The sequence below is a fragment of the Triturus cristatus genome, chromosome 4_1, assembly GCF_964204655.1.
Source record: "Triturus cristatus chromosome 4_1, aTriCri1.1, whole genome shotgun sequence".
NCBI lineage: Eukaryota > Metazoa > Chordata > Amphibia > Caudata > Salamandridae > Triturus > Triturus cristatus.
The window spans coordinates 83,790,777-83,934,955 of record NC_140585.1 but is presented as its reverse complement, the minus strand read 5'-3'; the positions used below and the strand labels follow the sequence as shown (position 1 = coordinate 83,934,955).

The 144,179-nt window shown below is 45.9% G+C and overlaps 1 protein-coding gene across 1 annotated transcript; it reads right to left on the bottom strand.

Moving 5' to 3' along the window:
* Nucleotides 1-24,515: 24,515 nt before the first annotated feature.
* Nucleotides 24,516-141,048, bottom strand: LOC146839605 (L-asparaginase-like). Its single transcript, XM_085650359.1, has 6 exons — nt 140,926-141,048; nt 135,441-135,536; nt 100,231-100,391; nt 83,392-83,475; nt 62,501-62,663; nt 24,516-24,962 (listed from the first exon to the last, which is right to left on the bottom strand). The coding sequence occupies exons 1-6, from the start codon at nt 141,046-141,048 to the stop codon at nt 24,780-24,782; spliced, it is 810 nt and encodes a 269-aa protein (XP_085506485.1). The 3' UTR covers nt 24,516-24,779.
* Nucleotides 141,049-144,179: the final 3,131 nt, after the last annotated feature.

Sequence of the window (144,179 nt, the reverse complement as noted above, 5' to 3'; positions counted from 1 at the left end):
AGTTTATTTATTCTGGGTGGTGTAAAGGTACTGCTAGCACCTCCCGTGGCCCCATCTGGGGCGTCGGGTGTGAATGGATTCGTTGAACGTGACACAGCAACTATGGGTGTCGATACCCCTATAGGATCGACTGCGGAGACAGATGCGGAAACAGATGTGCTTGCCGAAGCTTGTATCGGGACTTGCTGTTGCACGGGGACAGATACCTGATCCTGACGTTGAACCCCTCCGCCAGACGGTCTATGTGGTGTGGCGTTAGCATACTCGGGAGCTGCATCGTCTAGATATGAGGAAAGAAAAACATCTTCTGCGGTTCTGGGATGCCCCTTTGGATGTACCTTAATTGGAAATAATGGGGGTGGCAAGTCTTTTGGCATCTCTGTAACAGCCTTAGGTAGTCCTTCGGCTAGAAGAGGATACATACCATTCATAAGAGCATTTCTTTGTCTATTCACTTGTTCTGATTTCACTCGGATACCTTCCTCAATTAATAGATTTTCTTGAACTTTATTTGAACTTTCTTTACTCCTCTCTTCTTGTCTACGTGCTTTTTCTGTTCGTCTATGAGATTCTTTACGCCATAACTCAACAGCGTCTTTCTGTGACTGTCTGACCTTTCTTTTCCATAACTCTTCCTCCACTTTCATGATGCACTCTGCATCCCAGGTTCCCGCTATGGGCCACCTTTGACTTTCCGGTAATCCTTTGGTATAATCTACCCATAGATCAAGAAACAATATGGCATCTAAGCCATGTTTATGGTACATAAAATGCCCTGGGGTGTCCCTAGGAGGAATAGGAACTGCTTCTTCAAGCACCCCTTTTCTGGTAGTAATCTGTCTTAACTTCGAGAAGAGCGGCATATTGACAACTGATCTGATACTTACTCTTGAATTTTCTTAATACGAAAAACACCATAAATGAACAGTGAACAATGAACAGTCATTCATACCACAATATGCAAGACATTTCTGAATACTTTAAACATTAAACATTAAACATTATAACAATGATCGACAATGATGACAGTCTGCCTAACTAATCACCACGCTGAATTCTTGACAATAACTGAATACTTCGGAATACTTGATATACTGCTAAACAGTACATATACACTGCTAAACAGTGCAGACCGGATTTGTGTACCCAAATCCGTCTTGACCGGCACAACCTATGTGCGCGTCAACACGCCTCCCCGGCGATGGTACTCACCGAGTAGCTCCTTGAAACGGAAGGCCTCAGAGAATGGACAGGACTCGATAACTGCGGACATCGGACCCTCTGGACGTCGGGATTTCGGAAAACCTGGTGGGCCTCTGTATACCTCGGATCTTGCTCTCTCAGCTAGGCTCTGGTCGGGATACTTCGCACTTCTCACCGCCTCGTCTGGGTTGATCGCAGCCTCAGTCGCCCCCGCTTGACCGGAGGGAGCTTACAGGAAATCCTGCTGGTACGCGTTTATGGTCCGTCCAGCTGTGGCAGGAGACCGGGCCTGCAACGCACCGCCGGCGCGTGAGATGAGAAAGTGTCCCTATTCGGGCGCCATTATGTGGTAAATAAAAATACCGGACTGAATTTCATACGGAATTTTAAAATAAAGTAAATAGCTCAAAATAACAAGAGGCAGAATCCGTGGTATAAGAGGTTTTCTAATGGGCTTTATTCCATTCAAAATGGCCGACTCGAGTCGCGGCCTTCAGGTTCCGTCACCACGAGGGTTCAGGAAGTGAAGTACAATAATTTATTAACAGACATGTATTTTTATAATAAGTACATTACAATGAAACGAATGTAGAAGGCGTAACATTTGATAAGAAAAGTGACAAAACAGTGACATAATCGAAACTAGGCGTAATAAGGAATAAAAGAAACATGATTGGTTAGAATTATCAGACATAGGTGGATCTATAAGATAATACTTGGCATAGATGCGCGCGCGGCAGCATGACGTGTAATTGACGTGCAACTAGGGGGTGAAGGGGACTTGACATTTAGCTCTACATGTGGAGACGAGAAGTCTGGGGGTCAAGTCAACCTAATCCCAAATCATATCTAACATCCTATGTTTAAAGAACTATGTTATCCACAAGGAAGAGACTCTCGGACAGAATCTATTCTATACTGACTGTGTACGTGTACAAGCGTCTAAGTGTCTATATGAGATGCGAGGGATAGAAAACTTTCCATGGCAACAGGGCTATGAATCACTTGCAGGAGGACGGAAAGGCTGAGTCCTTTGCTTGTGAGCTAAAGGAAATGTTTACCTAAATCACTGGACAGGAATGCATCGGCTGGAGAGCAAAATAGATAATTCGAAGGTGAAATACAACTTCTTGGCAGACAGGCGAAAACTGGCCGAGGCAGGCACCGTTAGCTGCACAGGGAGTAGGACAAAGTTCATGGATACAGATGCGAGCTCAAGCTGAAGCTGTCAGAGACAGAGAGCAGGGAAAGGCTTTGAGGACAGAATCGGGCCTACTTGCCTGAACTGTAAAAATGAAGTAACTTAGCCATATAAAGTCGGTGGCCTTTCATACTTAGGAATCGAATATCCAGCCCTGTGATGGCGGATCTGACAGAGAACATGTCGACGGTAGACACACATATGTTTGCGTCTTAGAAACTGGAACTGGAGGGAACATACATGTACTTGTAACATGTATATAGAACCGTTGGGGTCCAAGATAGGGGACATAACTGATCAGGAAAATCCACATTTCCACAACAGTATGAAGTAATGCCAAAGTAAGCACGCACTTCTCTCTGTGTCCTTGGCACGCTTAATTGCCTGGATTCTTTCTGGGGTCAGCTTCCTTCCCTCCTTCGATAAGAGATGACATAAATAGGTCACTTCTTGTCGACAATATTGCAGTTTAGAGAGAGACACTTTGTGATGAAAGGCAGACAAATGACGCAACAATGACGATGTAGCTCATTTACAAATCTCTTCAGTATCTGCGGTGATTAATAAGTCGTCAACATACTGAATAAGGGTAGCACCACTAGGTAAAACAAGTGCATCAAGCTGCGCTTTTAAAGCCTGACTGTATATTGATGGACTTTCACAGTAGCCCTGTGGAGCGCGTTTAAAACGGAAGCTTCGACCTCCTAAACAAAAGCCAAAAATATCCCTGCTCTCCTCTGCAATCGGGATACTAAAGAAAGCATTCTTTAAATCGATCACTGAGAACCAAGCAGCGGAAGCTGGAATCATAGTTAACAAGGCAGTTATATCAGGGATGACTGGAAACTGTGGCACAACTATCTTATTGACCTCTCTAAGATCGATCACAAACCTGTAAACAGGTGGCTGAGAAGGGTCAGTACGTTTTAAAACAGGCAGAACCGGACTATTGCAAACGTTGCCTCTTGTCTCTTCAATTACATCCTTCTCAATTAAATCATAGATAATTGCTAACAACGCTTTTTCACCTTCATTAGAGATCTTGTACTGGGGAATGCGTGGCAATTTAACATTGGCTTTCAAAGTGACAACATACGGCGGTATTGCCAAAAGGCCCACATCATTAGGGCCAGTGGCCCAAAGGGCATCAGGAAGAGACGACAATTCAGCTGGCAGTTTATTCTTTGACAAATACATGGGAGAAATCACTTCCCTACCCAGTGTAAGTTGTACTCCCGAAGGGGAACAATATAATGTCGCATGTAATCTCTTTAACAGATCCAATCCTAACAGGTTTTCACCACATCCTGTCGTTAGGATAAGGGGTGCTTTCAGCTCACAAGGTCCAACAGAAAGGGTCATAGGACTTGAGATCGGGTTCCTAACCGGGGCGCCAGAAAAACCTACTGAAACATTCATTTCGCCAGACAAAGGCGCGCCTGGGAGTTTTGAGCGCATAATAGAACTCTTTGCAGCACCAGTATCCAGCAGAAAGGGCTCTGTTACACCCGCTGTAGTCACCTTAACATACGGTCCGCTCTGATCCACTGGCACTGAAACAACTCCCTCTCTCTGTCTATGGCTGTCCTAGTAATCATTACCTTCCGTATTATCATCTTCTACATAATAGTCATTATTATAGTACTGCGCTGTCTTGCCAGTTGCATTGGCTTGCTGATCAAAACTATTTATCGTATTTTGAGGTGGAAGAGGACGCACGTTCTGGGGAATATTTCCACGCCCTCTACCTTTTGGAGCTTGCTGGCCACCTCTACCTTTTGCGCCATAAGCATTATTCGTGCGCTGCAACAATCTAAGACAATTATTTTTAAAATGACCTTCCTCCTTGCAATATGAACACTGATTGGGACCTATAGGGACACATGGTTGATAATACCCATACATTTGCTGATTATTCTGAAAGTGTTGGGGTTGCTGATAGATACCCTGGGTTTGCCTATAATTATTCAGACCTCCACGTGGCGGATAAGCCTGCTGTAAAAGAACCTTCATTTTTAATTCTTTCGTTTTCTTGTCTGTTCTATCCTTCTCATCTTGATCCCTATTTTCGTAATACTGTGCAGTAGCCAGTATTTGCGATGAGGAGGAAACGGCCCAAGAACTCTCCGAATCTTTTAATTTTTTACACAACTCTGGAAGCAAATTATGCACAAATTTATCAACAAATAACCGTTGACCACCTTCTGTACTCATGTCTTGACCACTGTGGTCGATAAATGTTTCTTCAAACCTGGTGAAGAAATCGGACACTGTTTCATCTTTCTTCTGTTTGCATGTGGATAATTTATCCCAATTTACACGTATTGCGGGCATTAAAGTTTTCATATCGTTAATTATTCTACCAGGGAGTTCTGCTACCGCGGGCTCAGGCTTGGCACCACCAACCTGTCTATTGTCTGCATTAATGATATTAGCCCATGTGTCACCTAGTTCTGCAGCATGATCTGTATTACGAATCAATCTCCACAAAGGCTGTGGAACAACATTTCCGAACAACATATCTATGTCAGCTAGATTCATTACACATGATTCTGCAGTCTGTGATAACTCCTTATAATATCCTGCGGGGTTCTTACGGGGGTCAGGCAATGTCTGCTTAAGCGCTAAAACTTCAGATCGCTTCCAGGGAACATGTACCCAAACACGCTGAAAATGAGCTGGCATAGCAGCAATACCATGAGCGGCATCAGCCGCAACAGCTTCCTTCCATACCGGAGGGACTTCTCTCATAGGGTACTGTCGCACCTTTTTACCAGAGGAGTCAAGCCCAAACAGTGACTGAGAAGGATCCTCAATCCTAAAAGATAGCAATGTCGCAACTGCTTTCCTAACCTCGGGACCCACAATCGTACCTTTTCCAAATTCAAATCGCACTTGACACAACTCCTGCGGGCTTGAGTCTAAATCATTATCTTCCAATTCCTCACATAGGATTTCACACATTTTCTCAAAGACGTATCTCTGTTGTGGTGCTTCCCACTGATGAAAAACATTTGCAACGGACTCTTCATCATATCTAGAAGGATAAACAATCCATCTACGTGCCATGCGGTCCAGTTCTTCTTTCTCTCTAGAACCAGGCATGTGACTACGTAACTGCTTACGTTGTGAACCAGGGGTCGCACTAGATGACCCAAAGAGGGGTGATATAAGACTAGTGACTGCACTAGCTATTCGTTGTCGTGCAGAAGGAGAAGTTGAGGCAAGAACCGGGGGAAAAACAGAGGGAAGAAAAACGGGTGTAGATACAGATACAGGAGTAGTAGCAGGTAGGGCACCAAGGGAGGCAGCTGATGTGCTAGGTAAAGTCGCAGGGAGCGCAGAAGAGGTAGGTAGCAAAATCGGCGTCCCTTGGGAAGGCTGCGCTGCAGGGATAGGAGCCGGCTGAGGAGGAGCTGGCGGCTGCGGGAAAGCTTGCGGTGCATTAGCTGGAGGCTGCACATTTAAGGGTTGTGGAGGTGCTGTAGCATTTTGCGCATACGGGGGTGGCGAACTTAGCAAATGCGACATTAGGGGGTCTGTCTCCTTTTCTTTTAACGCATCTTGCTGAAGGGGCGGCAAAACTGGGTAACATTTATCAATGACTAGTTTGCGTTGCCTGTGCAACTGCTCATTCATTTGGTCCTCTTCATTATCTTTAAACTGCAAAGCTGCTTGCATTATCGACATACCTCTCTCTCTTTTATTTTTCTTTGCTAATTTAATTTCTTTTTGTTTGGCTTCCTTTTCCCCATAGGCGGAAAGAATCAAACATCGCCGGCCGGGCTTTCTTCTTGAATAATTTAACTTCTAGGTTATCTAGGATTTCTGTGTCGAAACTACCATTTTGGGGCCATTTTAAAACACCATACTTTCTGGTGTATCGGGTCCATACTTCATTATACGTAATGGGGCCCACGCCATGTTTCACATAAAGCTCATAAGTTGGAGTTCCAATTGGAGGGACCGGACACGAATCCTCTAATCGGGAATCCCTTTTACAACCAAAACAAAACAAATTTCCAAATATACTAGAACCAGGCATCTTCGCTCACTAGTCTAGTTTCAAACTTCAAAGGATTATCGAATACGATAGTCTCGTGAATACACGAGTCCTCTTGCTTTGGCACTTGCAAGTCCCAAATCAAAGCGATCCCGAAGGATGCCAAAATCCCGAAGGATACCAAACAAACTGGGAGACGCTCCACTTATACTTAACTGAGGTATCGATGACTTCACCAGAAGACTCTCTCAATTGTTTCGCTCTACCAAATCGTCAAGGGTCCAAAACAGGGCGATAGTCAGGGCAGCAGTCCTTCGTAGCCGTCGGGACGCGGAGAACCTCGCAGAAAAGACTTTCGGACCACGTCGACATGCAGGGGTCGATGAAGTGGCGGCCTTCCTCCAGAATTTCCACACGAAGCTCCCCACGAACCTCTGGCTTGGACCAGTACCGCTGAAATCACCCCACGTTGGGTGCCAACTGAAGTACTGGGTTTTTAGAACCCAGCGGTGCAGGGGAACACACCCTAAGACTTCGGGTTCTTCCTGTTTCAGACCCACAGAAACACAGAGTCTTCTAGATGAAATCAAAGATCATATTTATTGGCTGCAGACCAATCACAGGTATCCGAGAAGTACAACACGATGTATGTTCTCAGGAGACTGCTCCCGAACCAAAAACCAGTCTTTACTTATATACACAAAATTACGCTTGGGGGCAACACCGCCCCTATTTTACAAGTGGTCATTCACATATTTTAGTTTCAAAGAAACAGCAGAGCCATAATGACAATCCCACATTTCAGTTCATTAAGCATACAGTCATTTTACCCAGCAAGGCTCAGAACCCTCATCAGATAACAGCGGACCCCAATAAAACGGGCACCTCCTGCTCGTAAAACAAGTCATAAAGTAGGAAACAGAGTCAGGTGTGAAATAGCTTAGTCAGAGATCATGTGCGAACAAGGACTTTATGATGGGTCGAGCCCTGATGCTAATCACATTAGGCCGCAAGAAAGGGAACTGGCCGGACAGGATTGACCTCGGGCAGCGGAGTCAGTTTGCACAGGTCAGAGAGAAGTCACAGAAGGTGTACGTGTCCTTTAGGCCTAGGCATGGCCTTAGTGCGCAGCCTATGTGAGGGCAACCACAAAATTGCTACTGTTCTAAAATGGAACCCAAGGATTCAATATGTGGTATCGTATGGACGGTGAATTCATCAGTGAAACATGACGAAAACACTCATGCATACCGCGTTACTCATTTGCGGTTCGCTGATACCAAAATTGGCATGGTGGGACCATGCCACCTACATGGTTCCGAATTTTACAGTACCACAACACCCTTTCAACAACTCAAGAGAGTTTAGTAGGCCACACTAGTGTAGGTAGTGCAATACACCACACCACACTAGTAATGCCTAATCAGCCAGGAACCAGTGGGTCCCTGCAAGAAGCCACTGGGCTTCTCCCCTATAGATATGAGGATCTCACCTTTGCTCAGCTTAGGACCTTATGTTCAATTAGGAAGCTGAAGACAGGCAAAAGCCCAACCACCCAGCATCTCTTGGAGATACTCAAGCTGGATGATCTCTCAGCCTCTAGTGGGTCTGATGGGGTAGGCAGAGTGGGTGGGACAGCAGTTGAGGGTGGGCCTAGGGGTAGAAACTCCCCTGACCCCACCTCTACTGCTGACCAGACTGATGACAATGATCAGGATCTGGTGAACACAGCTCCCCTGGATGAGGAGGAGGAGGATGACAACAATGCTCCCCTCTTTGTCCCTCCAGGAAGAGTTGAAAACAGGGTTAGAAGGAATAGATCTCACTCAAGGGAGTCTGTTCAGTCTACCTCATCTGTAGGGACCTCTGTTTCTTCTCACTAGAGTCCCTTGGTGGCAGCAATTTCCCTAGAGATAGGGAGAGGTCTTATGACCATAGAAACCTGAGTAAGATTGTCCCTCCCTACCAGAGTGGGGATGACATCCACAAATGGATTCCTGCCTTGGAGAGGGCCTGTAAAGTACAGAGGGTCCCTCAAAGTCAGAGGGCAGCAATCTTATGGCTCTCCTTTGCAGACAAAGGTAGAGATAAGCTCCTCACTGTAAGAGAAGAGGATGCTGATGATTACCATGTCTTCAAAGTGCACTGATAGATGGGTTTGGCCTAACCACTGAACAATACAGGTTGAAGTTCAGGGATACCCAAAAAGCACAAAATCAAGACTGGGTGGACTTTGTTGACTGTTCTGCTAGCGCTCTGGAAGGTGTGGTTATTGGGCAGTAAGGTGTGTGACTTCACAGGATTGTACAATCTGATAATGAGGGAGCAGATTCTTAATAACTGTCAAAATCAGCTGTTGCACCAGTACGCGGTAGACTCTGATCTGACCTCTCCCCAAGAATTGGGAAAGAAGACAGACAAATGGGTCAGAACCAGGGTAAAGTAACATTTGTCAACTGCTCAGAGGAACTTTTCTCTCGTAGAATAAACATTATTCCTAATACAATTATGAAAGCAGTCAGACATATTATTACAAAAATGATCCTGGATCCAGAGGACCAGGAGGACCACACAGGACCATGGGAATTAGGACGAAGAGCTGCAAAGGGATGCTCCTCCTCAAAAATGGGACGACCAATGGGGTACATTTTAAACAAAAAAGAAAAAGAAGTCCTTGGGAAATTAAAGCCGCTGTACAACCAACCAGAGGGGAGTCTTCTCCCTGTGTCCATTTGAGCCTCACAGGCAGGCTCTTGTTGTTCCCACGGTGGAGCTGCACAACTCGCAACTCAGGAATCACGGCCCAGTTTCAAGGGAAAAGTTTCTTCTTTCAGGATAGGGCAATCACCCACCAGGGCAAATGCTCTCAGCGATCCTGTCCAGTGTCTCAGGCAGTGCACCAGTTTTCTTCATTTCAATCTAACAGGCACCAGAGACACAGCACCTGTACCCTGAACTCAAGTCCTTCCCTAACTCCTCTATTGCTCTGCTGGCACACTGCTCTTTTGTTGGGGCCATAGATTGCATTCAGTGTGCCCAGGTATCTCTTGACCAACAAAGGTGAAGACTTTACAGCTAGGATCTCTGAAGCAACCCTTGTTTCAAAGGGGGTTACCTCAAGCAAAAACTTTCTCGCCTTACTGGTCGGTCTGTGACTCTCGGCTGGGCATCAAAAACTTGATCCACGATTTCTCCTTTCTGATTTGTGACCCCGTCTTTCGCCCAAGACAGTGGCAGGGGTACAGATTTCACATCCCAGTGCTTCCGGCCTTCTACCTTCGCTGAGGTCCTGGTTGCCAGCAATGCCTGTGCTGGTTACGTTCACTTTGACTTCAAGCTGGACTGGTGCTGACTCCTCAAGCTAGATCTGATGTCCGCGCCCCTCTGGCAATGGTTGTAAGGCAGCAAATATCTATTGGTGGACAGAACAAAAGGTCTTTAGACAAGGCACAGAAATAATCTATCAACAGAGAGGATAGTCTCAGAATACTTCCTAGTCTTGGGACGCCCCATATATTAGCAAGGCACCCAAGAACCACTTTCATCTATGTGAGAGTAAAAAAAACAACAGCCTTGACCTATTGGCAAGTATAAAAGGAACTCTTTGGTGAACTGACAAGAGTAATACGTCACCCAATCCCAAGCAGCCAAGGAAGTGTGTGTTCATTTACTAAATTCTGAGGGAAAGAGAAAAAACAATACAGACATACTCCAAATCCTCACATCTGTATATTCATATCTTAATCATCTAAAGACCCTCAAGAAAAAAGGAAATGTTCTACACTTTTACTCATAGACTTTGCATTACTTGTACAGGACTGCAGACACTTCTAAAACGATTTCTCTTAATAAAAGCACCCACATTGTATGCTTAGGACCATGCTCTCATGTTATAGGAGCAACAGGAAAATCTAAAACTGTTAATTTAACAAGGATTCCTATTACATAAAGAACTAAAATCTTCAACATAATGGGTACATTTTCTCCAGCAGAACATCTTGTGACAAACAGACTCCTATAAAACAATATTTTCCTCAAAAATGTTTGCTAAGGATCACATGGGCATCTTCCCTGCATTCTATTTTTCACAATCCAAACTATGCAACATCAGCTCTAGTAAGGACTGTCAGTTTATTTACACAGACTAGATAATAAAAACTAGCAATGCCCTTGCAAAACTGTATGTAGCATGAGAATAACAAACAATAGTGGTGTTATCACCTGTGAATTTTAGAACAAAAACTACCCACAGCTAGTTCCCCTTAAAGATCAAATAAGGAAACAGCAATCTAGACTACTCATCCTTTCATAATTTCATCAGACAGGATGGGCAGTAACATAGAAAATTTATTTATTCATTTTATTAATGCTAATAATGTTTAAAACAGTATTACTGAATAGCCAATTAAATGTCTCATGGCTATTTCGCAGACAGTTTAGACAGGCTCAAAAGAAATTGAGAAAAAGAGAGAGAAAACAAACATTTGCCTACCCTTAATTTGTAGAGGAGCTAGCCTCCCTCCCCCATTTTTGACAGTAGGAAACCTGTAACAGGTTTCATTCTGTCAACACTATCAACCCCAATTTGTAGCAACTGGGCATAAACAAACTCTGAGGAGCTAAATAGCACATTGAGCTAGCTAAAGAACATATTCCTTTAGCAAATGTACAAATGCAACATGAGGGCACATGAATTCAAACTAAATCCCATTGCTGCCTTAATTCAGCCCTAAAAGCATTAGTGCTATATATATGACAGAGCCATTGTCTTAATAAGAGCTCACATATACCATTATTATTCAATCTGTTCATATGAGTGAACAAAAACTTGCTTTTGCCAAAAAAGTAAGCAAAACCTCTTTCTGTCCCTGCCCTGCCATTTCGTCTTTCAAATGTCGAAATGTCAAAGCAAATGTTGCGCTGAGCCCTGCTTCTAAATGTAGATCTTCGACCTTTAACCTATTCGCAGCTGTCCCATCTTGTGTGCAAGGTTTTCATGCAGTTTTACTTTTACCAATTCAAAGTGACCCTGGAGACTGAGAGCTCAACAACCCACTCCATTCCTGTCTACCAGCAATTCAGAGGTAAGCTTAATAACTTCTGCCAGTTTTTTGTACATATTTATATTTGTAAGCAGTGTACTGAGTGCTTGTCTAGCAGTATAGATGTCAGCTATTCATTCTAAACTTACATATGTGCATTTACTGGAGCCTAAGGCAGTATAAAATCTGCTCTGATTGGAATAACCTCATTTAAATAGTGAATTTTACTCAATTTCGACTTTGATGTTTGGGGCACTTAAAAATGAATATCCTACATATCCCAGAGATGTGGCATCAGAAATGTATAATGTATACCCTTATAAAAATGAGTTTTGTACGCCTGGGTAAAGTGACATTTCACATGTAAGTGACCCCCTATTGCTGTATAGCACGGCTTAAATTCAATTTGGATGCTAGGAGGTCACAGCATCATTAATAGGCATTATAAATATTAAAAAACGAATTTAAGGCACCTATTTTAAATAAAAAAAATTATATAATCAAAATATATATATATTTTTTTTATGAATCTAATCATTTTGATGAGTCCACATATGAAAAGCAAGCTGCATCCCTTTGCCTATCATATTTAAACGCATTCATTCACAGCCCTAAGAACAGAAACCGAACTTGAAAGTCTGCGCCACTTTTAAATAAAAGACAGTCATTATTATTTAACATCAAAAACCACTCTTATCCATATTTAAAAAGGCATTAAGAAAATAAATCCATACTGTCAATCTGTCCTCTGTTTATCAAAAATAACGAAACTATATTTCTAACTTTTAAAACAGCAGTCTGAAATGCAGGATTTTACACCGTCCTTGCACTGACTTAAGGGGTAGTGACTTTAGCTGTTTTCTGTGGCCGGAGTCAGAAATACCCACGTGCTGACACAGTTGCTTGACACGTAAAGGCGTCAAATTCACACGCCTTTCAAGTCAGCCTTTCGAGCCAGCACAAATCTGTCGTTCTGTAATGTGTATTTTGGTTCAGCAACAACCAATTCACTCAGATAATGTGAATGCCTTTTAATACCTAATACAGAAGGATAAATGCTGTGACATTTTGTATCTTAATTTTATCTATTGCAAAACACACAATTTCGTTTTTTGAAGCTTTTTTATTCCTATTCAATGTGGATTCTAATTTTATCTTTAACATTGTGGCAATTTGCACACATGTATAGTGTCTTACTCTGTCAATTTAATGATAGCGTGCAGCTATTTAGCATATATTATATAATTCATTGCTGGATTCTTTTAAAATATATTTTATTTTAATTATGTTTTGCATAACAGAATGATGACAAAAAAAAACATTGAGCTCATTCCAGACATTTTCAAAACGGTGTCAGATACTCAGAACACATAATACAGGGAGCTTAAGGCGAGCCATTCTTGCACCAAGAGCGCAATTGCTACTTACTCACACAAGTACCACTAATTACAAACCACAGACATTTAAACACACATTTAACCCACAGATCAACACTTAGGACAGAAACAAAAGGCAGCCCACAGACTGTTCTTAAACCAAACCATTTGTAAATACTAGTTGTAAGTCATATTCATTAGATTTGGCTGGCAGAACACCAGGAAAAAACGCTCTGCATATCACCACTTATGAATGTTACTAAGTGCACAGACCGGGATCCTTTCTACGTACATATTTAGTTCCCAAGGAAGAAATACATTTCTATACCTAAACCTAGTCAAGTATCCCCTCTAGGGGAGCCAGCTAATTCAATACAAGTTCCAAGGGTACCTACAAACAAGGCAACACATTCTACGATGTGTGCTAAGAACAGGCATGCCAAAAATATTGCAGCATATACAATATTATACACAAAGTAGCACTTAACTCAAAGTGTGCCGTTCAAGTTTACAAAAGTTTCTCATTACCTGCCTACATAAACTGCAGTTTACATATTTCCAAATTCCAAATATTGGCCAATTTCCATACAAATCCAAGAAGCGTCGTAACAAACGACCTTACCAAGCACAAGTTTCCAGATTCTAACTGCCAAGTTCTGAGTGACCAAACGGTCATTTTAGAATACTCACGCCAAAAATGTTCTCAGTCAGGAGTGGTAAGCAGTTGGAGGAGTCCAATCAGGAAGACCAGAAATATACTGGGCTGCAGAGACAGAATCTCAGTTTTAGGGTACCTTTTTACTAGAGTCCTGTTCTGTCCTCCTCAGTAGATTCCTGTCTCCCATCAGGATCGCTCCCTTGGATAGCCACTTCTCTGATGAGCCTCACAGAGGGCACCAATTGTAGAAATTAAAACCTTCTCTGGGGCTTCACTGATACACCTGGTCCTTTTAAATCAACAAAGAAGAGATTGGCACAGAAGCTGTAATATAAAAGACATCTTTTTATTTAACCTCTAAAGAGGGAGAAAATGTGTCACACAGCATTCTCAAATCACTGTATGAGACATTTTCTAAGGAGTACAGAGAACAGGGGCATTATATACCCACACAGGGGCTGAAAAAAGGCGGTACAAGTACACATGAGAAGAGTTATGCACATAGATGGTCATACAGAAACTGCATAGTCAACAAGTAGGAGGAGTAATAAGTTGCTGACATCAGCTAAAAAGTTCTATATTAGGAACAGGTGCACTCTACTAGCTAAGCACATCTGAGCATGTGCAAGACTCTGGGAGAGCGAAACAGCAAATGGCCAGCACATAGCTAACTAAAATGGCTGCCAAGTACAAAATGGCTTTCAGCTCATGCCAAGAGATTAATGCAATTTTCAACAGCATGACCAAAAGGCTGTACTGAATGTTTATCAGCCAGGACAGAAAGTGTGGGTGTTGGAGCCTGTGGCCCCAGCAGCTCTCCAAGACAAGTGGAGTGGACCCCACACTATTGTTGAACAGAAGGGAGAGGTTACTTACTTAGTGGACCTAGGAACTCCCAGGAGTCCCCAAAGGGTTCTCCATGTCAACAGACTAAAGCCAAATGTAGACAGGGCTGACATGAGCTTGCTCATGGCTACTGATGAGGGACAGTAGGAAGAGAGTGACCCACTCCCTGACCTCCTCTCACAGAACCCTGATGATGGGTCAGTAGATGGTGTGGCCTTGGTAGGCAGCCTCACTGCCCAGCAGCAAACTGATTGCAGACAGGTGCTTAATCAGTTCAGAAACATGTTTTCTCTGACCCCAAGTCAGAATACCTGGTGCACTCATGAAGTGGGCACTGGGGACAGTCTGCCTATTAAAAATAAGATGTATAGGCAACCTGACCATGTCAGGGACTGTATCAGGACAGAAGTCCAGAAAATGTTGGAATTGGGAGTTATTGAGCCCTCAGATAGCCCTTGGGCTAGTCCAGTGGTCCTTGTGCCAAAACCTCACAACAGTGGTGGGAAAAGAGAGATGAGGTTTTGTGTGGACTACAGGGGTCTCAATGCAGTCACTAGGACTGATGCCCATCCAATTCCAAGGGCAGATGAGCTTATAGATACTTTGGCCTCATCCAAGTACCTTAGCACATTTGACTTGACAGCTGGCTACTGGCAGATCAGACTAGCTGATGATGCAAAGCCAAAAACAGCATTTTCGACCCCCAGTGGACAGTACCAGTTTGTGGTGATGCACTTTGGTTTGAAGAATGCACCTGTCACTTTCCAAAGGTTGGTGAAAACAGTTCTCACAGGTCTGGAAGCATACAGTGAAGCTTATCTAGATGATATTGCTGTCTTTAGCTCCACCTGGGAGGATCACCTGGTCCACCTAAGCAAAAAGCAGGCCTCACTATCAAGGCCACCAAGTGCCAGATAGGGCAGAGTCAGGTTGTGTACCTGGGCCACCTTGTAGGTGGAGGCCAAGTTCAACCACTGCAGAGCAAAATCCAGCCCATCATGGACTGGTTTGCTCCAACCACCCAGGCTAAGGTGAGAGCCTTCTTAGGCCTGACTGGGTACTATAGGAGATTTGTCAAGGGGTATGGATCAATAGTGACACCCCTGAATGACTTAACTTCTAAAACAAATGCCCAAAAAGGTTCAGTGGACAGCTAGCTGTCAAAAGGCATTTGATGACCTGAAGCAGGCCATGTGCACTGCTCCCATTCTGCAGAGTCCTGATTACTGCAAGAAGTTCATTGTCCAAACAGATGCATCTGAATTGGGGGTAGGGGCTGTACTATCACAATTGAATGATGAAGGTCAGGATCAGCCAGTAGCTTTCATGAACAGAAGGCTGACCCCTAGAGAGAAACGTTGGTCAGTCATTCAGAGGGAGGCCTTTGCTGGGGTTTGGGCTCTGAAGAAGTTGAGGCCATACTTGTTTGGTATTCACTTCCTAGTTCAGACAGACCATAAGCCCCTCTTATGGCTAAAACAAATGAAGGGTGAAAACCCCAAACTGCTTAGGTGGTCCAGTTCCCTATAGTGGATGGACTTTACAGTGGAACATAGACTTGGGAGTAACCATGCCAATGCAGATGGACTCTCTAGGTATTTCCACTTAGAACATGAAGACTCAACTGGTCAAGGTTAGTTTAATGTCCCTGCGTTTGGGAGGGGGGGTTATATAGGAGAGTAGGATCTTCTTCACATGGGTACCCCCACTTTTTGCTGGTGTTTTACTGTTTTTTGACCTTAGTCTGGCTGTGGCCCTGCTAATCAGGACCACAGCCTAACTACTTCCTCTCTAAAATGGTTTCCATGTACATTAGGTACATATCTAATTGGATTCTGGAGTGTCTTATCAGTCCCTAGTATATGGTATACTATGTACCTAGGGCATAGGTACCTCAGAGGCCTACCAGGGGCTGAAGCATGTATTATGCCACCCTGGGAAGCACTCCAAAATGGCACCACAGGTCTGCTACTGCAGCCTGGGTAAGGGTGTGCTTGCACCCCTTACAGTGGTATAGGCTACCTATATCCACATATATCTACAGACACATATACACCTATAAGTCACGCCTATGGCAGGCCTTGACAATCCTGAAGGCAGAGTGCCTAGTTTTGTGTGAGAGGGTGCCCAAGCATGAGCTTAGCACTCCAAAATGGCACCACAGGTCTGCTACTGCAGCCTGGGTAAGGTGGTGCTAACACCCCTTTCTGTGGTATAGGCTACCTATATCACTACCATTGCACACACATATAAAACCTATAAGTCACTCCTATGGCAGGCCCTGACAATCCTGAAGGCAGAGTGCTTGGTTTTTATGTGAGAGGGTGCCCATGCATGAGCAGAGCCCTTCTGCAGCGTTCGGAGTACCTCCTCTGATGCTGTTTGTGGTGTAGCCTGACCATATACTCTTAAGAGCATTATAACCTCGCGGTAAATGCTAACATTGGACTGGTTGCACAGAAACATGTCATGTTTGGTGTCAAATGCTTTGGAATACTACCCCCCACCAGTCCTGGTGGCGGGGGTAGCATTCCACCCTTCTAGATGGAGAGACATGTTCACACTGGTCTGCCCGATTAAGACTTTCTAAAGCCCTGGCATCACAAAATGGATGCCACTGCCACAGACATGGGTCTGGCCTCCTGCTGCTGACCGAATCTCTGGCAGGGGAAGCCTGGACAATAGGTTTCCTGTCCCAGGGAGGTGTAACCACCTCCCCAGACAGGCAGATGTGTATTGGGGCTGGGCGGGAGCACTCTCTGGTGCTTTGAAGTCCTGCACTGGGGGCACACTTGGTGTCCCTGTGCATAGTCCAGTTCAAACCGGTTTAAGGGGCTACCTGCCCCTGCTCTGGCGTGAAACTGGACAAAGGAGATAGGTGTAACCACCCCTCTTTCCAAACCCTCCCATAGGTGGGTCCCTAGAGTATGTCCAACCCCCAGACTTAGTATAAGTATGGGAACCCAGTCCTTGAGCCTTTAGATTACCCTGGACGAAACTCTGCAACATATATCCTGGATCTTCAATTTTCCATTTCAACTAGAAGACGGAAGAAATCTCCCTTGGGGTCAAGGAGTGACTCCCCTGCTTGGCAGGCACCAAAGAAGCAACTGACCAGTCTGCATCGCTGAAGTTCCCGCCGGACGCCGAAGTCTTTGCATCACCAGAGGTAGATTTCCAGACTTCCCCGAGGCTACCCTGAGTCCACAGCAAAGCTGAGGCCCGTGGCTATCGTGGGTGACGTGAAACCATGACCCCTGGACACCGTAAACTTTTGCCAATCCATCATCTTCCTGGTCTTCCTCGAAGTTGCGCTTTGGTTTCTGAGTAGCCCCAGCCTTGTGCATCTACAGCTCTGAAGATCTCTGGCCTCCACTCTATGAGTGACCCATGGACCAGTTTCCAGTGCGACTGCTCGAGGCTCCTTCGTGATCGCTAGCCCGTTGGCTAGTGGGTCCCCATGAAGGCAACTCCTCTTCTGATTGGGCTTTCCTGGTTGCTCCAGATGTGCCCTGACTTACCCTCGCTGGGTGAGTCCACCAGACCTTGCTGGTCTGCACCGAAGTCCTTTCTCTGTTTCCAAGTGACTTGCCGTTGCCAAGGCTTGATGGGTCCAATCAAGTTGCCGACACCGCAGCACTCAACAGACTTCGTAGGATAGCTCGAATCCAGTTCTTGGTCATCGTTGACGCCTCCCGGACTTCGTGGCTGAAGAGTCAAGACACCCATCAACTCACCTGAAGCACCCGACATCTGTGGGCATTCAACTATTGTGTCCCTGGTCACTGGCTAGTGACCCAGAATCTGTCCCCTCTGCTTTCAGGTTCCTTCCATCCTCGATCCAGGCTTGGATCGCTTCGGACACTTCTCCTCTTCACGGCAGCAGCACATACTGAGCAGCTTCCATTGAAAACGACGCTGCGACCCGACACCATTTGACACCTATGCACCCGGCTTCCCTGGGTGAGGTAACTCGAGTACTCCGGTGCTCCCGTGGGTGTTGGCCCTAGACACCTCTAAGCCCAAAAGGGTTTGCTTGTAGCCATCCTCTAAGTGTCCTTAAACTCTTAATTTCCAACCGCGACTTTCCCCATAGAAGTTAACGGCGATTTGCGGCTGTGTTCTCACACTGCACGCGTCCCCCGTGGGTCCCCTGTGTCACTACCTTGGGTGGTTCCTTGTGGTCCAAGCACTTCTACAGGCTCTAGGCCTTGTGTCTAGTTCAGTCGTGGTTCTTATACCATTTTTTTGGTATATGGTTTGGTACGCCCCTAGGGCCCAAACGTGTATTTGTGCTTTTACTGTTGAATACTGACTTGTAACTTAAGTACTTCGAACTCTAGCCTCATAAAGAGACTAGAGGGGTGTGTTTTATCTTAAATACATATATTTTAAAACTATACCTGGTGTGGTTGTCCTTTCATTTGATCATTCAAGAGATTATAGACTGGTAAAACAAGCTGCTTTACATTCCTTCAAGACATAGCCTGAAGGCTGCTCTCCAAAGCTACCACTAGGATAGCTTTCAATAAAGGTTGTCTTTAACCTATCACCATAAGGGGTTGTTTGGACTGATACAGGGTGCCCGCTATAAGTAGTGGACTGCATATATCAGGCCAACTTCTCACAGCAGCAACTGGGGAGGAGCTCTCGGAAGCTAGATGAATAATATTAAGAAAGGTTCTGGAGTTGTCCGCTAAAGTCCTACCCTTAACGAATCTCGTTTGTTCGGAGCCAATCAGATCAGGAAGTACATGATTAATGCGGAGAGCCAGTATTTTAGCGAACATTTTACTGTCTAAGTTAATCAAAGAGATGGGGCGATAATTAGCCCAAAGGGAGGGATCCTTATCCTTCTTAGGAATTAAACAAATCATGGCTTCAAGAAAGGAGCCGTGAGCCTCATTGCAAGAGACAAAATATTGAAAAAGAGACAATAGGTGGAGTAAAAGTATTTGGGAGAAACAAGAATACAATTCTGCAGTAAGGCCGTCCGGTCCTCGAGCTTTGTCTTTGGGTAACTGAGAGAGAGCCGACTTAATCTCGGAAATAGATATATTGGTATTTAACATGGAGCAGTCAGGAGGGGGGGGAGAACGAGGGGGTAATGAGTCAAAAAAAGAATCTAGGGTGGTATCAGATGGAGAAGATTCAGGGGTGTAAAGTAATTTATAGAAGTCTGTAAAGCAGTTCAATATCTCGTCATCTTTAAAGCGAGAAACACCATTCACATCAGTAATTTTAATTATTCGAGAGCGTTGGGACTTAATCTTGAGATGATTCGCCAACAATTTGCCTGCTCTATTGCGCTCGCCGTAAATTTGGAATTAATTTTAAGTAACGTCCTGGAAGCTTCCTCTGTGGATTTTCTATTAAAATTCATTTTAGCCTGAAACAGATTTTTAAGTATAGTTGCGTCTGTGGGGGTAAAATAGGCTTGCTCCAGCTTTTTGAGGGAAGATAGTATGGAGGCAGATTCTTTACGACATTGTTTCTTTATAGTAGCCACATAATTAATAATAAAGCCTCTTGCGGTCACTTTAAATGTGTCCCAAACAGTGGAAAAGAGGGTTTCAGGGTTAGTGTTGAGAAAAAGAAATTCTGACAAAAATCCTTAAAGCGTGCAATAAAGACAGGATCTTTAAGAAGATAATTATTAAAATGCCAATGGCGGGATTTAGAAGATAAGGAGGGAAGATCTAAATTTATAAAGACGGGCCATGATCGGAAATGAGAATAGAACCAATCTCAGCATGTTGCAAATTGGGGAGAAGGTGTGGGCTTAAAAAGATATCATCAATTCTGGAAGTAGAGTTGTAGTTGGGAGAATAAAAGGAGAATTCCAAACAGTCAGCGTGGGATATCCTCCAAGCATCAACTAGGCCTCTTGAGAGTATGGTGTTAGCGAAGGTTTTTTGCATTTTGTTAGCAATATATCTAGAGGAAGATTTCCTGTCTAGAAAGGGATCTAGGACCTGATTACAATCTGCGCCCACTATAAGATTAGCGTCAGAACAGGAGTGAAGGATATGTGACATTGATTGCCAAAACTGGTAATCAATGCCTGTGGGACCATAAATGTTGAGAAAGGAAATACAGGATCCATTAATGATGGTGTGAAGAAGAATCCATCTGCCGTCTGAGTCCTTTTCCGTGCTTTCAACATGCTAACAGGGGCAACTTATGAAGAGAGAATAATGGAAAAGGGAAAGGAAAACTTACCAAACCATGGAGACAACTGAAAACATGAGGGCGATATGAAATAGTAAGGGGGGAGGAAACAATGAGGGAACTAATCTGTACTGAAGGGAGAACATCTGTGAGGAAAAAAAAAACAACGAAAGAAGTGGTGAGAAATGACCACCTATAGAGAATGAACATAATACAACAATCAGCAGTGAAACAACAAACTATGATCAACGACAACTAGAAGAAGACAAGGCCTTCAGAATATACAAATGAAAAAGGAGAACGCAACAGAGTCAAAACAATACAGGAAAGGACAATGTTCAGGGTCCTCCAAAGTCCATCTCTTTTGCCTTATGACAAGAGATACATTGATGTAGATCTTCAGGGCGATCAAAGGAGTAGGAGCGGTCCTTGTAGGTGAATCTAAAAAAGCAGGGATTGACCAGGCCGTAACTGGCATTCATTGCTTGAAGAGCCGGATGAAGAGAGAGGAATTCCTTACGACGAGCAGCAGTTGCACGGGCCACATCCTGGGAAAAAAAGATTTTTTGACTGGACCATAACATCTGCTTCCTGAGTTTAGCAGCAGAGAGGACCATTAATATTTCAATATACTCCAAAAATAGAACAATTATCCCACGAGGACGAGTAGATGATGAAGAGGATGAGGAGCCTCCGGATGGTGGACTAATGCGATGAGCACGTTGCAAATTGAGAAGAGTGCCATCCTTAAGACCAACAATCTTGGGAATGTAAGTTTTCAAAAATGCAAGCATATCCGATCCCTCCTCTCCCTCAGGAATACCATAAATACGAAGATTGTTGCATCTGTTGTGATTTTCCAAGTCCTCTGTCTGTGCTTTAAAGAGTGCAATCTCTTTAGACATGGCTGCCACTTGAGGGATCACGTCTTTGGTATCACTGATCCTTTGTTCCACTTCAGAGATCCTCGATTCTAGATTTGACCATTTCTCTTCGAGCCGTTGAATAGTGGCGCTAGTGTCTATAACAAAAGGCTTCATGAGTTTAAGCTCTTCCATAGTTATAGGAAGTGGTGATTTAGTAGGAGAATTATGCTCCTTCTTATGTCGTTTGGAGGAGGCGGCTGTAGAGAGGACATTGCTGTAGAGATATTTTTCGGAAGAGGGGAAGGAGAAGGATCCATGAAGATATAGATAAATCAAGGATACAGTTGCAGGAAGTCTGGTAACAAGAAATACAGAAGACGTCTCCTCAGATATAGGTAGAAGGACAGGCAGACCAGTCCAAAAGTGTCCCCTAGGAGGAGAGACCAGCGGGATAAGCGGTAACTCAAGCAGAGTGCGGTGGTCCTGAGGAGTACAGTTTGGGCACACAGAAGCTATAGTAATAAGTGTAGTGAAGAAATCCGCTGTTGTAGAAACGTATGTTAGGAAAACTCCTCACAGGAATATGGGAGGAAAGAGAACAGGGAAAAATGGGTCCTCAGCCTGATGAAAGGGAGAAAAGCAGAGTCTACACAGTGTAGAGTGAATTATTTCCAGCACTGGAAGAAAAAGAACACTTCAGAAAAGCTTCATAAATGCTTTATAAATGCTTCCTGAGAATTTCATAAAGGCATCATAATGCCTCATATACGTTATAAAAATGCTTCATACAGTCTGCATAGATGATTCATAGCAGCAGCAGAAAGGGCTTCACAAATGCATCACAATGCCTCATAAAGGCTGTGAAAATGCTTCATAAAGGCCGCAAAAATACTACATAGAGGCTGAAAAAGGGGGTCTGCAAATGCATGACAGAGCCTCACACAGCACCAAAAATGGTTCAAAATGTCTGCAAAAAATGCTTGAAGGAGGCAGCAGAAAGGGCTTCATAGATGTGGCATAAAGAAACCGTAAATGTTCCAGAGAACCCGCACCGCACCTCCAGCGACGCGGGAAATTCGAAGATACGGCAGAAAAAAGGCAGCAAACCACTGCGTACAAAATGGCGGGCGCTGCCGGTGAGGGTGAGGGGAGCGTGACGAGGAGGAAACAGGGCAATAGGCGGCACAAAATAAAAAAAGAAAGGCTGCTACCTGTACCCCCGCGTCCCCTACCATACTTCAGCAAGTCCATGACCGGTCAGAAATCCTGTACGGCTCCAGGCAACGAAACTGTTCCGTTCGCGTCTTGGAGCCTCAGCCGGGTGCGGCCATCTCGCTGGTGGCTCTAGCCACGCCCCCCGGCCCTGTGGTATTGATTACGGTTTTACAGTATTTTCATTGAGTGATCTATGAATGCTTTACAATAATTAAGTTACAGTTGAAATACACATAATGGTTACATGAAAAATAGACCATGTCTTTCAAATGATGTACAGACCAATTTCCCGGTGGGACATTGGGTAGGTCTTTGTTATAAACATGGGTGTTTACAAATAGTATTGGCTAAAACTGATATAGATGAGCTTAAAACATAACAAGGGCACATTTCCTTTTTATTGTCCACTTTCTAGAAATTTGGAGTTAATATGTTGATCCCCCTTGTGAAAAACTGAAACTTAATTCTTGTCCTAGTCAAGTTCATACACCCATATGTAATGTAGTGTTAATAACTGCACATGTATCCAGGAATCTATCAGGTATTTTAATCAAATATGGATGCCGTCCTATATTAGCTTGAAGCTTCCTGTTCCACTGAATGTGCTTGATAAAGTACTTGGCTCTAGTGGGCCCAGAAGCCCTAGGGTTCTCGGTTGTACCTTGTACATTTCCTAGCAGCGTAGCCTCCCTTTCAAACCTGACATGGTGGAGAATCATGAATCTAGTATGGTACATATGAATGATGTCTTCACTCAAGGCCAGCCAACACTTCCTCTGGGAGAAGATCTGCCTCCTGCACACTAGATAAGCTTTTGCTGAGAGTAATACGTTTGTGTCACATGATTAAGCTCCATTGACTTGAATTAGGAGAAAGCATACATGTACAGGACTCATTTTCTATGAATTTTAGCTCTATGCTCCAACTGCTGTTTTCCAGTGAGAGCCCCGCTCAGTTCAAATGACGATTGTCTTTGATCTTTTGCTGTACTATTTGATATTTTGCAATAAACACTATTTGGGCTTTGAGACAACATACTGTATTTTATTTTCAAGACGCTATTATAAGATATAAAGGCCAGAGAAGATAGAACCAGCAAGATACAACCAGTATTACCATCATGATCTACAACACAGGCTCTATCTATCTTTTTTTTATATATTAAGATCTTTGTAATCCGCAATAACATTTCTCTACATTAAAAAAACCAAAAAGTAAATAAGAGAAAATAATTTTAAGAACAAAATAATATAATTAATGTTACTATGCCTTAAAGAGGTTGCTTACCAATTCTATGTATTTGAAAGGCTGTGACTTGGGCATGGTAAATGGACACATAAGGCCACGGAGACACTGAGCAGTTACTTTACTCCTGTAAGGTTCATTTAGAGAATAGGTTTTGGGGTCCAGGAGCTCCCCACAGCCACCGCTGGTAAGGTTGTTTGGTGTGTATCCATATTTAAGAGAAATCCTTTTTTCAAACTTAAAGTATAAAAAACAAAATTAAATAATAATATGATAAGGGTGGATGCAGGGAAACGCATATCAATATGTTTTGGACAACAGCTTCAGCAGCCAGACCCTTCAGAACGCCGCAGAGAGACTCGTCTTTAGCATCCCACGACAAGACTGCATCACACTTACGAGACCTCCACTGGCTCCCTGGCAGAAAGAGAGTGACTTTCAAGCTGCTAACACACGCCTCCACAACACCGGACCCCCATACCTCAATGAAAGAATCTCTTTCCATGCCCCCAAGAGAAACCTCCGCTCTGCAGACCTCGCCCAGGCCAAAATCCCACGCATCTGCAGTGCCATAACGGGGGGAAGTTTCCTCTCCTGCATCAAGGCCAAGACTTGGAATGAACTCCTCAGCATCAGAAAAACCCCCACCCTTCAACCATTCAGGAAGAGCCTCAAGACCTGGCTTTTCGGATGAGTCGTAGCTGCCCAAATCCCCCCACCCCCAGCGCCTTGAGACTCTCACGGGTGAGTAGAGCGCTTTACAAATCCCTGATTGATTACAAATCCCTGACTCACCCCTGCAGTGACATGGCGAGGGTCACATAGAACACAAGTTTCTCTGCTTTGGTTTGAAGCAACAGACAAATCTCAATATAAATATAGTAAATATTTAATGTATCTAAATATTGCTCAATAATAGGAAATATTCTCAATGAGAAAATCCTAAATCCTGCTTAATAGTAGGAAATATTCTCCGCGTACTGGTCCTCTCCTGGCATCTCCTCGGCCCTGCGCCTCAGGTACTCCTCCTTGGTGGTGACTTCCTCAGTGAAGTGAGGATGGAACATCATGTAGATGGTGGTTGTGCTCAAGTTCCGCGCCTCGTCCACGGCTGTAGCCCCCCAGTCATCTTTTATCTGCAGAGGAGACATTGAGGGAGACATTCAGAATCACAACTAGAAACAAGGACAGAGGAGAGGAAAGGAGAAGGGAGAAGAACAGGTGAGAAAGGAAAGGTAGGGAGAAGGGAGGGATTAACACATGGAAGCAGGAAAATGGCTGCAGCACCAGGGGAATAAAGGGGTAAGGTAGACAGAGTAGGAGGTAAAGAGTAGAGAGGAAAGAAGGAATGAAAATAGGTCAGAGGACGAAGACAAGGAGGAAAGGAGCAAAACGAATGAAAAGGAGGAAAGAAAGATGGAAGGGTGGGAAGAATAATTAGGAGAGGGCGGAAGGAAGAAGGGCTGGAAGGAGACAAGTAATGACGGGATATAGTTCGGGAGGGATGGAAGCAAAAATGGAAGAGAGGAAATGAGATAGGGAGGTAGGGAAGGAAGGAAAGATTAAAGGATGGAAGGAAACGATGAATGAAGAAAGGAAGTAAGGAAGGAACGAATGAAGGAAGAAAGAGGGAGAGGCGAAGAAAGAAAGGAGTGAAAGGAGGTAGTTAATGAGAAAACAAAGAATGGTAAAGATTATGAGTAAAAGGTCACAGTGCAAGTCTGGAAAGTTTGATCAACAGTAAGAGGTGATCATTTGACACTAACTGGAGATATTTATGAGTGTAAAGTTTTCATGGGAGGCTGGATGGGGAGGCTCAGGAGTGTGAGGTCAAGATCTGAGACCATGTCGCGAGGCATAGCTATAATATAATTTAAGATTTTTTAGCATTTTGTCATGGAGTGGCTGTGCAGTGCACTGCTACTTACCTGAAGGTTTGGAGTAAATACAGTACATTAGCTGAACAAACACCTGAGACAGACGTGGGACATTAGTGCAGAGTAGGTCAGTGCATAGCTGGATCCCAGGCTTTCAGTCTCTCTCTCCCCTCATGCATCCAGTCCGTCCATGTCTTCCTCACACATGCCCAGGCTCTCCCTGCCTACCACTCAGACAACCACTCCCTTCCTGCAACCATCCTGCACAAAAGCAATCCTCTGAGGCTTTTTCCCTCTATCAGAACACATAGAAAGAGGAAAAAATGAGGAGGAATAAAGATAAGGCTCCTCGTTACTGCTCACTAGGGGAGGCGTAGCATTTTGAGGCATTCCCAGGTTTACCAGTAATGGTAAATTTAGGAATGTAACAAGAAACAACAAAAGAGTGGAGCCACAAAGAAATAACAATGGCAAAGAGAATCACTTTAAAGTGTAAAAAGAACCCTCATTCACCAACCGAGTTGGTGACATGCTTCATCATTGGGTTCCCACCAGAAGTCACACAGTTTTGCCACAGGTTAGGGTGTACCTTAGAGTGTACATACCGCCGTGGCTTTTTGGTCCTGAAGAAAGCCTCGCCAAATTGCATCTATGGGGCTGAAACCTGTAGACCACTTGTTTGTTACACCAGTGATGTGACTGGCCAATTTATCCAGTACATCGTCAATTTCACGTTTTTAGCTTTGAATTACCTTGTCACCAATAAATGTTTCTTGTGGTTTGGTAAATTCAATTTTAACTACCCACTTTTGGTTCACTTTTTTGCACTGTCACTATCACTTCAACCTGCTCCGCTGTAATCAGGCATTGTAGCACACCAGAGAGGCATTCGGCCTCTCTGGTGGGAAGCCAATGATGAAGCAAGTCATCAACTAGGTTGGTGAGTGTGGGTTCTTTTTACACTTTAGAGTGATTCTCTTTGCCATTGTTCTTTCTTTGTGGCTCCACTCTTTTGTTGCTTCTTGTTACATTTTCTGGGGGTTTAAGAGTGGCTCCGTTATTCTACCCTCCCTCCCTCTTTTGGTTACGAAATTTAGGAATGTGCCAAAATCCGTGAGTTGATGCCTGGGAACATACATGTTCCACCCATGTGAAGCCTTCCTGAGGCAGAGTAATGCAAATACGTGATTTGCGCTTCGTTGCGTTAATCTGGATTTATCAAGCCACACAGGACCACACAAGGAGGCCATGCATGCACTGTTCCCTCCAACATGCGTGCATGCGCGGACGTGCACCTATATCTCCTGAAGCGCGCATTGTAAATTACAGAGCTCGCACAGGTAACTGAGGACCGTCGCGTCGCCGCTTTTAAAATGCGTGCGGCGCGAAAACCGTTAGATTGTGTCTCTTTTTGTAGGTAATCGTGTTAATCGCAGCGCCCGTCAAGCGCTGCAATTAACATGATTACTTTAACAAAGGCACACCATCTGCCCTGTTGTTGTGCCCTATTGGCAAATGAAAGGCAGCGAGTCTACAAGCAAGTCGTGCTTGTAGACTTGCTGCATTTAATTTATGAAAGGCAGATGAGCAAGCAGGGGACGGAGCAGAGGGTTGTTAGGGTGAAAGCGTGGTTGTGGGCGGCAGGTCTGCAGACTCGTACGGGCCACTGTCTGAGGTTAGTTTGTACAAATAAAGAGTAATGTGATTAACATTAGTAATTTATTTTTCCATCCGGGGACTAAAAAGTGCTCATGTGCTCGGGCCCCCACGGTCTGGTTAAGGTAGCTTCGGGCATTATTCTGAATGCTTCCGGAGTTGGAGAATCAAAAGTTGCTCATACATGCCGAACCTATAAATTTTGTTTTTGACACTCCAGTGTGTGTCAATGTGCGCTACCTTCAATTTAACTGATCTGGGGACGTGACCTGTGGCTTGCTGCAATTCAAATGTAGTATTTTAAATCCATGCTCGTGTTTATAATCAGCAGATTCCCGCTCAGTGAGGGCTTCTGCTGTTCTTGGCTTCCCATTCTACTGGTGGAAGTGTCCGTTTCAGGATACAGAAGACCCTCTACTCTCTCATTGTGCTTTAGTGCACAGGCCAGATAAGGCTGCCTTCACTTTTATTGTCCCACAGGCAAGCTTCTGATTGCATGCACTGCAGCCCTTTGGAATCACTTCTCTTTTTCACATCAAGCATCTGAAATAGACGTGTTTACCATCTCCTCTTTTGCTAACTCAAGTTTTCATGTTTTAAAAGGCAAAATTCTGTTCATGCCCTAATGAACTTTTCTGAATTCATTCAATGCTCAATGAAACCAAGAGGAATATTTGATTTTGATCCATATAATCTATGTATAGAATTTTAAGTGACATGTTTTTGTTATGGAGAAAAACGTGACCTTTACTTGCAAGTCCCTATTATGAAAGCTATAGTTAAAAGGCCACACCAATTCCATTCTTCTATTTCTTGAGACCACCTTTATTGCAAAATACGATCACTAGAGCCAATATGAATGTACTGTGGTAATATGATAGATTCAGAGTAAAAAAATACCTCTCTGCGGGGTTTATTGCAGTGTAATAGAAATTTTACATTATATCCAGGGCCACTGGAATTATGCGATTGTGCAGCTGCAGCGATTTTAGCATAATCATTGATTTGCCACATTTGTCACATTGAGGTTCTGAAATTTGTCGTTTCTCGATCGTACCCAGACTCCATCTTGTGTTTTCCGCCATCTTAGGTTGCCCTCACTCAGGCAGCTGGTAAACGAGATGCTTTTGTCGTTTCTGCCCTTGCGTGTCAGGTGGCTTTTCGTCCCGTGTTGATTAACTAGTGTCAGGATCAGGCCGAATACACTAATTCATGTCTGAGCTGGATAATCCCCGCCCAAACTATCTGTTAGCTCACACCATTCTTCCTTCCCGCTTATCTTATCTACTGCCTTTCGCTACACATCTCGTGCATTCTCTGGTCTCACGACTGCCCTTCTAGAACATACAACCATGTTTTCTCTCGTTGTAAACTGTATCATGTGGATTCTCTTTGCAATTTGCTTAAAGGGGCCAGCAACAAACATTCCCTGGAACCCGAGTCAGTTTTAGCTTAAACCATTGTTGGTAACGTTTGTCGATGACTCAAATTCTGTATATGTTTGGATTATCCATTGTATCCATTGTATTTCACTGTATAAAAGCTTGTGCGCCACAAAGGTCAGTGGCAGTCTCTTGTGAACCCATCCCTGTGTGACTTCACGGACCACTGTACTAGCTGCAGCTAATAAAGCTCGATCTTTTACGCCAGACGGAGTGTCCAGTGTCTCTGTATTGCAAGGCAGGAGAACTAGAGGATTTCAGGCGTACTCTGCGCCGCTTGGCCCCTAAAGGTCAGGTTCCTCAAATGGCGACCACGAAGGGATGGCTTCAGTGGTAGCGGTGTAGCCAGAGGATCGTGATGGGCCCCGAAAAAAAATCCGGAGGAGGTGCCCCACGTGATTGACCCCTGTATGTCGGAAGTGGACCGAAGGATTTTGTGTCGTGGCTTCTCCTTTAAGACGGCTGCTACGACTGCTGCCCTGACTGCCGTCCTGCCTTGGCCCCGGTTTTTGTGACGATTTGGTAGAGCGAGACGATAGACGGACCTCCGGTTGGCGTAAGAAGATACTTAGTTAAGTATTTGATTGGTGGGTCGCTCCCACAGATTTTGTTTTTGGGTCTTTGAGTTTCCTTTTTGTATTTCAATTGTTGCAATAATTGAAGCCAAGGGGTGAGTACGTTTGTGCTGTTTTGTTAAGAATTGACACACCCCCTTTGTTTGAAGTTTGGAGAATAGTCCAGAGAAATAACGATGCCTGGTCTAAGTAAGTTTCATCAATTGTGTTGCTTAGGTTGTACTAGGGACTCCCAGCTCTAGGACTCTTGTCCGATTCCCCCGGTTGGAACTCCCACTTATGAGCTCTATTCAAAACACGGTATTGGTCCCATTACTTTTAACAAAACATGGGTCCGATATACCCGAAGAGATGGTATTTTGCAGTGGCCACAAAACGGCAGCTTTGAGCCCAATATATTAGACAATTTAGAAACCACTTTGTTCAGAAGAAAAGCCCGGCCGGCAATGTTTGACTCGTTCCGTCTTTGGCGAAAGGAAGCCAAACAGAAAGAAATGAAGCAAGCAAGAAGAGATCTAAAAGATAAAAATATGTCGATTTTACAGGCTGCCCAACAGTTAAGAGACAACGAAGTAGACTCTGCTAGGGAGGTATCAGAAAGACAACATTGCATGGCAGTAGATAGATGCTATCCGGTGTTGCCTATTTCCCCTTCAGAGAAGAGAAAAGATATAGAGGAAGACCCTTTAATGTCTTGTTTGTTGAATTCTCCTCCACCCTATGTGCAAACTCCTAATGCACCTCCTATGGCTCAGCCAGTGGTTGCTCAGCGACCGTTTCAGCCAAATACTACTTCCCTTCCTCCTCAGCCTTTGTTTTCTCCTCCTCCTGTTATCCCGTCTCCTTTAAATTCCTCTCTATCCCCTGTTCTGGTGAGAAACTCTCCAGGTACACCGAGGAGACTCACAAATGCTGTCACAAGTTTCTTTTCTCCCTTAATTGGAGCCCTGAATCTGTCTCCGTCTCTTTCTAGACGACAATCTCGCTGTCAGCTTCCTCTTACGGAAGAAAAGACAGTATTAGGTTCCCTCGCCCGTAAATGGATTGAGAAAGGTCCAATATATAGTGCACGGGATATTTTGAGCACCTTTTGTCAATGGGCAGAGCCCATTCAAAGATATGTTTTTGACGTAATGTGCGATACTCTCATTAAGGGTTGAGACGATATGGAATTAGACACGGCTCCTACGGAACTGGTGAAGCTCCAAGCCGATTTTGATAAAGGTTTCATAGTAGGAGCAGACGTTGAGAAAGCGGTAATTATGCTGATTGAGTTTAGGACTTCATTTCTCTCTCTGAAACTCCCCGAAACTGATCGTATTGACAAAACTAAGCACTATCCAATGCGTGAAGTTCCCCCAGTGTGGAGAGAGGCGGTAGGTGGTGCTCAGCCGGTGGCCGCTCATTTCCAGCGTATATGGGTGCATGAACCTTGGAAAAGAGCCGAAGTTTTAGCCCTTAAACAAACACTTCCAGACCTACGTAAAAATCCTACTGGCTATTATAAGGAGCTATCCCAGACAGTTGAGACTTGCGTTATGAATTTAGCTGACATTGATATGTTATTTGGGAATGTTGTCCCCCAAGCAATATGGGCGAAAATTCGTAGGGAAGACCATGCTGCCGAACTAGGTGGTATTTGGGCAGCTATTAGAGCCGCTGACACAGCACAAGTTGGCGGCGCAAAGCCTGACGACCTGATTACAGCACTTCCTGGTAGAATCATTGATTTAATGAAGACTCTTATGCCTGCAGTACGAGTAAATTGGGATAAGCTAACAGCATGTAAGCAAAAGAAAGACGAGAACGTCTCCGATTTCTACACTCGTTTTGAGGAGACCTTTCTGGATCATAGTGGTCAGGATATGAGCACAGAAGGTGGACAACGCTTATTTGTGGACAAGCTCGTATCTAACTTGCTTCCCGAATTATCGAATAAATTAAAAAATTCCGAGAGTGCATGGGCTGTTTCCTCTACTGCTAAAATATTGGCTATAGCACAATATTATGAAAACAGGTACAAGGAAGAGAAAGATAAGCAGGAGAAGAAAAATAAAGATTTAAAAACGAAGGTTCTTTTACAGCAGGCTTATCCTCCACGTCCTGCCCAGCATCAGTCTTCTCAGCCCCCACAGTTTCAGAAAGTGTTTCAGAAACCCGAACATTATGTACCCCGATCTACGCTAGGTCCAAACCAATGTGCTTACTTTAAGGAAGAGGGACACTTTAAGAGTAATTGTCCAGTTTTGCTCCAACGTAATGATGGAGTGTTTGTCCCGCGAGGCCATGGTAATTTCCAATCAGTCTCCAGGGGTAGAGGTAGAGGTACGTCCCTCCAAGAAAAGCGTTCCTTTCCCTCCCCCAACGCTGTGAATTATTTTGACCAACAGAGAGTCCAGTCTACACAATATTATAGTGACGATTATGTTGAAGGTTGCGACGAAAGTTTCCAAAATGAATAGGCCAGCCATGGACAAAGTAAGGGAGTAGTATCAATTCCAGTAGATCAGAAAGGTCCTTATGTCACTGTCAATGCAATGGGTATTTCAGAGCCATTCCTTTTAGATACTGGTGCAATGAGAAGTTCTATTGTACATTCTAAACTCCCTGGGGCACCTTTGTCTGGCTTAATAAACAAGTCTGTAGGATTCTCCGGCGCCCCAGTTCATAACTCAATCTCTTGCCCTTTACCTGTTTCGATTGATCCATATGACCTGGAAACATCACTTATCCTTACAACTGGTTGTGGTGAGAATCTATTGGGTTTGGATCTGCTGAAAAAGTTACATGCCACGCTACACTGCTCTCCTTCTGGTGTGTATCTTACACTAGGTAAGAGACTAACATCATCAATGCACTTGTCTAGGGATAAGTTTCCACCTGAATTATTATCCCTCCCTGAAAGTCTTTGGGCTACGGGTCCGAATGATGTGGGTCGTCTTGCGATTACACCATATGTTGTCACTCTTAAGCCTAATGTCAAACTACCACGTATAGCTCAGTATAAGATTTCCAATGAAGGTGAAAAAGCATTGTTGGCTATTGTTCAAGATTTGGTCCAGAAAGGTGTGGTGGAAGAAACGAGAGGAAATGTGTGTAACAGCCCTGTTCTTCCGATTCTTAAGCGAACTGATCCTTCTCAACCACCAGTCTATAGATTTGTGATTGATCTTCGAGAGGTGAACAAAATTGTTTCACCACAGTTCCCTGTTGTCCCAGACATTACAGCCTTACTGACGATGATACCAGCTTCAGCAGCTTGGTTCACTGTAATTGACTTAAAGAACGCTTTCTTCAGCATTCCTATTGCTAGAGAGAGCAGAGATATTTTTGGATTCTGTTTAGGAGGCCGAAGCTTTCGATTCAAGAGAGCACCACAAGGCTATTGTGAAAGCCCATCCATTTATAGTCAAGCTCTTAAATCACAGCTTGATACATTCCCTTTACCTCCAGGAGCCACTCTTATTCAGTATGTGGATGATTTGTTGATCGCGACTGATTCAAAGGATGTGTGTAAGGATGTGACTGTGGCATTGTTGCGGCATTTGTCTGATCTCAATCATAAGGTATCACCTTCTAAATTACAGTACGTGTGCCAAGAAGTTACATACTTAGGTCATCTCTTATCAAAGGAGGGAAGGCGACTAACCCCCGAACGCAATTACGCACATGTCGGTACCATCGATGCAGAGAGAAGTACGTGCTTTCTTGGGCATTACTTCCTACTGCAGACAATGGATACCTAATTTCTCTTTATTGGCCAAATCTTTATTAGCACTTACACAGAAAGACACGCCCCATCCACTCCCATGGACTGATGAATGTCAGAAGAGTTTTTCAGACTTACGATCAGCCCTGTGTTCTGCTCCTGTGTTAGGTACCCCTGATTACAGTAAGTGTTTCACGCTCTATGTCCATGAGAGAGAAGGTTGTGCATTGTCGGTTTTGACACAACAATTTGGAGACAAACAGAGGCCATGTGCCTACTTCTCTACTACGTTATACCCGGTAGCTAAAGCGTTACCTAGTTGTCTCAGAGCTACAGCGTCGACAGCAATCTCTATTCGTTAATCAGCCGGAATAGTATTGGATCACACTCTCACTGCCATGGTACCACATGCCGTGGACACTTTATTGAATAGAACTAAAACACAACATCTCACGAGTGCTCGGTTGTCTGGTTACGAGTTGACACTCTGGGCAAGCCACATACGTATAAAGCGATGTAACACCTTGAATTCAGCTACCTTGTTACCACTCCCAGATGAAAGAGATCCTCAGGATCATCATGATTGTTTTCTTCACACAGAAGAAGAAACAAAAGGAAGAATAGATTTAAAGGATACTGCGCTCGAGGATCCGGATGGAACCTTGTGGGTTGACGGGTCCTGTTTCAAATTACCCAATGGCGAGACTACCTCAGCTTATGCAGTCACCACATTACATACAGTAGTGGAGACAGCATGTATCAGACACAATTCAGCCCAGCCTGCAGAATTGATAGCCTTGACTAGAGCATGTGTGCTGTCGAAAGGGAAAAGAGTGAATGTTTACACAGACAGCCAATATGCCTTTGGCGTGGCACATAGTTTTGGTCATCTATGGAAGGAAAGAGGATTCTTTACCTCCCATGGAACGAAGATCCAGCATGGCCAGTTGGTTACTGATCTTCTTGACTCTCTCACATTACCTACCCAAATTGCCATCATCAAGTGTAGTGCACATAAAAGAGTTACAGATGACATTGGTCGCGGGAATGCTTTCGCAGACGAGGTAGCGAAAAACACGGCTAGGGACATCACAAGTCGCATGTATGTTGCAGGCCCTGCAAATCAGATCCCAGAAAGAGGAATGTGTGAGGACACAATTGAGAGCGTAAGAACGATTCAGGAAGAAGCTACAGAGAAAGAATTGAGAAAGTGGAAAGAAAGTACGGGGATGTTGGATTCGAATGGATGTTGGACAGAATTGTCAGAGCATCAACGATGGATGTTGCCAGATACGTATGTATTACCTGTAGTGACTATGGCTCATGGACCAGCTCACATTAGTGCTAAAGGCATATGCAAACTCCTGGCTCCAGTTTGGCAAAATGAAGGAATTCCGAAATGTGCAGACAATGTGGTAAAACATTGCATTATATGCTTGATGCATAACCCAGGGAAGGGTACTCCAACTCCTGCAGGCCATTTCTCTCCCCCTACGTACCCCTTTGAAGCATTACAGATTGATTATATACACATGGACCGATGCAACAATCTCAAGTATGTTCTGGTGGTAGTATGTGCATTCTCTAGGTGGATAGAGGCTTACCCCTTAAAAGATAACACAGCTGTATCGTCTGCTAAAGTATTACTGAAGGAGTTTTTTCCTAGATTCGGTTTGCCGCGAATTGTCTGGAGTGACAATGGAAGTGAATTTGTAGGCAAAATCATGCAGAAAGTATGTACAGGGCTTGGTATCAGACAAAAATTCCATGCGGCAAACCATCCACAGTCAGCAGGTTTGGTAGAGTGCTACAATGGCACTCTCAAACTGAAATTGTCAAAGATTCAGGCCAGCACAGGTCTTGCCTGGCCTGACGCTTTGCCATTAGCCTTGCTATCCACCAGAACTATTGTACACTCTCGTATGGGACTTAGTCCATATGAGGTGATATTCGGACGCCCCGCCAATATTTGGGGAGTTCCTCGTCCTAGGAAGTACTCAGACATACCGTACCCTATGCTTATTGATTACCTTCATGACTTGACTGCTAAATTAAGTTTTCTTCGCCAACAGGTTCAAAGTGCTCTACCAGAGGCCTCAACAGACCCAGGTCACTCTATCAAACCGGGAGACTGGGTCTGCACCAAGAACTTTCAACGTAAGAAAAACCTTGATCCTCGCTGGTCACCTCCTCGCCAGGTTCTACTGACTACACGGACAGCAGTAAGGATAGAAGGCAAGAAAAACTGGGTCCACGCCGTGCATTGCAAAAAGGTACCCTTGCCCTTGCCTTTTGACCAGTGGGTCCGCAGGGGCGTAGGTGAGTCCGAAGGAAACAAGACTCCCCGGTTTGTACCATTTAGTAACGCAAGACTGGAAGACACCCAGACCGAGGAAGAAAGTGATGACCCTCTTCAAAGAACCATTCCACTACATCTGCAAGTGAACACTACTAATCCGGAGACAATCTTTCAGGATCAAACGATTCCAACAAAGAAACGATACAACCTGAGGACCAGGCCTGAAGCAAAGACTTGAACATTTGCTACTTTTGCCACCAATGGACTATTTTTATTTTTTCCTTTTTAGATAGTATTTGTGCCATCTGTTCCCGTCGCAGGGTCGCGGTAGGAGTCTTGGACTGAACCTGGTTTATGGTCAAGATCCGCTAGGTTCAGGATTATCAAATAGCCAAGTGATTGAGGAAGCTTGCCGCGAGCGACAAATTTTTCTAGCCAGAATGGATGGTACATCACGTCAGGTAGATAGGAGACAGAATATGCAAACCAAATATTGTAAATCATTACATAGTCGTTTTGGCGTAACCTTGTGTGTGTTGCTGATTTTATGTGTTTTACTAGCATGTATAGGTTGGATTGTACATGTGTTACAACTAAAAACCGTACCTTTATCTACTTCTGTACCTTCTCATCCCGCTAAGATTCAACACCAGATAAATATCCTCTCCTCACATGAACAAATAAGAAGAATGGAGTATCAAAATAATTCGTTTATCCAGCTGTTACACCAACACCAGTTAGTTGTCAACATATCTGACTGTTGGGTATGTGGACTCATGCCTCACACTGCTCATAAAGGGATGCCCTATCTAGTATTGCCTTTCTCACATGAGGGTTCGGCATGGGCTTACCTGGCCATGTTTTCGGCAGCCTACCACAACAGACTTCAATATCCAATAGGTACATTTGAGAAAGGAACGGATTTTAGCCACGTTACTTTGATAAAGGCTATAGTGGCCATGGCTAAAATCCTAGGGAAGAGTAAGATTCCCCTTGACGAAAAGAAAGCATACGAAGGTTGGAATGTAACTCATTTCATTTCCAGTCTTAACAACAAAACCAAACAAGAGAAGTCTTCCCCAGCATGGACTGTACCCCACCAAGGCAACTTTTGCCTCCGAATCAATAGCAAAGAGAATGACACTCTACAAAACTGTTCCCAGGTATATGTATTCACGTCTCAAAATAACCCTCCATTGATCCCATCACAAGGAACCTATTTTGTCTGCTATGACACGGCATATACATGGCTCCCCTCTGACTTTTCGGGAACATGTTACATAGCATTCTTGATCCCCCCAATGTATACTGCACCATCAGACCATCACAGACATAGATATGTTAGAGGCGTGTTTGATGCCAAAGACACAGCTGGCCAGGAGGGAGGAGATTTCTTCCAAGGATTTATTCCCTTCTGGGGACCAATGATTAACAGCGGAAACATTAGGCGATTAGTTCGCGTGGTTGAGACAACCATTGATGTTACTGCAGGTGCCTTAAGTAACATCACTGCAGAGCTCCGAGCGAACCGTCTCATGACGTTACAAAACAGAATTGCGCTAGATGTGATCCTAGCAGACCGAGGAGGAGTCTGTAAATTAATTGGATCAAGCTGTTGTATATACATTCCTGATGACGCCCCGGCTGTATATCAGGCCATCTCAAAATTGCATACCATCTCCACATCGATCCATCAGGACGAGGGAGATTGGTCCCTCATGGGATGATTATGGGGATTGTTATCTACTTGGGGATGGAAAATACTAACATTCCTTGGAGCAATTCTGGCTATCATATTTTCTTGTTGCCTGTGCATTCACTGTGGTCCTACCGTCTGTGGTCTGTTCGCTACCTTATGTGTATCAAAGCTGGTAACTCAACAAACAGAGAATACTAAGATGATGGTCCAGCAACAGTTAAACGACCTTATGGCAATTGATATCGACTCCGACTCAGACTAACATGAGCCCAGTCATTGTGTTATTACCTGAGTAATGGCAAAAGGAGGGTCCGAGGTTCTGAAATTTGTCGTTTCTCGATCGTACCCAGACCCCATCTTGTGTTTTCCGCCATCTTAGGTTGCCCTCACTCAGGCAGCTGGTAAACGAGATGCTTTTGTCGTTTCTGCCCTTGCGTGTCAGGTGGCTTTTCGTCCCGTGTTGATTAACTAGTGTCAGGATCAGGCCGAATACACTAATTCATGTCTGAGCTGGATAATCCCCGCCCAAACTATCTGTTAGCTCACACCATTCTTCCTTCCCGCTTATCTTATCTACTGCGTTTCGCTACACATCTCGTGCATTCTCTGGTCTCACGACTGCCCTTCTAGAACATACAACCATGTTTTCTCTCGTTGTAAGCTGTATCATGTGGATTCTCTTTGCAATTTGCTTAAAGGGGCCAGCAACAAACATTCCCTGGAACCCGAGTCAGTTTTAGCTGAAACCATTGTTGGTAACGTTTGTCGATGACTCAAATTCTGTATAAGTTTGGATTATCCATTGTATCCATTGTATTTCACTGTATAAAAGCTTGTGCGCCACAAAGGTCAGTGGCAGTCTCTTGTGAACCCATCCCTGTGTGACTTCACGGACCACTGTACTAGCTGCAGCTAATAAAGCTCGATCTTTTACGCCAGACGGAGTGTCCAGTGTCTCTGTATTGCAAGGCAGGAGAACTAGAGGATTTCAGGCGTACTCTGCGCCGCTTGGCCCCTAAAGGTCAGGTTCCTCAACATAATCTATCATCTGCCCACATAATCTGCAGGTTTTACCAAAAACATTTTTTATTTCTAGCTCAAACGGTTAAAAAATTGCTAAAATGCAGCGTCATGCGTTGCTGCGCAGTGGAAGGCCCTTTGCAAAACTGAACTGATCACTTTTCTGCTGCTTATTGCTATATTTGGGCATTAAACTGGTACTAATGAGGTACAATCAAAGACCATACAGTGTTACCAAGTTTAAAAATGATGAAATAATGAAGTAATACTTTTACAAAAAGGGCCACATTATGCCACATAATTTGCCTTTTCTTGCTGCAAAATGTACTCAGCTGTGCCAATTAATTTTGTCTTCTACCGTCGCATAATTCCAGTGGCCCCGATTATATCCCTTGTCACTTTTTCATAGCTGCTCATAATAAGCGGATTAGGCCTATTGCTTACAGTAGAACTGATTTGAATTATTTTAGAGTGCTAGCAGGTGAGATAAAGTCTTTTGAAAAAATTACAGCCTATGTGCCTCAGCCTCTCACTTTCCTGAGACTTGCCTGGTGCTGCGGCAGGCTGGACAGCGCTCAGAGTCCGCAAGTCAACTGATTGTAGTGACTCTAAGTAATTATGGTAATTTATTATCAGGCAACTGAGATCATCAGCGCTGGGGCCTCTCACATCCTGTTTGGTACAGTTGGGTTGCATAGTGCCCTTCTATTTGTGGTGCTCTGCAGCAGTTTTAAGATCCTTTTAGTTTCCCACGTCTTCTTTGCTTGATTTTGCTCACGAGAAAGTGTCACTCATAGCCGTCGAATGTCACACACTGAAATTATGAAAATGTCACTCATAAGCAATCTGAAACCTTGGCAGCTATGCCGGCCCATAGGACGCCTGTAGGTGGTGGCCTCAGTAAAGATGGTTTTGGTAGCTGCAAAGACTTAAGTGGCGGGGTTTAGAAGACGCAGGAGGGACATGTAGAATGACAAGACCTTAGGAGATGACTAGACTGGGATGTCGGGAAACCGAGGGGAGAGGCCCTGGCGGGGGTCGGGGGCATGCTGAACGAGACCAGGCTTGTCTGCCTAGCCTAGCGAAGCAGGGGACATAAATAGATAAAAATTGAATGTCCGAAGAAGACGTAGGAATTGTATTATAGTATGTTGGGAAGAGGACTACTGTGAGAATGAGGACAATGCATTAGGTGGCTTGTGACAGGAGGGTTGGTTCAGGGGTTTGATCGAGTAAGATTTCCATAAAGGCTTGGAAGGGCAGAACGATAACGGGCAAGTGGGTGTAATAGCGAAAAATTGACATTTGGTGGGGGCTGATGCATGGAGACAGTGGAGTAGGGTAAAGGGGATATTATGAGGTTAGACTTGGGCTGAGGTGTCTTGTGACATATTAACGTCGCTTACATGACAAAGCTTTGTATCGCATTATCACTCACAGATGTGCGTCCGATTAACTATTTCCAAAACTACCACGAACACAATTTAGGTCTGTGGACACCCCAGGATCCCAGACAGTGCGCACCATCTATAGAGCTTGACTGTAGAACCCTTTATAAAACACCTACACCCTAAATTAAAAGATTTTCTTCCCATACTAGGTCCTTTTTGACGACTCAGCTTCATAACAAATCAGACACGCTGAAGACGTTATTCATGTCCCCTATATAACCCCTTTGAGATCATCCTGGTTACAGTTTCCTGAATAAAGTGAAGGCATGCATTACATTCCTGCACGTCATTACAATCCTAACTCGCCATACCAATCAGAGACCAGCGTCCCACCCTCAGCTTCACGCTGACGTGTTGGGTTCCTCTGAGTTGTGTCCTCCGTTCCGTTGGAACCTTTTTTTGTGTGTGTTAGGCATGCCAGATGACAACAAAGGAAGGCAGGACTGGTGGGATTTCATGCACATTTGCACCCAGAGTGCCCCTTCAAGACGGCCAGTGATTTCATCTTCACGTGTAATAGTGTGTCTATGCACATGGGTCCTTCTTTACGATTACCTACTCCACACCAAAGACAGCACCTACCAATTAACTGGTTACTACTCTATCCTAACTCACACTCTTAGTTCTTGCAAGAAGAGAGAGTAGTAGTCTCTTTGCTCCACCTCACCTCATTCATTGGCGCAGTACTTCGTGCTACCGGGTTTCTATATCCGATTCACAGGTCTGTGCCTCCCTGTCTTGGCTCTTTGGGTATCTGAGGATCACTGTAGTTCACTAGAGCGAAGAACACCCCATTAAGAGGCACCGATGGTGATCACTTTGGAACTAAGAAGAAACCTCTGCCAAGGAGAAAGCTGAAAAGAACTGAAGAGGAGAAGACTGCCTGCTTGCTGTTTTTCTTTGCTGCCAAGGAGAGGGGAAGGACTTTGCTGTGTCCCCTTCTTTTGATTCTGATCTCCAAGGGCCTGAGAAGAGCTGGCTCCCTGTTAAGAAGTCCCAGGAACAAAAGGACTTCACCACCAGCTCCCCTGGAACTCTGCTGAGGGAGTTCTGACCTGCCTTGGAGTGCTTGCCCAGTCTTGCGGCCTCAGGAGGTCGTTTTGCTGTGTTTTGGAGCTGGGAAGCAGAAGCGTGAACAAGAGTGACTGGTACCCAACGCATCATCCGATTGCGTGTCGCAAGACGAGAGTGCGAGGAAAATTTCATCGCGGCACCATCGCAACACGCAGGGTCCCCGCATCGCCGAGTGCGTCGAGCATCGTCCCGAAGCGTGAAGATTCCTGACATTGCGAGGGTCGTCGCAGAACCAGTTTGCGGGCCGCACCACTGCCGGTGCGTGAAAAGTCTCCAGTCATCGTGTGCGTCGACTCAGAGTCCCGTTCCGTGGCGCATCGAGAGTTGCGGCGCCGGAAGTCAACGCTGCGCCGCGCATCGTGCCACATCGAAGCGTGTCGCATTGAACCTGTGCGTGAAGCTTCCCCCTAAGAAACCTACGCAACGAAGGCCAAAGTCATCGCATCCTCCCCTTACAGATCGGAGCCGGCGCATCCACCTCTGCTGCGTGAAGCAGGGCTGCTGCAAAGCCTCCCCAGGATCTCAGGAGTACCGCATCGCCTTTGCAAGCTTCCTTGTTATAGCTTTTGGGAACCTTATGGCAACTACAGGTACTGTTGGGCACGAAAGTGTCGCATTTTGTGCATTGAGAGTCGCATTGTGCAAGACACTTGAGGCCACGCCCCTTCCTTCTCCTTTATTATGTGCCAGGGCAGGAAGCGCAGCGGACGAGCGCAGCGGGTGCGCCGTTTGCGCGCCGAAGGCGCACCTAAGGCAAGCCCGTCTGCGCCCGTCCGCGCCTGGACCGTGCCCAGGGCCAGACCCCCTGCCAGTTCTGCTGATTCTACCCGCACGTGCTGGACCAACACCCAACTACATCTATTAAATTCCTCCCCCTGCTCGGCCACTATCCTCTGCAACCCTGACCATTTGGAAAATGTCCCTTTCCGTTGCCCTCAATGTAACTTCACTCTCCCGTCCTACCTACCTCGTTTGCCTTCTTATCCCACATCGCAGCTCTCTTCGTCTCACCACCGGACGCTGAAAGCAGGCCTGGTCAACTGCCGGTCACTCCCCCGTCATGCCAACGATATCTGGATGTCAATTTCCTCTGACGAGTGGGATATTTTATTTCTCACTGAGTCCTGGATCACTGATTCCTCCTCTCCGGATATCTATCTGGCCATCCCCCCAGGCTACGACATAAAATGCATCAACCGGGCTGGAGGAAAATCTGGAGGCGGACTAGCCGTCATCCTCAAATCCCATCTTCAGCTGACCATTACCAAACTTACCAACATCGGTATAATTGAAGCCATGTACTTCTCTGTATCTGACTCCGCGGCAGTTATACTGGCTGGCACCTTAGTCTACAACCCCCCAACTGCCGCCTCCACTTCTCTTACTGCACTTACCCACCAGCTGGCTGACCTATCTCTTAAACACCAATATTTTCTAGTCCTAGGTGACTTTAACCTTCACGTAGACAACCCTCTCTGCGTGAAGGCGAACAATCTGTTGGAAACCATGGATAGTCTGAACCTCACACAATTAGTCACCGGTCCCACTCATGTGGCTGGTCACACTTTGGACCTTATTTTCGCCAACTTTTCGACTATCACAGTCCTCCCCCCCCTCCCCCTTACTTGGTCCGACCACTATCTTATCCCCTTCTCTCTTGCCCTAGGCCGGAAATCTACCCCCCTGGCCCCCAGGAAGGAGTTGGGAAGAAAGTGGCATAAGGTCACATGTGCCACCTTGGACCCGGTATTCCACTTCCAGACGGAATACCTCTCCACTGATATTGACGGAAATGTCTCTAGGCTAAATACTGCCCTTATCAAAGCTATTGACACCATTGCTCCCCAGAAAATCATTGCCTCCACTAGATCTCGCCCCTCCGCCCCCTGGTTCTCCACCTCCCTCCGTGAGGAAAAAAGCAGATGCAAAGCACTCGAACGTAAGTGGAGACTAAACTATGACCCTGAAGCTAAACTTACTTACAAATCTACTTTGAAAAAATTCCTCAAACAAAAAAAAATCACTATGAAAGACCATTTCTCTCTTCAAATTGCTAATGCCAAAAACTCGTCAAAAACCCTCTTCACCATTGTCAAAGACTTCATTAATCCTCCGGCTAGGGCAACTCAGAACTCTGCGAGTCAGGCCCTATGCGAGGGACTCTCTGACTACTTCCTTGAAAAAATAAACAAACTCTGTATCTCCTTCCCTAAAGGGCTAGCCTCCCTGCCTCCTTCCACAAGTCCCCCAGCCTCTCCGTCCTTCCTCTCCTTCAATAAACTCACCCTGGACGATGCTATTAGGTTACTCACCCACTGCAAATCTGGCGCCCCCTCGGACCCTGTCCCTGCTAAACTTATGGGAGAGCTGGCTCCCTCGTTAGCCTGCTCCTTCCTCTCCATCTGGAACGCCTCCCTCCTCCATGGCTTCTTCCCTACCACTTGGAAGGAGGCTTTGGTGATTCCCATCCTAAAAAAGGCTGATGCTGATCCCACTATCTTCGCCAACTACCGCCCCATTTCCCTTCTCCCCAAACCCGCAAAGGTCCTGGAAAAAGCCGTACAGCTGCAACTTACGGAGTATTTGGAAAGCAACTCTCTACTGCACGACTCGCAATCCGGATTTCGGGCGGGATTCAGCACAGAGACGGCATTGCTGGAAGTATCGGAAACGATCCGGGAATGCGTGGACAGGGGCGAGGAGGCTATGCTGGTCCTCCTCGACCTGTCCGCTGCATTTGATACTGTCTCCCACCTCATCCTCCTTGACCGACTCAATCAGATAGGCATTGGCGGCACTGCCTTTAGCTGGATCAAGTCCTTCCTTTCAGGAAGAAGTCAGAGGGTGTTGTTGCGGCCTTTCAAATCGGAGGATAAACCCTTGTCATGCGGTGTGCCACAGGGCTCTGCCCTCAGCCCTCTATTTTTTAACATCTATCTTGCCCCACTGGCCGACGTTGTGGAGTCCTACGGAGTCAGGGTGGTCTCTTATGCTGACGATACTCAGCTGATGTTTTCCTTCAGAGACCACTCGGACTCCGCGTTCACCAACTTCCGCCAGTGCCTCAACAACATCAGTGTCTGGATGACTGATAACCACCTTAGACTCAATGCAGACAAGACAGAGGTGCTGTTTTTTAACCAGAAAAATCCAATCCCTTCCTCTTGGTGGTGGCCCACGGCACTTGATCCTGCTCCCTCTCCCGTTCACTCTGCTCGTAACCTGGGATTTCAGTTTGACGACTCCCTCTCATGCAAAACTCAGGTCAATAAAGTGACCTCTGCCTGCTTCCTGAAGTTGCGCATGATTAAAAAGGTACTTCCCTATCTCCCTCTGGACTCCCGCCGTACAGTTACCCATGCCCTCATCACGTCTCACCTGGACTATGCCAACAGCCTTTATGCTGGTGCCCCCCAATATCTGATAGACCGGCTTCAGATTGTCCAGAATGCGGCGGCCAGATTGATTGGTAATATCCCCTACCGTCAATCAGTCTCCGCTTATCGTAAGGAACTTCACTGGCTACCGGTGGCTTGCCGTATCCAGTTCAAGATCCTTACCCTCGCCTACCGAGCCATCAACGGCCTCGGACCCAACTACTTGAAAAAACGTGTCTCAATATCCCGTTCCATCAGATCCCTGAGATCCAATGACCTCCGCCTTCTGATCTCTCCCCGTTTTAGACTCACTAGAATGGGTGGCAGAGGGTTCAGTGTTATCGCGGCAAAATTGTGGAACGCTCTGCCAATCGATCTTAGATTCTGTCCTTCTGAATCCATCTTCCGGGCCAGACTCAAAACCTGGCTCTTTTCTGGACTCTGATTCTTATCCTGCTGTTTCCCTCCCTGCCCTTTTCTCCTCACCTGGAGGTTCAGGTTCTAGCGCCGGGACACCCCCTCGGGGGTAGCTGTGCGCTCTACAAACTACATAAATAAAATAAATAAATAAATAAATCAAGGTGAGCCCTTCAGTAGAGCTCTGTGCATCTTCTTTTTCTTGGCTGTGATTTTGGCCACACCACCCGTGACGTTCAAATTGAGGTTTGTTTGATTAATCTGTGAGCAAGGCATGACGACCCCTGCCTTGTTCAGTTGCAGTCACCTAAGATTCATTCAACCATCTATATTTGTAAGAAAGAAACACATATTGCTTTGTTGGTTCTGTGAACCGTATACATATGCAGCTATTTGTGTTGTTGGTGTGCGACTTGAAATTCATACTCTATCTGCCAATGATGTCACTGGAGAATACAATACCCCTTAGAAGTGGATCACTTAAGCAGAAATTCTCTGTGCTTTATATCTATGCTTCAGTGATATATATTAGAACCGCATGTTTATTTGGACTAAATAGTCACCCATTACTTTATTTCAGTTAAAAGTCGCGCACTTTGATCAAACAAACGATTTATAGCTTACACATTATAAAATAGCTTCTTTGTACTCTAAAGGAAAAGAGGAACATTAAACACACCGAGGCCTCCTAAATAAACAATGACATTTTAAACCAACTGAAACACAGGCCTATTTATTATTACATTCCTGCTGACTGAGGAGTCCACATATTTTTACTAACATTGTGCCGGTGCAGCCAGAAAAGTGCGGCACCCCACTATCATTTCTGCCCCTAATGATTGACAAGCCCAGAGACTTTACCAGCATGTATTCCTGATAAGTCTGAATCGATTGTGAAGCTTAGTATCAGCAGTAATTCAGCATAGAAACCACAGATGTTTATCACAAAATCTTACCATTGAGCTACATCAGAATTTGGACTGCAAGTTTGACCTTCCCCTCATCCCACCTAGAGAGAGTTCATTGTTAGAGACAAGTGGCCACCCTTTTTTTCAATTTTTCACCCAAACTGAACTGTCAATACTTCCAAACTCTAAGAAAGGATATTTTGAATAGACTGTTTCTACACAAACTGGGGACCATTGCTAACCTGAACACGGCAACAGCCCATAAACAGGCTTGACCTCTGGCAAGCAGGCTTTCTTTCGGCCCACTCTACAGAAGCTGTCATCCTCTCGTTCGTGGATGACATGCAGGAGGAGGTGGACAGAGGCATTACTTGAGCCCTCGTCTTCCTTGACCCAGCAGCGGCCGGCATGATGCACGGGTAGGGGGCTTGTGATTGCGGTAGAGAGGGAAAACATTAGATTAAAAAATAATCTCTATAGAGATGCTCTAAAGGGGCATCTCACCTCAAAATCCCAATATACAAGAAAAAACCATGGGTGGCACATCCTTCTCTGTTCAGGAAGCTACACTATGGAACTCTTTACCCCCCAACATAAGATCCACCGACAACCACCTTATCTTCAGAATCAATCAATTAGGTGTTTATTAAGCGCAACTACTCACCTGTAAGGGTCTCAAGGCGCTGGGGGGGGGTTCGCAGGTTCCAGTCCATCAAGGAGGGGGTCTACTACTCAAGAATTGGCTCTTCCCCACATAAGCACCATACGCAAACAGAAATTTACAGCATATCCCTCTTTATATAAGCATTTATTTTCACTATAGATATGTACCTATCTTTGTGTATTGCTCTGTATAAACATGTAGCATAATTATGTTGAGTTAAAAAAAAAAATCTTTGGTCTACATGTACTTGCTTCCATTGTGCATCTATGTACCTCCATGAACTTGGATCTGTGTGTCTGTTACTTTTCTCCTGAAAAAGCATATCCAATGCACTACCCTATTTCTCATCCTGTACCTCTATCAATTTCTGTAATCTACATATACTTACCTCCTTTATGCATCTATATACTTTCAATGTACTTATGGATCTATATATTTATCACTTTCTTCTAATTTGGCATTTCCAATGCACTACCCTATTTCTCAGCCTATACTTCTCTCAATATATCTGCTAGCCCAACTTTCTGACTCATAACTACTTTCAACTACTCTTTCCAATGCACTACCCTATCTCTCAACCTATACATCTATCAATATATCCTCTACATCCACTCTCTCATTTATCCCTATCACCATACCACTACTATGACCCCCAAAATACCCCTTTCTAGATTCTCTCGTACTCTACCCCTCCTTGCATCATCTGACACCTCTTTTATTTTATTATACCGATCCCCAAAACAAACCTCTCTAAACTCTTCCATCTGACTCTTCCCCTCCAAAAACCCTTTTTACTCATCTAAAAGCCTCCTCCTACTGCTATGACCTAAACCTAAAAAAAAATTCTTCACTCTTCTATCCCTCCACCATCCTTTTCAATCAAAACAACAGACTAACATGTTCACTTCTCAAATTCCATATTCCACTATACTAACTCACCACTAATCCTTTATGGGTTCCAGAGTATCGTGCTACTCGCCAATAAAGCGTTTCAAAACTCCATCAGGATTACAAGCACTATCTAAGTGCAAAACCTTTTTCCCTTTTCCACCCCTCCCCAAACCTTCTCAATCCAAATAACTGACTACCATATCCACCACTCAAATTAATTTCATGTTTCACCATACTAATTCAACACTAATCCTTATGGGTTCCAGAGTAGCGTGCTACTCGCCAAAAAAGCGCTTCGAAACCCCATCAGGGGTAGCAAGCGCTATATAAATACAAACCACTTTCCCTCTTCTATCCCGCCACCTACCCTTCTCCATCCAAATAACTGACTAACATATCCACCACTCAAATTACTTCATATTTAAGTATACCCGACATTTCCCCAACCTATGAACAGAGTTCTAGTTAAGAATCTTTAGTGAAATCTTATATTGGTACCACTGATGGAGTCCTGTGCTTTTCTAAAGCCGAAGTGTACTTGCCTGTGTAACCAATTCATGTCACGGTGTGTGTTAGATCTGGCACCATTGGCGAGGGTCTCCCTTCCATTTTTCGCTGTTGCCTCCTCTGTCTTTGCAGGTGTTAGATGCTCTGGGCGCTGTGCCACTGCCATTCAGTGCCACAGTGCGAATGCTCCCTGTGTAAATTTGACGAGTGAATTGGTATATCCATGATTGGCTTATTTGGTTTGCCTGTTAGTCCCTAGTAGCGTGGCCTGTGCGTGCCCAGGGCTGGTAAACCAAATGCTGCTGGTGGGCCTGCAGCGCTGGTTTGCGCCACCCACAGAAGCAGCTTGTAAAGTGTGTCTCAGACCTGCCACTGCAGAGTCTGTGTGCAGTCCAGAACTGCCATCTTGGCTGTGAAAAGCACCCACTTCCCAGCCCTTGAACCTTCCCTTGGCATCATGTAAGTCACCCCTATGGTAGGGTGCATTGTATGTGTAAGGTAGGACATGCCTTGGTGTGTGTAGCGTGTCCTGGTAGTGAATTACACCCAATTTCGTTTTTCACTACTGTAAGGCTACCTGTTCTCCATAGGCCAGAATGGGCAGTTTGACTATTACATTCTATAGTCCTAACTGACCCAAGGGACATGGTAGAAAAACAAATTTAGTATGTCTGAGCTCAGAATATTAAAATACATCTTTTAGTAAAGTTTATTTTATATTCTGTGTTTGAAAATACCACTTTTAGAAAGTAGGTATTTTCTTGCCTAAGCCTTCCAGTGTGCTCTGCTGTTATGTGTATTGGCTGTCTGGTTTTGGAGGGACAGGGCAGGCTGAGTCAGACCTGGGTTGAATAGAGAGATCTGCATTTGGAGTATGGGGAGGGGTAGCTCCTTGACCTGAATAGGGCAGTGCCTGGCAAGGTGAATGCTGGCTCCACCTCCTACTGTGCGTCTGATGGCAGACCCCCTCTTTCTGAAAGGAAGGATGCAGCCTGGTAAGCAAAGTGCTCCAGGACTGAGCAGAGCTGGTTCTGGCTGGGTTCAGTGACTTGTAGCTTTTGAGAACAAAGACTTTTAGGGTATAAATATCTGTGCTGAAACCCCTACAATTTGTATTGCTCCTGGACAACAAGAAGAACCTCTGTCCGTGTAACTGAAGGAATCTGCAGGAGGTGACTATCCTTGTGCTTGTGTGCTGTTTCTTGGATTGGCCTGCAGTGGTTAGAAGAAGAGGAAAAGGACTTTGAGAGAACTTTTATTAATCTTGCTTAAGCAATCACCCAAGGGCTAGGAGATAGCTAGCCTCCTGCTGAAGTCTCAGGCACATCAGACTTCACCACCAGCCTCCTGTTTCCTCCCAGCGAGGATTTCTATCTGCAGTTGAGGCACCTGTGAGTTCCAGGGCCTCTAGTTCTACTACAGAGAAGAGAGTGCTAAAATCGTCGCTAATGCCCGTTTGCGAGCCGCCGCAGCTGAAAGTGATCGGAAAATCATCACGCTGCTGCCGCTGAGTGCTCGCAACCAAAAATCATCGCATCGCACGTTTGCGGGCTGCCAAGTGCTATCTAAACCCAAAGATTATCGCATCGCACGTTTGCGGGCCTCCAAGTGCTCGCTAACCAAGATCATCGCATCGAGTTCATCGCTTCATGACATCAAAGCGTGGACGCCGGACGTCTGACATTTTCATCGGATTGCTTCAGGATCATCGCTCCCTCGGGGAGCGCCATTTTCTTGCATCGCAACCTGATCGCACACGCAACAGGATCGTCGCATCGTCTCCACCCTCGCGGCACGGAGTCATCGCATCAACGGCCTAGTGTGCAGAAGTTTGTCGCTTTGATCCCGCACGCTTCCGCAGATCGGTGCAGCATCCTCCCTTGCGGCAAGGATTCAACGCATCGCCGGCCTCGCGTGTGGAAAATCATCGCTACAGTTCCTTTGCAACATTTTGGTTGTTTTGCTACGAAATCCAGGTACTTTGTAAGTAAAAGGGTCGCAGAGACCACTGCTTTGAACTGAACACCTCTTTGCACACTTTGAACTATTTTTGCAGCATTTCAAGAATAACCCTATTTTACAGTATTGTGGCTTTTTACCGTTATTGGTCTTGTGTTAAGTCTATATATAAAGATACTTATTTTTCTATAATTACTTGTGTGGTGTCCCTTTCTAGTGTTCTTCACTGTGTTACTGTGTATGGTCATAAATGCTTCACACACTGCCTCTGACATAAGCCTAGCTGCTCGTGCTACGTTATCACAGGGTTGAGCAGGGGTTATCAAAGGGTGTAGCCCCCTTACTCTGACTTAGGAAGAAGGGTCCCTACTTGGACAGTGGCCAGCCATTGCCAACTAGAGACCCCCATTTCTAACAGTGTGCGTATGTAAATTGCAAACCTGCCTTAAGAGCCATCATGTGGCGCTGTATGTGTGGAATGCACCGTATTTTCATTTTTTAAGCAAAAGTTTGGAGTGATGTTTGCACGGATAGTTGTCACTGCACCCATATGCGCGGTCCGGTTCTTGGCGCACATAGCATTGGCTGCAGCGCACAGAGACCCAACACTGCCGCACACAGAGGAAAAAATGAGCCCCTGCGTCACTTTTGCGCCACCGGTGCGTCACTTTTTGTGACGCACCAGTGGCGTAAAACATGCGCCATGATGCGCCATATTTACAAAGTGACGCATCGACCTAGATGCGTCACTTTGTAAACCCCTGCGCTACATTATACCTGTGACAAGTATAATGTATGCAGGGTGGGCGTTCCCACGTAAGTAAGCCTCGTAGAAGTGACGCAGTGAAATCTACGAGATTTCACTGCGCCACTTCTAGGGTGCAAATGCGTCAATATCTTACGCCTGCCTCACAGCAGGCTTAAGACTGACACAGGCCCTTTAACATGGGGCTTACCCCATGTGAAAGGACGCATTGCTGGAGTTGCGTCACTTTTGTGACACACTCCAGCAATGCGTCACTTTTGCGCCTACAGATACATCAGAAATACTGACGTATCTGTGACTCCTTGCGACATGATGCGTCATACTGTAAATATGACGCATCATTGGAGTCGCAGGGAGGGCGCAGTGAAAAGTGACGCATCACTGTTTTCACGCAGTGATGCGTCACTTTTCATAAATGAGGCCCTTAGAGGGAACATTGCTTGCATGGCTTGATAAATATGAGGGAGGTTTTACGCCACCCTTATGCCCCCTTACGTGGTGCAAGGGCGACTCAAAACCTACATAAATATGCTCCTTAATGCATTAAGAACCATTAGTTTGTAATAGTTAGACACTCTAAGCAGTACAAATAAATTGCAAAAGTTCGTTATTAAGTGCTACGTTAAAAACAAGATATTACCCTATGAAAGATTTTGCTTTCTTAAAATCAAGATATTATCATATAAAGTGCCTCATTGGAGGTTCATAAACAAAACCTGGTATGGGGAGGGATGCCTGCCTCAGCATAGGATGACTTCTGTGGTCCAATGCGTACCTGCGGGCAATGAATGCACAGTGTGGCTGAGCTGTATAAGCAGGGCTTAATTTGTGCCGGTGCTTTCCGGTGCTTAGCACCGGCACTTCTATGACAGGGCCGGGTCTACACTCTGCATCTGCTGCGCTGCGAGCACATCACATTTGTCAATAATTTAACTTACACTACCGAGTAGTGTGTCTCTCTGTCAGACTCTCGTGCCGCAGCGTGTTTCTCACATCTCTGAGGAGTGAGTCACAGTCACACTCACACTGTAGTCTGTATCAGATTCTATATTATTCATATATTTAAATTGTGTTGATGGCGGCGCCGCAGTGCACTGCGCGCCGCGGAGCCGCCTTAGCCTCTTACTTGTTGCTGCTGGGCGGGCCCCGGGCCGGAGGAGGACACTGGTTTGGGCGTTTTTTGGGCTGCATTTTGGTTATGATGGGGTAGAGGCTGTGCGGCAACGTGCGCAGATTTTTTATACATTTCCACGCCCCAGCATAACCACCGCAGCGTGCAACAGGCAGCTCGGTCACCACGACGAGTCAGTGAGTCATCGCGTTCAAGTTGCCCCCCCCCATCCCGCCGCCCGAGGCCAGGACTGACAGTCATGGCGCTGTTGAGCTGGGCATCGATCAGTCAGTACTAGTAGTACTGTGGAGTGTCTGGTTGGTACAATTAAGCAGCAGAAGTAGCACCCGTCCAGGCCCTGAGTAAGTTACTCGACCTTAGTTAAACCAATGCCAATCTTCAATCATGTGATATTTCAATAGGGGGCGGGAGCTAGCCGCAGTACGGACCTGCCGGGGTTAAGAAGACTCACTTAATAGTACTCAGTGGTCGAAGTGTGCGGGATCGGCAGGGCACGGCGTGCCCCTACTTCTTTAATTCCAAGGATTCCGTTCCCCTACTTATTTATTTTGAAAATGCGTCCCAGGACGCAAGCCTATAAGTAAAGCTCGGTGTTCCTTGCGTTCGTGACGGGCGGGGCGGCAGAGAACAGTAACAGGACTCTTCCCTCTCTTTCAGTCTAGCAGTTCTGGTCTTACTGAAAACCGTGACTCCAAAACGGGGTTCTCACTCTCTTTCCTCTCCTTTCTTTTATTTGCTCCACTGTCAAATGGATCCAAAAAAGAAAAACACTTTTGCAGGAAATGTCGTATTTTTCTGACATTTTTATTTCAAAGTGCAGCATCGGTAATAAAAGGTTAAAAATATGAAAAATAAGTAAATAAAGTAAGACAGAGTGGTAGCAAACTGGCCAGATTGATTTTATTCACATCCAAACACATTAGCGCCACTTTTACAGAGTTTGCCAGTGAAGCGCTATTTTTTTTTCTTGTCTTTGTTTTCCCTGTGCTTGCAACTAGTGCACCAATCCCAGAGGTACTAAAATGTGTGGATTGGAAAACAATCTGTGTACTACGGCTCTGCTTCCAGGAATGTGGTCTTTTGACCATACTGCTTACGTTTTGTAAGGATATAAGCAATGGATATTAAAATGGGTCCATTCAGGCAAAAGCACTCACTGATTTCTGAAAAGTGAGTGTAAAAGCGTTAAGGTAACCATGTTGTTCTTGCTTACATTTCACATGGTTTGCTAAATTTTGCATTTCTTATGAGTGAGGATGTTGTTACTTTTTCTTTGTAGCCGCTTATTGCTCTTGTCTAGTGCGTAATTTAAATTGAGCCGCTTCCAGGTATTTATAGCCAACAACTATTGGGTTGTAGTTAAAGGCAGTGTGAGTTTTTCTCAGTGGGGCAGTATGGTGTTCAGTAGGGGAGAGGATGTGGCACTATGGACAGAGCTGCTTAATTTGGAACTGGGAAACCAGGTTCAGCCTTAATGACCAGACCACCAGACCACTCTCCTGAGGGAGCACAATCCCATGCTAGACCTTAGAAGGCCTCGCAAGACCTTAGAAGCTCTCGCAAGACCTTAGAAGCTCTGGTGTCTTAGCACCAGCAGGTGGAACCTAGCGTGGCAAATGTAAGGTACCCTTCAAGGCTTGTCCACCACAAACCATACTGAAGTTCACCTCCAGTCTTGCGGGCAGGCCTATGAAGCAGCACACCCTAGAACAACAGTGACTCTGTCACTAAGGTCACAGGACCCTTGAGAAGGGCTAGCTCTAGAGCGGTGCAACTGGTGTGACCGCACCAGGTGCTGACTTTGGGTGGAGGCATTATGTTTGCAACTATGTTATGGTTTTAAAAGCGCTCGCTGCCTCCTTCCTGGCCTCTAGCTATTTTCGGCAACAATAAAAATGTCATGATGGCTCTGGTGATTAATGTTCTTCCTAGAGAGAGATCGGAATGTTGTCTAGTGGAAGTTTTGACTCATGGAACGGTAGCTCAGAGGGTTAATGTGCCTGCTGCAAAGAACATGTACCATGCAGATCACACAGTGCACATAATGTAAATAGGTCAGTGGGCTACTGCTTTTGTCAGAGAGATCATTTTGTTACTTCCAATTTATAAGTTAAAATCCTAACATAGAACAGTTAGCTATTAACTGTCATCTAAGAGCTGCATGTATAAATTAGTGCATTATGTTTCCCCCCCCAGTCTTTGATTACCCTAATGTTGCAAAAAGTGTTCTTTTGGACAGATATCAATTCTGATTATTAAAGAGAACCCCCAACCATGGTATTACTTTTTTAATTCTTAGCTTGTGTTTCTCCAGACCAATCACTATTAAACTATATGGCCTACTAGTATGGTTGTCATTTGACTCCTACACCTTGTAGTCCTTAGTCTTATGTAACATTTCCTATGCACTGATTTACACACGTATTGATTGTCTATGTGTAATGTTTGTGATGTAAAGTGCTCTGGCACTCTAAAATGGTATGAGTGGCGCTGTAAATCATCAAATTAAATGCATCTGAGATAGAGTGTGGTTATGGAGACTTGAGGGGCACTGTTAAAGGGTGTTAGTGAGTGGATCCATGGCAGAGGTGGTCATTGGGAGGCACTAACAAACATTGTTGCACAGAGCGCCACGAGCGCTAAAGCCGGCCCTGCCTTGTTTCAGCAGTAGTAGCTGCAATTTACCAGGGATTGGCAATGCTGGATTTGCAAGCACACCAAACTAAGTTTGCAAACTTCACAGTCTGTCTGCTTCATTCACTAGCACTTTTAACATGTGCTGCCTGCTGTGGGGCCACTGGAATTAATTATGCACTAAAGAAGGACAAAATTATGCTGCAGTGTTGACTAACTTATGCATAAAAAAAAAGGTTGCAGCGTAATGCAGTATATTTCCTGATATTTTATTATTTTGACATTTGTACACATGCTAACAGTCTCTGGAAAGATTTTGCCTCATTAGTACCAGTGTAACATACAAATGCAGCAGTGAGAAAGGTGATCAGTCAACCTTTGCAATAGGCCATCCACTCTGCAGCAACACAAGTCACATTTTTTATTAACTTTTGATATGTTTGAGCTATAAACAATTTATTAGTTTAAATGGTCAGATCATGCAGCAGATCTTGTATTAGGATGCAAATATGGCAGAGCCATGATTATATAGAAAACATTTGCAAACTAGGATATTTTGCCATTCATGTTTGAACTGCTGTTGTGGAAAAAGGGAGAAGTGCTGATGACAAACTCCATGACTCGGAGACAAATGGCTTGTGCTTCCACATTTTATTGTATTTGGGACATTCTGTGTTTGGAAACGTATCCCACTTTGTGAATGTATTTTAATGTCAATAACTCATTATAACCTTAAATAATCATGTGTATCCATTGGTTGATTAAACTGGGCAGTGAAATGCCAAACAAGTACAAAAAATTGAGATGGTTGCGCATTCTAGCCACACCTCTGGCTCCGCCCACTGATTCAGTCCTTGGGTTATTCCCGCCCTCTAATTTTCTGCCCACAGTTCCCCTACTTTTTTCCCCCCCACTTCGACCACTGATAGTACTACTGTATATGTTGTTGTTGTAGATGTAGAGAGAGGAGTAGAGAGAAAGCCAAGGCCCTGCCCGGCGTGTACCACAGCCGCTTTATTGTCCAAACTTGCTGCGGCCATACAGGAATTAGTTACACAATCACAGCACTTTGTCTCGACTCTTCACTTCTTCTCGGGCCGTTCCCCACGAAATGCAGTTTGGTTTGGTTTCACTTTCTGGTGGTCTCTCACTTGACTTAAGTCAACAACAAATGGCTGGGTCACCCACTAATACATTCTACAGCAACATTTTCTACATACAATTTCTGTGAAAGCCATTGGTTTCATTGACATGCAAAATAATCTACGTATAACATTTAAGATGTCTCTTCTCATTTTTAGAAAGTACAAAACATATACCGTTGTCTTTATTTCTGTTTTCATTTCCTTTGATTTTCCTTATGCACATTCCATGTAAAGTCGGCGTTTATATCAAATGCTTTTAGAACTATTTAGCCAGGCAAAGATGTGAAAGCGAGAAGTTATGCTAGAGACATAGGTGGCCGAGCTGTCTCTCAGTATGAACTGATTTTACAGGTTCAGCTGGGCAAGATGGCGGTGACTGACAGTAAAAAACAGCCATCCGACTGCCCACTTTATACAGGGCGGGCGAATGGCTTGCCTCGATGGTACTGAGAGCATAAGATTTACTCCGTCAGCTTTCACCTGATGGTCCGCCCACTTCTAAATCAGGTGGGCGGACTGAGAGTCTGGAGAAGAGGGTACTCCGTGGTCATTGCATGTGCACCATACTCTAAGTCAGCCCATATGTTTTTGGTGTTAGTTGTTGTGCAAATATTACAGCACGATTTTACAGTGTTGTGGAAATCTGCACCTGGGCAGTATAGATTTTTTCTGGAGTTGCATACTCTGGGCTCCATACATGCAGGGATATTTTTTTTTTCTTGAAGTTGTTTTTGTTTTCACAATATATGAACGATCAGATTGTTTAACACTATTCGTGTTCTCAGACGTGCCTGCCAGCAGGTGCTCTGTAATGCAGAACAAACTAGAGAAGTCCTGAAACAGGATGTGTGCAAGGTAAAACATTACCAAGTATCTAAGTTCTAGAGTCCCAGGGTCAGCAGGTCAGGCCTACCTAAAGAGTTCTCATGCAAAAAGGTAACGTGGCAAAGTACTGTTTCATGAAAAAGGAAAGGAACTGGGTGGGTACTGTGGGTTACTGGGTACCGGTGCTGGGCATGCTGCTCTGAACTGACATCAGTAACCCTTACCCTGCCTTGCCTGCCCTCCTACCACCTCTCCTCCTTCCAAGCTATGTATGCGAGATTGCAAGTTACTCGCTCAGCCTCAGGCTCACAGTCAGAAAATCCAGTACTATGCTGGACGGGTCGGGGACGGACCGGGTCCGGGGTCCTGTTAAAATAACACTCTGAGGAGTCTGACTGAGTCCTTCCGAATTTCTGAGGACAGCGGCGGCGTCACAAATCTTGAAAAAATATTTTTATTCTGATTCTGCGTCAGCGTCGCGCTCACTTGCCCAAATGCTTGGCGGCATCCTGCTATGGGTGCCAGTGTGGATTTTAGTTTTTAGCCAACACATCTGCATGCTGGGGCTTGTAGGACAACAACGTCTTTTTAACGATGGGGCAAGTGCAACCTTCTGAAAATGCAGACCAATGGTGACGTGACAACAAGGGCTTGGCCATCATGATGCTACAGCGCATTTCTCTTGTTATATTCAAATGTGGTAGATGCATCACATTACTCAGACTCGCGTGGTAGCCATTAATTAACTAGTCTGCACACCAGCCAGAACTTGAAGCAAGCGTCATCGCATCGCACATTCCAACTGTGGTGGCAGAAACTACTTACGGCATAAGTGAGTCTGACTGCTGACCGATTCAGGCTCTGAGTCTGGCTTTAAAGTGGAAACCGTTGTGCGCATCTGCACCCCATCATTCTAAACAAAATGCTGCTCACTGATGCTGCTGCTGACTGAGCATGACTGGATGAATGGAATGTATATGCAGCAACACTGGGGCAACAGTAAGTCACTGTTGTTCCTTTGGGTTTCTCTATGTATGAGGATCCATGAGTACAGGAGAATGCACCCCATCATTCTAAATGGTGCTCACTGATGCTGCTGATGCTGCTCACTGATGCTGCTGATGCTGCTCACTGATGCTGCTGATGCTGCTCACTGATGCTGCTGCTGACTGAGCATGACTGGATGAATGGAATGTATATGCAGCAACACTGGGGCAACAGTAACTCACTGTTGTTCCTTTGGGTTTCTCTATGTATGATGATCCATGAGTACAGGAGAATGCACTCCATAGCTACGTTTCTTTGCATTGGAGCTCATAGCCTCTATTGACAAGCTGCAGGCAGGCCATATTCCTGTCCATGCTCACTCACTACACACCCACACACTGCAGTTCTGGTGTCACGACTCACAAGAGAGACCTAAGTAGGGCAGGCAGATGCCATTAATGCAATCTAGCCTGTGCCTGAATGATTGAATAACTGAATGGAAAGCCTTGGGTTGGGAAGGAAATTCATCTATTATTATCTGCATCAGTCTACTGATCAGGTTTACTTTCCAGAATGGTGTTTTCCCCCAAATCATAAGTTCACAGACGCCCGGCATCCTGCGGACCTCTCTGCCATCATCCTGTCTCGCTGCTGTGGCAGTCCTGGAATGCCCGCTATCGGGGGATGGCACAGACAGGAAATTAGAACCACTAACTGTGGGTGACACGTGACGGCCTTGGCTCCATTGCCTGACATTTGAGCATTTGCAAGGTTTTTTTTAGTATAAATCCACCTATTTCGGGTCTTGTATGAAAAGATCCATGAGAGGCCTGTAGAGCAACAGATTGAGGTTCCTGCTTGCACTGCCTTGGAAGACCTTTAGCACAGTTTCCTTGATATGTATGTAGTATGTGCCCACAGGGGCTTAACACCACGGAAGACCTCTATACGTGGCTGTAAGAAATCTATATCTAACTGAGTAAACTTATATCCCCTAACAAGAAACTTAAAATATAGATTTCTTTCCCAAGGCTCTCCACTAAAATACAATTTTATCTGTAAACAATATATATTTATATATATGTTTTCAATTTTCCTTCCGCCACCTCTCTCTCTCTTCTTCCCCCGTTTTTATCTTTTCCCTTGACCTACATTCCATTCCTATAAATCACGATATATAGACGAAATTTGGAAAACAATTTGAGCCTGCATAGGTGATACTATAGCACTATTTTGCACAACTTTGCACTTTACTTGCCGTTTTTGCACAGCCAGAAAAATACCATGCCTCTAGCAATTGCTTAAAAAGAATTTTTTAACAACTTTGTTTTAACATGTTTTTATCACTTGTATTGCTCTGATTTTATATGTGCGGTTTATTTATGTCTAGGAACAAGTCTAGTAATGTATTTTACAATTACAATAAGCAACTATGATAAGAATAAGCATGTTGAAAACATTTACATCATGGTAAAATCTTTTGTCTATGTCTATGGCAAACAATTATGCACTGTCACTTTAAATGGGACAAACACGAGGGGCACGTCATGTGATCAAGGGCTGCCGAGCCCGAAACGCGTCATGGCGGCAGAGCGCACAAAGAAAAAATAAATTGAATTGGGTACAACTTACTGGAGTCCGTCCCCTTCTTGATCCAGGACAAAGAGGATCGTTCGAGGAAAGGTTGACTGCTATATATATATATATATATATATATATATATATATATATATCTAATGAAAAGCGGGATGTTAAATAAACTGGTTGCCTTTTTTCCTACCAGTGAGTAGTTGCACACCCAATGAATGAGCCCATAGTCTTAAAAGCTATTTAAGCAAGCGGCGTGTCATGTTTTGTGCTTGTAAATTTGTAATGTAATTGTGCCGTGCCTTAATATGTATTAAATTTTATGTGCAAAAACAACTGACAGGAGTAGGTCAGAGTCAGCCTCACAGTGTCCTCCATTAATTTAATTCGAACTTCAAAGCAATCTATATTGCGCATCACCTGAGCTGCAGCATTTGAATAAAACAGGCGGCCCCGTGGACTCTTCATGCCACTGGCTTTTTTAGTGGCTCGTGCAGATTTATTTTTCCTAAGAATTGTTTACTTTAATTTATGGCGGAGGCCGGCAGAGCTGCTGCAGTATGTGTTTACTTAAGGAAATACCTGGGGCTCAATGAAGTTTATTTATGCCTCTACTTTCTTCACTTCATTATAACTACCAGCCGCGGAAGCATGGTAGCAAGAGGGAGGTGAGGTGAAGAATAACTTTGACGAGGGAAGGGTCGGCAGCAGAAACAGAGGTAAAGAGGGGTGAACTCTGAGCCGCAAGGTCAGATACCACGAGAGATGACAGAGCAATAGTTAAAAATCTGTTAAAAATGGTATTCTCCTTTCCAGAAATCGGCTCATAAAGCACTGGAATTGTCCCTTTTCAATGCATTTGAGATTTTAGCTAATTTATTTCAAAATTGTGCTTTAAATGCACTTTTGGTTTATTCTTTTTCAAAATGTTCACAGGGCAGGGGAACCTCCTCTCAAAACCTTACTATGAGGAATGCTCCCTTGCTGAAATTCAGATCGATTGGGTATAACATCTAACTTTTAGCAGTGCCAGTTGAGGATGTGGGTGGAGCTAATAGAGTGGGTGGAGCCAGTGGAGGAAATGGGTGGAGCCGAAAAAAGTAGGTGTGGCCTCCCCAAAACATTTGAGCACCTGCACTTCATATTTTACAAATTAAGCACTGTGTATAAGCCCCCAGTGAAAACAACAAATTCAATTTAAAGTGCATAAGGCAGGTTTCGAAGGAGGAGGTAGCACCCTTGTGGTTCAAGCACCGCAGGCTTAGAATTCTTTGCCACTACAACTAGTACACACAAAAACATTTCGAGATTCAAAAAATTAAGTTTACAGTCTAAAGTTAGATATTGGGGCATGTGAAGTTGTTCTCTTTTTAAAAGGGTCCATTGCGCACAGCATACAATATGAAATTTACAAGGAAAGGTTACTGCAATATAACAAATTGATTACTGTGATTCAGGGAACACTCCAGCTTCTGAGACACGAGGAGAGGATTTAGCCTTACGGCTAGAGCGGTCGACCTCGAGGCTGAGAGACCGGGTTCAAGTCTCGGCTACGACGCTCAACGTCCTGTGATTCTGGGGAAATCGCTTAATCTCCCCGTGCCTAACAAACAGAATGAATGTCTCCTTCTGCAACAACTTGTGCTCGTGTAAACCGCTCTATGTAAAACTCCGTAACAAAATGGTTTGCTAGTTACCCAGCAGTCCGCAGTTCTCTGGATCTTGGTGCTAAATATATGGGCTTGAGTTTCCTCCTCAAAGAAATCATTGCAGATAGACCTTGTTATGGACTGAGCACCTGCATACTACAGTTACTTCCCACTACAGATCACTGCGCCAGCTCTAGGGACAAAGATACACCCTTTTGGGATCGAACCCGCTGTAAAAACAACAGCTGTATTGGCCAGGAGTCAGTGGACGAACTACAAGGACCACCTGAGATGCACTGCTTGTCCACACAGCTGTGGATTACAATAATGTGAGCAAATTATTTCACAGTTGGGGTCCTGGATTCAGGTTTTCCATTGAAGCCACCAAGAGCGAGAAGACGTTTCAGCACTATGGCAGTGGCAATACTTATGGGTCTTCAGTGGGGACTTCCAAACTCCCTCCCCAACACATCTCCTATGTTCCAAAGATGGTCTCCCCAGACTTCCTGTGAAACCATTCCTGGGCTGCTGCAATAGCCCCAAAACATTGGATACAACCTTGTAATCACGAGCAGTCGGCTAAATGGTTATATCATTGGAAAACAAATTTCCTGCATTAGGTCATCTCTGTGGATATTAGGCATGGACATATTTTCCTTCTTAAATGGACTATCATTTGTTATGAGAGGGAATTTACAATACATGTATGTTTGCTTTCACGTTACCAAGGCTGAATACAATGAACCTACTCCAGTTTCTGATCACCACCCATCCAGCGAGCACATCCTAAGACCATTCCCCTCTAGTTGAGGCAGCAGCCTTGGCTATTCTTGAAGACTGCCTTCAAGAGCAGTTAATGAAGTTTGGGTCACTGGATGACATCAGAGCCTACCCACTAAGCCAGTGATGTCAAATCTTCTTTGCCCCAAGAATCTGGTATGAGGAGTTCCTATACTGTCAAAAGAACTGCCCAGGCACCATGTTATATATAAGGTGACAGCCCTGCTCTGCACTGTAGTGTGCTTTTAATTGGGTGTGGCAAGCACAGCCCAGTGTGCCCTATTGGAGATAATGCATTGCCCCCAGGCAGTCCCAAATTTGTCCTACCCTGCTGTCAGTGCATGAGTACAGCTGTTTGAAGCAGCCAGTCTCTCTTCCAAGGTGCGTGGGGCACTGGACTGCTTTTGAACGGGGGTAGAGATCCCCTTACAGGTGGGTGCAGTGAGTCACAGCAACCGCCTGCAGTGGGATTTCTCAAGGGGGGTGCAGTGGTCACCCTAGGGTGGTGCACTGATTCTGTGCCACCTTTTCATGGTACAGTCAGTGCATCTTTGCCGCTGTGCCCACGGTCATAATAGGGCCCTAGTGCAGAGGCCAGGGGCACGATTCACAGAGGTAAGCTCACACTTTTGTGTAAATTTACTACTTTTCAGTAGTCACAAAGGTAAAACTAGACCAAAAGCCTAACTTTACTACTTTTCGGTAGCCACAAAGGTAAACTTAGACCAAAAGTCTAACTTTACTAGTAGTAGCTTACCTTTGTGAATACCAAAAAGCAGTAAAGTTGGACTTCTGGTCTAACTTCACCTTTCTGTATCGGGCCATATGTTTTTCCCACATTAGCATGGGGCTATACGCCATGCTAACGAGGAGCTGACCCCGTAGAATCATGCTGGCATGATCTATATAAGAGAAGGGGCGCTCAAGTGTCTGAGACCACAGAAAGCGGGTGCACGAGCCCATGGCACTTTATGTAATATGGCCCCAAGGGTCCCCACCAATGGAAGGACATGTCATCTTCCTCAGATTTGCCCTCAATACATGTCAGTTTAGACCCTGGCGGGCGGTCCCCCATCCCACGTAGTGTTCATACGGAACAGTCGTCCATGCTCTCTTCCAACCTATCGCCACCATCTTTGCGAATAAACATTGTGACTGATAAACGAATTCAAAAGAAATTAAGGACGATTGATGGAGAGTTATTCTATAAACATTCTGTTTGAGAGGGTCGCATAGTTTAGATGAAACACTTATCTGGAGCTGATCATTGCCAGAAATAAAATGAGCCTTGGCTGGACCAATGAAAACGCTAGCTGCTGCCACATTTCTACATGGACGATGGCTGGCATCCAGTGGAGTACTCACCTATCCCAAGACTGGAAAGGCAACAGTGCTAATGTGTGTACAGCCAAACTATGATCACCTCTTCAGCTCACACTCGAGTCTGTCCCACACTCCATCCTTCACGCCTCCTCCTCTTCCTTTCAGACACCAGCTCTATCTGTTTGCCACACAATAGGGGTGACTTCATGTCATCATCACACTTCAGATAGTTCACCCCCTCTTCACTTGCCAATCCCGCTCCCCCTGCCTCACATCCCCTTGCACACCCTGGCCCCCCGCAGCGCCCCAGCTCCTCCTCACCAGCGGGGTGGCTCCGTAGCGCAGGAGCACATCCACGGTGTCCGGATAGTTCTGGCACACGGCGATGTGCATGGCTGTCCGGTTGGAGTAGTCTCCCTGGTCGAGGTCGGCGCCGGCGAGGCACCAGGCGCGCAGCAGCTCATGATCCTGGTTGTGCACGGCGCTGAGGGGGCAGAGAGAGGTGGGGGGCAGTGAGGCCAGGTGAGAGACTCTCTACACACAATAACCATAGTGCAGCAAAGTGATGTGCCAGAGATTGAACCAGAGCTGTCCCTCAAGGCATGCATCTCCCAGATACAGCGAGCCACCCTAGAATGGACAGAGCCATCTGGGGGGGGTCTCCTGCACCCGGAAAAGTAATACTTTAAAAAAAATTATCATTTTAATATTACAGAGCACCATATACTGGTGCAACAAAAGCAGAACAAAAAGAACATTAATCACAATAGCAATGTTGTTCAATGCCTTACTATCCAATCAATTCATTGTTATCAGTACATCCCTCAAAATTATGAAACATGTATTATCATTTCACAAGGCTTCTACAAGATTTTTTTTGTGACAAAAACCAACCGCTACAGTCAGATAAATTCTGAATTCAAGACCGAGAGACACCATAATCAATCAATCAATCAATCAATCAATCAATCAATCAATCAAACTTTATTTCGGTTTTGTTAAAACAAACCATAAAAGTACACACAAGTACGACACAATAAAAGTAAATATTGGGAATAAGTTCATCATTAGGATACATCGGTGCTGAGTTAGCAGCAATTTTAGGCGGTACATATTTATAAATCCAGGCATTTTCTATATTTAACAGCCGACTTTAAAAACTCTAATACAAAAAGAATACTATCACTACATAGTAGTTGTAAATATATCATGGCAGGTCTGATCTGATAAAAATCAAGTTTCTTTAAAAGCGGGACCAGATAGCGTTTGCGGGGAAATTCGTAAAATTTACATAAAAACATAAAATGCAGCATGTCCTGCGGAGACTTTCCGTCGCAGCCGCAGGATGCTGCTTCTTTATTAAAAAACTAAATATATGGTCTGACAAGCAAATGATGAAATAAATTCATCCGAAATCTAGTTAATAAAAATTTCTCATGAGAAGACAGAGATCCCATTAGGTAAGGCTCAGTGTGTGGAGTTGTTTTTAACATAAGAAAAGTCCTGACGCTTGATTTCTGTGCCTCCTTAGCTTCCCTCATCATTGTCCTGTCCATCATGAAGGCTGTTTTTATTGTCTCCACATCCCCCTTAGTAATACATTCGGTAGTTTCGAATAGCTCACCCCGCCCTAAGCTTAAAAAACCTTTCCTGATATATTTCAGCCAGGGTACAGCAGATGAGTTATCCATAGACAAGCAATCTTTTAAGATCATGTGCGTTAGGGGGATATCTGGGTTTAACCATAGTTTTAACCAGCAAATCAATGGTCGCAGGGAAAAAATATCATTGATATACTGTACCCCCAACTCCTCATGAACAGCTAAATTAGATGTACCTTGTGGGAGACACAGTAAGCGTTTCAGGAAAGTATTCTCCACAATCTGTAACCGCTCACCCGAGCTATACCTCCAAATTTCACTTCCAAAAGATGCCATAGACACTGATTTGGTATTATATAATTGCAACATTGCACCAGTAGGCTTTTTCCCCAGTTTCGAGGCAAAATTAAAGATAGCTGCGTTCACCCTAATAAAGTCCCCTTTCTTTTTCAGAATGTACGGGACCCAATTCAATTTGTTGTCAAAAAGGACACTGAGATAGGAGAACGTGCTAGAGATGGGAATCTTTTCATTGCCCACATTAAATTGAAAATTCTTTTTTGGGGTTTGGCCTACCTGCATAATGAATGATTTGGAGTTATTTATTGTGAGATCCCTGTCTGACATAAAAGATTTAAAAGCAGTTAAGAGTGCTTGGAGACCTCTTTCAGTCCTAGATATAAGGACCGCATCGTACGCATATAGTAGGACCGGGATACCCCGGCGCCCCACTCTGGGACAATCGGCCCCTACTTCCTGCAAAAAACTATCTAAGAAGTCATTAATATATAAATGAAACAAAAAGGGAGCCAGTATACAACCTTGTCGGACTCCCCTTTTGATTTTGAAGTCCTTCGTCACGCTCAGATCCTGAGAAAATCTAACATTTGCTCTGGTGGATCTATGTAGATCTTCTAAAAAATCCCCAATGCCTCCATCAACCCCCTTTGCCCTCATGGACTGCCAGAGCTTCTTCCTGTTCACACAGTCAAAAGCTGAGGACAAGTCCATGAAGGCTAGGTGGACAGTCTCCTTAAAAACCACTGTATATTTACTTAAAATCAAGTATAAGTTCAGACATTGAGTGGTCGTGGATCGGCCTCTACAAAACCCATACTGGGAGTCGGACATGATATTATTGTCCTCTACCCAAGAGGTGAGCCTTTGTAGGAGGACCCTACCCATTACTTTCACCATGGAGTCTAGGAGTGAAATAGGTCTGTAGCAGTGTGGACTGCTTTTATCCCCTTTTTTAAAGACAGGTATTATGAAACATGTGTTATCATTTCACAAGGCTTCTACAAGGTTTTTTTTGTGACAAAAACCAACCGCTACAGTCAGATAAATTCTGAATTCAAGACCGAGAGACACCATAATCAATTTATGTACACCTTGAAACAAGGATGATACATACTCATTTTGCTAATTGTTTTATGAAAACTTTCAATGGAATTATTTTAATGCTGTAATAATGTACGGTACTGGAGTAAATGTGTATTCTTTTTGTAAAAGAACGAATTGAAAATAAAATTATAAATAGTAATCTTAAATCATTGTACAAAGCGCGTACAAAAATGTGTAGTTGACTGACAACTACAGCTATAATGAAATTGGTTATGAATACTTCAATTAGAATATTTTAGTTCTAATAAGTTTCTGGTTCTGGCATTCTGCAGCACGCATACAAAGAGGAAAATGTCTTTAAGTATGGTTTTTCTGAAGGAAGGTGTCCCTTCCTTCACAAAAACATTGCACCATGGTGAAAGGGCTCCTGCGTTGGAGCTAGGCAGCACACGGTGCGCCAGCGCAGGAAGGAAGCAGAAAAGCGTCATATCTTAGTAAACAGCAGACATTTCTTCTCACACTGTCACGCAGTGCCGGGCAGCATGTTCCCTCCCTGCACTGCGTGACGTGTTAGTGAATCTGATCCCAGATACGCAAAGGTTCTGAGTGAGTATGTCTGAATGACTCCTGAAGCTTAAGCCTAAAGTCTTGGAGAACAACAGGTGAAATACATGAGTAAGCCACAATAAAATCTTTGTGAATCCATCACTTCGTCTTCATGAACCTTCAGCCGCTGCTCAAGAGATGTCAGAGACCTCATCCTTCTTCATAACGAGGCCTAATTTGGACCCTAGAACAGAGAGCAACTAGAGAGCAATCTCTTTGTTCCCCATCGTGGAGAAATGTCTGGCTCAATGGCTCTCCAGTTTTTTAGATGACCATGAATTGCTGGATCAACCCAGGTGGGCTTTTGATTGGGCATGGATTTGATACAGCGCTCGTCTTTGTACTAGCCTGGATCCTGGACATCCAGCGGGACATATTTTGCTGCCCCTCTCTGCCACATTTGACACAGTCAATTATTCTATCCTGCTCGATCAGTTCACCGCTGTTGAACTAGATGGCTATGCCCTCTCCTGGTTCTCATTTTTCCTGCCAGGGCACACCCGATCCATGACTCTCGCCACCTGTTCATCTAAATGTTCTCAACTACTGTTGACGAGTCACTCAGAGATAATTCCTGGTTCTGATCCTATTCAACACCTACATGAGGCGTTTGATTGACATAATTCGACCTCTCAGCCTGGACTCTATGTCCTACGCTGATGATACTCAACTTATCTTCAGACTTTCCAGCCCTCCTGAAGTGATCCAGTACACAATCCAATCCTGTCTGCTAGTCAGCCAATCCTGTCTACTAGTCATTAAAATCCTGTCTGCTAGCCATCAAATCCTGTCTGCTAGTCATCCAATCCTGTCTGCTAGTCAACCAATCCTGTCTGCTAGCTATCAAATCCTGTCTGCTAGTCATCCACTCCTGTCTGCTAGCCATCAAATCCCGTCTGCTAGCCATCCAATCCTGTCTGCTAGTCATTCAATCCTGTCTGCTAGTCCTTAAAATCCTGTCTGCTAGCCATTGAACCTTGGATGGTAATCAGTATGTTAAAAATAATGCCGCCAAAGTGGAGCTGCCGATTTGCAATCTTGTCCATTTGTAAAATTCCAGATTCTGACCCCGATAGTTGGATTCTCCCCCTTATCCTGTTGGCATAGTTAAGGACCTTGGCATCAGGTCTGAGAAGGATCTTCTCCTGGAAAGTCTAGTCACCGCAGAAGTCGCCTGCCTTTTCCAACTATCAGTGTTGAGAAAGAACCTTCCTGTCATTCCTCAGAAGATCAGAACCCTTCTGGTCATTCTACCCAAAACCGACTACGCTAACGCTACTATCTTGGTCTTCCAGCCGATACCTTGACCAGATTACCTATCCTTCAAAGCATGGCTGTTAGACTGGTCACCGCTCAGATTTGAAAGCCCTGGCACTCTGCATTGGCAACCAATTGTATGGAGAATTATCACTGTGTTCGGTTGGCCAAGTTGTAAATGGTAGCTGTGCCCCTGCCATCCAGGCTCGAATCTCTTGCTACCTGCCCCGCGCACCTCTCTGGACCTCTTGTTTCAGAGCCCCGGTTCCTCATTTAAGACGATCTAGCTTTGGAGCAGCCAGTGCAGGTTTGAGGGATGGGGCGGTGGAGCCGAGTTGGGAGGGGATTCGAAATACGCGCACGAGGGAAAATAATTGAATAATTAATTTTTCCCTTGTTGTCATCTGTCGAAATCCAAACCGCCCCCCCAACCCTCCCTACCACCCGGCCCACTGCTCTTACCTGCACAGGCTGCAGCTGTTTGGGACCATTTACCATCACCCCTATCCAGTGTCTCAATCATGTCTTCTGTCACTGACCTTTGAAAACTCACCTCTTTTGTTAGCAGTTCCCTGTTTTCATTCAAAGCTCAGTTGAACACAGTCCTAGCATCTAGACCTCTCAAAGGTTAACATGTGTGTGCAAGTATATGATTCATGAACCTTTAGGGTCAATGTTGTTGTGTGTAGTGTGGAGGCCGGGGGTGAGTGAATAGTGTAAAATGTGTAAGTAGATTAGTCATAATTATCTTCCTTGCACCCCATCACTATGTGCCATTTCTTTGGTCACTTATGTCTTCCTATTGCCATGCCAACATGTTTCATCTCTAACATTTCTCTTTAGGACAAGCTGGTCACATAAAGTCTTCGGTCTCTTTACGACAAGCAGGTCACATAAAGTCTCCAGTCTCTTTAGGAAAGTTGGTCACATAAAGCCTCCAGTCTCTATAGGACAAGCTGGTCACACAAAGTCTCCAGTCTTTTTAGGAAAAGTTGGTCACATAAAGTCTCCAGTTTATAGGACAAGCTGGTCACATAAAGTCTCCAGTCACTTTAGAACAAGCTGATCACATAAAGTCTCCAGTCTCTACAGGTCCAGCTGGTCACATAAAGTCTCCAGTCTCTATAGGAGAAGCTGGTCAGATAAAGTGTCCAATCTCTTTAGGACAAGCTGGTCAAATAAAGTCTCCAGTCTCTATTGGTTAAGCTGGTCACATAAAGTCTCTGTATGACAAGCTGGTCCCATAGGGTCTCCAATCTCTTTAGGAGAAGCTGGTCACATAAAGTCAACAGTCTCTTTAGGACAAGCTGGTCACATAAAGTTTCCAGTCGCTTTAGGACAAGCTGGTCACATAAAGTCTCAATAGGACAAGCTGGTCACATAAAGTCTCCAATCTCCTTAGGACAAGCTAGTCACATAAAGTCTCAAGTCTCTACAGCTCAAGCTGGTCACATAAAGTATCCAGTATCTTCAGGATAAGCTAGTCACATAAAGTCACCAATCTCTTTAGTACAAGCTGGTCACATAAAGTCCCCAGTCTCTATAGGATAAGCTGGTCACATAAAGTCTTGTGTCTCTATAGGATAAGCTGGCTAAATAAAGTCTCCAGTTTCTATAGGATAAGCTGGTCACATAAAGTCTCCAGGCTCTCCAGGACAAGGTGGTCACATAAAGTCTCCAGTCTCTTCAGCACAAGCTGGTCACATAAAGTCTCCAGTCTCTTTAGGAAAAGCTGGTCACATAAAGTCTCCAGTAAGTTGGTAACATAAAGTATCCATTCTGTTCAGGTCAAGCTGGTGACATAAAGTCTCCAGTCTCTTTAGGACAAGCTGGTGACATAAAGTCTCCAGTCTCTATAGGACAAGCTGGTCACATAAGGTCTCCAGTCTCTGTAGGTCAAGCTGGTCACATAAAGTCTCCAGTCTCTTTAGGACAAGCTGGTCACATAAAGTCTCAGGTCTCTTTAGGACAAGCTGGTCCCATAAAGTCTCCAGTCTCTTCAAGACAAGCTGGTCACATAAAGTCTCCAGTCTCTACATGTCAAACTGGTCACATAAAGACTCCAGTCTCTTTAGGACAAGCTGGTCACATAAAGTCTCCAGTCTCTGCAGGTCAAGCTGGTCACATAAAGTCCCCAGTCTCTACAGGTCAAGCTGGTCAAAGAAAGACTCCAGTCTCTTTAGGACAAGCTGGTCACATAAAGTCTCCAGTCTCTTCAGGAGAAGCTATGCACATAATGTCTCCAGTCTCTACATATCAAGCTGGTAACATTAAGTCTCCAGTCTCTACAGGTCAAGCTGGTCACCTAAAGCATGCAGCCTCTGTAGGACAAGCTGGTCAAATACAGTCTCCAGTCTCTACAGGTCAAGCTGGTCACATAAAGTATCCAGTCTCTTCAGGACAAGCTGGTCACATAAAGTCTCCAATCGTTTTAGGACAAGCTGGTCACATCAAGTCTCCAGTATCTATAGGATGAGTTGGTCACATAAAGTCTCCAGTTTCTATAGGATAAGCTGGCCACATAAAGTCTCCAGGCTCTATAGGATAAGCTGGTCACATAAAGTCTCCAGACTCTTCATGACAAGCTGGTCACATAAAGTCTCCAGTCTCTTAGGACAAGCTGGTGACATAAAGTCTCCAGTCTCTTTAGGACAAGCTGGTGACATAAAGTATCCAGTCTCTATAGGACAAGCTGGTCACATAAAGTCTCCAGTCTCTGCAGGTCAAGATGGTCACATAAAGTCTCCTGTTTCTTTAGGACAAGCTGGTCACATACACTCTCCTGTCTCTTTAGGACAAGCTGGTCACATAAAGTCTTCAGTCTCTTCAAGACAAGCTGGTCACATAAAGTCTCCAGTCTCGTTGCTAAACTAGAGGAGAAATATCTGGCTCAATGGCTCTCCAGTTTTTTAGAGGACCATGAATTGCTGGATACAACCCAGGTGGGCTTTTGATTGGGCATGGATTTGACACAGCGCTCGTCTCTGTACTAGCCTGGATCCTGGACATCCCGCGGGACATATTTTGCTGCCCCTCTCTGCCACATTTGACACAGTCAATCATTCCATCCTGCTTAATCAGTTCACCGCTGTTGAACTAGATGGCTATGCCCTCTCCTGGTTCTCATCTTTCCTGCCAGGGCACACCCGATCCATGACTCTGCCACCTGATCATCTAAATGTTCTCAACTACTGTTGACGAGTCACCAGTCTCTACAGGTCAAACTGGTCACATAAAGACTCCAGTCTCTTTAGGACAAGCTGGTCACATAAAGTCTCCAGTCACTGCAGGTCAAGCTGGTCACATAAAGTCCCCAGTCTCTACAAGTCAAGCTGGTCAAAGAAAGACTCCAGTCTCTTTAGGACAAGCTGGTCACATAAAGTATCCAGTCTCTTCAGGAGAAGCTAGTCACATAATGTCTCCAGTCTCTACAGGTCAAGCTGGTCACATTAAGTCTCCAGTCTCTACAGGTCAAGCTGGTCACATAAAGTCTCCAGTCTCCATAGGATAAGCAGGTCAGATAAAGTCTCCAATCTCTTCTGGACAAGCTGGTCACATCAAGTCTCTAGGACAAGCTGGTCACATAAAGTCTCCAATCTCTTTAGGACAAGTTGGTCACATAAAGTCTCAAGTCTCCACAGGTCAAACTGGTCACATTAAGTCTCCAGTCTCTACAGGTCAAGCTGGTCACATAAAGTCTCAAGTCTCCACAGGTCAAGCTGGTCACATTAAGTCTCCAGTCTCTACAGGTAAAGCTGGTCACATAAAGTCTCCAGTCTCCATAGGATAAGCAGGTCAGATAAAGTCTCCAATCTCTTCAGGACAAGCTGTTCACATAAAGTCTCTATAGGACAAGCTGGTCACATAAAGTCTCCAATCTCTTTAGGACAAGTTGGTCACATAAAGTCTCAAGTCTCCACAGGTCAAGCTGGTCACATTAAGTCTCCAGTCTCTACAGGTCAAGCTGGTCACATAAAGTCTCCAGCCTCTGTAGGGCAAGCTGGTCACATAAAGTCTCCAATCTCTTTGGTACAAGATGACATGACAATGGTTTCCTGTCCCTACATGCTTGGCTCGCCTAAGAACATAAAAGGTGAATCCTGCATTATATATGTTTCTCTTCGTGAAGTCCTTGTACAATTTCAGATCCTATGGGAAGAAATGGTCGTAGGTGGTTGCCCAAAGGACTTGTGAATTCTAGATTCAGGTCTCCTGCATCGACGTGGATTCTCCAAATTCTACCCGATCTTCATCTATCGTTGATCCTTTACCATCATTTACACCACCGTGGAGATTGTGGGTCCAACGAGGAGGCACCAGGGCCGGTATATAAATTGAAAAATAGAATTCTTTAAATGTTATGAAAAGCTAGACCAATTAAAGAACACAAACACAGTAAAGGTGATGTAAAATAGGAGGAATCATGGGCTGCTGTAGTGTTTTCTGTTTAGTGAAGGAGCACCAGAGGGTGAGCTGTAAATGTGCAAAACGAAGAAAAAGGTCAAAGAAGTAAGAAGCTAGTGGGTACCTGGGGAAGGAGCAAGGTGTACGGAGGCAGATGACACAGGAACAGGCACTTCAAAATGGAAACTAAAGTGGGGAGGAGGCAGGGAAACTGGAGTACAGGCTGCATTGAAAATACAGAGAACAAGCATTGGTAAATGCACTTGGTTTTGCATACGGTGTTAAGAATAAGAGGTGTGGGAGCAATGTATGAGTGCAGGGAGAATGGCGTGAGTGCTCTTTGTGCTGGGTGAGTAGTGCTTGAATGAAGGTTGGTAAGTGTCTGAGTGCAGGGTGAAAGTGACTGAATGCATTAGGATTGATGAAGGTTTTCATGTGCGCTCACTCTAAAATGGCAGATAACTTTGCAGACAAGTTGGAAAGGTCAAATTGTTAAATTCACGTATTCCCCTCTAGATCCCTGCACATGAGCAGTCTGGCCTTTCAGTGGCCATTGAAGGAACACTGGACTGTGCCCTTCCTAAACAGCTGAGTGTCCTACTCTGCCATCTCTTCAAATGTATTTATGTGACAGCTTGCACTTGCAGTGGCATCCCTCGGCCACCGTACACATGTGCATAGGAGCAGAGCAGCCACACTGAAAACAGGCTTTATCTGATGCAAAAAAGGGAACTGGAAGCAGTGGAGCGTGACAGCAAACTGAGAAGGCATGGGAAGGCTTGGTGCAAGTCACTTTGGCTCCCTCTGCAGCCTTTGCAAAGGTGTGGAGTGTATCTTTAACAAGGAGAGGTGAGTCTCTGTGCTGAGGGCATACAGAATGAGGATGGGGCAAAAAATAAGGAGTAGAATACAAGGAAGTGGATCTCGGAGGCAAAAATGTGGCAGCGTTTGACCCACGGTATGCTCTCTAGTTTCAAACCTGTTTCCATTCAACAAACACGTAAGGCAATTTTGGCATGTAAATCAGGAGCCCCCACTGACTCCTGTCCACCTAGCATCCTGCACCATTTGATTGATACAGTGAATCCCTATATTAACACCATCATAAATGAATCTCTCGACTCCGGGATGGTGCCCAATGACTGGAAGAAGGCTATTGTGAAGCCTCTGATGAAGAAGCCAAACAAATCCCCCACTGATCTTACCAATATGCGCCCCATCTCATTACTACCTGTCCTTGGTAAAATCACGGAACAGCCGGTATATGAAGAGTTGAAAACCTTTGTAGAGACTGGTAACATCCTGCATCCGCAGCAGTCGGGATTTCGATCGGGTCACTCCACAGAAACAGCTCTGATCGAACTAGCTGATTCTATCAAGTTCCTGCAGGATGAGGGCAGGCAGGCCATCCTCATCCTGCTTGACCTAACAGCAGCGTTCGACACTATCTCGCATGTCATCCTGATCAACAGACTGCGAGAGATCGGCGTGACAGACACAGCTTTGGCATGGGTTAAATCTTTCCTATCTAATGGGTCCCAAACTGTGTCCTTGGGTCCCTATCTATCCAGCGAGAAACCCATAACATCAGGAGTGCCCCAGGGGTCCATATTAAGTCCCCTCTTTTTTAATATCTATATGGCCCCCCTCCTCGCTGTGATAGAATCCCATGGGATCCTCGTCACGTCATACGCTGACGACACACAACTTGTCGTTACGATCGACAAAAAGTGTACGAGCGCAGATCTGCGTTTCCAAAATTGTCTTTCCGATGTCTTCCAGTGGCTTAACAACAATCATCTAAGATGCAATAGTGCCAAGACCGAAATCATACTGCTGAGCAAAGATATATCCTTCTGCCCGAAGGACTGGTGGCCCACAGGATCTGAGGCTCCACCTAGCGCTGTACATTCAGCGCGGAACCTGGGCGTGCAATTCGATTCATTCCTCTCTTTCGATGACCACGTCAGGATCACTGCTGGCCGCTGTTTTGGACTCATTAAGTCTTTGAAAAAATTCTTTGACTTCCTCCCCATTGCAGCCCGAAAATCAGTCGCGGTAGCTCGAATACTCTCCCGACTTGATTATTGTAATGGTTTAATGGCGGGAGTAAAAAAGTCCACCCTTAAAAAGCTGCAGAGCACACAACATGCAGCCGCCAGATTGGTGTTGGGACTTCCGAGAAGGTCATCAGCTTCAACGGCGTTGAACACTCTCCATTGGCTACCGTTACACAAAAGGATTCTTTTTAAACTTCTCCTTACTGTTTTTAAAACTATGAAAAACTCAGGGCCCCATTACTTTGCAAAGCGCTTCATACGCTACAACCCTTCGCGAGATCTGAGATCATCTGGTACAAATCTTGTTACCATTCCAAGATTCAAATACAAAACCAGGGGTGGGAGGACCTTTACCGTCCTGGCAGCTAGGGCATGGAACAATCTACCTGTCAATCTTAGATTCACCGACAAGGAGAGCACCTTTAGAAAACTCCTAAAGACCTGGGTTTACCAACAATCAGATACCTCTGTATTGGCAGCTATCTAGCTTTAGTCTCCTCACCACGTACCATCTCTTATGTACCCGCTGCTTGCTAACTTAGCGCCAAGATGCTCCTTCCGGAGCGTATGTCTGCGCTCTACAAATACCCAAAAATATCAAATATCAAATATCATAAATGGCTGTCTCTAGACACCTTCAAATTGATATGGGTAAATAGAATTCTGGTAATTTAGTTCATACAAAAATCGCTCTCGAAAGCAACATCTGAGAAAAATGGTTTTTAAAAGCTCACTTAGGAAAACTGCACTCAATAGTTAAAGGCAGGACAAAAAAAACTGACTGAAATTTGTCACTAATAAAACATACTGTAACCCTAGGGTTTGGTGCCACCTGCTGGAAAATTGCGCCATTTATTTTGGCAGCTTGTAAAGTTTACTAATAATGAATTTGTTTCTTGCCAGTTTTACTACTTGAATAACTTAATTACATTACCATGCATATGAATACCAATATTGATTTTGTTACGAAGGCTCACAAATTAAACATCAGAGTTTAGAGAAGCTCACTAGAATACCCTTGGAACAGCATGAACAACCTTGCAGGTCCATGTGTGCTGTTTGATTTAGCCACAGTAATTGTAACCCATCTGCTGTCAAACCCGAGTTTGAGGGTGCGGAAGTGGTCAGAGGGTAAAAAAAAGTAAGAGATAATTGAGAGGGTGTAGCCCTCAATGGAACTAGGGTTTTCCTTTGATTGGAGAGTCCCTATGATGAAGCATGTCACCTTGTGGTGAGTGAGGGATTTCGTCCTAAAAAGGGAAATGCCCAATTTTTTCTAATTCTCTCTTATCCTTTTTTTCCATGGTGGGTTCTGTGTTTTTCCCTTACTTGACATATAGTTGTGGACACATTCTCTAAATGAAATATTATAGACCCAGGGATTTCGTACTGTTTTGTAACCACCCACTCCCCTGACCCTCCCAGAGGAGTGGTCATAGAGCTAGTCCCTCCCTTTCCTTTAGTATAAGATATGGAACCCTTGCCATTACAAACTAGATATCCCTGGACGACGCTCTACAAGAAGAATCCTGGACCTTCGATGTTCCACTACCTTTTGAAGACTGAAGAATCTCCCTTGGAGTCAAGGAGTGAGTCCCTGCTTGGCAGGCACCAAAACTTTGAAACTACTGTCGCAAATGTGCCCACTCCCGCCAGAGTCCGAAGTCCCTACAGCCCCAGAAGTAGATTTCCTGACTTCTCGACGGCCATCATGAGTCCCCAGTAGAGCTGAGGTGAGTGGACCCCATGAGTGATGAGGAACAGCAATACCCGGGTACCGTGCACTATTGTTGAGTGCAACCCCTTCACGACGCTCTACGAACTTGTACATTGGACCATGTGTGGTCTAAGCCTCCAGCAGGATTTCCACTGAAGATCAGAGGCCTACCTGATCCCGAGTGACCGTGGGCTCCTGTAAAGTGAATCCTCACAAGGCATCTTTGCGATCCCTTGCCCATTGGCTTGTGGGTCTCCTGAAGACTTTCTCATCAAACCAAAGGGCTCCCCTGGTTGCTCCAGGCCTGCCCTGACTTACCCTTGCAGGGTGAGTCCCTCAGACCTTGCTGGTCTGCACCGCTGACTTTCTTCACTTTCCACAAGACTTGCTGTTGCCAAGGCTTGTTGGCTCCAATCCGGTTGCCAACACCTTAGTAAGCTGCAGACATCATGGGACACCCTGAATCCAGCTCCTGGTTGTCGTTGACACCTCTTGAACTTCGTGGATGAAGAGTCAAGATACCCATGATCACCTGAAATCACCCGCCGACTGTGGGCATCCATCTTCCTGGGCCCGGGTCACTGGCAAGTGACTTTGAACACTGTCTCCTCTGCTTTCAGGTCTTCTTTCTTCAGAATCCATCTTTGTATTCCACCGGACACTTCTTCAGTCTTCACAAGCAGCAAGTCTTCTTCAGCTCCCATTGAAAACGACGCCGCGACCCGACACCAAAAGACACCTATGCACCCGGCTTCCCTGGGTGAGCTAACTCCAGCACTCCGGTGCTCCTGTGTATGTTGGCCCTCGAACTGCTTACCTTGTAAGTGACTTGCTTGTAGACTCTCCCGAAGTACCCTAGAACGTTAAAATTCCAATCGCGACTTGCTCCATTGAAGTCTATTGGGATCCGCGGCTGTGTTCTCACACTGCATGCGTCTCCCGTGGGTCCTTTACTTACCTGCCTTGGGTGGATTAGTGAGGCCCCAGCGCTTCTGAAGACCCTAGGCCTTCTCCCTCCTCAAGTCGATCTTCTTATAACTCTTTTTAAGTATATGGTCTGGTACGCCCCTAGGGCCCCAGCCATATAAGTTCTTAATTTGTTGTGAAACGTTGATTTGTGCATATGTTCCTGACTTCTAATCTCATAAAGAGATTAGTGGAGGGTGTCTAGAAATAAATACATATATATTTGATATATATACCTGTGTGGTGTCCTTTTCATTTGGTAATTCAAGAGATTATAAGGTAAAACAAGCTGCTTTACATTCCTCAGAGACTTAGCCTGAAGGCTGCTCTCCACAGCTACCACTGGGATAGCTTTCTTTAAAAGGTTGTCTTAAACCTATCTACCATAAGAGTCGAATTGGACTGGTGCAAGGTGGCCACTTTAACTAGTGACCAGCATATGCCAGGCCAACTTCTCACAGCCGGTTAATGATATGAGCGGGGAGCTCACCCTGACCACCCAGCAGTCCATGCCAAGGAGTGCCATGTCCTCAAGGGTAGACACACACCCCTGGTATCTAATTAGAGGGGTACTGCAGCTCACCCTCACTTGCATGGCCTGAGATCTGGGAAACCTGCACTCCTGAGCAGTTACTGACACCCACATACACACTGTGCAGTCCACGTGTACCTGGGGCACGTGACACATACCTGACAAACTAAGATGAGCATCTTCAAACAGTGCATCCCTCGGCCCACTGGTACTTCCTGCTGGCGGGACACTTATTGCGTGGAACGTGTACGGAGGCCTCTGAGCACTGTAGCCTCAAGACACTGTAACCACTTAAAGGGATACCTAAAATACACAATATTGTGCAAACGCTGACAATGCCAATAGGTCGGGCTTGCGTTTCGAGACCTGACTAAAACTTTTAACAAATCCTGCTCTGGTGCAGAGGTAAAAAAAGCAAAAACTATCGTGTTCCCTATACAATTAAACCATGAGCTAAATAATTTTATGTGTGTGATTAATCAATGTGTTTTTGAGACATAAAATAGTTCCTCATGCATGATAACACAACTACCCCACAGGAGGCGGGACGGTACCCGAACAGCCAATACCTTTATTTGGTCTTCTGGGCGGAGTGAAAGACCACTGTACATTTTAAAGGATTGGTAACAACAGGTTTGCAGACAGCTCTGCTGTCAAGCCAGACCTTAAAAAGACTCTCTCTGTAAGACCGCATTCTGTGCACAAATACGACAAGGCCTTGTACCGAATCCGGCTTTTTTGGTCTTAGAAGAGCTACACCACATTGCCACAATCCAGACGTGACTGCGTGTGTTTACGACAGTGATGTCTAGATGAAGCTTCATAGAGGGAAAAACAATGATTTAAGACTTAATCTGGAAAAAGCAAGTCCTTGGTACTTTGGTAGTTGGGACAGCTAGGGTAGGGCTTTGATGTCCGTGAGTGCCGAGACGTGCAGAGACAAGGCCATCGAGGGACACTGACCATAACTGTGGGCCCAACGCCCTTCTGCTGCTCAGTGAGGCCTCCTCTGTGCAGGAAGTAGCTTCACAAGGGACGGGCCAGCCACCGTCCAGCCAGAGAGGCAGAGAGAGTTCACCTTGGACAGAGGACCACCCCTCGAGCCTTGGGGAAGCTGAAGAAAAGCTGGGTATTGTTGGCAAACATAGTAAACTGAACCCTGCCTGAAGTAAGCCAAGGGCGAAATGCTGCATGAAGCTCTTACATAAGAAAGGTCATTAGATAAAACATTTAGGTCCATTTGGTTTATCGCCTCCGATGGGAACTAAAGGTGGAATGACTAAGGGGCATATCATCAAGGAGGCGATATAAAATTATCGCCGCTTTTGCGTCCGTTTTCGGATGAAAAGCGGCGATAATTTTATCGCCTTATCAGCAAGGTCACGCTATTGTGTGAATCCTTGCATTAGCTTCCTTTTTTCCCGTAACGCCCCGCTTTGCATCTCTAATGAGATGCAAAGTGGGCGTTCCGTCCTAAAATAACTGGAGAAATGTCGCTAACCGACATTTCTCCAATTATCAATAGGCACGCTAACCTGCAGAGCGACAAGCAAAGTAGTGCTAATCCTTGGTTATCGCTACTTTCCTTTCGCCTGCTTGAAGACTGACTTAGCCATGATATCCAATGGAAGGTGGATATCATGGCTAAGTATGTGGGGCCGTATCAACAAGCTATCGCCAAACTCTGTGAGATTATCGCTGGATTTCCAGCGATAATCTCACATTTGGCAGTTAGCGCTTGAAATTTTATCGCTTTTGAGATAAGCGTTACTGATAGCACGCTATCTCAGCGATAAAATTCCACGTTAACCGGCGATAATTATCCTAGCGCTACGTGCGCTTAGCGATAATTATCGCCGGTCCTTGATCATATGCCCCTAAAATTGGTTCGTACAATGTTCTATATAAACAGTACATGCTATTAAATATCTCTGTCACACTGCCCACAAAACATGTATTTTAAATATTAGAAGAGTCTACGTAGAACATATCGAATGCACATCTTCAACAGAAACAGACTTGCTAGATGCCGGTGGCAACATTTATTTTTGCATTTACTTTGAAACAAATAACCTTTACAAACCCTCCGCACATGCAGGCAGGGACAGACCCCTGCTTGCGTGTAAAGAATCTGCTTTTGCTGCATGGTCACCCCAGATTTTTTGCCTGTTTATGATTCATATTGTTCCTGCTATCATGACAGCGTGTTAGCTCTGTCCCTAAAGTAAGCAGTTACAAAACCTTCTTTCCGCCATGGAGGTAAAGCTGTGTTTTCTAAGAGCAGACTTAGGGCGTGATTTCAAAGTTGGCGAACAGCCTTTTTCTCTGCCCGCTCTATGGAGTAAGTTACTCCGTCGCCCTGACGGAGCTGCCGCCTGCAGTGGCGTAACGAAAGTTGAGGGGGCCCCCCTGCCAGGTATACAGAGTGGCCCCCACTCCAGATTTAATCCAGGGCTCTCAGACCGAAGTTCTGTGATGAGGGGGCCCCCTGAACTCGGAGGCCCCCCCCGCACCGCGGAGGCTGCGGGGGCCTGTGTTACACCCCTGGCCGCCTGCCAAACTGAGAATGGCCGCCAAGCAGGCGGCCGTTTCTTACAGCATTGACAGGACCCTCTGCCTCGGTGGTTCCTGTCAATGCGTTGTGAAGTTTCGTGTACTGCTCCGTCAACACGACGAACCCGTGAAGAAACTGTTTTCTTTTTGTTTTCTAAAAGAAAATCCTGAAGCGGTATTTTCATTTTGAAAATACAAAAGAAAATACTCCCCTCCCCCTCGGCAGGGGTCGCCCATGGCAAGAGGAACATTTTGCAGTTTTTAATGCCCCCTACTGCCAGGGTTTTCCTGGCAGGAACAGGCAGTGAAGACTAACCTCCAGGGGTGTAACAGAGGCCCCCCGCAGCCCCCAGGGTGCGTGGGGCCCCTAAGCTCCAGGGGGCCCCCCTCAGCACAGCACACTGGCTGCAGAGCTCCTGACTGAGCCAGGAGGGGGCCTCTCTATGTACCATGCAGGGAGGCCCCCTCAAGCTTCGTTACGCCAGTGCTAACCTCTAATTCCATGCATCTAAATCAGGTGGGTCGAATTACAGGTCTTCCTCTGACAGTCCTCACTGTGCAGGCCCATTGGATGGGGTTTTAATCACGGCAGAGATGGAATAGCCTCCACCATGATTAAACGTATGGGCCACTCACATCTAAATCAGGTGGGCGGACCACATTCTTGGCGGTAAGGATACTCCATCACCGCTGCTATGGAGTATCTTTAGCGCCAAAAATTAAATCAGGACCTTTGTTGTGAATAATATCACTTTTTAAATCTAGGTATGGAAACATTCTAAAACAGACAATAAAAGTTATTTTCCATTTTGTTTTTAAAAATTCTGTGGTGAATGTAGATTTTTAAAGCTTTTTGTGGAAAAGTAACTACAGAAAAGAATCCTTCGTGCTACCTGGGAGTAAACTGGTTTGGAAATGGTTTGCCTTTCATCTGTGCTCCAGAGACGGAATATACATCCTTGACTGACTTGTTAAGGACTCTCCTCTTAGAAGACAATGGCTTGGGCTCTCGCAGCAGGAAGGCAGGAGTTGTGGGAACAGTGGCACTTAGCAAGGATTAGTCATCTAGGAGGGAGGCAGGACAACCTGACAACGCAAAGGGCTGTTTTCACAGTGCTTCCTTTTTTGAGGTAAAAATGCACTTGAGATTGTCAAGAACTCTACCCACTGGTTCAGAGACCCACCCTAGTGATCGGAGCCAGCCGGACATTGGGTGGTCAATTAAAAGAACCAGGGCCCTGTGCAGATGGTCTTTATGAGCATATTGTGTGTGTGTTTGTACAGGGGGTGTCTACACATAACAATGCCAGTCGCGGCTCGCATGACTCGAAAGTGGGGGGCGGGTGGTAGGGTCGCGTGGCTGTTCGCGTGGGGGTTTGCTTAGAGGAACACACTGAATTTAACAACAAAAAATATACAACTTACATTACCGGGTCCCACGCCGCCTCCACTCCTGGCCGGTTCCCACTGCTGGAAATGGAACAAGCAAAGGCAGCCTCCCTCTCCTCCCCTTAGCCAATCACAATGCTCCTTTGGCAGCGTTGTAATTGGGGCAGACAGCGCCCAGCAGGGCACCTGTATGGAGGCCATTTTCTCTATGTAGGCTGCATGAAGCCTACATAGAGAAAATGTAGAGTACGCATGACTGGTTTGGTTGGCCCCAGAGGGCTGACCAAACAGTCAACGCCCACAACAGTGGGCAAGCCACTCCTCACTGAACCGCCCAACCGCCCACCCCCAACCAGGCATACCATTCTGCTTTCTCGCAGCACAAGAAGCAGAAACATGAAAAGGTATTTAAAATAACATTTTATGTTTCTGCTTCTCGCACTGTGAGAAAGCTGAGAGGCGACACTCCTCCGCCCTAATGGAGGAGCCTCCCTTGAACAATGCCTAGGGAATTTGGCGGGAGATACATACAAACTCAGAGCACAGCACACAGGAAATCACAGAGTGGTAGCCGCTGTGCACCATAGCAGAAGAGCTCACAGGAACCAACAACACAGCACATAAGAAGTCACAGACTGGTAGTTGTATGCTGTGAGATATTTGAAAGCACACATAAAATCAGACTTCTTGCGGTGCTCAAGAAGCCATAATGGAAGAGTGCCTTAGAGACCACAGTATAACACACAGGAAGGCACGGAGCAGCAGCTCTGCAGCAAGTCACAGACGATAGCACACAGGAACTCACAGCACACAGGAAGTCACAGACTGGTAACTGTATATAGGAAGCGACACAATAGTTGCCAAGCCGCAGCATCTCTGTACCGCAGGTCACAGAAGAGCAAACGTGAAGTCACAGTATAGCACAAAAGAATTCAATGAGCAGCAGATCTGCAGCAAGTATAACAGGATATAGTACACAGGAACTCACAGCACACAGGAAGTCACAGACTGGTAGTTGTATGATGTGAGCTATGTGATAGCACACATAAAGTCAGACTTCTAGCTGTGCTCAAGAAGCCATAAAAGAAGAGTGCATTAGAGACCACAGTATAACACACAGGAAGGCACTGAGCAGCAGCTCTGCAGCAAGTCACAGACGATAGCACACAGGAACTCATAGCACACAGGAAGTCACAGACTGGTAACTGTATATAGGAAACCACACAATAGTTGCCAAGCAGCAGCATCTCTGCACCGAAAGTCACAAAAGAGCACACGTGAAGTCACAGTATAGCACAAAGGAAGTCAATGAGCAGCAGCTCTGCAGCAAGTGTCACAGGATATAGTACACAGGAACTCACAGCAGACTGGTAACTGTATACAGGAAACCACACAATAGTGGCTAAGCAACAGCATCTCTGCACCGGAAGTCACAGAAGAACACACATGAAGTCACAGTTTAGCACAAAGGAAGTCACTGAGCAGCAGCTCTGCAGCAAGTGTCACAGGAGATAGTACACAGGAAATCACAGCACACAGGAAGTCACAGATTGGTAACTGTATACAGGAAGCCACACAACAGTTAGCCAGCAGCAGCAGCTCTGCACTAGAAGACACAGAAGTGCACACGTGAAGTCACAGTATAGAATGCAGGAAGGCACTAAACAGCAGCAGCTCTGCAGCAAGTTTCACAGGAGATAGTACAAGGGAACCTTCAGCACACAGGAAGTCACAGACTGGTAACTATATACAGAAAGCCACCTATTTGTTACCAAGCAGCAGCAGCTCTGCACTGTAAGACATAGAAGAGCACACATGAAGTCACAGTATAGCACACAGGAAGGTACTGAGCAGCAACTCTGCAGCAAGTCAAAGAAGGTTACACACAGGAACTCACAGCACACAGGAAGTCACAGACTGGTAAATATATACAGAAAGCCACACATTAGTTACCAAGCAGCAGCAGCTCTGAACTGGAAGACACAGAAGAACACATGTGAAGTCACAGTATAGAACACAGGAAGGCACTGAGCAGCAGCAGCTCTGCAGCAAGTGCCACAGGAGATAGTACACAGGAACTCACAGCACACAGGAAGTCACAGACTGGTAACTGTGTCCAGAAAGCCACACATTACTTACCAAGCAGCAGCAGCTCTGCACTGGAAGACATAGAAGAGCACACGTGAAGTCACAGTATAGAACACAGCAAGGCACTGAGCAGCAGCTCTGCAGCTAGTCACAGACGATAGAAGACAGGAACTAATAGCACACAGGAAGTCACAGACTGGTAACTGTATACAAGAAGCCACACATTAGTTACTAAGCAGCAGCAGCTCTGCACTGGAAGTCACAGAAGAAGACAAAGAAGAACACACGTTAAGTCAGGAAGCCACACATTAGTTACCAAGTAGCAGCAGCTCTGCACTGGAAGACACAGAAGAGCACACATGAAGTCACAGTATAGCACACAGGAAAGGCACTGAGCAGCAACTCTGCAGCAAGTCACAGAAGGTCGCACACAGGAATCTACAGCACACAGGAAGTCACAGACTGGTAACTGTATACAGGAAGCCACACAATAGTTACCAAGCAGCAGTAGCACTGCAATGGAAGTCACAGAAAAGCACACTTCAAGCCGCAGTATAGCACATATGAAGGCGCTGAGTAACAACAGCTGCATAAAGGAAGTCACAGAACAGCATCTGAGAAGAGTCACAATGCTGGCAAAGACAGCCCTTGCATGCAGAGACACTACACCAGTGTAGGAATGGAATAATCCTTACAGGCAGAGCTCCATCCCTATCCTCATTTGCGGAATCGCCACTTTTGCGGTCTTGACTTTCAGGATCTTGATCACATCGAACCTCCTGCAATGAGAATGTGCACAGATTATTCTGAGTGTACAGATGTCCTCCTGAGTGTGCACGCATCAGAGTGAGTGTGAAGCTGGCCTCGTGGCTGAACCTGTGCTCTTCTGTGGCCTCAGTGTGCATGCCATCCTCACTCATCCTGTGCAAGCCCTTAGCTCCAGTGAGATCTTCTGGTAGTTTGGGCGACTAAACACCACAACAGGGGTTCTTCCAAACACTGTTTCACAAGGGCATGATAAAGATAGTGCAGTGTTTACATGTCTGTGTGTATGTTATTTATGTAGGTAGATCACATTGTGTACAGCACAATGGAAATAAAATATAGGGGCAACTCTAATCAGGTAATGAAGCGTCAGGCTGCTTAATGCATTATAGTGTGAAGGTAAGCACTCGTTTGACTATGGTAACCCGCAACTGCCATGTTTTTCTGCCCCTGCTAACTAGACGTTTTGGTTTTTTGTCTGTCTACAGTCTAGCACGCTGACATTTAAATGCAAGACTCTCCCAATAGGGTCAGATATGTGCCTGGGGCGAGGACATCGGTGCATTTCAAGTATCGGTTGTCTGTACAGGCATCAATCCTATAGGGTGTGCTTGACTTGGGGCAGTCTGGGACCTCTACGGCCCCCTGCTGGCAATAAAGACTTAGGTCCATATTTATGGCAAAGTCATGCAGTGCAACACAGCAACTCGCCTTGCTACGCTGTGTGACGAGGAAAGGGCAGAAATGCATCATATTTAAAAGGGTCCCTGCCTTGGTCCTCACGCTGACACCGTTTTGGCTGCCTCGCACACACGATGGTACGCTGTAAGCAGGATTTTTTTTATGTGCAGAAAGATTAACTTCCTGCACAAATACAATCCCCAGAGGCATATACTTCTTTCTGTGTGTGCTGCAGAATGCAGTACACATAAAAAGAGGAAGTCATGAGGAGAAATAAAAACGACTCACCTGGGAAGGCGTAGCATTTTGGCACATTCCCTGGTCAACCCCTTTTGGTAAATATGGGAATGCATCAAAATCCATGGATTTTGCATGGGAACTCCCACACAACGCCCATGGAATGCCTCCCTGGCACAGAGTAATGTGACACAGTGGTTTGCAATGCGCTGGATTTATGAAGCCACTTAGGGCCACGCAAGGTGGGTTTGCGTGGCTTCATAAATTGCATTTTGGGCTTGCCTTACGGTTACACCATGTAGTGTGGTGCGAGTGTGACGCAATCTCAATCTTAAAAATATCCCTTGGTACTTAGAAACAAGCCTACACATGGAAGCAAGACCCACTCCTCGTTGCATCAGGAGCGAGTCACTGAGAGAGGAGGAAGAGCTCTGAGTGCATGCAGATGAGATGTACTCTGAATGGATACGAGTCCCTGAGACCCGGGGAGTGTCTGGGAGACCGAAGAGTAGTTAATGGTCTCAGGAAAGGGAAGCAGACTGAACTATATCATATGTATCAACAAAATAGGGACAAGGGGGTGAGTTTAATGCGGTCCACTGTACATACCCTGTCAACTAATGATGCAAAAAGGTACAGAGTTCCTCTGGCAAAGAAAAAGGGGTGCGGAAGGAAAAGAGTGTATTGTCATATGTCAAAGAAACTGGGGCCTGGTCAACAGTGACACAGGTCAAGAACAGAGGGGGGAAATCCCTTGTTGGAACTAGGGCTCTCACACACCCAGCAAGCTAGGTGTCATGCTTCATCATTTGAGCCTGCCCCTCGTCAGGTCGGCGCTGCAATTCCTGACGGGCTCCCAATATTGGGGCCCTTTGGCGGGGATCTTTGTTCCTGCCGAAGGGTGCAGTGGGGGTAAGGGGCCCTAGGATGTGTAGATGTGGGTGAATGTATAAAATAGGTACTGTTAGTCCACACGTAAATTTTTATAAAGTGGTAAACAGCCTAACTAAAAACAATAGGAATTGAGGTGGGTATAGGCACTAGTAAATTATGTGACTAGTTATGCATGCCCTACTCTCAAAAAGATCGACATGTTTCGTGCCATGGTAGCCAATGGTCAGGGCACTTCCTCAGGATCAAAAATAAGAACTATCTACAATATTAGGTACGTGAACAATCTACATACCCAACAGGTTCAGTGAGGTAACCTACAAAAAAGGAAAAAAGAAAAACGAAAAGGTGACAATAAACAACACATCGTGGTGCACTCACATGATGAAACAGAGTCCTATCATTAGAAGGCAGAAGGTATCTGTAAGGATAATGAGGAGAAACAAAGGAAGGATAATGTGAGGGTGCGCAAATGTAGCAGTCACCCAAGGTGAGAGTAAACAGTTTCTCACAGTAGAAGGATAAGAATAATGCAGTAAAAGGAAACACTCACCTATACTGCTATCAAGTGATTCTTGCAGAAGTAACCGGCGGTTATAAAAGTACACCAATGTGTGTCCTAAAGACAGGTGCCGGAGGGGTGAGAAAATAGTGAAAATAAGGTTAAAAGGGCGCGGTGCCGTTTGCGGCAATAAAAGGAATGTGTATGGCTAAACCGCGAGCCCCTCGAGGGTTGGAGAGATCAGGGAGAGTCAGGGTGGACTATCACCTAGTTGTTCACTACCCAGGGCTGTGTGGTGTGCAGCCATGGTAACCCGGCTACCCAGGGGAGGACGGAACGGAAGCCGAGCGCATGGGAGAGAGTGTAGTGGCAAGCCCATGCTCTCCTCCTGATGTGAAGGACCCGCGCCGTCCCCCCAACTGGCAGCGGGCCCAATCATGGACGGTAACGCCCATGCAGTTACAAAAATGCAATAGGCACCAAGCCGCTCCGCAACAGAATTCTCACCTCAGTCAGGATCTGGATAGGAATGAGGGCTGCGTGTGGTACTCACCCGCGTCGTAGGACGCGTGTAATCCTGAACCTACCCCTACCGCCGGACCTGGGATGGTTAGAGGTAGGACGGTGTATACGCCTGATATGCTGCCTCTTGATGACGTGTGGAGAACCATGTGACCAAATGCGCGTATCACAATGCGCGGAGGTCAAGCTCCCTCCAGGGTCGCCATGTGGGAACGGGGCGGAAGCCCCATTAGCTGCATATAGATGACGTGTAATCAGGTGTGTGTAACAAAAACGCATGGTGGTGCTGCTCCGGCCGTGGCGGCCATGTTGGAACGGGGAGAAAGTTAAAAAAGACTTTATTAATGAATACAGGCAACCCAGATCGGGGGACCCGTAACGGCATGGACCGCCAAAAGGCAGATTATGAAAAAAATATATATATATCTGACAAGGTGGACTGAGTTAGGTCCACAAAATAAAGTTAAGTATAGACACAAATTGTAGGTCTACGAGGCATATAACATACCCGAACGGGTATTGTAGAAAAAAAGGGAGGGGGGAGAGGGGGGAAAAGAGGGGGGAGGGAGGGGGCCTGATGGGGAGGTCCTCCAAAGGGTGTCTGGAATATATCACAATGGACAAGGTCCACAGAGTGTGTGTGGGAGACTGTATTATATCCCACAACCCGTCCTAATGAGGGTTCCGACAAGGTTGGCGGTTGGGAAATGCAGCTAAGGGCAGGAGAATCTCATCCAGTGAGTGCACCCCATGGGATGTCGTCGTTCAAGCCCGTCTGGTGTGACGATAATCTAAGGACCCATCTCTGTTCAAGCCTGAATAATGCATGTTTGGAAATCTGCGGGTGAGCCTCTAAGACTACCCAGCTCATTGAATCAGCGTGATGTTGCGCTTCCTTGAAATGTGTGTAGAGTCTAGTCGTCACTCTCTGGCAGCGTATGTTGCTTCTATGTTCCGTTATTCTGGTCTTGATCGTGCGCGTTGTCATCCCTACATATTGTAGGTCACATGGACATGTAATCATGTAGATACAGTTTTTTGTGTTGCAGTTAGTGTGTCTGGTCAAGACCCAATGGAAATCATTCTTGAAGGTGATGGCCTTCATAGTCGTGGTGAAATTGCAGGCCACACAAGAGCCACAGGGAAAGTGACCTGTTACCATGGGTAGGTCCCATATAGTGCGTTGTGCGTTGGTCACGTTAGGTTTAGGTCTTTTGTGGACCAGTAGGTCCTTGATGTTTTGTGTCCTTTTATATGCAAACCTCGGTTTCGGTATGTTCAGATTGCCCGTCTCTAGAATGTTCCAGTGTCTCAAAATGATCTTCTTAATTCTACTAGAATCCGGTGTGAAAGAAGTGACACAGGTAAGTATGTCAGTTTTGGGTTTTATTCGTGTCTCCAGGAGTACCTCTCGTGGGTTGTTCCTAGCTCTTTTGATAGAGTTATGAACATGTCTTTCTGGATAGCCCCTGGCCTTCAGATTAGATGATAAAACTCTAGCCTCTGTGTTGTAATCAGCCAAATTTGTGCAATTACGTCTAATGCGTAGAAACTGGCCAAACGATAAATTATCCCTCAAAGTTTTGGGATGATGGCTATCATAGCGCAGTAGACTGTTGCGATCAGTGGGTTTCTTATATAGTGTTGTGCTGAGAGTACCATCAAGTAGTGTGATGTTCAAGTCCAGGAATGGTATTGAACGTTCTGATATTGTGTGGGAAAACCTGAGAAATTCATTCTGCTCATTGATCCATTTAATGAAATCTACACAGTCAGTACGTGTACCATGCCAAAAGATCAATATGTCATCAATAAATCGTTTCCAAAGTGTGATGTTATCATGGAAAGGATTCGAGATGTTGAAGATCACATCTTTTTCAAAAGCTGCCATATAGAGACACGCTACACTAGGAGCAAAGGTGCTCCCCATCGATGTACCCTGGCTTTGATGATAGAGTTGTTTATTAAATTCAAAAAAATTCTCAGTCAAAACCAGGGTAGCACAATCAACAATGAATGTTATGGGCGTAGGTGACGACCAGTTGAGTGCTCGTAAGGCTGATTCAATGACAGCCAGGGTGGCCCTCTGAGGAATATTAGTGTAGAGGGCCTCTTCATCCAGGGTGACCAGAAAGTCAACATTGCCTGTATCTGTGAAATGGTCAATGATCTTAAGGACATCAGTAGTATCTTTTATAAACGAGGGGATGTCTCGTACCAAGGGTTGAAAAAAATGATCACAGAACTTAGACAGAGGCTCGAGAAGCAAGCCAATGCCAGATACAATCGGTCGTCCCGGTACCGGGGTAATCCCCTTGTGAATTTTAGGTAGGGTATAGAAGAACGGGGTCCTGGGTTCTCGAGCCATCAGGAACTCTGCTTCTTTGTGGGTAATCCAATTGTTGGATTCAGCCTCATGTACCAGAGTGGTAATGATAGTTTTGAGGCGCGGGGTGGGGTCGGACGTTATAGGAGTGTAATATCTCCCATTTGACAGTTGGCGTCTGCACTCTTTCTCATAATCAGTGGTAGACTGGATCACAATAGCTCCACCCTTATCTGCCTGTTTAATGGTGATTGAAGTATCTTCTGACAGGTTCTTAAGTATGAGGGTTTCTTGTTTAGTAAGGTTGTGAAAGGGTGCCTCCCTGTAAGGTAGGTTAAGCTCTTTGATAACTGCTTTTTCAAATGTAAGGACCTCCACTGGGACCATACTATTGTGTGGGGTAAATGTTGAGGGGTTTCTCAATCCTGAGTCGCCCTCTTCCATGAGTGGTTGGTCCTGAAAAAAGGATTTTAATCGTATCTTACGAAACAGTTTGTGGACCTCACAGTGATCTCTAAAACGGTCCACCCTCGGGGTGGGGACAAAACCCAGACCCTTTTGTAGTAGTGATTTCTCAGGGGCTGTGAGGATCCGGTGTGAAAGATTCACTACTAGTTCCTCTTGTCCTTCGTTCTGCTCCTGGTGTCCATGCCGTTGGTCGGTGAATCTTGCCAGTGGACCTGTTTTTGTGCACCTCTTCTGTTGCGCCCTCTTCTTCTGCCCCAACCTCTGCCTAAAAAAGGTTGGTTATTGCCATTAAAGAACTGAGGAGGGCATTGTTGATATTGGGGAAACTGCCAGAAGGGTGGTGGTGGTGGCGGACCTTGGAAAATAGGGGAGCCATGAAATGATGGACCATTGTAAAACTTATTGGTACGCTGATTCCTCCTAGAATTGTTGCTGCCCCAACTATTAGTGCTGGAGTTGCTATCACTAGAGTCTCTCCTCTCTGAGGTGTCATCAGAGGAGTAGCCTGTTTTCTCTGAGGTGTAGTCAGCTTTGAGATATGGATATACTTTTTCCTTATCAAACTTTTGTATATCCTTCTGTAGTTTGGTTATTTTTTGTTTCATTAAATAGTCTTTATTCTCAGCGATCTCAGCGTTAATCTCTGCAAGTTTGGTTTTATACGCCGTGGTCTGGATGGCTGTTTTCAAAGACCCTTCAGCGATTTGAATCCTCACGAGGATGGCATCAGCCAATCTTCTTGCGGTATTGATTATTAAGACTAGCCAGTCCCTAGTACATTTCCATGCCACTTGGGACCATTCTTTCTTGAAAGTGGCATCATCCAGAAATAATCTAGGGAAATTATTGACAATAAGGCCTGAGGGTGCTATGTTAGCCCGCAGGTATTCTGTCATGAGTGCCCCATGTAATGTTATCTTGAGCCACTCCTTTTTAAGGTGGACTAGGGCGGTCCAGTCATCCGACTGCGAGCCTGTCGCTGCGTTACCATCAGCCCCTAGTAGGGCTGGTGTCCTATCTAAAATGTCCATAACTGCATCATCACTAAAACTCAAACCCTGGTGGAAATCCATCGTGGGTGAGAAATAAAGTGGAGAAGACAAGGTGGGCCAGTCAAGATTATATATTATAATCAGCTGGTAACATAAGAGTCCCACGGGTGAAAAACCCGTGCAAATGTATCAACAAAATAGGGACAAGGGGGTGAGTTTAATGTTTAAAGTTAATTTCTACAATACCCGTTCGGGTATGTTATATGCCTCATAGACCTACAATTTGTGTCTATACTTAACTTTATTTTGTGGACCTAACTCAGTCCCCCTGGTCAGATATATATATATTTTTTTCATAATCTGCCTTTTGGCGGTCCATGCCGTTACGGGTCCCCCGATCTGGGTTGCCTGTATTCATTAATAAAGTCTTTTTTAACTTTCTCCCCATTCCAACATGGCCGCCACAGCCGGAGCAGCACCACCATGCGTTTTTGTTACACACACCTGATTACACTCATCTATATGCAGCTAATGGGGCTTCCGCCCCGTTCCAACATGGCGACCCTGGACGGAGCTTGACCTCCGCGCATTGTGATACGCGCATTTGGTCACATGGTTCTCCACACGTCACCAAGAGGCAGCATATCAGGCGTATACACCGTCCTACCTCTAACCATCCCAGGTCCGGCGGTAGGGGTAGGTTCAGGATTACACGCGTCCTACGACGCGGGTGAGTACCACACGCATCCCTCATTCCTATCCAGATCCTGACTGAGGTGAGAATTCTGTTGCGGAGCGGCTTGGTACCTATTCCATTTTTGTAACTGCATGGGCTTTACCGTCCATGATTGGGCCCGCTGCCAGATGGGGGGACGGCGCGGGTCCTTCACATCAGGAGGAGAGCATGGGCTTGCCACTACACTCTCTCCCATGCGCTCGGCTTCCGTTCCGTCCTCCCCTGGGTAGCCGGGTTACAATGGCTGCACACCACACCGCCCTGGGTAGTGAACAATAGGTGATGGTCCACCCTGACTCTCCCTGATCTCTCCAACCCTCGAGGGGCTCGCGGTTTAGCCATACACATTCCTTTTATTGCCGCAAACGGCACCGCGCCTTTTTAACCTTATTTTCACTATTTTCTCACCCCTCCGGCACCTGTCTTTAGGACACACATTGGAGTCCTTTTATAACCGCCGGTCACTGCTGCAAGAATCACTTGATAGCAGTATAGGTGAGTGTTTCCTTTTACTGCATTATTCTTATCCTTCTACTGTGAGACTGTTTACTCTCACCTTGGGTGACTGCTACATTTGCGCACCCTCACATTATCCTTCCTTTGTTTCTCCTCATTATCCTTACGGATACCTTCTGCCTTCTAATGATAGGACTCTGTTTCATCATGTGAGTGCACCACGATGTGTTGTTTATTGTCACCTTTTCATTTTTCTTTTTTCCTTTTTTGTAGGTTACCTCACTGAACCTGTTGGGTATGTAGATTGTTCACGTACCTAATATTGTAGATAGTTCTTATTTTTGATCCTGAGGAAGTGCCCTGACCATTGGCTACCATGGCACGAAACATGTCAATCTTTTTGAGAGTAGGGCATGCATAACTAGTCACATAAATTACTAGTGCCTATACCCACCTCAATTCCTATTGTTTTTAGTTAGGCTGTTTACCACTTTATTAAAATTTACGTGTGGACTAACAGTACCTATTTTATATATTCACCCACATCTACACATCCTAGGGCCCCTTACCCCCACTGCACCCTTCGGCAGGAACAAAAGATCCCCGCCAAAGAGCCCCAATATTGGGAGCCCGTCAGGAATTGCAGCGCCGACCTGACGAGGGGCAGGCTCAAATGATGAAGCATGACACCTAGCTTGCTGGGTGTGTGAGAGCCCTAGTTCCAACAAGGGATTTCCCCCCTCTGTTCTTGACCTGTGTCACTGTTGACCAGGCAAGTGTTGAAATATCGCGCACTCCCGTTTAATCTCTGAGTATGTTGAATTTTAACAAGTAGTGGCGTGCTGCTAGAGGAGCGACCCCTAAACCAAGGTCGAAGAAATAACAAGAGTTGCACTATCCCATCCAGGGTGGTGTCCCTCTATGCGCACAGCGTTGTGGGGTAACAAAGTTACCAATTTTCGTTCTGGTTAAACCAAAGTTTCGATAATGTTCTCACTGAGCCTTTAACTAAAACAGAAAATACACTGAAAGGTCTTACATCCAAGAGTACCTATGTAGCCCCGGTGAGCCACAAAATTCTTGATACCTTTGAGACTTTGGTGAAGCAAGATCTTCAGTCTGTTTTTAAACATCGCAAACCCAAACATGCAAACTTTACATCGAAGGATAAATCTCTGCTCAAGCAACTAGCTGACAATCCCAACATAATCTTCCTTGATGCTGACAAAGGAGGGGCACTGGTTGCCATGGATACCATACACTACACTCGAAAACTGGATGAACATGTGTTAGACTCTAACACCTACTCAAAACTTGATTACAATCCTACAACTACCATCTTACAAGTTTTACAGAATCTTGTGGATAAAGCAGTCCTATCGGGCACCATTGGTGAGACAGAAAAGAAATTTCTAATCTCTAAATTTCCTAGAAGTCCATCCCTACGGATGTTACCAAAGATCCACAAAAATCTACTGGATCCCCCTATGCGGCCCATCGTTTCAACTAGAGGCTCACTTCACGAACCAGTTGGCAAGTACCTGGACAGACATCTTCAACCTCTCGTGCAGTCTATGTCTACCTATGTTAAAGACACAACAGACTTTCTGAACATTCTTCTCAAGTTCAACATCCCGTGGGACACGGATATGTACCTTTGCACGATAGATGTTACTTCCCTCTACACCTCAATTCCCCATAACATGGGGTTAGAAGCCATGGAACATTTTCTTCTACAATCACAAATTTCTCATGATTTACAGGTTTTTTTAATGGAGCTTCTACACTTTACACTTTATCACAGCTATTTCTCTCACAACAACCAATTTTTTCTTCAACTGACTGGAACATCCATGGGAAATTAGTGCAGCTCCTTGCTACGCTAACCTGTTCATGCACAAGTTTGAGTTGGATCACATTTTGCACACCACACCATGGGAGAATCATCTGTTACTGTTTGTTCGCTACATTGATGACATTTTCTTAATTTGGAGAGGTTCAAAAACCATACTGACTGAAGCGATTACGAATCTTAACACCATCAACGATAGACTCAAGTTCACTTCTACCATCAGTGAAACAGACATAAATTTCCTAGATGTTCACATTTACATCGTGGATCATCACATTCAAACTACACTCTTCAGGAAAGACACAGACAGAAACAATCTGTTACACTACTCGAGTTTTCATCAACCTTCTCTAAAACGACATCTACCATTTTCCCAATTTCTCAGGATAAAGAGAATCATCTCTGAACCCCAACAACTAACCCAACAAACCTTGGAAATGGAACGACGCTTTGTAAAGCGAGGTTATCCATCACAAATATTGACAACAGCCATTGACAAATCGTCCAATAAACAAAGGGGAATGTTGTTGGAAAAACAACCAACAGCCTCAGATACAGCTACGAGAATGGTTATGGTTACAAAATTCTCAACAGAAAGTTTTAACATCAGGAAATCCATTCTTAGACATTGGCCTTTACTACAAATGGAATCTGACTTCAATCAGATCTTTTCGCAGCAACCACTGTTTGCCTACGAAAGGAGTAGAAATTTCATGGAGGTATTAAAATCAACAAGCTCCTTACAGCCATTTTCTGAATACAAGGGTACTATACCTTGCCACAATTGTGGGAATTGTAATAACATCATTACAGGCACGAACATACAACATCCAACTAAAGGTCACAACATAAAACTTTTCGTTTTTGCAACTTGTGATTCCAAAAATGTTGTTTACATGTTGAAGTGCCCATGCGGCTTGCCTTATATTGGCAAAACCGAAAGGAAAATGAAAACCCGATTAAACGAACACAAAAGCAACATCCGCAACAACAATCTCAATTCGACAGTAGCAGTACATTTTAATGAACACAAACACAACGTCAGTCAATTACGTTTCCTAGTGTGTGAAACAGTTCCGCTAAGGGAAGGTTGTGACAACAGAAAATTTCTGATTCAAAGAGAGACCTTTTGGATTTACAAAATGAACTCCATGGTACCCCTTGGACTGAATGATCGTCTCGAACTGAGTTGCTTTATTTGACTTTGAATTGTTGCCCACAAGAATGCCCAAAAGCTCATATACATCTTTCATGTTTAAAATGTTATTGTTTTTTCTCCACTGTTTCTTTACCCATCTTCAACCTTTCTGCTTACATGTATTTTCCATCCATGTTTCTTTTTCTTTTTGATTTGATTCTTTACAACTTTATTTAATTTTTTCCAACACCGTTTTTTAGCTTTTATCTTACATTGGTGACCACAACTTATTATTTCAACTTTTATGTATTTTGCCTTGGTTACATTGTACTAACTCGGTTTTCTTGTCGAGTCATTGTTTATTGCTTTTTGTCATGTTCTGACAATTTACATGTTTTCTATTCTAAGATGGCCGCCACTATTAGAGTCTTCTTTCTTTGTTCACTATCCGCATACTTAACATGGCTACACGTTTACTAACGGTTTTTCGGATCAGAGCAGTTTGGATATGCTCATTCGAACGGGTGAACTGAGGTAACTGTCACGATCTTAATCGACTTTGGTGCGTGGTTCTATCTTATGGCTTATGTTGCTAACACTGCATGCTTTACTTTGTACACGTGTTGGACTATCTCACTTGATCTCGGCACGCATACTTTATATAACATTCACGTATCTATTTAACACGCCGCTATCACCGTATCTATTTTACAGCACGATTCACACGCCGGAAATTTTCAAAAAAGACACCGGATAGCTTGAATGCAATTTCTAATACGCCTTTGTAGTTCTCCTTAACAGCGTTTCTTGATATGCTTTCGTGCACTTTTTGAAGCTTGATATCTTGGATGGTACATGTTTTCACTTATTTAACTATGTTAATGCTTTAATTTGTAAGTGGAAGTTAAATCCTATGAGGGGACATGCAACATTATCTCCTGTTTTTGTTTACAGGATTCCTCCTGATGAAGGGTTTTACCCGAAATGCATAGAGGATATCCACCAGCACCTTTGTTGACACAACATGTGATAATTTGTTACACGGAACAATGAATTTCTAATTTCTAATCATGAATAAATGAACTTTGGTTTAACCAGAACGAAAATTGGTAACTTTGTTACCCCACAACGCTGTGCGCATAGAGGGACACCACCCTGGATGGGATAGTGCAACTGTTGACCAGGCCCCATTTTCTTTGACATATGAGAATACACTCTTTTCCTTCCCCACCCCTTTTTCTTTGCCAGAGGAACTCTGTACCTTTTTGCATCATAAGCAGACTGAACTGCCAGTCACCGCTCATGTGTGAGGGACGTTCACTTGCAAACACAATTACTGCAGAGGGACCAAGTTTTGCAAAGGAACAATAGGCGCTTGATGCCGGGGCGTAGGGGGTGCTGAAGCACCCCCAGAAATAACCATGCTGGAGTGCAGAGGCGAATGAGCAATAAAGATGTCTTTAACTTTTGTGTTTATCTTGTCACATTTGCTGTGCTTTCAAAGACAACAATCAAATGTCAGGCTTTGTGTTCTGACACCTTGCTGCTTATTCGAAACCGCTGTTTAGTTTTATTTCTTTAAACTGCAAAATGAGAGTAGCTTGTAAAAGTTGCCTAGGTGACAATCTTGCTGGCGTAAAGTTTGTGAAAGGAAAGGCTGTAGGATGTCAGTTGTTTTCTAATACACAACTTTTAATAAATATAAATAAATAATAAACGTATTTCAAAATATATCAGCAATTAGGAAAGTAGAAATGAAGCACATTTTATTGTAATTCTGTGGTGTGATGGGCACAAAGATTTTAATTGCATCAAAACAAATTAAAATTGGTGATGTGCCAAATGATAAATATTCTCTGGAACCGGTTTCCATATATTTTCATTTCTGAGCTATATCGTTTTATCAGTAAAACTGCATGTCGATGCAAATGTATTGGCCATTCCAATGGAAAATGTGCTGTCTGTAAATGACCGTGTGCGACCTCACCAGTGCTCCAAAGTGCCTGGATACCCTATTGGGTGATTAGCCGCGCTTTATAAATCCTGATTGATTGATTGAAATGCACCGCTGCCTGCTCACTGCACCCTTACCACTCTCCGGCTGAATGGGCGGGGCACCTTTGCTGCACGTGTTTTCTGTGTGATGCTTGGATGTTTCACCATACGTTTGACTGCAGTGATGTAGCATTGATGGCATTTATGGCGCCACTGATAGGGAACCACCGCTTGAGCCGCTGTATGTCAAGGTTGACAAAACCAAGCCTGCCGGGTCCTGAGTCCACCTCAAGACTCTTTCTTCCACCCCCCGGCACTTCCTGTCCCTTTATCTCAACCTTGTTCTCCCTTTGTCACTGTTTTCCTGTCTTTCTCTGCAGCTTTGTTACTCTCTTTTCCACATTTCTCTCTGTTGCTCTGGGTCAAAGTCTGATGATGAAAAAGAATCCTCGGTCTCCAGCTGCCGGCCATGGCACAGCCACCCCTGGATGATAGCCCTTAGCGATTCTGTCTATTGGCCCCGGGCGCTGACGACTGGCTCTCCAGGTGCTGTCCAAAGGCAGAGGAGAAATGAAATGAAATGAAAAATGAATTTATAGAGCTCATGAAACCCGGGGATATCTAAGCTCTATGCCCGGAGAGAGAAACAGAAGGTCCCAGGCCTAGTCTCCAGCTGCACTGTGTGCAGGACACCTGTCCTGGCAGACTGGCATGATTGCATGGTCAGTTTGAACCTTATGGTTTTGGCATCACACATGGACGAGCCCATATCCTTCACCTGTCCCTGGGAAGAGACAGGGAAGTTCTCCAGGTTCCACATGGTGCCGGCTTCTCTGTACAATCACCCTAACTGGCTGCACACCTGCACAAAGTGAAGGGTGTCATATAGGGATCTGGACATTCTGTCCCTTACAGACTGTGGGGATTTTCACACCACATTCCCACAAGAACTCACAGATGAGTGAGCAAAGCAAAGAGTGCATGCACGCGTGCTTGGAAGCGTGGGTTCAGTGAGCAAACTCCCTACGATAGGCAGTGATCTGAAGATCATGGGATCGAATGCAAGCCAGACAGGCTCTGTCTTCCATCCTTCCAAGGTTGGTAAATAAAGCACCACTAAATTCTGCAATAGTGACAGTGGTGGGCTGTGTTGTTTGGGTCACATTTGCACCTCGTTATCAATGGGAGGATCTGTTCTATTTTAAGTGTCTGTGAAGACGCCTTTTGCAGACTGCACTTTGGAATATGGAGCACAAGAATATCGCATCACACTAATATCAAGGGCAAAATACAGAGGGACAAACTATAGAAAGATAAGTGTACATGGATTTTTTATTCTCAACTCCACATCTATTTACCTTGAAGGTATATGTGGTGTCAATGTACATAGATAGGGAGTTAGGTATAGAAAATCTATACATACTTACCTTATGATGATTTGACCCTCTGTAGTCTGTCTATGATATTAGTGTCCTGTGATTATCTATAGTCAACAATGCTTAATTTGAGCCTGTGGCCTCCTGTGCTCGGCACCAGCACCTAATTGTTAACACCGGCACCTGTGACAATTTGCCACAAGGTGGCGCTGTCTGGCTAATTTAGAGATACCACAACAACAGTTAATTATTAATTAAAAAAACATTGAAAATGACTAGTACCTGCTGCCCAAGCCATTCTTATACCTTTGGAGGCCTGAAGTAGACGAACTATCACACTTGAAGGGGTGAGGTGGTAAGTAGTTGTGTTTTTATTAACATTGCCAGCATAGCAGGGGCAATGTGTGAGAGCCCTGGCTTATTTCTTTACAAACTAAGCACTGATAGTCGATATTCAGCGTCCACACCCTTTTGTACCAGAGATATAGCTACCATTTTGAGAAGGGGTGTCATTGCCTTCCTGATGAGGAATTTCAGGATGACTGAAGATAGGCATCGTAGAGGTGTACTGTTTTGGTGTGTTTCATGGTAGAATGTGTGGTTTGCTGATGGTTTTCAAGGTGCTGTCAGTGCATCGACTGACTCTGCCAACCTCTTCTATGAGTACCTAGGTAGTGCCATTGCTTTTGTCTTTTGAGTGGTCAATCAATTAATCATACATTTATAGAGTGTGGCAAATCATCTGCGAGGGTCTCGAGGCGCTGCAGCTGTTTGCTGCTGCGTGGAGGTTTGATCATTCAAACATCCAGGTCTTTAGTTCTCTTCTGAATTGCTGGCGCGACGGTGCGGTCCTGAGATGCAGAGAGAGTTTGTTCCATGCATTGGCTGCCAGGTGCGAGAAGGAGCTTTCTCCACTACTGGTGGTTCAACAGATCTGCAAGGGGGAGGGAAGCTGATCGAAGGTGTCTGGTTGGTTGGTGGAGGTCAGGGTTTGTTGATTCATGCTGGTCCTTCGTTGTGTAGGGCCTTGACTTGAGTGGCATGTGAAGGTTTAACATGGGGTTGTAGTGATGTTTGATGGCACTGAAAAGTGATGTGCCTCCAATAAGCGGATTTGACTGTAGTAAAGACTTCTGTCCATCAGATTTAAGAATCGCTAGTTCTGGGAAGCTGTTTGTGCAGCTAGTGTTGGCTGTTGGTCAGTTATTTGGTGTAGAGACAAATGCAGGGTTTCAGTTGATGTCAAAGTTGGCTCCAGATCTGAGCGATTCCAGGAGGTGGGTATGATGGTTAATATGGTGAGTAAGTCATGCTTGAATGTGGTCTCAAGGCCTCAAGGCCCCAGCGCCTTGAGACCCTCACATGACTCGGCTGGAAGGCGAGTCATGCTTCACTGACGGGTAGTGCATGTGGTTGGCATGTAGTGACGGTCGCTGCTTTGGCATAGGTGTGGCAGACAGGTGGGTTGAGGACCTAAGAGCATTACCAGTAGTATTGTTCTACTGGAGCCGTCGGTGTGATGATGCTGAGATGTGTATGAAGCTGATGGTTGGGTATTTAGGACTCCAGTGCAGCGTACTTCCCTATTAGGTCATGGGTGTTTATTTTAGAAGATGTCAACTTTTTGTCAGGAAGAGCACACTGCCATGGAGTGACAGATTTGTCTACCTTTCCGTGAATGTGTACTGGGGAAAGTTGAAGGCCCTAAAAGCTAGAGTTTAGTCTGAAATCACATACCTGTGTGTGACCCTTCAGACCCGTGGAAGGGCAGAGTCCACGTGCCCCTTGTTATGATGCTAAGACCCCAGATGAGCATGGAGTGTGTGTGCAACATCACCCAGGGCTTCTCCTATGTGGGTGGTGCAGTCTGTTACCCCACGCCTCCTCCTGAAAGGTCCTCAGGGTGTGCACTGAAAGCCTGCCACAGCCCTGGTGGTGTATATTTAGTGAAGCCCATCTGGGGTCCGTTTACCTATGTGCATGCTTCTCTAATAGAAGCTCATCGTAAGAGGATCCTTGGGGGCATAAATGCTAGGAATCAGTAGTGCTTAATTTGTGCCTGTGTTTTCCGGTGCTTGGCACTGGCCCTTATTTATAAACACCCGCACACATTTATGAGAAACCGCCACATTGTGGCACTGTGTGTGTATTTTACAGCAACACTTAATTAGTGGAGCATTAAACTGTTTCATGTGTCTTAAAAAAATAACACAACTTGAATTTAAACATGCAGTTTAAAGTCACATGGGTTGTGCCAGCTGCAAGGGATCAGTGGGTCCTGGTACTTAATTTATTACAAATTAAGCACTAAAGGAATGGCAATGTTTGAGGAGAGAAAGGGCACTTGTGCACATCAGGAGTGAGAGCCCACACCCTCCTTAAACTAGGGCCCACTGTCCAGGATATTCAGTGTCAGAGAAGGGGGTCATAGGTGTCTCTGTATCTCAAGTCTGAGCTTCGGTGCAAGCAGCTGAGCCGTCCAGATAGCCTGGTGTCCTACATTAGGGGGGAGGGGTTAGATGCGGCATGAAAGGAGATTTAGTGAAAATATTTCGAGACAAAGCAACATGTTAACATTTACAGACACAGAAACGTACTTGGACTTGATGGCGTCATGCAGCGGGGTGATTCCAAAGCGGTCATGGACTGAGTGCTCCGCCCCCCAGGAAAGCAGGAACTTCATCATGTCCACATTCCCCGATGCGGCTGCGATGTGAAGAGGGGTCCGCCCAAAGTAATCCCCCCGATTGATGTCTGTCTGTAAACGATGGAGAGAGTGTGATGGTCACACATGGATCTTGAATAGTCATCACACAGTCACACACCCTCACGCACACCCCAGTGAGGCTCTTCCTCGCCTTGTACCTCATCTGAAGATCTGAGTGTGGGAGGTGCAGGCACTCCCCTTGCACTTGTATCAGTGGCTAGGAGCATGTCACTCTCCATTACTGAGTTGCTGTAGAATGTTCATTTGTGTGTTGATGGGTGTGCCTTGTCCGACCTTATTCAATAGTCTTGTTGGGCTAAGACTGCCCAGTGGTTCACTAGTGACTTGACTGCCCCATGGCTTTATGGTAATGTTACACCCGGACAGCTTTGTGCTGTGTGCATGCTTTGGGTCATTCTATTGTGCCGGTTCCATGCACTGGGCCTCCTTCCCAGCCTGGCACATGACCTGACGATGATGTGTTCAGATTGAAACTGGTCATTATTAGTAATAATAATGTTACTCTTAATGATAAATATCATAATAATAATGATGACTGCAGATCTCACTCCACACATAGAATCTACTTGTTATAAATACCCAACTCTGCGCTGCTCATTTATTCGCTCTTGAAAGGAGTTGGAGGATGAGTGAATGAATGATCAGCTGTATAAAGCGCACAGCTACTCAAAAGAGTGTCCCAACCAGCAGTCATGCCAACAAGGCCTTATGAGGTAAACAGGAAAGGTTTTGAAGAATAAATAGTCATTTTGAAGAGCTCGGAAACCTACCGGGAGCTTGTTCCAGACTCCGGAAGCTAAAAGAGTAAAGGAGGAGCGGCCACTCCTAGAGCAGCTATGTTGAGGAACCACAGGCAGAAGAGCTTTGGAGGAACGCAGAGCTCTCCCTGGTCTATAAGGTCTGATTCTATCAGAGAGATTCCGTAGACCTGACTCATAGAAAGCCTGATGCACTAGCACCAAAGATTTGAACAGAATCCTCTTTTTAATAGGAAGAAAATAAGCTTGGGCAGGTGAGTAGATAGAGAAGTATGGCTGGGTAGTCTCAGTAAAATCCTTTCTTCAACATTTTGGAACACTTGTAAGCACTTACTTAAAAAATCCAGGCGGCTCAAGAAAAAAACATTCGCATAATTCAGCCTAGAAGAGATTAAAGCATGCATCACCATATGTTTGGCCTCAAATGGCAGAAACTCAGGAAATTTCTTAAGTGACTTCAGGGTTGACAAACATGTCCCTGCCACCACCTCAATTTGAGGTTTCAAGAAAGAGATGGTGCTCCAATCTTACTATCAAATTCTGCACCACCTGTATGGGAGAGGGAGGGGGGAAAGTCTCATAGGCCGTTATTCCACCAGTCAAAAGAGTCACAGCCAAACAAAGAAATTTCAGTTTTATCTGACTTAACTTGGAAATTATTGGCCTGCATCCAATTAAAAACTGCTCCCATGCAAACTTTAAAAGTCGCCAAGATGGCCATTTAACCATTCTCACATATAAGGAGAAGCTGAGTATCATCCGCATAAGAGATTATCTTCTCACAGACTCAACTAAAGCAGGCGGCATGACATATATATATATATATTGAACAACGTTGGACTCAAGGATCAGCCATGTAGCACTCCTAAAATTAGAGAGTAGATGGAAGAAAAACCAGGGGTCATCCTAATGGTTTGTCCCCTATTGTCAAGAAAGGATTGAATCCAGTCCAAAACCAGGCCGATAACTCCAACATCACTAGGAAGCTGTAGAAGAGTGGCACGGGGACCGTATCAAAGGCCGCTGACAGATCTCATCAATCAGAGCGGTACTGTGACCCGTAACCAACATCACCTTAGCGGAATCCACAATTTCCAACAGTGCAGTTTTGGTACTATGCCGAGAGAGAAAGCCCGCCTGGGCAGGATGCAGAAGCCCTTTCTTCTCCAGATACTTAGAGGTCGGTTGTTGACGATTTTTTCAAGCATTTTGGCCACACTTGAAGGTAAAGAGATGGGTCTAAAACTGGACAGTAGGACACATCTGCAGAGAGATTTTTTAGGAGAGTAATCACTTTAGCTTGCCTCCAAGCATGAGGAACTTGTGCTATTTGTATAGAGATGTTTAAAAGACTGATTATAAACAGGATGAATGATCTCTGCAGCCTGCTCCACCTTAGGGTAGAAGGGCACGGCTCAGAGGTGAACCTGATTTACAGCTCAGACTAGCCTTATTGGACATCTCCAAGGCATGAGGCCTTGGAGATGTCCAGAGCACAGGCAGGGGGCAGAGGAAAACCATCTGCAACAATGTCAGTTGTATGAGAACCTGGTAATGCAGGTAGATTTTGTTGAATTCTAATAATTTTACTTTAAAGAAAAAACATCAAATTTTGGGCACAAATCCAGGAATGTGTTAATAAGCAGGCTGGCTGCATGGGATTGAAGGAAAATATTTACAATTTTGAAAATCTCTTGCAGCATGTTGGCAGCCACGTCAATTTTATCCCCAAAAAAGGAACTTTGGGCAGCCTTAATTGCTCACTGATATTTCTTCAAAGTCAGCTGGAAGATATTGTTTCCGCCACTTTTTTCCAGTTTCTTGCATTTCTTTTGCTCTTTGGCAAATTGAACCATAAACCATGTGACTGAGCAATTCGGTTTCTTGCGGGTGACTGCTTCTAGATTGCGACACCGAGGGGGTAGTCTATGCATTTCAATGTCCCTGTGGGTTAACATATGTGGGCAGAACTGCCTGAAAAATCACAACGAGCATTATAGTTCATGCTTAGCCGCACTCTGGATAGACATATCGCACACGATTCCTCAATTAAGATTCACAATCTTGGAGAAACCTATGTTGCACGCAGGCATTGATAGTCATACGCAGTTAGCTCAACAAGAAACCTTCTGGATACAGTATTTAGGAACCCTTATACCGAAGGGTCTTAACGATCATTATGAAATGCTTTGTTTTTTGTAAATGCGCTGTTGAACACATGTTGGATCTTTATACATAATTTTTATGTATCTGGATTTGTTGAATACCCGTAAGATTCACCTTTGTAAATCTGTGTTGGCTTTCACTGACAAAAGTAACAGTACATTCACATCTTTAGAACACTTTGGGTTACACGATTTGTACTACTACCTTATTTTGAGTCGTTTAGTATATTTTAGACAGATGGGTTGGTGCATTTCTGTGCACCGCTTGGATTCCCTTCCGAAATTGGGTCACACGTTTTTTAGATTTCCACTACAAATTTGCTCTGTTTCATATATTTTGACAATTATACAAATTTGTGCTCAATTCAGCATCTTGGGGATCTTATAATAAGTTCTGAGAGGCGATTAATAAAGTTTTGCATCGTTTGAAGCATTATTATGCTCTAGCAGCCACGGCAGCACAAGTCAGTCAGATGACTCACTTTCCCTCTCCGCTCTTACCTGCACAGCCGATTAGGTGCTGTAGCGGGTTACGGGGAGGATCGCCGCCATCGCGGGGGAAGCCCTGGGTGATGTTGCTGACGCTAGGCCACGCCCACTCCTGCCCTTATTTAACCGCGCCCCAGCAGCGCGCGCAATTAGACACTGACTAACTCCTGAGGCGGAAAGCCGGGAGCAACGCTACGTTTTTAATTTTATTATTGGCATTTGTTTTTAGCTTCTGGGCACTTACCCCCCTCATTCCTCACTTCCCCTCTCTGCTCTTACCTGCACAGCCGATTAGGCGCTGTAGCGGGTTACGGGGAGGATCGCCGCCATCGCGGGGGAAGCCCTGGGTGACGTTGCTGACGCTAGGCCACGCCCACTCCCGCCCTTATTTAACCGCGCCCCAGCAGCGCGCGCAATTAGACACTGACTAACTCCTGAGGCGGAAAGCCGGGAGCAACGCTACGTTTTTAATTTTATTATTGCCATTTGTTTTTAGCTTCTAGGCACTTACCCCCCTCATTCCTCACTTCCCCTCTCCGCTCTTACCTGCACAGCCGATTAGGCGCTGTAGCGGGTTACGGCGAGGATCGCCGCCATCGCGGGGGAAGCCCTGGGTGACGTTGCTGACGCTAGGCCACGCCCACTCCCGCCATTATTTAACCGCGCCCAGCAGCGCGCGCAATTAGACACTGACTAACTCCTGAGGCGGAAAGCCAGGAGCAACGCTACGTTTTTAATTTTATTATTGGCATTTGTTTTTAGCTTCTGGGCACTTACCCCCCTCATTCCTCACTTCCCCTCTCCGCTCTTACCTGCACAGCCGATTAGGCACTGTAGCGGGTTACGGGGAGGATCACTGCCATCGCGGGGGAAGCCCTGGGTGACGTTGCTGACGCTAGGCCACGCCCACTCCCGCCCTTATTTAACCGCGCCCCAGCAGCGCGCGCAATTAGACACTGACTAACTCCTGAGGCGGAAAGCCGGGAGCAACGCTACGTGTTTAATTTTATTATTGGCATTTGTTTTTAGCTTCTGGGCACTTACCCCCCTCATTCCTCACTTCCCCTCTCCGCTCTTACCTGCACAGCCGATTAGGCGCTGTATCGAGTTACGGGGAGGATCGCCACCATCGCGGGGGAAGCCCTGGGTGACGTTGCTCATGCTAGGCCACGCCCTCTCTTCACCAGCATAAGAGGATGTCCCTTTCCCGGCCGCGCAGCAGACGCGCGCAGCGGGCGCGCCGGCGAAACGCCAAAGGCGCGCCAAAGGCAAGCCCGTCTGCGCCCGTCCGCGTCAGGCCGGGACCCGGGGCCCTTCACTATACCAATATTCTTATATACTCTTCTGCACAATTGCTAGCTTATCGTGTCGATTGGCCTATAGCAATTCCTTGGTGGCTCGCCTTAATACTCTTGGCATCTCTCAGTTAAACTACACCAACCTGCCAACTCACCTGCTTAGACCGCAAACATTGGCTTTGCCTTCTGTATATCTGCATCCGTCGCCCCAACCCCACGCAAGTCCTCCCCCTATGGCCACCGCCTACCTCCTCAATACTCGCTCTGCGGTCAAACACCAAGTGAAGCTCTTTGATCTACTGGACACCACTAAGCCCGATGTTTTGTTCCTGACCGAAACCTGGTTCACTCCTGACTCTTTGCCAGATGTTTTAGCAGCCCTTCCCATCCTGTACTACGTCCTGCGTGCCGACCGCCCGGAGGGGAAGACCGGCGGTGGAGTGGCGATGATAGCCCGCTCCAACCTCCAGTTTCAACCTCTCCCCCATCCCCCCATTGCAGCAGTTGACTGCTTGGTTGTTCGCTCCACCAACCTTGCGACCCCTCTTACCTGTGTGCTTCTTTATCGGCCCCCTCAGGCAATGTCCCACTTTATCCCTGCCATACAGGAACTATTGACCACTCTTGTTATCAATAATTCCGCGATACTACTATTAGGAGATTTTAATTTCTGGCCGGGTGACCCTCGCGAGGACCCCATGTCCAAAGATTTCAATAATACCCTTCACTGTATGAAGTTCACATCTCATATTTCTCTCCCCACCCACACACACGGTCACACACTGGACCAAGCCTGGTCCGTCAATCAGTCAATTTCCACCCCCTCGGTGCTTCCCTGCGCATGGTCAGACCATTTTTTGATTTCTTTCCTTCTCGACCTGAGGGTGGCTACTAATCCTTCCCTCCCCAAAAATATCTATGCCCGAAACTGGAACCGTGTGGATTTGCCAGCTCTTTGCCGTTCCCTAGCGTCCTCATCTCCTGTTTTAGCTGACACCTTCCCTAACTCTCAGGTGACCACCATCCATAGTTGGCTACTCGCTACTTGTGAACAAGTTGCCCCCCTCAAACGGGTTAGAACATGTCGCTCCCATGACGCCAACAGATGGTTCACCAACGACCTTAAAACCCAGAAACTTGCGCTTAGGCAGGCTGAACGCCGCTGGAGGCACAAGTACTGTCAGGATCGGAAGGCTCATTATTTGGCCCTTCTCCGGGATTATGAAAAAGCCATATTTTCAGCCAAGTTGGAATATTTTTCCCAGAAAATCCATCAAGCGGCCAATAAACCCAAAGAGATCTTCACGATCGTACATGAGCTCGCAGCCTCTGATAGAGTTGCCCCTAAGCCTACCCCCTCTCAATCCCTCTGCAATGCCCTCAATGACTACTTCATTGAGAAGATTGATAAGATCAAGCGCCACATCCCGCGGCCTCCCCCTTCTTTCTCTTGTCCCTTACCACCGCCCACCCTCCCCACCCTTGACCATTTCCCTCTGATTCCAAAGGAAACCTTCCTCACCCTGTTGAGGAAAGTCAAGACAGGCTCCCCCTCAGATCTTTGTCCCGCCCATATTCTGAGGGAGATATTTTCCAGCTGCCCTGATCCCCCCTCACCCTGCTTAATTCTTCCATTTCTCAGGGAATTGTTCCTGACTTGTTTAAAGTCGCTATGGTCATTCCCATTCTCAAAAAGGTGGGTGCCGACCCCACCCTCCTTTCGAACTTTAGACCCATCTCTTTACTCCCATTCCTGAGTAAGATCCTGGAGAGCTACATCACTTCCTACCTCTCCACCTTTATCGAAGATAATCACCTCCTCGCCACTAACCAGGCTGGTTTTCGCCCTGCTCACTCCATGGAGTCCGTTGTCCTCTCCGTGGTGGATGAGCTCAGGAGGAGTACTGACATCAACTCACCGCAGGCCCTGGTCCTCCTCGACCTGTCCACCGCCTTCGACACGGTCGACCACTCTATTCTTTTAGACCGTGTCGGGGGCGCCGGCGTTCGGGGTTCGGCTCTGGCCTGGCTCACCTCTTTCTTGACGGACAGTACCCAGGCCGTTAGACTGGAGGGCTTTTCCGCCCCCATCTGTCCAGTCTCTTGCAGGGTGCCCCAGGGCTCGTCTCTCTCTCCTCTCCTTTTCAATCTTTATATATATCCCCTGATTGCCGACTTGCAGGAAATGGAGGTCACGGTATTTAATTATGCCGATGACCTTCAGCTCATTTTCAATCTCTCCCCCTCTCCTGACTCTATTCGCAAGTTCCGCTCCACTTTGACATTCATCTATGATTGGATGAACCTCAACCAACTTAAATTGAATCCCGACAAGACGGAGTTGGTTCTTATCGGTGGTCCTTTTAACCCCTGGACCCCCGCTTTTTGGCCCCCTACTTTTGGCTCCCCTCCTCTTCCCTCTGTGTCTGTGAAAACCTTGTGTATTAAAATCAGCCAAGACCTCTCTATGTGCTCCCATATCAGCTCGGTGGTTTCATCCTGTTTCCTGTCCCTTAGAATCATCCGTAAAATCTCTCGTTACTTCTCTGTGGAAGCCCTCAAACTCATCATCTTGGCCATGATTCTATCCCGCCTGGACTATGGCAATGGCCTGTATATCGGTATTCCAGTGTACGAGCGCCGCCGTATGCAGCTCATCCAAAATCCAGGCAGCTCGCCTTATTTACAGGCTTACGAAATTCCATCATATTACCCCCCTCCTAAAGACCCTTCACTGGCTTCCCATCCTGGAGCAAACCTTATTCAAGATGGGTTGCCTGATCTTTATGTCACTGGCCGGCACGGCTCCAGACTTCATCAGATCAAAGATCAATGCCTACGTCCCGGGCAGAAACCTTCGCTCCTCTACCCAGTTCCTCCTCAGCGTCCCTCACTACCGAAGAAAAAAACTTGGTGGTACGAGATTTTCTACCCTTGACCCCTCTTCTGGAACGCACTTCATTTTGCCATCAGATCCATTTCCATTTACATGGACTTTCGCAAAGCTCTTAAAACCCACCTCTTCTCCATGGCCTATTCATTGTAGTATCCTCCCTGCGTTCCTCATGATAGTCTTTGTTCAGCGCCAAGAAACCGCTTGGTAGAAGAGCGCTCTATAAAACCTTTCAACTTCAACTTCAACTTCATGACACGGAAGGTCAGGTGATCATGACGTCAGACGCGGGAAGTTAAATTCACGGAAAGATCGGGCGGCGGTAATCTGCTTTTCGCGATGTGAAATGGCGGTCATCCCGTCTTCTCTTCACTTGCCCCAAGAATTTCGATAAGAATCTAGTCTCACATTTAAACCTTTAAGGTAGGAAGATTGCAACATGACGTGTCTTCATATTGATGTTTATAGGGCGGAAGTATGATGTTAGACTGATAGACCGTTTTTATTATTCTTTTTATTTTTTAGAATAGAGCGAGCACATCCGTCTCAGGAGGGTACGTTTCTGTGACTAAACGCGAGGTGGAGTCACCACGTTTCACCATAGCGGCACTCTCATTGTATTATTTGTTGGTTTCAGATATCCCATTTGTAAAACAGTGAACTCGTATTGAACGCGGGAATTAGTGGTAGGTAATGTTGGAAGAATACTTTTTCAACATTTACAATTTATTTTGGCGGCACTTTAGCACAACACTGATTTGGCCACGACGGTATCACAGTTCACCCTGTTTTAACAACACGCTTTGGCATGCAATGGATATCGGATCACGGCAATAACATTAGGAACTCACGGAACACAAGTCGTCTTTTTATATTTCACGTTAAGCATTTCACACTGTATTACTTTTTTGGCACAGGCAGGGTCAACACAGATAATAAAAAGCCTTGCATCATGTTATCTTTCATTATTTACAACATATTCTTTCGCTTCTTTGATGTTCCGGCAGGAGGCCACGGATTTACGTTTGTCATGCAACTGAAGATTGCATCTTCCCCTGAAGAAGAGTGTAACAACCCCAAATGCATTGGGCCTGTCATAATTGAACTACAATATATGTTTTGAGCATATTATTCAGCATCAGTATATGCAATGTTTATCCCAATAATTCTTCGAATCTGAATGTGATTTAGATTCATTGGTTGTTTACCACATTTGTATCATTTAAACATTCAAATGAATTCACTTTTTTAAACCATATGAGTACATTTTGTTTAATGAATGAAGTAAATGATTTAAAGGTACATAATCTTTCATTGAAACCTTAGGAACAAATAGCAGTGCGCTGTGCGCAGGGACGATGTTCCTATGTTTCCTCTTATTTTATTAGTACTCATTGGGCCATAGGTAGGGCCTCAATTCACAGCAGCACGCACTGAAAAAACATGTTATTGTACTATTAATGTCAAAAATTGCAAAGACTTAGGAGTGCAGGTTGAAACCCTTCTTTTCAAACAAGATTATTGCCAGCGGTGCTCAGGGACGTCCATCAATCAATCAATCAATAAATCAATCAGGGGCTTATAAAGTGTGCTACTCACCCGTGAGGGTCCCAAGGTGCTGGGAGGCGGGGGTGGGAGGCGGGGGTGGGGTGCAGCTCCGGTACAGTTGAAGAGCCAGGTCTTGAGGCTCTTCCTGAAGGTGTGCAGGTTCGGGGAGCGTCTGATGTTTGCAGGGAGCCCGTTCCAGGTCTTGGCTGCGATATAGGAGAAGGCTCGTCCGCCAGCTTTGTTTCTACGGATGCAGGGGGTCTCTGCCAGGGCGAGGTCGGCGGAGCGGAGGTTTCTTTTGGGTACGTGGAAGGAGACTCTCTCGTTGGGGTATTTGGGTCTGATGTTGTGGAGGGATTTGTAGGCATGGGTGAGAAGTTTGATGGTCACCCTCTTCTCGACGGGGAGCCAGTGGAGGTCTCGCAGGTGATGGTTCATGTGTTCGTGTCGTGGTGTCACTAGGACGAGTCTTGCTGCAGGGTTCCGGATGGTTTGGAGCTTGTGTAGCAGAGTTCTGTTGATTCCGTGGGAGCAATTTATGCACCAAATATAGTGAATCCGTATGTGGGCCATTTTGAAAAAGGTTTTTGCCACTCCTGACCACAACCCTTTCTTTGGTAACATTCAGTGTTAGAAAAGGTATATTAGTGATGTGTTCTTGATATGGAGAGGCCCCCAATCGGACCTATAATTGTTTATACAATACCTCAACAATAGTCAACCACATTTGAAATGTGCTAATAATTTCAGCTGTGAGAGCATCTCACTTTTGGACTTTGAGATAAACCATGTCAACAACCACCTCATTGTTTCTCTCTATAGGAAACCAACTGAATGAACACAGTGTTGCAATATAAGAGCGTCCATCGAGAGCCTGAAAGATGAACTTCCCTATGGACAGTTCCTCTGATTACACAGACTCTATACCAGGGGTCTTCAAACTGTGGGGCGCGACCCCCAGGGGGGCCGTGGAGTGATGCAAAGGGGGTCGCGCCTTCCCAGTCACACTTCTGCCCAGGCCTTCAGCATCCCCCCACACTTCCCCCCCCCCCCCCCCTCCTGTGTCTCAGCCCGGGCTGCTGCAGTGAAACTTGAGCTGCTGGGGGCTCAGCTGGGCAGTGTCTGGATTCCTATCTCCGGCACCCCAGTGTTTTTTCACAGGTCTTTAAAGACCATTTGCATTTAACATGCCTTTGTAAACTGGTTACAGAGGCTTAGGTTTTTTTGCTGGTTCCAGTACCCCCTGGGTCCCCATTGTGCCTATTCCTTACATTTGGATTTTACATTCACTGCCATAGTGTGAGAATGCATTTCATGGAAAGGAATACAAAGTTGGCTTTCTGGGGGCGCCGTGTGTGAAAGTTTATTGTGCCTGCTGCAGCGTTTCTTTCCCGGCAATTACCAGGCCTCACATAAATGTCAAGATAACTCGTGTGATTAATTATCTCCCTGGAGAGAGGTCAGCATTTTGTATAGTTGAGGTTTGGACTTAGGTGAAGTTAGTGCAGAGGGTTAATATGCCTGCTGCAAAGAACGTGTACCAAGTAGATTACAGAGTGCGTATGATGTGAAGAGATCAGCAGGTTACTACTTTCAAAAGAGACATCCTTTTGTTACTTGCAATTTATAACTTAAAGTCCTAATATAGGATAGTGAGCTATTAACTTTCATCCTAGAACAGCATGCACACTACAAAGAGTACATTATTAGACCATTGATTAATGTTGCAAAAAGGGTTAATTTGGCTAGAAATCAATTCTTATTATTAAAGGAAACTCCCAACTATGCTGTTTCTTTTTCGACTCTGAGTTTGTACTTCTCCACACCAAGCACTCTTGAACTATGCTGCCTACCAGTATGGATGACATGTGACTCCTATACTTTTAGTCCTTTGGCTTATGTAACATTTCCTATACACTGATTCACACACGTATGATTGATTGTCTCTGTGTAATGTGTGTGTGATGCAAAGTGCTCGGACACCCTACACTGGTATGAGTGGCACTATATAACTAATTCAATGCATCTGAGAGTGTGGGGTTATGGAGACTTGGTCACTGTTAAAGGGTGCTAGTGAGAGAATCCGTGGTGGGGTGGTTATTGGGGGGGCACCAACAAACATTGTCGCACAGGGCACCACCAGCACTAAAGCCGGCCCAGGGAAGTATGCACAGATAAGCGCTGAAAATACCGCTTTAGGGGACTGCTTTTTTTTGTACCGACTGGGCCATCAAAATAATCTGCTGGTAACCCTAACCATAGGACTGGAAGTTTGTTGCAGGATCAGCACATTATTTATTTCCTTCACCCTCGATCCCCGATTAATGCCGCAATAGTTTAACTTAGATCTTAAAGTCTACGCCCCGTCAATAACATGCTGAGTTACTTCATGGGTCTGGGAATGCACCCTGCATTCAGACAACTCATTCCTCATTCTCGCCCTTTATTGTCACGCTCACCTTGCACTCACAGTGATCACAATGCACTCACACTGATCACCATGCACTTGCACCATTCACCCTCTCACCTTGCACTCACAGTGATCACTCTGCACTCAAAATGCACTTGTCCTGCTCACACTATACCTCAACCTGCAGTCACACGAGTACACTACTCATCCTGCACTCATGTGACACTTCACTCACCTGTCCCCCTCACTACTCAATATGCAACTCACTCAAACAAGCCCATCAGTAATCATACATTCATTCATCCCATTCTGAACTTGCATCCGCACCCAAAATGAGAGAGGACAGCAAGGGAGTGAAAGAATTTGATTGAAGAGGTCAGGGATGAGGAGAAATGTGAATTGCCGAAGAGAAGTGTGGACACGCAAGAAGTGAGTGTGATCCAAAGGTGAGGGCTTCTGTTAGAACAAAGGGGAGATGTGAAAGAGGAATGGGGGGACTGGCGAGGTGTAAGATACAAATAGACAAAAATTTGAATGAAGAGACGAGGTGAATGAGAAGTGCTGAGGGGCACGGGAGGTGACAGGGCCAGAGAGGCCATGAGATAAATGTGAGAGACTGTTAGAGATGAGGGCAGTGAAAGGACAGAATGGCAAGAGGTGATTAAAGGTGAAGTGAGCGGTTGAATGGGGAGAGTTCAGAAGTTGTAAAAAGGGGTGAAAGAAAATGACCTGCAAAGTGAGAGAGGGATCCGGGGTTAGGAGAGGAGAGAGGGATGGAAGGGAGGGGGTGAGAGGAAAGCTGCATGGGTAAACGGCTTAACTCTACACAAAACCGCCAGGATTTTAAGGGACCCCTGCTTCTTCCGGTCAGGGCCAGGTGAGCTTCTAATGTGGCAGCACGTATTGCTGCAGAGTGGAAGGCCCTTCGCAAAGGTTGACTTGAAATCTTTCTGATGATAATTGCTGTATTTTGGTTATAAATGGGTACTGATTGGGTGAAATCTTTCCTCAGCGTTACTGTGTGTAACAAATATCAAAATAATGAAGCAATGCTAACCCAAAATACGCGGCATCACATAACCTCATTTACATTTTCATCCCACGCAATTTAGTCAACAGGTTTAGACATTTTTGTCAGGAGGGGGTCCTAACGCCTCAAAATGTTGACAGGGGGGTCTCGGCATCCAAAAGTTTGAAGACCTCTGCTCTATACCCTTAAGGAAGATTTTTTAGGTCGAGCCCTGAGCCAGCGCGCAAGCACTGCTCTAGGGTTGATCTGGGGTAGTTGAGTACGGGAGAGAAGTCACGCCCACTTCCCACCCATCTTTTTATTGGCTTGTGTCTTTGTCCTTTAATTAATGCTGCCTTCCATTGGTTTATAGGCCTGTTAGTCCCTCCCAATGACGGCCATGTCGTTATTTGTATCCTTACATGGCTACCGGCCCCTTTTCTTTTAGTACTCTTTTCTTCAAGTGCCTTCTCCCCCCCCCCTCGCTCCTCTCCCCCCCTTCCCCCGCCCCCCCCCCCCCCAGTCCATGGCTTTTCGCCCCAAACCCATCTCCCCCCCCCCCCCCCCCCAACACACCTGATGTTCGCGCCTTCGCGCCACGCCCGTTTGCAATACAATAGGTCTTGCGTAAAGGCGATTCCTAGTGCATTGCAAATGCTTGTTTTCCTCCTGGCTGGTTAGTTCTGGCTTGACAACGCAGGTCACTCACATGCCACATGGATGCACTTTGTTTCCCCGCCTCGGGCGCTCGAATTTTTAAATTGTGAACAGAGTGGCAAACTGAGAAAGGTCGTTCTACTTTAAACCTCTCCAGGTGAGAAGTGAAACACTGTCCCCGGCATCCAGCACTCCGAGTAAGCAAACTTTCTCGGTGGAACAGAGACACACAGATACGCTAAAAGCTATTCAATAAAATAAGGACCAGACATCTAATAACCGAGGAAGCGTATTACTAGGAGCAATACTGCCATCTAGCGATCCTTGACAACAAAGACGAATTTATAGCAAACCTGGCTCTTTTCGGACGACCTAAACGCAAGCTCTTGAAAACGGTGCCAGCTTTCAGTGCATAACGGGCTCTCGCACATGCCAGGTTCCGTCACTCTTGTGGTATCAGCTGCTTCAGATGATTGTGCCCGCCATTCCTATCTTTCACAACTGTCGGCCTCGGATAGCGAATGCAAACGTTCGTCTAGAGGGCGCGCTTTTTTCTGTTTCTTATCAGTCGGATGGGCAGATAGGGTTGCCTCCCGGCCATTATTGCTATGGTGAGGCCAGTAAACACACCGGGGAAGTGAATCAAAGCGGATGTATTTTTTCTTCTGAAATATAAACTGAAAGCAACAAATACAAGAAGAAGTAAGTTAATAAGAGGGTTCGAGCTTCCCACGCTGCTGATAAAGGAGCCTTAAAGCACCCATGTTAAAAAGAGCTCAGAGGCTTTCCTGCACATGGCCTCTCGAGGACCCGCGCCGGCCCTTCCAGAGCCTTCACCATGAACGAGTGGCGGCGTCTGGGAGGGTAAAGCAGCCCTGACTGCAGGTGCATCCACAGCTCTGGGCATCGCTCCATCGTGTGTGTAGCTGACGTTTACCATGGGAGTGCAGAAGTCCCAGTATCCCAGAGTGGAACAGAAAGGGAAATATGGGAGGGTGGTAACTGCAGATGTGTGGAACTGAAGGGGCACTGCCTTGAGCATCCCCTGTAACGACCACTGACACTGGCGCATATACCACCGAAGAACATAGGGGGCACTGCCTTGAGAATCCCCTGTAACGACCACTGACACTGGCGCACATACCACCCAAGAACACAGGGGGCACTGCCTTGAGCATCCCCTGTAACGACCACTGACACTGGCGCACATACCCCCCAAGAACACAGGGGGCGCTGCCTTCAGCATCCCCTGTAACGACCACTGACACTCGTGCACATACCACCGAAGAACACAGGGGGCACTGCCTTCAGCATCCCCTGTAACGACCACTGACACTGGCGCACATACCACCCAAGAACACAGGGGGCACTGCCTTGAGCATCCCCTGTAACGACCACTGACACTGGCGCACCTACCACCGAAGAACACAGGGGGCACTGCCTTCAGCATCCCCTGTAACGACCACTGACACTGGTGCACATACCACCGAAGAACACAGGGGGCACTGCCTTGAGCATCCCCTGTAACGACCACTGACACTGGCGCACCTACCACCCAAGAAACTTTGGGCTGCGAAACTTTGGCCTTCTCTTTGAAAGGGCATGGAGGAACTCTCTACTCCGGGCTGCTGTGCTACCGGCCCCCTGCCAGCTCTTTATCAGCAGTACCAGAGCTAATTGATTTAATCTACGAGTTCTCTAATACCCATGCTAGGACTTTACTTTTGGGAGATTTTAACCTGTGTTCGGATGGTCCTACAAGGTCGGCTCTTTCGGATTTGACTCAGGCTTGCAGCGATATTCATCTGCAGCAGCTGGTGCATTCACAGACCCACATTAAGGGTCACACTCTTGACCTGGTCTTTGCCAACACTAGCCAGGTTGTGGTTCGGGATATTCTTCCGCAGTGTTGGACGGACCATGCTTTGGTCCTTCTCTCCGTGACATGTCCCTTGGCTCCAACCGGGAATGGAAGTACTGGCACTAAGACCAGGATGGGCAGGCAATGGTCAAGGTTACTTAGACAACCCAGCCTGCCGTCCCTGCTTGCCGGGGAAACCCCCCCTTTAGGAGTTTCTGTGGACGCAAGCTATGAGAGCCTTAATCAGAAAATTGTTAACTCCTTAGATGTGTTGGCTCCTCTGCGCAAAATTAGGAATAGATCCAGGATTGCTATGCCATGGTTCACTGCGGAGTTATCGCATTTGAAGCTCTGCTGTAAACGCGCGGAGCGAGCTTGGAGGAAACACTACTTAGAACCCGATAAAACCCTTTTTAAGCAGGCCTTGCTGACCTATAAAGTGCAGATTAAAAGCGCCAAAGCACGTTTCTTGGAGGAATCGCTCTTGAATGCACCGAATAAAACGCAGGCCTTGTTCAAAATTGTTGGGGATCTTTCTCGCCCTGCTTCTGTGGCTAATGACATTCCTGCCTCCCAAGCTTTGTGCTCCTCCTTAGCGCAGGCGTTTGAAGATAAGATCGCCTTGATCCTAAGTAAGCTTGCTCCTACAACTACAAGTGTTACCCAGCCCGTACTTGGCTCTACTTTAGCGGCCGAAAGGGAGGCAGTAAGGGTAGTTGGTAGTCAGGCACAGCTAGATAGCTTTCCCCTTCCGTCTTTTGAGGAGTTTTGCCTGCTGGCTAACAGCATATCCTCTGGTTCTCCTTTAGATCCATTGCCTCACAAATATTGGAAAGTATTCCAGACGGAGCTTTTTCCTCCGCTGCATGCTATCTGTTGCCAGTCTCTTTCTTTGGCACGTGTTCCAAAGTGTTGGAAATTAGCAGTGGTCTCACCTTTGTTGAAGAAGGAAACTTTGGATCCCACCTGTCCAGCGAATTATAGACCTATATCGCTGCTTCCTTTTCCCATTAAGATCTTAGAGAAACTGGTTACTAAACATCTGTCCAGTTTCCTGGAGACCAACTGCTGCTTGGACGCGTCTCAATTTGGCTTCAGACCAGCACATGGCACGGAATCGGCCCTGGTGACCGTGTTGGACGATCTTCGTTCGCGGGCCGACATTGGGCGAGCGGCCTTTTTAGTGCTGCTCGACATGTCGGCCGCTTTTGACACGGTCAACCATGACATCTTGGTCAAAAGACTTGAGGATGCAGGGGTGAAGGGTTCGGCTCGCGATTGGCTGTTTTCCTATTTAGGAAACAGACGCCAGGTAGTGGCCTTGCCACCATTCCAGTCAGAGATTAAAACAGTTGAGCAGGGCGTACCGCAAGGGTCTGCCATCAGCCCTATACTGTTTAATCTTTATCTTCGCCCTCTGGTGAGCTTGGTTAAATCATTTGGCATCTCGGTTATTAACTATGCCGATGATACACAGCTCATCTTTTCCATCGAGGGCAAAGACGCGGTGTCGCTGGAGACTTTCCATCAATGTATGGCGTCAACTGCGGACTGGTTGAGGCAGAATTCTCTGCAGTTTAACAGCTCTAAAACAGAGGTTCTACACTGCTCACTGGACCACATCCCTCGGCCACTGCCTCCTGATTTTTGGCCTGCCTCCTTCCAGGAAGTTCCTTCTGCAGCAGTATCTGCCAGGAACCTGGGCGTTGTGTTTGGGCCTGATCTTCAACTGGATCTTTTTGTAAATAAAACCGTGTCCACCTGTATGATGCTGCTACGCATGCTGTGGAAGATTCTTCCGCTGCTGCCGGCCCACGCTCGCCCAGAAGTGGTTCGCGGTACCATCTTGAGTAGGTTAGACTACTGCAACGCACTACTTCTGGGAGCTCCAAATAAATTGCTGGCCAAGCTACAGCGCGTGCAGAATATGGCAGCCAAGCTAGCCCTGTCCCGTCGTCGATCTGACTCTTCATCTACGGCGCTAGCCGATCTTCACTGGCTGCCAGTTTCACAGCGAGTCATCTTTAAGGCGCTTTGTTTGGTGTTTAAGGGACTTCATGGGCAAGGACCTGCTCCATTGCAGGAGCTGTTCCAGTGGTATGTGCCCACTCGCTCCCTTAGATCACTGTCAGCACATCTTGTGGTAGTCCCAAAGGTATTGAGGGCTCGTATGGGCGGCCGAGCCTTTGGTTTCGTGGCGGCCAAACATTGGAATTCTCTCCCTTTATTGTTGAGAAGCTCTGGGGAGTTTCCCTCTTTTAAGAAAGAATTAAAAACGTTTCTCTTCCCTAGGTCTGTTTAATTTCACCTGACTGCTGTGGTGTTGGTATAATTGTCTAAAGCGCCAGGATACCCTTCGGGTGACAGCATGCGCTATACAAATATGCCATACAATACAATACAATACAAGAACACAGGGGGCACTGCCTTGAGCATCCCCTGTAACGACCACTGACACTGGCGCACATACCACCCAAGAACACAGGGGGCACTGCCTTGAGCATCCCCTGTAACGACCACTGACACTGGCGCACATCCACCCAAGAACACAGGGGGCACTGCCTTGAGCATCCCCTGTAACGACCACTGACACTGGCGCACATACCACCGAAGAACACAGGGGGCACTGCCTTCAGCATCCCCTGTAACGACCACTGACACTGGCGCACATGCCACCGAAGAACACAGGGGGCACTTTCTTGAGCATCCCCTGTAACGACCACTGACACTGGCGCACATACCACCGAAGAACACAGGGGGTTCTAACTTTGGGGCATATCATCAAGCTGGCGATAGAAAATTATCGCCACCTTTGCGGCTGTTTTCGGCCGAAAGGCGGCTATAATTTTATCGCCAAATTAGCAAGGTCACGCTAACGCGTGAAACCTTGCATTAGCGCACAAATTCTTAACGCCCATCTTTGCATCTCTAATGAGATGCAAAGTGGGCGTTCCTGACCTGACATGACAGGAGAAATGTCGCTAAGCGACATTTTCTCCTATCCTCAAGCCCCACGCTATGAAGCATAGCGGCAAGAAAAGTAGCGACAACCCCTGTATTCGCTACTTTCCTTACGCCTGCTTCAGGACTGACTTAGCCATGATATACTATGGAAGGTGGATATCATGACTAAGTTTGTGAGGCCCTATCAACAAGCTAACGCCACACTTCGTGATCTTACGTTCGGCAGTTAGCGCTAGGATTTTTATCGCTGATGAGATAAGCGTTGCTAATAGCACGCTATCTCAGCGATAAAAATCAACGCTAGCCGGCGATAATTATCCTAGCGCTAAGTGCGCTTAGCGATAATTATCTCCGGTTGTTGCTGATGTGCCCCTATGTGCTCAAAAAAGGTGCACGGAGCCTGAACCCCGGACAGCCGAACCACGGCACATTTGGAGATGTCGGGTAAAAATGCATTCAAAAGGCTCTCATACCTAACTGTTAAGTTCCTGACTTCTTCCATAAGAGGGCGATACTTAAATATAAATAGCACTATATAATCCTCTTGCCACTGTGGTCAAAATGAACCATCTAAGATCCAATCGGGTTGCAGTATCTGGAGGGGCAGAGCCTTGTGGATTCCTTTCTGCCGTTGTACCTACCAAGGCATGGTGGCAATTTCCACCCCGCTGCCCTTGAATTCTCTCTTCTCCGCAGGAAACGACGCCACCGCCCCAGTGCCCTGGACCCGGGCATCTGTGCTCGCTGAGACACATGGCGCACAAGGAGTTTGGAGGTCGGACCCCGCATCCGTGACAGTCTGCGTCACTCCATCCACCAGCGTCTCTTTTGAAGCAGACACCTGGTGCCCTCCTCTCGGTGGCTCAGCATCCCGACCCACTCATGAAACGAGCAAATGCCCCGGATTGAACAGCTGTAGGAGGCATGGGCAGTACCACACGCATGGACAGTCCTAGCCGTCCACTGTCCTGCCGTGTCATCATCTGATTACTCACGCTCATCCGTGCACGCGCACATGAAGGGATACCCAGGAAGGAGGGGAGGTGAGAGGGGAAGGAGCGGGAGAATCGAGTGGCTTTACAATTCTCACAGGTCTTATCTCCTCTTAACTACAAGAAAGGGTCTTTCATAAATTCTTCCCAAAGACACTTCACAGCTGTGCATAGCTGCTCTGATACCTTAGTTTCGAGGTTAACACAACCCCCCCTCATTGCAGGAGGTGTTGTTAAAGCAGGCTGTAGGTACTGAGGCCTCCAATATGAACATTACACGGGAATCCCCCCTTAAGTGTGAATATCCCATTGGGAGCCTGTGACTGCAGGCGCGAAGCCCATCAGACCCTCCAGCGTTGTTCTTCGCCCCCCCCCAGGCATTCAGGAAGGGTCCACTCTAATGGGGCGAAGGGAACCTTTGCCAGCCTGGGTTGATAGGGTGGGGGGGAGCTTCTGACAAGGTAGCCCTCCTAAGGGGCTGGGGCAGTGTCATCCTATAGGCCCCTTGCCAAACAAATGTCTGGACTGTTCTTGGTATAGAGGGAGGAGTGAAGCCTGTGGTGGCCTCCTTCAATGACCCATTGACCGATGCAGCGGGCACCTTCCATGGGCACCGCGGGGTCTTGCCTGGAGTCTTGTGCTGATGCTGGTGGCGTTTTGTTTTTACCACGAGAGCTCCTCGTCCATCAATGCTGCTGCACTGTGATTGGGAATGAAGGTGAGTGGCGATGAATTCGAGCTGTTAAGGTTCATCATCTGTGGTAGGAGGGTTGCAAACTCTCATACATCATAGCACAGGATGCCCCTTAGTGAACCTTCCCAGTGGTATTCCTTGGAGCAGGGTTTGTAAGCTCCCGGCCACCTTCAATCCTTCTTCGGTTTACAACAGGGGTAGTAAACAGGGGTAGTAAACACGTGTGCCGGATCTGCTCCTCTGACTCTGGGGTCACATGGGGTGACTCGGCTAAAGATCTTGCTGCTGAATGTCCTATTAAAAACCTCTTTCTCCAAAAACGCACAAGCAAACGACTAATGATGCTATCCAAGGGAAAGGAAATGGTGATTTCAGGGTGCCAAAAACGGATTTCCAGTTCCAGCCGGGTACTAGGTGACCGGACACTTTTGACGTGGCATCCCCCCACAGTTTTTGCCTTCACTACCCTGTTTTGCTGAATCCGTTTTTGTTGACATTAATACTCTGTACCTTTGCTGACCACTGGTAAAGTGCTTGTGCTGTCTGCCCTAACCACAGTACAATTGGTATACACCTAATTGGCCCTTTCAATTTACTTAAGTACCTAGTAAATGGCGCCACATGCACTCCAGGCCTGTGAATTAAATGCTTGTGTGAGCTGCAGTTCTCATTGTGCCACCCACTGAAGTAGCACTTTAAATCATGCCTCTGGCCCGCCCCTGCAGCCTGTGGTGCAGCTTTAAACTGCCATTTCGACCTGGCAAGATAAACTTTTGCAAGGACTAACCTTCATTTTTAATACTTCTAAAACGCCCCTAAGGGAGGCCCCAAAAGATTGTATGCAGGGTACATGGTATTTAAAATGTAGTATATGTGTACTTTAGGTTTATATGTCCTAGCAGTGAACAACTCCCGAACTAGTTTTTCACTGAAGCAAGGCTAACTCTCCTATATACTAACACTGGGTTACCTTATTACACTTAACAAGTTATAATTTCAGTTTGAGAGCAAATAGAGAAATATGTCTTCCACCCATTTGAATGACGATTTAAAATCCACTTTAATGGTAAAGACAGATTTTAAGTTACTATTCTGAAAATGCCACTTTTAGTAAGTTGGCAATTTCCTGCCTAAACCAAGTGTGTCTTTCTGACAGTGTCCACGGTCAATGGACTGTTAATGGCTTTCCTGTGGCGTGATGTTAATGTATCCAGACAGGAGTTAAAAGGGCCTTGGATATGGGGACGGTCTTCCTCTCCTGAGCGGGACGGCCTGACAGCCTGGGGGGCTGTACTTGGCCCTTCTTGAGCTTCTAAGGGTAGCTTGAGATCTGTGCCCACTTCCTTCCTGACTTACAAAACTTCCTGCCCTGTCACTGGCAAATTCCGCCCACACCTGGACCTCCCTGCCCTTGGTTACTCTAGACAGATTGGAGCCCGACTCCAGGGAAGAGGAAGAACTGACAAAAACAGTTCAGGGGTAGAGAAAGAGACCAATGCAAACACAGGCTGGCACAGGGTACAAAAATGACACTCCCAGAACTTCTCAATAGAACACTGGTGTACCTGTGCAAGATTCAGAAGATGGACTGCGCTGCTGTCTGAAGAAGGAAGACTGACCTGCTTGCCTTGAATCCAGGACCCCAGAAGTGACTCCAGGGTTCAGTTGGCTGACCTCCTGTTTGAACCACAGGGACAACACAGGCTTCCAGAGGTCTTCCTGGCATCTGCCCAGCTGACCAGCAGTAACTGGGCTTTCCTGAGCCCTGTTGCTGGTCTCGGCGTGAAAATCCAGAGTTTTTGGTCTCTTTGAATCCACAGAGGTTCGCCTGCATCTCTTGTCAAAGCAAAGCTCTTGCTCTTCACGCTAGCAACCACCCCTGTGGCTCCTGCCAATGCAAGGCTTTGACTGACGACCTGCTTTTCGAACTAACAACTATCTCCTGGCCCTCTACCTCCGACTGGCAACCAGCCCCGCGCACCGATAACAATCTCCTTGTGGCCAAGGCAAAGCTCTGGCTGATGCTCCTTACATGGAATTGGATTAAGTGAGAATGCAAACTGACCACCAGGATTAACCTGTTCCCATCGGGGTCTGCCTGAACCTTCGACTTTGACCCAATTCAGCCAACCAGGTGACTGTGATCGGCGATTGTGCTTCTTGGTGCTTTGTTTAGCTGAAACTTTACAATTTCATAATTCCAGTTCTGCTTATTGTTTTATTGTCGTTTTGGTAACGTTTTATTTATCATAATTGACTCTATTTTTTCCAAATTGGTTCGGTACTTTCTGTTTTTCTTGTGTTGTTTACGTAATTACTGTTTGAGTGCTACGTAAATACTTTGCATGTTGTCTCTAAGTTAAGCCTAACTGCTTTTGAGCCAAGCTACCGGAGGGTTGAACACAGCTTTATTTAGTGACTTTTGTGGTTTACCCTGACCAGGACTGTGTTTGTTACTTGTTGACTGGGGCTCGCACCCCTCTCAACTAACACTTCCTCACACTGGGGTGCAGTCATTGGGCTCCAGTGGCTTCTTGGGATTCAGAAGTCTGGATTCATTTACGTCACTGGTCCTTTTGGGCCTAGTTATGGATCACACTTGCCTCATGTTTTAACCTGGAGCAAATAGAGCCGTGATCCCCACCCAATGGGAAACAACCTTTACAACGCAGTCATTACATCGCACTACATTTACAACGCAGTCATTACATTGCAACATCCTTTACAACGCATGTCACTACAACGCAGCCATTACATTGCATGTCACTACAACGCATGACACTATATCGCATGTCACTACAACACAGGCATTACATCTCATGTCATTACAACGCATACCATTACAACGCATAGTACCCCTACACTATCCAACACTTACCCTACTGTTGCACCCCCTGGAGTTAGAATAGTAATATTTACCCCTACACTATCCAACACTTACCCTACTGTTGCACTCACTGGAGTTAGAATAGTAATTTTTAGCCCTACACTATCCAACACTTACCTTAAATGCAATGTAATGGTATGCGTTGTAATGGTATGCGTTGTAAAGGTATAATGCGATGTAATGGAATGCGTTGTAAATGTAGTTTAAAAAAAATTTGTTGTAATGGCATGCAATGTAAATGTATGCGTTGTAAAGGATGTTGCGATGTAAAAACTGCATTGTAAAGGCATGTGTTGTAAATGTGTGCATTGTAACGTCATGCATTCCCACCCATTAGGATTACTCTGAGGAGTATCATACTTTAGGAACCTGCATTTCAAAACGGGTTAGATGAGGAAGGTGGGGTCCTCACGGAAGCAGACGTGCACCCCAACTTTACTTAGTGGAAAATGTATCAACATGCTGTACCCCAGGGTAATCTCCCTGCCTTCACTTGCAGCCCACACCATCTTCACACCAGCTGAACCACAACCACCAACCCTGCCTGTCTGGCTGACAAGTTATCATATCCAGTTGCTCTTAGCAACCAGGAAACCATCAGACTTGAGACGAAGGAGGGGAAAAAAAGCAAAGGGCCCTCTCCATCAATGTACCACAGATCTCGAACGTCATCCATGTATCCATCTAGCCTGTTCCAACCCTGCTCCGAGTTAGGAAAGAGCTGAAGACACAAGGCACAGCCAAGCCCGGCTGTGCTCGGTTGAAGATATGCTGCCTGTTCTTCTGAGAATGGGGGGTCTCACTCTGTTGCTTGTCCACCAGATCACATTGGGTATTCAAAGATGACTTACTAAATATGGATCGGTCCAGGCTTAGTCTATCCCTGATGGAGCCCCTGCAGATTGCACCGGGGAAGAATAATCCGCTGGTCACTGTGCTGTGGCGGGCTGGAATGAGGCGGTCCATCTGATCCCCCATCCCCCGGTGCTAGATTAGGACACACTTTCACATCTTTGATTTGCTCTCAATGGCTTCTTTGGATGTATTCTTTGTCACTGAAACGTAGCTCAGTGATGGTTTCGCGCCAGGGCTTTACCGTTCTCCACCATCCTTACTGGCAGGATGGAGGGTTGCCATAATTGACAAGGCTGGCCTAAAGGATGAAGAGTTGTGTTTGAATTCTCTTCTCTCGTGAAAATCCTTGGTTTCTCCATCTGAAGGACTGGTTTGGTTCTCTTTAGTTGGATAATTTATTGTCCCTTGGGACCCTTGGACCAGAAGTACCGAGTCATTTGCCGATGTTGTGTTACTGTTTCTTCTCTTCCATTCTGCCTTTTTAGTGTTGGGTGACTTTAACATCTGGATGGAGGAGCCCCCCATTGACGGGCTGTGCATTTTGTTGCTACTCTGATACTCTGGAAGCCCGTGATCTTTCTCAAGTGGTTGCAGGACTGGCCCACCAAAACGGCCACACGCTTGACCTTACTCTTAGCCCTATATGCAGGGTAATTTGTAAGAACACTTGCCCTAAGTATTGACAGTCCGTTTTTGGGAACTTGAACATCAATGGATGTAGGGTCATCCGTATCAGACAGCTTCCTGCGAGTAAGCCCATGGGAGACACTCTGTTAACAAACCTGAAGGGACCCTCTTGACTCGATTATCAGAGTAAGAGACATGGGCTCGGTCTACCCTGATTAAAAGGGCTATGTAGCCCAGGAAAATGGCGGCCTAGGTGTTACTTTTCCTCCTAAGAGCTTTCATGGCAAATGGTTCAGGATATCTGCTCCCGGCTTCTCCTCTTCTGTAAAATAGACAAGATGCGGCTGGAAAGCGTCAGAAAAGATCTGACTGTCCCACTATACTCTCCGGAGGCCAAACGCGAGCTGGAATTTGCACTCAAGACATATAAGAAACCAGTGTTTTCTGCGAAAGCGGATTTCTTTGTCAATAAGATGTCGGCCACTAAACTCCTCAAATGAGAATTTGTCCATAGTGCGCTCATTGATCTCTCCCTGTTGCTCCACTTTGCGCCTTCTCAATTTCTATGTGATGAACTCTCACATTTTTGGAGGATAAAATCTCTGCCAAATGCAAACATTGTGTTCATCCTTCACCCTCTATCTCAGTGGATGGTGGGCTTGTTAGTGGGGCAATTGCGGTTCTTCCGTGGTTAAATTGTGGCACTTCTGTGGTTAAATCTCCACAGCAAGGTTTCCTGCACGCTTAACTGTTCCTCCTGTGGATGATGGAGGAACTGTAGTGCATACGAGTGAACCTATAGCCATATTCTGGACATCACATTGTTTTATTAGGTAGACTCTTGCACACCCTATTAATGTCCTGCTTCATCACCAGGTGTCATCCTGGACCCTAAACACCAGGCTGAGCTCCAGCGAGCACTTTGGATAATTCGTCTGCCGGGGTCTTGACTAAAATTACCTCAAAACACCTCTGTGTACATGCAATAGGTCTCGCATGTACACTTGTTTGAGCTATTGGCATTGAAAATGACAATACCTTTTATTTATGTTATGGTTTTAAAAGATAAGTAAAGGCTTCGTCATTTACAATGCCAATAGCTTAAACTCGCGTAAATGCAAGACCTATTGCATTGAAAACGCTTGTTGAAGGAAAGAGCCATACTCAGTGTGACGCTCCGTGAGAGAGGTTATCCCAAACGTCTTGTGAAAGCTTCCATGAAAAGAGCCCGGTTCAGTCCTAGGGGGCAGATATTACAAGCCAGGACTAAAGATGCACCGAGTGACAACATTCTGTCCAGTCCTAGGGGGCAGATATTACAGACCAGGACTAAAGATGCACCGAGTGACAACATTCTGTCCAGTCCTAGGGGGCAGATATCACAGACCAGGACTAAAGATGCACCGAGTGACAACATTCTGTCCAGTCCTAGGGGGCAGATATTACAGACCAGGACTAAAGATGCACCAGATAAAATAGCCCGAGTGACAACATTCTGTCAGGTCCTAGGGGGCAGATATTACAGACCAGGACTAAAGATGCACCAGATAAAATAGCCCGAGTGACAACATTCTGTCCAGTCCTAGGGGGCAGATATTACAGACCAGGACTAAAGATGCACCGAGTGACAACATTCTGTCCAGTCCTAGGGGGCAGATATCACAGACCAGGACTAAAGATGCACCAGATAAAATAGCCCGTGTGACAACATTCTGTCCAGTCCTAGGGGGCAGATATTACAGGCCAGGATTAAAGATGCACCAGATAAAATAGCCCGAGTGACAACATTCTGTCCAGTCCTAGGGGGCAGATATTACAGACCAGGACTAAAGATGCACCAGATAAAATAGCCCGAGTGACAACATTCTGTCCAGTCCTAGGGGGCAGATATTACAGGCCAGGACTAAAGATGCACCAGATAAAATAGCCCGAGTGACAACATTCTGTCCAGTCCTAGGGGGCAGATATTACAGACCAGGACTAAAGATGCACCTGATAAAATAGCCCGTGTGACAACATTCTGTCCAGAAACCAACAAGATAGCCAAGGTTATAAGAAACATTGGCCCATTCGACGACTATTGAAGTCTTCAGACAAACTCCTTTGGGGCATATCATCAACGGCCAGCGATAATTATCGCTGGCCGCTCTTAGCGTTAAAATGATTAACGCTGGCTATCGCAGATAACTATCGCCATGCTAGCACTGTATTAACAAATCTCAGCGCAATGGCGATAATTATCCTAGCAATAGCGATGTTTTCCATGGAACATCGCTGGTTTTCCAGCAATGTTCCATGGAAAACAGAGATACCCTTGATAATAGGGGCCTGTGGTCTTAGCCACACAATCCACCCCCCATGTTAAGTATGCCTTAGTCAGGAATTTAACAGACGTTAAATTCCTGCGTTAAAGCATACTTAGCGCAATTTAAATAATCACTTCCCCGCATTGTAAATATCACAAAGCTGCCTTCGTGATATTTACCCATGTTGTTTCCACAGACACGCCTACTTTGCATCTCATTAGCGATGCAAAGTTAGGCGTGCTGGAAACGGGAGCAAAATCAGCAAAACACGCGATAGCGTGTCTTTGCTGATAAGGCGATAAAATTATCACCGCTTTTTGGCCGAAAACGACCGCAAAAGCGGTAATAATTTATTATCGTCGCATTGTTAATATGCCCCTATGTTCTCAAACAAGAAAGGCAAAAACATCAAGGCATTTTCCTTCTCCAGTAAGCCACGCCCGTTGACACGCCCATCGGCACACCTCTCCTCGAGGATGTCGCGCAGTGGAGCGTCTTGGTCTATTTCTGCCCACTCGGATGACCCAGCGGGTTCGTCATTGACAAGCCTCGGATCTCTGATTGGGAGCCCGCGCTTTTCTCAGCCGTTCAGGTCTATCGTTTATCTCTTTGGAGTAAGAATAGTTTTGTCTTCCCGCAATTCTAATACCTTTCTTGGCCTGATTTTTGCTTTTACTTTAATACGTCTTACTGTTTCCTTAGGCCATTCTTAACTAGTATTGCTGAGACTCCATCCTCCATGGACTACGGCTGTCATACTGCACACGGGTAAGGATTGCGCTTTATTAGACAATTGCTTGAATAATAGCTTTTATGAGACATATACTAGAATGCACACATTTACAACACATGCCTTTACAATGCAGTTTTTACATCGCAACATCCTTTACAACGCAGAACCCATTGTACTCACATTGTTTGCCCCTCTTGAAATATAAGTCTTCTATACAGGGTCGTTTTATTTCGGTCTGCACAGGTCACCACGCATTGTGCCGTGCTTAACGAGCCTTGGTCTACCAGTAGTGACAGAGACCACTATCCAGTGACACAACCATTATGTAGCTTTAACTTTAATTTTTCTATTTATAACTACACACTGTTTTTCCAGTCCCATCACTAATTATTCCTACACTCTCAGTCCCCCAGGTTATGCTTCAGCCCTGATGAGACCTTAGCATCCACCATTAGAGTCGAAACGTGGTCGACAATAATAAGGGACAGAGCATAGTCGTGTGCAAGGAACACTTTGTGTATTTATCCTTTGTGTCTCGTCATTTGAGATAAAGCTGGATGTCTCCTTAGAAAAATCAATTTATTGTTCATACTCACTCAAATTGTCACTTTTTTTCTTTTTCTGGCTCTGGTTTTCCCACTTGGGGTACTTTTCTAAATCTTTTCACCACTCACTTTATTATAAATGTGATGAGAATCCTTTTTCATGTGTTTCTATGAATAAAATTTGGGTTTGGCTAAATCTAATTTGATAAAGAAATGATAGGATACTGGTTGTCAGAATATTATGCTGGCTTGCAAAGCGATAAAGCTCTTACAGAATACATATCTCTTCTATTATAATAATTTTAGATGGATTAAGTCTACACAGAATACTGTGTAATTATATTGTAAATGAGTTCCAAGTGAACACCTGTTCTCAGTTGCTACAGTTTTGTCGAATAACATTTTTGAGGTCAACATTCAGAATTACCACCTAGAAAAAGAGTGGCAGTCCAATATAAAGAAGTGAGGCAGGTAGGCATGGCAACCATAGAAACAGGTCTAAACTAGTTTCGGTGGGAGGAATGAAGCTGTGAAAGTGGAAGGAGTAGAACATATTGAGGCAAAAGAGGGGAAGATTCAGGATTCTTCACTCCAAAGCTATGCAGCTTGACAGTAGGATTCTTTGCTACTTATAGCCGAAAAAACAGTTGAACAAAATTACATCAAACGTGGCATGAAAATAGAATGTTACTCAGTGACGTGCCTTTTCTGAAATTGGTGTAAATCCATTCAGTAGTTTTTGAGATGGCGACTTTTTAAGTTTTCTGAACTAGGCATGAAGAAGTAAGATTTTAGAGAAAGTTAGACCACTCCCCAACGCAGTGCACTACACACTATGGGGGAGATTTACAAGCCCCTTGCTCCACTTTTGCGTCATTTTTAACATGGGAAAAGTGACGCAAAAGTGGCACAAGGGGCTTGTAAATCTGCCCCTATGTTGGGAAAAATGAAAACAAATGGAGCACCATGACCCCAAGCACATGTGGGGCGAGGGTGTCGCTAAGACCAGTATCAAAATTAATGAGAAAAGAATTATTTTTATAGCAGGGTTCACAACTTGAAGCTGGATTTACAAATACAAGACCCTTCCTTGTTGCAGGTAATCTTCCTGGGGACCCAGGGTTCACGAATCCAAAGCGGGATTTGAAAATGCTAAAAAGAATAAGGGGCAGATTTACAAGTACTGGTGCAGCCCTGCATATCAGCAGGGATGCGCCAGGTAAGATGCGTCACGCAAGTTTACCCTTGCGCCACCACAGATGTGCCGCATTTACAATGTGGGGCATCGTGGCGCAAGGATAAACAGATGCGTGACGCATCTGATGGCGTAAGGGCGGCGCATTGCTGGAGTCATGTCGCAAGCGCGATGCAACTCCAGCAATACTCAGGGGCTGCTCATACCTAACATGCTGCATCACGCCTTACGCTTGCTTCAAGCAGGCGCATGGTTTTGACGCAGCGGCGTCGGAAAAGTGACTCAGTGTAATCTTGTAGATTTCACTGCGTCACTTTCCCGAGGCTTTTTCCGACAGAACGCCCACCCTGCATACATTAAACCAGACGCAGGTTTAATGTAGCACAGGGCTTTACAACGTGACACATCTCCCTAGATGCGTCACGTTGTAAATAAGGCGCAACATGGTGCATGGTTTACGCCGCCGCTGCGTCACAGAAGTGACGCAACGGCGGCTTAAATGTGTCGCAAGGGGCTTATAAATCTGCCCCTTAGTATTTATTGCCCACTACACATGGCCTGGAGCACAGGCTTCTTTTGGGTGCGTAGGAGACTCTTTTGATTAGATATTGGGGTCTGGTGTTGTGGAGGGATTTGCAGGCGTAAGCGTCCAGCTTGAAGGTCACTCTCTTTTCAACTGGGAGCAAATGGAGATTTCGTAGGTGTTGGATGATGTGGTTTTGTCATGGGATGCCGAAGACCAGTCTTTTTGCGGCGTTCAGGATGGTCTTGAGTTTGTGGAGTAGGGATTTGTTGATCCCGGCGTAGAGGGCGTTTCTGTAGTCCAGTCTGCTGGTTATGAGTGCATGTGTGATGGCCTTTCGGGATTCGGGGGGGATCCATTTGAAGGTCTTGGAAGAGGTGCAGGGTGTTGAAGCATGCGAAGGGGACTGCGTTGATCTGTCGGGTCATGGTGGGGGAGTAGTCGAGTATGATGCCAAGGTTGCAGGCGTGGTCCATGGGTGTGGGGGGGTTGCTGAGGGAGGTGGGCCACCAGAGGGGGTGGATCCGAGGAGGGGAACAACCTTTACAACGCAACTTTTACAACGTACTACACTTACAACGCATTTTTTACAACGCACAATCCATTACAACGCATGACATTACAACGCATGACACTACAACGCATTTTTAAAAACTACCTTTACAACGCATTCCATTACAACGCATACTACCATTACAACGCATACCATTACAACGCATAATATTAAACTACACTATCCAACACTTTCCCTACTGTTGCACCCCCTGGAGTTAGAATAGTAATTTTTACCCCTATACTATCCAACACTTACCCTACTGTTGCACCCCCTGGAGTTAGAATAGTAATTTTTACCCCTATACTATCCCACACTTACCCTACTGTTGCACCCCCTGGAGTTAGAATAGTAATTTTTACCCCTATACTATCCAACACTTACCCTACTGTTGCACCCCCTGGAGTTAGAATAGTAATTTTTACCCCTATACTATCCAACACTTACCCTACTGTTGCACCCCCTGGAGTTAGAATAGTAATTTTTACCCCTATACTATCCAACACTTACCCTACTTTTGCACCCCCTGGAGTTAGAATAGTAATTTTTACCCCTATACTATCCAACACTTACCCTACTGTTGCACCCCCTGGAGTTAGAATAGTAATTTTTACCCCTATACTATCCAACACTTTCCCTACTGTTGCACCCCCTGGAGTTAGAATAGTAATTTTTACCCCTATACTATCCAACACTTACCCTACTGTTGCACCCCCTGGAGTTAGAATAGTAATTTTAACCCCTATACTATCCAACACTTTCCCTACTGTTGCACCCCCTGGAGTTAGAATAGTAATTTTTACCCCTATACTATCCAACACTTACCCTACTGTTGCACCCCCTGGAGTTAGAAAAGTAATTTTTACCCCTATACTATCTAATACTTACCTTAAATGCAATTTAATATTATGCGTTGTAATGGTATGCGTTGTAATGGTAGTATGCGTTGTAATGGAATGCGTTGTAAAGGTAGTTTTTAAAAATGCGTTGTAGTGTCATGCGTTGTAATGTCATGCGTTGTAATGGATTGTGCGTTGTAAAAAATGCGTTGTAAGTGCATGCGTTGTAAAAGTGTGCGTTGTAACGACATACATCCATCCGAGGACGAGGACTTCTGTTTTATCCGAGTTGAGTTTCAGGCAGCTGCTGATCATCCAGGAAACAACGTCTTTCATTCTTTCCTGGAAGCTGTGTCTGGTGGTGTCGGGTTCTTTGGTGAGGGAGAGGATGAGTTAGGTGTCATCGCCATAGGATACTATGCTGAGTCCATGCTTTCTGGTGATGGCGGCGAGGGGGGCCATGTAGATGTAGAAGAGCGTGGGGCTGAGCAATGATCCTTGGGGTATTCCGCAGCTCATCTCTGTGGGTTCGGAGAGGTAGGGCGGAAGTCTGATTCTCTGGGTTCGGCCGGTGAGGAATGAGTAGATCCAGTGTAGGTTGATTCCCTGTGTGCCGGCATCGTGGAGTCTGGTGGTGAGTTTGTGGTGGGAGACGGGGTCGAAGGCTGCAGAGAGGTCTAAGTAGGATGAGGGCCGCCGTGTGGCCCTGGCCGAGGAGAGTGCGGATGTCATCTGTGGTGACCAGGAGGGCGGTCTCAGGTGCTGTGGTTGCTGCGGAATCCAGTATGGGAGGAGTCGAGGATCCACTTAGCTTCTATGAAGGTCGTGAGCTGGGTGTTGACGATCTTCTCAGTGACTTTGGTTGCAAAAGGGAGGAGAGATCTGGATCTGTAGTTCTTGAGGTTTGTCGTGTCTGCGGAGGGTTTCTTGAGGAGAGGCTTGACTTCTGCACGTTTCCAGTCGTGGGGGAATGTAAAGGTTTCGAAGGTGGAGTTGATGGTGCATCGTAGTTCGTGTGCTATGATGGTGGTGGCTCAGTGGAAGATGTGCGGCAGGCAGAGGTAAGTGGGGAATCCTGAGTGTATGCTCTTCATGGTCTTGGCAGTGTCTTCTGTGGTGACAAGAGTCCAGGCGGTGATGGTAGGCTGGCGTTGCTGGAGATAGGTGTGGTGTCCGTGCCTTGCCCCTGTTCATTGAAGTTGTCGTAGATGGACTTGATCTTGCGATGGATACGAGTCGAGTTTGTTGCAGAGGTCCTGGGGGGGTGGGGGTCTGAGGATTCACTGGTGGTTTGGTGAATTTTTGTATGATGATGAAGAGTTCCTTCGAGTTGTGGGAGTTGGTCAGGATTCTCTCCTGGATGAAGTTCCTCTTTGTGGATCTGATACGTTGGTGGTATTCTGTGATGGCGGTTTTGTAGGTGGTGGTTGCTTCTGGGGTTTTGCTGTTTCTCCATGTTTTCTTGAGATGTCTGCATGTGCGCCTGGAGGTCGGTGGTGAACCAGGTGGCTTTCGTGGGGCATTGTCTGTCAGAGTTCCAGAGGGGGGCAAGCGTGTCTGCGCAATTGGTGATCCATATGTGGAGGTCGTTGGCTGCAGAGTTGGCATTGGTCGTAGCGGGGGAAGCGAGGTTGAGGGCGGAGTTCAGGTGCTCCTCGGTGACCTTGCTCCAATTCCTCCGCAGGGGGCGTGATGTAGTTTTGTGTGTAGTGGGTTTAGAGAAGAAGAAATGTACTCAGTGGTGGAACGTCAAGTGGGTTATGTGGTGTGACTGCAGCAGATGTTGTTTCCTCCTGCGAAGATGGGGTCGAGGGTGTGTCCTGCCTTGTGGGTGGGATGGTGATGATCTGTTTCAGTCGGATGTTGACAAGGTTGTCCCGGAGGGTGGAGGAGTTGGGGCCACAGAGGTTTTCAAGGTGGAAAATAATGTCTCCAAGCAGTAAATAATCCATGGAGGCAATGGCATGGTGCGCCATGATGTCCGTGATGATTGTGGTGAACGTGCTGCGCGGTCTGGGAGGTCTGTAGGCAATGGTTCCACGTAGGGTCGTTCTGGGGTAGGTCTGGATCTGGAAGTGGAGGTGTTCTATGGAGGACGAGGAGTCGGTCGTGCTGGCTGTAGTGAGTCGGAAGGAGCTTTTATGTATGATGGGGAGTCCTCCTCCAGTGTGGTTGGGGTGGTCCTTCCTCTGGACCCTGTATCCTTCGGGGATGGCAGTTGCAATGTAAGGGGCGGAGGTAGCATTGGTCTAGGTGTCTGTGAGTAAAGCGACGTTGGGCGGCACGGTGTTGAGGAGGTCCCAGATTTCTACTGCTTGCCTGTGGAGGGAGCGTATGTTGAGGAGATGTAGCTCAGGGGTTGGTGTGCAATGGTTTCCGGTGGGTGGGCGGTAGTCATGAAGGTCCGGAGGTGGGTGAAGGTGCAGCGGCAGTGTCGGCAGGAGAACTGGCCATGGGTGGTGTTCAACGTTTACAGCTGGCAGTTGTTGTTTCTTCCGGGGTTGAGTGCGTGGAGGGCAGGTGAGTGGTAGCCATGGGAGGTGGGAGGACCAGGGTCCCTGGTCGTGGTCGGGTCACAGATGGGCGCAGATGGGCTTACCTTTGGAGCGCCAGCGGTGTGGCCGCACAACGGCTGCCAATTAAGTTGGGGTGGGGGCGCAGCTGGGAGGCAAGAGCGGGAACCGGCAGGGGGAGGGGATGCCGGGGGGGGCAGCAGCAGCGGGAAGGGGAGCAAATGCAGCAACAGGAGAAAAACAGAGGAAAAAGGCACAAAGATACAAATGGGCACAGAAAAAGGCACAAGGAGACAAAAAGGCACAAAAAGGCATGAGGAGACAAACAGGCACAAGATGGCACAAAACAGCACAACGAGGAAGAGGGACAAAGGCAGAAAACTACCAAAGGCTGGCAGGGCAGGCCAGCAGAAGAGCAAGTCTCTCTCACTGGACCACTAGGGATGAGACGCAGGCAGGAGCCTGTGGGTGGAGGAGGGCCTCGAACACCTAGCTGCAAGCAGAGAGGTGCTGGGGTCAGCGCAAGGGGAGAGCAGTAACCCTGACCAGGAGGTGAGAGGTCTGGCTCAACCCGTCACGCAGCAGGGGCCATTAAGTAGGGGTCTGGGGTGGGGGCGCAGCTGGGAGGTGGGAGAGGAAACTGGCAGGGGGGGAGGGGGCACGGGGCAGCAGCGGCAGTAATGGGAGCGAAAGCGGCAACAGGAGAAAAACAGAGGCAAACGGTACAAAGATGCAAATGGGCACAGAAAAAGGCCCAAGGAGACAAAAAGGCACAGAAAAGGCACGAGGAGACAAACGGGCACTAAAAAGACACAGTGAGACAAACGGGCTCAAAAAGGCGCAAAACTGCACTAAGAGGCAGACAGAAAAAGGCAGAAAATGTACTGAAGGCTGGCAGAGCGGACCAGCAGAAGAGCAAGACTCTCCTACTGGACCCCCAGGAATGAGGCGGAGGCAGGAGCCTGCGGGTGGAGGAGGGCCTCGAACACCTAGCTGCAAGCAGGGAGGTGCTGGGGTCAGCTGCGCAATGACGGTGCTGTGCGAGGGGAGAGCAATAACCCTGACCAGGAGAGGAGAGTGACTATCTACCAAAAAATATACAGCTCATAAATACAAAAAAATCTTCTTGAGTGGTTAATTTCTGTCTGAAAAGGCTTGCTGAAGAATGCCACGATTAAAAAATCTTTCTGTTAACTAATAAAATGCATTATAGATACCTGTGAATGTGAGGGTGGGGGGACAGGTGAAGCAGGACACTGGCTTAGGGATCTTTGTGTTTGATCAGGGAAAGCTTGTGAAATTGCTGATAAACTTGGCTCTATGTTTGTAATGTAAATGCAGCAATTATTACTCTATATTCACTTAGGATCTAATTCACAAAGGCCCTCTGCACTCGTGGCGGAGGCCCCGCGGCGCAGTCGTGGGGGACTCTCCGTACTCAGGCAGAATCAGTGCATTGAGATTTCTCATTGCGGAGATTCCGCCCGAGTGCAGCGAGTACCCCACGAGTGCTCAGGGCCTTTGTGAATCAGGCCCTAAGTATTTGCACTGAGATGCAGCATCTGGCATCCTGGCAGGTGATAGAACTATGGTAGTACAGTGGGCACCATTCTTTTCAATACTTTATGCATAGGCATAGACAGAGGTCATCCCAGAAACTGACCCACATCCATTAGTACATGCGAAGAAAATAAACTGCACCGTAACACACATGCATCAGACTGCTCTGAAGACCCTGGGTGAATCTACAAGGAGCTGAAGATACCTTTGAAATGATCTCTTGAAGCGACACAAAGTCATTGGCATTGACGGCCGTGCAGGCTAGCGAGGGCATCAGGTCCTCCAGAATCATATTTCTCTCCTATGGAAACAAAATATGGATAAGCATCACACGGGTATGATGGTTATGCCTGTCATGTGCCCAGCATCCTCTTTCTCACATATAAAAATGGGGGGATATCAAAAATGCCATTATTTCCGAAGGAGATACTAGACCAAGGAGAATCCACTGGTGGACTTCTACTTTCCTGACGTTAAACAGACGTCCAAGGGTGGATTTTCCTTTAGATTCAGTGCTGTCTCCAGAAAACAGAGGGGGTTTATAACCACCTAGCTCTAAATTAGGCACTCTGTCTCCTAAGGGGTTGTGAGATGGGTAAACATCATTTGCAATTATTATTATAGCACACTCTAGAAAACAAATAATGAATAAATAAGGGTCCAGAGAGGAAGAGATAGGGTAGAGAGCCTTGACATGTGGCTGGATAAATCTTTCAAGTTTGACTATGTCAGTGAAGCTTGCAGCCACCTGCTACGGCATGCTCAGAATGCTTCAGAAAATCCTTCCTCTTCTCCCTTTCTACGCAAAGAGACCTGGACTACAGTAAGTGCCTTTACTTGTGAGCCCCAAAGGCACCAACAAGGAAACTTCAGGTGGTAGAGAATTGTGCAGCACTGTTGCTGTTCAACATACCTAGGCACCAATCCACAGAACAAGCTTTGAACTCCCTTCATTGGCGCCCTATGTCTGAGAGGATCACATTTTAATCCTTCTGCATTGCTCACCAGGCGCTTTCAGATAAAGGGCCTGTGATCTCTCATTCCCTGCTTTCCCCTCACCTTTCTTGAAGAACCTTGCATTCCTCTAATGCACACCTGCCCAAAGTACCCCAAGTCAGATGGGAAATATTCAGAGGGCGTTCTTTTTCATATAGTGTGGCCAGGCTGTGGAAACGCCTTCCCCTCTCTTTACATTCTGTAAACCAGCTACTTCCCTTCCAGAAAATGCTCAAAACTTGGCAACTCCAGAATACCCCCCTTTAACCCCTTCAGCGCGGCGCGGATTTCCGCGCCACGCTGAAGGTTCCGTGCGCGGGCGGGGCCATGACGGAACAGTTCCGTCATGCGCACAGCGCAACCGACGTGCATGACGAAACCGTTCCGTCATGCGCGTTGAAGGGGTTAATAGAGGAACAAAAGTCAAACCCTTCTGATGCTTCTATCAGCACTTGGATGATTAGGGGTAGCTATGCGCTCTACAAGTGCTTCATAGCTAGATAAATATATAGCGGAGACAGAGCCGGACTGGCCAGAAGAAGCAGAGTTAAAACCCCAGGAGGTGGCTGGACAATGGACTGCTTCAAGGGCTGTGAGAAGTGAGGAGCAGTGAAGAGTTTTCTTAGCAGTAAATTCATGGCCTCCAGCTTCGGAACAGCCGGCAAAACCGATGACCTTTTGGCAAACATTTTCGGAAAAGTGTGTTGTAAAATTTGGGCCTCATTCACAAGGCCCCAGCTCCATCGGAATGTCACTTTTAGTGACGTTCCGGCGACACACACTGCAGGGCCATATCTACAAGGCCACGTAAAGCCACCCTGCGTGACTTTTCATGGACTGAGTCAACACAGCGCTAGGGAGGTGTGACATGGGTGTTACGGTGGGTGTTCCCACGTAACATCCATAGCATTGGACACATTCTCAGATTGCGGAAAACTGGGAATGCATCAAAGGCCTACATCTCCCCAGGAGTGGCGTAGGGGTGGAGCAACGAGGGGAAATAGCATTATTTCTCCTTGTTGTTTCCTTTTTCTATGTGTGCAGCACACAAAGCATGAGTAAATCGCCTCAAATGATTGTTTTTACAATCACCCCTTAAATGCAAACACATCCGCACCATGGTGCAAGGGTGCCTGTGTTGGCGCATGGCAGCCGTTTATGACACAGCTCAGGAGTAAAGGACAGGAATGCACTGTATCTGATGGATATTGCACATTCCTACCCTTTTCTTTTGACATAGGGTAACACAACAGGAAGGCTTGTGGCGCTGCCCTAATCCAAAAAATTGTTTGACCTCATTTTTACAAAAATATGTTGCTGTAGGAGAGTAGGATCTGCTTCACATGTTTACCCCCACTTTTTCGCTGGTGTTACACTGTTTTTCGACTTTAGTCTGGCTGGGACCCTGCTATTCAGGGCATCAGCCTAGCTGCTTACTCTCTAAATTTATTGCATGTACTTTAGGTCCTCTCCAGATTGGATTCTGGGGTAACCTTGTGAGTCCCTAGTATATGGTATATTATGTACCCAGGGCATAGGTACCCCAGAGGCCTACCAGGGGCTGAAGCATGTATTGTGCCACCACTGTAAAACCCTTCAAAATGACACCACAGGTCTGCTACTGCAGCCTGGGTAAGGTGGTGCATGCACCCCTTACTGAGGTATAGGTTCACTATACCTCACCTATCACTGCACATAGCAACCTATCAGTCACCCCTATGGCAGGCCTTATCAACCCTGAAGGCAGGGTGCTTGGTTATATGTGAGAGGGTGCCCAGGCATGAGCTGAGCCCCTCTGCAGCCTTCGGAATCTCTTCTCCGGCGTTGTCAGTGGTGCAGCCTGACCATATACTCTTAAGTGCATATCTAAAATGGATAATGCTAACTTTGGACATGCTGCACGGAAACATGTCATGTTTGATGTCAAACACCTTGGAATCATACCCCCACATCAATTCCTGATGTGAGAATATGATCCCACCCTTCTAGAGGGAGAGACATGGCAGTACTGGTATAACCGGTAGAAACTTAAGAGCCCTGGCATAAAAAAATGGATGCTGCAGCCACAGACACGGGTCTGGCCTCCTGCTGCTGACCGAAACTCCGGCAGGGGAGACCTGAACAATAGGTTTCCTATCACAGGGAGGTGTAACCACCTCCCAGACAAGCTTATGTGTATTGGGGCTGGGTGGAAGCACTCTCTGAGTGCTTTGAGGTCCTGAACTGGGGGCACATTTGGTGTCCCTGTGCATAGTCCAGCTCAAAATGGTTCAGGGGCTTCTGGCGCGAAACTGGACAAAGGAAATGGGTGTAGCCACCGCTCTTTCCAAACCCTCCCCAGAGTTAGTCCAACCCCTTCCTTAGGTATAAGTAAGGAACCTCTGTAACCAGAACTTTGGATATCCCTAGACGAAACTCTGAAGCTGAATCCTGGAACTTCGACGCTCTACTAAAGACTAGAGGACTGAAGAAATCTCCCTTGGCAGGCACGAATGATGCAATTTGCCAGTCTGCATCTTCGAAACTCCTGCCGGACTCCGATGTATTTGCAGCCCAGGAAGAGGATTTCCAGACATCACAGAGGCTGACCCGATTCCCCAGCAAAGCTGAGACCCGCAGCCCTCATGAGTAGCGTGGAACCGGAACTCCTGGTCACCATGCACTTTTCCAAGTACATTGACTTATCAACGTCCCTTGAAGTCAGGCTTGGGGTTACTCGTAGCCCCTACCTCGAGCAGATAATCCACCAAAGATTGTTGGCCTAGTCACCCCAAGTGACCTGTGGGCCACCATTTTGTGTTTCCTCTCGACGCTCCTTTGCGATCCCTGGTCCGTCGACTGGTGGGTCACTGAGAAGGCAACTTTGATTTTCCTTGAGCTTCTCTGGTTGCTCCAGATGTGCCCTGATTCCCTACCAAATGGTGAGTCCCTCAGACCTTGCTGGTCTGCACCGAAGCATCTTTCTCCTTTCTGCGTGGGTTGCTGTTGCCAAAGCTTGTTGTGTCCAATCCGGGCACCGAAGCTGGAGCACTCGACATCCTTTGTGGGACAGCTCAAATCCAGCTCCTGGTTGTCATCGACACCTCATGGTCCTCGCGGCTGAAGAGTCAAGCTTCACCTCCTTCACCTGAAATCACCCAACATCGGTGGGCATTCGCCTATCGTCCTCCTGGTTACTGGCAAGTGACCTAGACTCTGTCCCCTCTGCTTTCAGGTTCTTCTCAACTTCGATACAGGCTTGGATCTCTTTGGACACTTCGCATCTTCCCGGCAGCAGCACTTCTTTGACAGCTCCCATTCAAATCGACGACGTGACCCGACACCATTTGACACCTATGCACCCGGCTTCCGTGGGTGAGGTAAATCGAGTACTCCGGTGCTCCCGTGGGTGTTGACCCTAGAACTTCCTAAGTCCCAAAGGGTTTGGTCCTGACTCGTTTCTAAGTGTCCCTAATGTTTAAAAATCTAACCACGACTTTCCCCATAGAAGCTAATGGGAGCTCGCGGCTGTGTTCTCACTGCACACGGCCCCCGTGGGTCCCCGGTGTCACTACCTTGGGTGGTTCCTTGGGGTCCCAACAATTCTACAGGCTCTAGGCCTTGTGTCTAGTTAAGTCGTGGGTCTTATACCACTATTTTAGTATATGGTTTGGCTCGCCCCTAGGGCCTGACGTGTATTTGTGATTATTACTGTTATATTTGAAGTGTAACTTATGTGTTTGACCTCTAGCCTAATAAAGAGACTAGAAGGGTGTGTTTAGAAATAAATACATATATTAAATTTAGCCACTCAAGTGATTATAGACTGGTAAAACAAGCTGCTTTACATTCCTTCAAGACTTAGCCTGCAGGCTGCTCTCCTTAGCTACCACTAGGATAGCTTTCAATAAAGGTTGTATTTAACCTATCATCAATAAGGGGTTGTTTGGACTGGTACAGGGTGCCCACTAGAACTAGTGGACAGCATATACCAGGCCAACTTCTCACAGTTGCCATTTCAGAGGCTTCCTTTAGCTCTCAGTTACGTTGTGGCCTCGCGCTGCACTCGAGGATGAAGAACAACACACTATACCTTGGAGGCAAAGGGGAAGGAAGTATGAAATGTGTACGAATTAGGAGTAAGAAATTGCAAACAAAACAAAGTTGGAGATGGAAAGGGAATGAGCAAAAATCAAATAAACGCGGGGATAAGAGCTAGTGAAAATAAATGGAAATAAAGAAAGGAACAAACACAATATAGGGTGAGGGCTAGAGCAATGGAGACCGTAGCAGAGAACGTTCTTAAATAGATACTCAAGAACCAGATCAGACTTTCAGGATATCCTAGCAATACATTTATACATGGAACACTAATAGGAAACATTTTCATAGCAATACCCTTTCACAAGGAATCAAAGGAGGAATCATTTACAGAGCAATAAATAGACACACCTCGTAACTAAATAGTAAACATGTACATAGTAAGTGGTCATTCCGGAAAACTAGCACCACTGCGGCCCTCGAAGACCAATGATGGTGCAAAAAAAAAAAGAGAAGGAGATCAACAAAATGACAAAAGGGAGATAGTGGAAAGGAGCACGAAAACGAGAGATGGGAATGAAGTAGTAGAAAGAGAGAGTGTAAAAGAGACCGAACCAATCTACGAGACGTAGAATGGTGGAAAGAGGAAGGGAACAAATTTGGTCACCCTTTACCTCTTGATCCTTGGTATTGAGCCAGTTGAACTGGAGCACCTCTCCGACCTGCCTTAAGAACTTCCGGTCCCTTAAAATGACTCCTGAGATGTGCAGGGGCTGGTCAAGGTTGTCGTAAGACATCTCGACACGGCCGGGGAAGGAATGGATAAGAAGAAGAGGCAACGAGGTAGTTGGAGATCCTTGAGAGAGTCTTCCAACCTTCCTAGCTCACCAACACTGGAGGATCCAGTAACTCAGCCCACCAATAATGGAGGATCCAACGGCTAAGCTTGACAATACTGGAGGATCCAGGGACTCAGCTATAAAACACCGGGCGATCCAATGATTCAACTGTCCAACTCTGTAGTATCCAGCGGCTTGTTCACCGACAATGGAGGATCAAGTAGCTAAGCTCACCAAGACTGGAGGATCCTGTGACTCAGTTCTCCATCACTGGTGGATCCAGGGACTCAGCTCTCCATCACTGGTGGATCAAATGACTCAGCTCTCCAACACTGGAGGATCCAATGACTCAGCTCTCCAAGACTGGAGGATCCACCAAGATAGCAGACAAGATACTCAGAACTGGCAAGAGAGGAATGCCAAAGGGAGGCGCCATTATGACATCAAAGGCTGGCTATGATGTCACACTCAGCTGAGGTGATCTCATGGAATCTTAACTCCGTGATAGCATCTCTCCTGTCATATCTGTTAAGCATTGCAGTAGGGCCAGAAGGGTCCATGAAACACAGAGTGTGGAACCTTTATATACATATTACAGAACATACAGCTGGGAAACAAGGTGTGGATGTCAGGCAATGTTATGTTATGTTAAATGAGTTTATATAGCACAGCATATACCAGAGGGTGTCTTGGCACTGATAGCTAAGCATAGTACAGGAACATGGTGAAAAAGACAGTTTAAAAGTTAAACAGCCAAGTTTTAAGAAGTTTTCCAAAGGTCATCACAGAAGGCGAGGATCTGATATGAGGGGGCAGGGTGTTCCAGAGTCTGGTGGCTCCGGCGTGGAAACTGCTTTCTCCCCATCTCGTTTTCTTAAATCTGGAAGGTGTGACTGTATAGGTACCCAGAGATCTAAGGTTCCTGTGACGAATATACCATGAGATGGTATTACTCAATAATTTTGGATCTATGCCATGCAGAGCCTTGAAAGTAAAAAAAAAATTATAAATTTGATGCGATTACTGACAGTCAGCCTGTGTAGTTCTTTAATGGCCAAGGATACAGACTGATGTTTTTGGAGATTGAGGAGTACTCTGGCAGCTGAGTTCTGCAGAATGTTGTAAATGAGGATACATAGTCCATCTGTACATGTAGGATATTCTTTTATTTGTGGCTTGGTTTCAGCAAAGGTGATCAGGATAGAAGGAGTAGATAGATGGTACAAAGATAGCCCCACCAGGAGCAGGCTCCCAACAGCTCAGCCTGAGTTGACCAACTGCCACTGTAAGCACAGAGAGACACCCAGGCATTCCATGATGTCATGATACATTCTACAGAGCTATACAGTGGAGAATAGTAGAGAAGTAATCTACTACACATCTTCCTTCCTTAGAGAACGACAACAGAAATAAAGAGAAAGATATGTAAGATACCTCAAATCTAACATTAACATGAAAGTACAACAATGAGATGCGCATATCTAACAGTGTAATACAAGAGGTAACAGAAAAACAACTAGCATGAGCAGATATGCAATAAGAAGGAGGAAAACTGAATACCTCTAAACTGGAAATAACATTGCTTTACTACAACACGCCCCATCCCCCTCCCTTAGGGAAGCATGGCTTCGATGAATGAAACCAATGCAACAAAGAAGAGCCACCCCCACAACCTCCCCAAACACGGGTACACCACAAGGTAAACACCCTGGTAAACAGAGGTGAGTGTAGACACTGATCCTTGGGAGAAAACGACATCCCCAAATAAAAGGTACAACAGGGGTAAGATACAGTCCAGAAGAGTGCAACCTCTACAAAAACAACAATACACCAGAGGGAAGGCATGCTGACACTGATAAAAGTCCGTTAAGGGTAAAGGAAGAGATCTAAATACTAAAGATAAACTTCTCACTCAAAGTCCTACGAACCTGAAACTCTTGACCACGAGTTCCAAGTAGATGAACCTCAACCAGAGCATAGTGTCAACATGAAAAGATGCCCCATGGGCAGTAACCCTGGGAACTAATCAAACAATCTCCACTAAAAACCACGCAGCTTACTAACCCTGGAAGAATAACACAACCTCCTCTAAATAGGGTACAACACAGGGTACTCACCCTGGAAAACAAGAACTACAACTTCCCCTAAATAGAGTACACCACAGAATACTCACCCTGGAAAACAAAACTACAACTTCCCCTAAAAAGAGTACACCACAGGGTACTAACCCTGGAAAATTAGAGGCATTGACTACCCCCACAACCTCCCCAAAGAAATACTCTGGAAAATAACATAACCTCCCCTAATAAGGGTACACTACAGGGAGAAGTGCCCTGGAAAAACTGCACAACCTCCTAAAAAAAAAATAATAGAGAACACTATGGAAAGTTGGAAAAAAATAAAATAAATTAGAGGCGTTGACTACCCCCTCAACCCGGAAATGAGTACACTCTACGTACGAAGACTAAATCAGGACACACACCGCCCAAAGATCCACTACACTTGTGAGCTGTACGTAACACTCACTGTCTAACAACACATTAGAAAAAACTGAATTAGAGCACAGGCAACTGACTACCCACAAACAACACAGCTTCCCCTAAATAGGGTAACCTAGACGGGTAGACCACAGGGTGCTCACTGATATGGTGCGTAGACTTCCCCTAACTTAAGACTACAAGCTCTCCTAAATAGGATACCCCACCTTGGAAAATTTCACAACCTCCCCTAAATAGGGTACACCACAGAGTACTCACCCTGGAAAACAAAACTACAACCTCCCCTAAATAGGGTACACCACAGAGTACTCACCCTGGAAAACAAAACTACAACCTCCCCTAAATAGGGTACACCACAGGGTACTCACCCTGGAAAACATTTCACAACCTCCCCTAACTAGGGTACACCACAGGGTGCTAACCCTGGAAAACTGCTAATAAATTAGAAGCATTGACTACCCCCACAACCCGGAAATGAGTACACTCTACGTACGAAGACTAAATCAGGACACACACCGCCCAAAGGTCCACTACACTTGTGAGTTGTCCGTAACACTCACTGTCTAACAACACATTAGAAAAACTGAATTA

Coding starts and splice junctions, on each gene's coding strand:
- LOC146839605 (XM_085650359.1), bottom strand. CDS start 141,048: ATGTCTTACGACAACCTTGACCAGCCCCTGCACATCTCAGGAGTCATT. Junction 83,476..100,230: donor CATGACGCCATCAAGTCCAA/GTACGTTTCTGT, acceptor TTCTCATTGCAG/GAGGTTCGATGTGATCAAGA. Junction 62,664..83,391: donor ATAGGGATGGAGCTCTGCCT/GTAAGGATTATT, acceptor CTGCCCCCTCAG/CGCCGTGCACAACCAGGATC.